We start from the raw sequence: 135548 nt of genomic DNA on the forward strand, positions 1-135548 counted from the left end.
TTTGCCTGGCACGCTTGAGGCCCTGGGTTCTATCTCCAGCAAAACACACATGTATGTGTGCGCACACACACACATCCACACAGAGATACACGTAATCAGACAGCCTAGTAATTCTATTCATTGGTGTCTGCCTGTGGTGGGTTAGATGACAATGGCCCCCATTTTCCCATCAGCTCATAGGGAGAGACACCATGAGAAGGTGTGGCCTTGTTGGAGCAAGTGTTTCACCGACCATGCGCTGTGAGGTTTCAAACGGTCAAGCCAGGCCCAGCGTCACTCCCTCTTCTTTCCGCCTGCAGATCTGGATGTAGAACTCTCAGCTACCTCTCCAATACCATGTCTGTCTGCCTCCGTGCCATTGCGCTTCCCGCCATACTGACAATGGACTAATTCAGTCCCAACTAAATGTTTTCCTTTGTAAGAGTTGCCATGGTTATGGTGTCTTTCACAGCAACAGAAGCCCTAAGGCACTATTTAAGGGACATACAAGTATATACCCACAAAAGGACTTAAACATGAATGTTCATAATAATAAACGACAAATCTGTAAACATCAAAATGTCCATCAACTGGCGAAGAGATAGCAGAATATGAAATGTGTGTCATGAAGCACTACTTGCCAGTAAAAAGGAACAACGTGGAATAATTAATAATTAAACATATGCAACAATAAGGAATAATTCCAAAAGTATGTAATTCCATATGCTTGATTCCACTTATATGAAAATTCGGGAAAAGGCAAGCTGACAGAGGCATTGAATCAGTGGTCAGCTGGGTCTGGGAAGGGACTTGATGAGACAATGGAAATACGCCCAAACTGGACGGTGATAACAATTGCATGGCTTTGTGAATTTGCTGAAGATTGTTGACTAGGAAGTATCCTTACTGTGGATGACTTCACTTTTTTGGGGTTTTGGTTTTCAAGACAGGGTTTCTCTGGGTAACTTTGGAGCCTTCCTGGAACTCACTCAGTAGACCAGGCTGGCCTCAAACTCACAGAGACCCACCAACCAGCTCGGCCTGGGGTTAGAGGCCTGTGCCACCACCGCCATCTTGACTTCACTCTTAACAGAGCTGTTTTGGTGGGGGAGGGGATGAGGAAGCCAGCGAAGCAAAGGTCTAGAAAGGTCTCCAAGTTGCATTTTTAATAGACAAGGCAAGACACAGCTCAGGCCGCTGCTTGTATTTTTTAAGAGGGGGAAAAGTGTTGGAGGACACCCTGTGCATGGGTTTGTATTTACACCTCTGTGCTAATACATGTCTATATGGCTTGCTTGTCTGTGCCTAGATCATTCTGGAAGGATTGTTGTACAAAGCTGGTAACAACAGATGTTGGTTGCTGGAATTAGTTGAGTTAGAGGTGGAACGAGGAGAGGACTTTTCCTTTTCATGACGTCTTTTAAATTATAAAATATGCTCAAAACGTAACCCTTAGCCGGGCGGTGGTGGCACACGCCTTTAATCCCAGCACTTGGGAGGCAGAGGCAGGTGGATCTCTGTGAGTTCGAGACCAGCCTGGTCTACAAGAGCTAGTTCCAGGACAGGCTCCAAAGCCACAGAGAAACCCTGTCTCGAAAATCCAAAAAAAAAAAAAAGTAACCCTTGAGTCATTTTTTTTTTATCGCTGTTGTTGAGACAGGGTCTCAATATGATGCTGTGGCTGGTCTCAAACTCTTGGGCTCCAGTAAACCTCCTTACCTCAGCCCCCAAGTGGCTGCGATTACAGGCTGAGCCACGCCCGTCAAGGCTTACTCAGATTTAGGTGTACAGTTCAGTGGTATTAAATCAATTCCTAGTATCTCCCTCTCCCTCCGTGAGCACTCACTCGGAACTATTCCCACCATCCATTTTCAAAGAGCTTTTTTCTTGCTGCACTGAAATGCCACACTTTAGATCAGACCACTGGCAAATCCCATTCTACCTTCTGCCCTCTGTGAACGAGGCTACCCTGTGCGCCTCATACAAGTGGAATCCCACCATTGTGTGTGTGTGTGTGGTTGCTTTAGCAGATCTTCAAGTTTCATTCTTGTTACATTTCAAAAAATGCCTTCTTTAATTTTTAAATTTATTCTTAAAATTTATGTATTTATTTGTGTTTCTGTGAGCCTGTGTGACTCTATATGCACCATGGGCTTGCAGGTGTATGCTCTCTAGCAGATGACTTTGAATCCTGCATTTCAGGCTGTTAGGAGTCCCTGAGTTAGGAGTTGCTGAGAGCTGAGCCCGGGTCCCCTGCAAGAGCAGTGAGAGGTCTTTACGCTGAACCATCTCTCCTGCCCCCACGGAACTGGTATTTAAGAGCATAAGAGGTGCTGTTCCGCTATCGCATCCCCACCCGTACCTACCATTGGACTGTATTCTTATCCATCTTCATCTTGCTTCCTATCTAGCTGTCTATTTATTTATTTTGAGATAGGATCTCACTCTGGAAGCCAAATCTGGAACCCACTATGTAGCCCAGGCTGGCTTGGAACGGGAGCAATCCTCTTGCCTCAGTCTCCTGAGTGCTGGGATCGAAGGCATGTTTTCGTTTTCCAGTCTTAATGATAGCTGGTACAGCTGGTCTGTACACACGGAGTCCTGTTCACTCATTTATCCTGTCCTGGTGCTCGAAGCTTCCACCCTCTGGCTCATGTGAGCAGTGCCGATATGAAAACAGGTGTGCAATCATCTGTGAGACCGCTGTTAGCTTACATTTTCTAACTATGAATGTCTTATGTAAAAGACAAATTAAAATTAAAGCAGGTGTAATGGTGTGTGCCCGTAATTTCAGCATTTAAGAGGCTGAAGCAGGAGGAACACTGGACGTTCAAGGTCAGTCTGGTCTACAAAATGAACCCATCTTTTTTGGGGGGGGGCTTTACTCGTATCTTATTTATTTATTTATTTATTAAAGATTTCTGTCTCTTCCCTGGCACCGCCTCCCATTTCCCTCCCCCTCCCCCAATCAAGTCCCCCTCCCTCGTCAGCCCAAAGAGCAATCAGGATTCCCTGCCCTGTGGGAAGTCCAAGGACCACCCACCTCCATCCAGGTCTAGTAAGGTGAGCATCCAAACTGCCTAGGCTCCCACAAAGCCAGTACGTGCATAGGATCAAAAACCCATTGCCATTGTTCTTGAGTTCTCAGTAGTCCTCATTGTCCGCTATGTTCAGCGAGTCCGGTTTTATCCCAGGTTTTTTCAGACCCAGGCCAGCTGGCCTTGGTGAGTTCCCGATAGAACATCCCCATTGTCTCAGTGTGTGGGTGCACCCCTCGCGGTCCTGAGTTCCTTGCTCGTGCTCTCTCTCCTTCTGCTCCTGATTTGGACCTTGAGATTTCTGTCCGGTGCTCCAATGTGGGTCTCTGTCTCTGTCTCCTTTCATCGCCTGATGAAGGTTAATATTCAGGAGGATGCCTATATGTTTTTCTTTGGGTTCTCCTTCTTATTTAGCTTCTCTAGGATCACTAATTATAGGCTCAATGTCCTTTATTTATGGCTAGAAACCAAATATGAGTGAGTACATCCCATGAAAATGAACCCATCTTAAACAAGAACAAAACATCGAAAAGAATAGCACAGGATACATAGAAACGGCAGTGTGCTGTTCTTTTCCGTGGTCCATTTTGGAGGCTGCTGAAAATCCCTTGATCTCAGAGGGGCGTTCCCCCAGGAGCTGGGGACTAGGCGGTGCGTCCCCCACCAGGCTCAGCAACAGTCTGGCCCGATTGCACCCGCGGGGGTCTGTCTGAGTCACAGAAGCTCGGTCGTGCCCTCGCCGGGCTCCCGCCGCCCACCCGCTGCCCTTGGCCCGCCGCCTTCCTGAGCTCCACTCCGCAGCGAGCCTGTGACTCAGGGCGCTGGCAGCCCAGGAACGCCCGTTCACAGGACTGGGGGTGCAGCTCGCCCCGCCATGTCCCGCCGGCTTGCAGCCTCTGCTTTTCCTCTCTGGAAACTCCTTGGCCACCACCTCCGCTTGCAGCCAGCCTCCTCCCGGGTACCGCTGCACCCACGCTGTAATCCCCATTCAGAATCCATGAAGGAATTTAGGATGCTGACTCTTAAACTAACTGGGGAGTGGGAAGGGGCAAAGTTGTGGTCCCCACTTAATGAGGATATTGGAGAGGTTTGCAGCAGAGAAGGACCTGTTCTAGAATACAGACGGGAGCAGCCAGCAGTCCGAAGGTGCTATGTAATACACATCGGATGTGTGGCCATCTCAGCCTTTGGAAAGTTCAGGGCACATGGGCAACTTCTATTCCTCCTCTCTCCTTTTTCTCCTCACTCCTCCCACACACACAGGGTCTTACTTTCTAGCCCAGGCTATCCTCCCACTTCAAAAGCTTGGAATTTTTCCTTGCTTTCCTTCCTTCCTTCCTTCCGTTTATGTTCGTGTGTGTGTGTGTGTGTGTGTGTGTGTGTGTGTGTGTGTGTGTGTGTCTACATGTACATGTAGGCCAGAGGTCGTTCTTCAGCCAGTTACTTGCTTGGTTTTTTGAAGCAGGGCCTCTCTTTCACTGAGACCCCAGAGTTGGCAACCAGAAAGTCCTGGGGTTCTTATCTCAGGGACCCTTTGTCTCTGCCTCTCCAGTGGTGAGGTGAGTCACCGAGCTGATGTTTTCCATATGGATTCTTGGGATTAGGCTCAGGTTCCATGCTTCCATGCCAAGCACTTTACTGACTAAGCTATGTCCCCAACCCTAAAGTTTCTTTCTAAAACCTCGGGAGTTGTGAGTTTCCAAACTGTCTGGTCCTAGGGTTTGGAACTGGAGACACTGGTTCTGTTTCACAGAGCAGGGCCAAGCTCACAAGACTGCTGCAGGATTCTGCCCCACTCCACCTGGGGGCCTTTGTCACCCTGTCCTTCTGGTCCCCCTCCAAGATAGCATTCTTCATGTCTGGTACATTTCCCTGTTGGATTCCAGAGCCCAGCTCTGTGCCCCTACTTCTGGACACTCACTGGGACGGAAGAGCTCCCAGCTCAGATTAAAGTCTTCAGGTAGCACAGACCTATAATCCCAGCTACTCAGGAGTCAGAAGCTTGAGGATAATGTGAACTGAAGTTGATAACTGTCTTAAAAGCTGGGAATGTTCAGTTGAGAATTGGATTTTTCTTTTTCTTTGATCTACAGTAGTGGTTAAGCTCAATAATAAATATGTGGAATCTTCTGGAAAAATAAATAAAACAAATTTAACCGGGCATTCTGAATTTGTCTCTTGCTAAGCTTGGCAGATGTATCCTGCCATGGATACATTAATCCCCAGTATATATTAGCTGGTGTGTAAACAGTAAACGTCGAGGGGCTGGGCTCTAGCTCCGTATCAGAGCCTGTACATTAGCATTCATGAAGCTCTGGCTCAGCCCTCAGCACCGCCAATAATAACGATGACGACGTCATGGGGTGTTTATTAATTTACTCCTTTAGCAGTTACGTATTGGCATTGACACCTCCTATGTGCAAGACACAGTTGCAAGCCTCGGGGACACAGCAGTGAACCAGCCCTGGTGCCCGTCTTCATTGGTACTTCCAGTCTGGCAAGGAAACAGAGTATTAAATTCCCATAACGATTAGCAATTATTGTGACAAGCTCCAAGAAGTCCCAATTGCAATGCCAGTCTACCATGGCCCCCACACTGGTCTGGGGGTAGTGGCTCATACGTTCCCATTCCTCCCTCCCCCTGCTGCCCCCACCCCGAGAGTGGCTGGCAGCAGCACTGAGAAAAGTCTTGGGAAGGAGGGCAGCGGTGGGAGGGGGCGGGGCTCAGCAGTGGTACCGCCCACTCTCAGCAAGCGGGGTCAGTGGAGCTGAGGCTACATGATGACATGGAGGGGGTCTGTGGAACCACAGGGCAAAGCGTTCCTCCAGCCTGCAGGCTCTGGGTGGAGGGGCGGGGGGTTCAGAGTGACTGGTGTCTGGTGGTGTCAGGGCAGGAAAGGACCATAAAGATCAACCGACCTGACATTTGATGATGAGGAAACAGCACAGAAGAGGGAAGTGACTTCTGTAGGTCACACAGATCTTTCCTGGTGGTGTTGCCACCAAAACCCAGGCCGATTCCCTGCCAAGTCCCGACTCCCTCACCAGAGGTGGAGCTAAAGGAGAAGGCCCTGTGAGTGCCTGGCCCTTTCTCCCTCCCTGGGAATCCCCCACGCAGGGTCACCAGAAAGCTCGTGGCCCTCTCTCTCCCACATCCCCCAGGCCGGTTTCACCAGGCCTTCTCTGCATCACGTAGGGGAGTTACTGACAGCCAGCCTCAAATAACAAATGAGGCCCTGGAGGAGTTTCATTTCCTAGCTGCTGAGGTGCCTATGAGCCCGACATTCCCGATGCTCGCTAGCCAGCTCCTGGCAAAAGCCCAACTGTCTAGGAGTGCATGCTGCCCCATCCTTCTGGGAGTAGGGGCCCCCTGGGCACACGGACCTTTGCTGTGTTTGACAGCTCTGGGGACTGGGGGAGATGGCTTAGTCCATAAAGAGCTTCCTTGGCTAGCATGAGCCTTAGAATCCATGTACCACACCTGGCCTGGTGCCATGTGCTTGGGATCCTAACTCTGAGGAGGCAAAACCAAGCAGATCCCCTGTGCTTACTGCCAGCCACCTTAGCTAAAGTGGTGAGCTCCGGGCCGAGAGACCCTGTCTCAAAGGGGTGGACAGTGTTCCCGAAGATGACACCTGAGGGTGTCCTATGACCTCTACACGCACACATACACACGCACACCCATACACACACAAACCCATGCATGCGTGAACACCAAGCAATAATAAAATATTAATCTGGCCCACAAGTGCTTTGGGCCTTCTTCCCGTGAGATGCTGTGTCTGCTGTGTCCATGTTTTCTCTCCTCAAAGCCGAGTGGACCAGGTAGAAGATTTGGTCACCCCACTAGGGTCCTGGCTGGTTTTCCACCTTAGCCAGATGGGGGTAGTCTGCCAAAGATGTCCTCAGGTTGGGTCTCTACGAAAACAAGGCTAGGAGGATGGGTCTCAAGCGTAGTTCAGCTCCCTTCAACTTCTTCAGGGACACCTCAGCTGCTCCGTGAACATAGTGAGGGCACTGTGCTTCAGGGAAACCCCCAGCAGTGACTACTAATGGTCTGGTCAAGTCGGAGCTAAGGGACCTGCTGACAGCCATTACCAAACACCAGGAGGCTGAGAAGGAGCTGACTGGTGGAGAAAGGGTGAACAGCCGCTGGGGATGCTGGGAGTTCCTTGGTTCAAACTCAAATCACTTTGAGAAAAGCTGATTAATCTGTACCAAAGGCTTGCAACTTCTCATTCACCTTGGGAACCTCCATCCTCCACAGTGTCCCCTGGACATCTGCGACCTAGGACCTCTGGTCATATTCAGGCACCTTACTGACCTGCCCTTGGGGTCCTGACAGCATGTATACTCGGCTGTAGCCACTAAGAGCACTTCCTGTACACATTCGCTGCATTCCCTTTTAAAAGGTGGACCTTGCCCACCTCTAGTTCCCCCCACCTCCTGCCTTTCTCTTCTACCACTCTGTCCCCAGGGATCGATCTCTGCCCTCCACTTGGCCCATTCCATCTCCTCTTCCAATAAATCTCCTATGTGAGCCCTGTCGCGTGGTGTGACTTCTCTTCGTGGCGTTTTAGAATAAATTACAAAACCTCTGTATCTTTTTCTGCCATCAGGGTCTCTGACTGGTCCTCTGTCTCAACCAGGTGCAGAATCCGCCAAGAGTGGCCCCATCTTGACCCAGCTCCATCTCTAGGCCGCCTTCTGGACTCCTTTGCAGTCCTTTTTGTTTCTCAGGTGACTTCCCATCCGCTTGCCCTGTGGAGGCTTCCCAGCAGCGCGCCTCAAAGCCAACACCTCAGGGTTGAGATGTGGGGGTGGGATCCTTCTGCTCCTCTCTGCGGCTTCCAAGCTGTTCCCCTTTTATCTCCCGGCCTGTCTTTATTTTGCAGTGCCAGGATAGAAGCCAGGCCCCAGTTAAAAATTTATTTTGAGGCAGAATTTCACTGTGTGTGTGAAATTCTGTGAGGCTATCCTCAAACTCATAATCCTCCTGTCTCAGCCTCCCAAGGGCTGGTGTTAGAGGTATTCAACACCACACCTGCCTCTCTCTCTGGCTCTTCCAAACACACCCTAGTCACCCATGTCTTGTTATGGCCTCCGCTCCGTCCCAGCCACTCCCACTCAGGACGGGGGTTGGTTGGGGCTTTGGCTCCTAGCTCATTGCCTGGCATTCGCCCCAGCCTCCTTCCTGATGATTCTGGCACACAGGCTTTTGACCTTCTCACCTCTGCAGAGTGCTTTTCCCACGCTCACACCCTGGTCCTTGATGGTGCTGCCAATCATTCTGCCCTGGATTTCCAGTCCCTTGCCTTCCCGCTTACTTTCTCTGAATTAAATTCTAAGCTCCATGTTCCCATGGATCATCATCTCCACTCTTCTTTGTGCTGATATTTATGGTCTAGCATTTTTAATCATCCTCTCGCTGAAATCCAGGGCATTGCTACCCTCTTCATGGCCTCTTTGCCAAGTAGAGCCTTGCTCTAGGGGTCCATGGTCTCCCTACTTATGCTGGGGAAATGGGAAGGGACTGAGGCAGGACACCTGGCCTAGGTACCTGGCCTCAAATGTGTAATGAATGAGTCTTTCTCTGTCCTACCAGCCAGCTCCCAAATAATGACACGGAGACTTCCTTATTAATTATGAAAGCTCAACCTTAGCTTAGGCTTGTCCCCAACTAGCTCTTATAACTTAAATGAACCCATTTATATTAACCTATGTTCTGCCTCGTTGCTTTTTACCTCTCTTCCATCTCGTACCCCTGTTTCCTCTCCATGTCTTCTCATGTCTCTGTTTTTCCTCTTCCCAGAGCTCTCTCTGTCCAGAAGTCCCAACTATACCTCCTGTCTAGCTATTGGCCAGTTAGCTTTTAATTAAACCAATCACAGTGGCATAACTATGCACAGTGTAATCATATATCTCACAACACAAATGTGCATAGGGAGCTCTCTGATGTCCTGATGCGGATACCCACAGAGCAAGTCAAAGTGGAGAGAGTCGGGAGAAAAGGGTGCAGGTAGGACACAAAAGTGCCAGGCCAGGGGTGTGCAGGTGGAGAGGGCTAGAGATTCCAGAGATGTCGCTGTTCCTTGCCCTCCCTGCAGTCTTGCTGACTGTCAACCAGAGGTGGCTGGATGTGTAGGTGGAACACTTGCCTAGCAATGCCAAGGGCCCTGGGTCCTGTCAACAGTATCCCAAAACCAGTCCCCAAAGACACAAAGTCAACCAGACTGCATCAGTTCACATCCGTGGAAACTTTCAATGGGTTTACATCCCACCATAAAATGAATCCAAACATCCACAAGCCTTTTCCATGCCAGCCGCTGGCTTCCTCCTCACCTTCCACTTTTTTCTTGATCCCCATAGAACATTCTAGATATGTCACCATCCTTCTGTTCCTCAGGAGCCAGGACACCGTCTAACTCTTGTTTGTACTTGTGGAGAGCTTTACCCATTGTATCCCTTCCAGAGAGCCTGCTCTGCCAATTGCCCTAGTCACTCCCTACCATATCCCTGTTTGTTGTGTTACCATGGAACTGACTTTCTCAGCTTGACTCCATGGTTTATGCATTTATCTTCCTCTCCCCATGGGGGGTTCTTATTCTCCAGGCTTCCTGTCGTTACATATTGAGCTCCTGACATATGTTGAATACTCAGTATATATTGTTTTAAATAAATGAACACACAGCTTAACAGATGGGTGTGGGGAGGGGCATGGTTCCTATCTGTTGCTGTAAGGACGAGGTACCATACTGGATAGATGGGAAGTCCTCTGGCAAACAGGTAGTGTGCCTATGGAGGTGTTTCTGCATCGACACCACACCTGGCCTGATGTAGGTGTTCAGTGGGTGCCGGAAGCAGGATTTTAGGGGTGAAGTATAAGGTGAGGTAGGTGGGGTTTCCTAAGAGAAAAAGGGAGGACAAGGCCTCCGGTTGCGCTGCCTGCTGTTTGGCTAGCCTTGTGTCTTGTCTCCAGGCCCTGCCCCTCCCCTTGCTTGCCCAGCACACAAAAGGTCCTGAGTTTGATCCCCAGCACCAACCACAAGAAAACATACTTGAACACTAATCTCTAGGAAGCATTCCCTCACGCTTGCACTACTCCAAATCGCCTCTGTCTCCGACAGACCATTGACCCCTTGAATGTACAAGTCATCCTATGGGCGAGTTTCTGTCTGCATCTGCCTCCGTGTGGGAGGCTGGGATTTCTGCCTCTAACATCTGACTCTGTCAGCACCACAGCCGTTTGTGATGCTCACCGCACCTGTGAATTGCACTCCGCCGTAAAAAAGTTGTGTCTAGGGGGCTGGAGAGATGGCTCAGCGGTTAAGAGCATTGCCTGCTCTTCCAAAGGTCCTGAGTTCAATTCCCAGCAACCACATGGTGGCTCACAACCATCTGAAATAAGGTCTGGTGCCCTCTTCTGGCCTTCAGGCATACATGCAGAAAGAATATTGTATACATAATAAAGCCCAGAGACAGATATTGGCATTCGACCCGAAAACTAGAAAAGCAAAGTAACTGAGCTACTAAGTCTTATCTCAACCAAGGCAGAGTGACCACAGCCTAAGCAGACTAAGTCTTTCTCTCCTCCCATTTTATATTCTCTCTAGTGCTGGGATTAAAGCTGTAGGACTCCCTAGTGTGAGGCACCACCACTTGGATTTGTTTCTGCATGGATCTTGTGTAGCCCAGGGTGGCCTTGAACTCACAGAGCTCCATTCTGCCTCTGTCTCCCAAATCCTGGGATTAAAGGTGTCTTAACTTTGCCCTTCTGATCTTTGGGCAAGCTTTATTTATTAAAACATAAATAAAATATCACTATGGAGGACACTTATCAGAATTGGTTCTCAGTCCTCTCTCTTCTTCCACCCTGCAGGTCCTGGTACTGAGCTCAGGTCCTCTGGCTGTGGCCATGTGTCTTATCTACTGAACTCATGGTTCTTTTCTTAGTAAGAGGGTCTGACTCAATTTCCCAAAGTTCAAGGGCAAACATGGGCTTGCCACATATGAAATTATATGTGAGCCATTTACTCCCCACATACCCCACCCTCAAAAGCTTAAAATACTCCTCTTCTCAACAGTGAGCACCTGGTTTCTAGGGAAGCTGCTGAGCTACCAAGAGGTTAAGTAGAAGTTGGAGGCGCTCTTCTGGGTGACCTATCCATATAGGGCACTAAAGGGAACTGGGATGACTTGGGGGCATCCCTAACCTTTGAGGATGATGTCATCGTGACAACTGCTCACCCACAATACATCTCGTGGTCCAGTTCTCCGTAGAGTGGCGAGAACCCAATGCAGGGATATGTGTCTAGTGGTCTCATGAGCATGCAAGAGGAACTATGCCCAACCCCCTCCAAAAAAAAAAAAACCTGCATGGATTTGCATCATATAAAGACCTGCTTGTTCTTTCTTCCTGTAAATATATAGGTCTCAAGATCCTGCTCTTAGCTGGCTGTGAGGACACATGTCTGTAAACCAATGCTGGGAGGCAGAAGAAGGAAGATCATCTCAAGTTCGAGGCTAGCCTGGTCTATATAATCAGTACCAGTCCAGGCAGGGCTGAATGGTGAGGCCCTGTCTCCACCAAAGCAAAACATGCTCCCCAACACAAAAACAAATCTGAACTCAAACCACCAACCAAGCTGAACTTTCTCCATAACACATAGCAGGGCCCAGAAAGCCAGACAACTTGAATTCTATCCCAGGGATCCAGGCTCCCCAAATGTCTGCCATGGGCATTCTGCCAGCTAGGCACTTAAGTGTCTTAAACTTCCATTTTCTTAACATTTCTTTTAGTGATTTAGTTTTTGAAAAACCTAAGTTTAAGTAATTGTTTTCTTTTAATTATGTGGGGTGTGTGTGTGTGTGTGTGTGTGTGTGAGAGAGAGAGAGAGAGAGAGAGAGAGAGCGCACAACCTCAGGTGTCCCTCCCAGGCATGTCTTACTGATTTAGGCTAGACTCCCTGGTCTGGGAATCCCACAGACGAGACCCTCTGTCTCCTCGGTGCCAAGCATATCATCCCGTGCAACCGCACCTCATGCTAGGGCAGCTAGCAGCTTCCTGATGGTTCTCTCCCACTGCCCCAAGTCTTGCTGCTTTTGAAGTTTACACAAATCAAAGTGTGGAGACTGCTCTTTCTGCTCATCTTTGTCCTGGCCTCTTTGGCCTATTCACACTTTTGCACAGTCCTCCGTCCTGTGGACATGCCAGATGCACACTGCTATTTTGTCAGCGATAGGTACACAGACGGCTTTCAGCTTGCAGCTCTTAGGAACCAAGCCACTGTGAAAATTCTTATAGGTGACTTTTGGTCAGCGCAGAATTCCTGCCTTCCTTCATGTGCTCAGCTTCAGTGGATGCAGCCAGTTTCTTAAAGTCTGTGTACACACACGCACACACACACGCACACACACACACGCACACACACACATGCACACACGCACACACACGTGCGCACACACTCCTTGATTCCAGCCAGTGGCATTCTAATTGACCCACATCCTTGCCAACATGTGACACCAAGTCCTTGACCCCATCTCTGGTAAGCATACAATGAGACCATGAGGTGGTTTTAATTTGCTTTTCTCCTTTGCCTAATGAAATCAACACACATTTATTAGCCTTTTACACATCCTCTTTTGTGAGGCGTTGAGTGGTTTTCCAGATTTTCTATGTGATTTTCAACAGTTTCTATTGAATTTCCTGCAGGCAAATGAGAGTTTATTGTATATTCCCAATATTAATCTTTTGATGGACGTGATCTATGATATGATCTCTCCAGTGAACTCTACTTTCTGGTACAATATTGCTGTAACTAGAACCCCTGTAGCAAATATCATAGGTGCTGTAAAATAAGTAGACTAAAAGCAGAATATGCCATTCTTACATTCTAGTTAGCTAGCTGGCTAGTGGGCATCTATGGTCAACATATTCACCACCAAAGAGTATAGCAAATGAAAAGAAGGTTGAGGAGATGGCTCAGTGTCCTCGGCCTGAAAGTGTGAAGACAGAGTCTGAATCCCCAGTACCCATGTAAAGGCCAAGCAGGTGTGCTGGCTGCTGTAATTTCAGCACTTAAGAGGCAGGGACATGGAATCCCTAGGACAAACTGGATAGCCAGGCTCATCAAATCAGCAGATGCTGGGTTCAATCACCAGACCCTGTCTCAGAGGGTGAAGTGGAGAACTATTGAGAAAAACAGCCAACATGAAGTTCATACACACACAGATACATACACAGATACACACACATAATCACATCAAGAAAATAGTAAAAAAAAAAAAAAAAAAAAAAAAAAAAAGCCAGGCAATGGTGGTGCACTCCTTTAATCCAAGCACTCGGGAGGCAGAAGGATTTCTGTGAGCTCGAAGCCAACCTGGTCTACAGAGTGAATTTCAGGATAGCCAAGGCTACACAGAGAAATCCTGTCTCAAAAAACCAAAATAATAAATCTAGAAAATAAGAAGGGAGTAAAAAGAGGATTCTAAGGACCTCTGGAAACTTTCTTTTTGATGTAATGGGAAAGTTTCACAGAGTTAAAAAAGAAACAACTTCCCAGTGTTACAGCCCCGTGATGATTGTCATCCTGCTGTGCGGTCTTCACTCTGCACAGAGGTCCTGGCACCCCCTGTGGTTTACACTGCCAAACCCACACTGCGCAGCGGATGCAAAGAGGGTCTGCGGGAGCCATTGGCGGAATGAGATGGCCGACTGAGAAAAGCTGTTTGGCTGCCATCGGGTGTGGCAGAAAGGCGTGTGGTGATATGGTTGTGTGGCAGCAGGTTGGGGCTCCTGAGCTGGGGGCAACGGGGGCTGAACACAGGAGAGGGTCTGTGAGATGTGCACTGTGAGGCGAGGTGATGGCAAGGAGGGCAGAGAACCTCCTGGGCTGGCCCCGGGGGGTCTAAGCTAGAAGACAGCAGTAGCATGCAGAGGGGAGGGAGGTGATGGAATCGACCCGGGGAAGGGAAATGACCTGGAGACGCATGGTTCATTCATTCATGTGTGGGTCACAGGGCGCAGTAGCGTGTCAGACAGACAAAAATTTTTGTTCTGATAGACTTTCCGGTTTATGAAGAAGATGGACTGGAAAAGGCAATGCCTGGAAAAGCAAAGAGGAGTCAGTGGGAGTGTTGGACAGTCTTTCCTGGGGAGTTATGAGCACCGGTGTACTTACCTTGCATGGGGCACCAACAATGGCCCAAAGAGATTGTACCACCCAAGTCTGAGTCTTGTTTGTAGAGAATGACTTATTGGGATTACTTTTCAGGAGTATGGGTGCCTCTGGCGGATGCATCAAGAAAAGGCCCATTTCAGTCTGGGTCAGATGAATCATACAAGGGACATTTCGAGTTCCCTATGTTCCTTGCAAAGTTCTTGTGCATCCTTCTACCTTTCTGAAGAATTTCCCGAGCTTCTTTCTCTCCCTCGCTCCACCAGGAGGGAAAGCTTCCTTTTGCAGCTGGTGGAGCACACCCAGGCCTCAGTGGTGCATGGATGCGGGGGTCTGGACTGCAGGCTTGGTTGAGACCTGGCAACGGAAGGCTGCAGTTACAACCTGTGGGTGGCTGAGCTTGCCAAGAGTGAGGGGCCCAATGGTCAACACTCAGGGGCGGAGAAGAGACCCTAAAAGCCAGCCAGCCCTTGGAGTGATGAATTGTGGTGGAAACAGGTGACTGAAAAGGAGTTTCTAAGATTTGATAACTGACCTTTCAATCAAACTTTAACCCCTTGTTGTGCCAGGCTCTGGGCAACCAGAGAGGAAAGGGAAGTCTCTCAGGGAGACAGGTGTGTGAATTAGAGTTCATCAAAGTGCGTGAGCAAGGTCCTATTACTATGACCTATGACTGACATGCACACAGTACCCACTGTGCAATCACAGAGGACAGGGACTCACATTTGTGCATGATATGTGTATATGCATGTGTCTGTGGGTGCCCCTGGATGTATGCATAGCGGGGCGATCGTGTGTGAGTGTGTGTGCGCGCGCGCATGCCTGTGGAAGCCAGAGGTTGATATTAGATACCGTCACTCGGCAGTGTGCCACCAGCTGGACAGGGACCAGAGGTTCTGCATTCCAGATCCCGGGCGATGTTGAGGGCGGGGCTATCTTGAAGATCTACAGCGTCATCTGGTGGCAAAGCTCATTAAGATCCTCTGCCCGGGCTGGATGCATACTTAGAGAGCGTGTTAGAGAAAGCTCGGAGTGAAGGGGCCTCTGGAGAAGAAGGTGCCCCGGGTGGTGTGAGAAACAGAAATCCAGTACCAGGACAAAAAGAGGAGGGCATAAGCCACCGGGCACTCTGGAGACATGGAGGTATGATTTGAGTGGATAGGAGGAGGTGCTTAGGCAGCCTGAGCAACTCCCATCTTCTTCTGAGGGACACCCCCCATCTCCATTTCCAAGCTTTGTCTCTCCTTGGGGCTAAGACACAGTGGACAAGACACTTGGGTTCTCTTGGCTCACACAAGTACCAAAATTCCCCTTTTAATTTTGGGCGTGTCTGTGTAATTACCCCTCGGGTGAAAGGCCTCTCGTGCCCCCTGCTGGCAGCTCTGCTCCAAGCATCCCAACCACTCACGGGACAGGGAAGTGCCTGGTGAAAAGCTAGGCTGGTTGGGGGCTGCTGGATGGGGGTAGGGGGTGCGAGATGAGGGTGGGGTGTGGAGTAGGGGTTGGGGTGGAAAAAGGTGAAAAGCTAGGCTGGTTCCGGGCTGCGGGATGGGGGTGGGGGTGCTAAATGAGGGTGGGATGTGGAGTAGGGGTGGGGGTGGAACACGTGGCCTGCCAGGGTTGGGAACTGGTTTGTAGTATTCATCTGGACCCCGGAGGCTTCTGAAGTGGTTCAGTTCCCTTTATCCTTTACTCCCAGCTGGGAACAACTCTTCACAAACCTAACAAAGGCAGACCTGGGCTCCATAAACCTCTAGGCTGGCTCTTTTGAGTGACTCGTGCCTAGTGCAGAGAGCCAGTCCCCAAAGGTTATGTGCTGTGTGAGTCGCTCTACACGACAGGTTCAAAGGCAGGCACAAGAAACGGAGAAGAACCAGGTTAGAGAAGAAGCCGAGTGGGAAAGAATCAGGGAGATGTGAGGATAAAGGGGCAAAGGAAAGGGGGCCCAAGAGTTGGCTCAGCCCTTAAGAGCACTATTGTTCTTGCATAGGATCCTGGTTCAAGCCCCATTCAGTTTACAACTGTAACTCCAGTCCCAGATGCCCACTTTTCTGGTGCACATACATACACACAGGCATAAACACTCATGTACATAAAATGATAAAAATAAAGGAAAAGGGAATTCCTTTCCTGACTCACCAAAGCAAACTGTCTCCAGTCCAAGAGTGAATTTTTTTTTTTTTTTTTGTACAGGGTCTCACTCTGGAGCTTTGACTGGCCTAGAACTCACTATGTAGACCAAGCTTGCCTCCAGCCTATGGAGAGCCACGGGCTTCTAGCTCCCGAGCGCTGGGGTTTTAGCTGTGTGCCATCAGGTCTGGCAGAAATGGGGTTTTTGAAGTGGTGGAACACTTCTGTTTTGATTGTGGTGGTGGCTGTGAGAATCTGTGCTGGTGACACAATATCGAACTCTACATAAAGATTCACAATAAAGAGCGTGCAAAGGCCAGTGGAGTAGGTGAGCCCCATAGAACTCTACATAAAGATTCACAATAAAGAGTGTGCAAAGGCCAGTGGAGTAGGCGAGCCCCGTAGTACAGCCGGCTGGAAGGAGTCATGGCCTCCCAGGGTTGATGTGGGTGGAAGATAGCATGGTGAGGTTGGATGCTAACGATGGCCTGAAACTTCAGCACCAGGAGATTCAATGCTCTCTTTGGGCCTCCTCATCACACACCTGCACACGTCTTACACACACACACACACACACACACACACACACACACACACACACAGCTACACAGACACATAAAAATAAATACATCTTGGAGGGAGAGTGGGGGAGAAAGGATCTTGGTGTCCTGCGATCCCAGCACTTGAGGTGTAGAAGCTGGAGGATCAGAAGTTCAAGGTTACCTTTGGCTATATAGCAAGCTGCAGGCCAGTCATGTGACTGTCTCAACACTGTACCTACCACAGGACACTGGAAGGAGACCTGGCCATCTCCACCTGGTGGTGCATTTGAGTAGTGCAGGGATGAAGCTGTTTCTGGTCCTCCACCTTCACCACTTCTTAGTAACAACAACAACAACAATAATAATAATAAATCTACAGGCTCCCTCACCCCTCCAGGCCTGCAGCAGACACCCCAGCTTGGAAGGCCCAGGAAAGCAGGCTCCCTTCCAGCCCTCTTGCCATCCAAAGAGTCCCCTTCTGCTTATGTCTGACAGGGCCACTCTGCTACCACAAATGCTCTTGTCCCTAACCATAAAGAGTCCCTTTCCCGAGGCACTGCTGGGCTGAGGTCTTGGGAAAAGGCTGCTCTAGAGCCCTGGGATCAGAAGACTTTGGGGCCCAACATGATGGCTAAGGCTGTGCCTGTCATTCTCCAGAACCTAAGCTAGCCTGGGAACTGGGGGAGAAAGACTAACGTGACTTCACAAATGTCCCCGTACTAGGTTCAGGGCTGGGCAAGCCACACACATCTCACTGTGTATCCATGCATGTGGAGGTTGAAGGGGAACTTTTGGGACTCAGTTTCCTCTTTAAGTGGTCAGGTTTGGCAGTAGACGCCTTTACCCGATGAGGCACCTCACCGGACTCAAATCTGAGGTTTTAAGTTGGGACAATAAGATAATCAGGACTGCGTTATTAAACCAAGGCTGAATTTGGGGGGCTCAGTGCATGGGAAGCAGAAGGAGCTAAGTGGTAGTGCAGGCAGGTGTTTGCTCCTGAGACCAGGCTGGTGGGGGAGAAGAGTTGGTCAGGGATGTGCCAAGGATGCAGAGATGGGCTGGAGGGAGTCAGCCCTCTTCCACAAGTTTTAATTTGTCCGCATGTCCACCTATGGGATGGCAGAGCCATTTCCTGGGAGAGAAACCCTAGAGGGGGACTCGCTTTGGGGAAAGCCACGAACCTAGGCTTAGTCTGAGGTCTGTCCCAGGGCAGACATCACTGATGATGCGGGTGTCATTCTGGGAGTGGGGACAGGGAGCAGGGTCTGCTCTGAGCATTCCTTCTTCCCATGTTTGGCTAGAGGAGGGAGGAACATGAGGGGACAGAGGTAGAGATGTTTCCAGGAAGGCCTGCATGTCACAAGAAGTCACTGAACCTGGGGACGCAAGGTGTCTATCACCATGGGTGTGTTCCTGAATCCACAGGATGGTCTGTGCCGTGCAGGGGTGGAGGACAGTGAACATGGACACCTCTTGCCGTCAAGCCTGACAACCCCCGTACCCCAATGGTGAAGGAAAGGACCACCTTTTGCAAGCTGTCCTTTGACCTCCACACACGCATGCTGTAGCATGCATGCACCGTCAACACACATACACAGTATGAGAACAAATCAATGTAATAACTGAAATTTCTGTTTCTGAGAGGGAGAGGATGGCTGTGGTTACAAAGAGGTGTATGATGGAGGATTTCCTAGGGTGACCGTGACTGGAGCATCTTCCCATGGTGTGTGTGGGGGGGTAGTGAATACTGTGGGTACCACAACCTCCTCTCCTCCTTGACTGAAGCATCAGCTTCCCCAGAGGGTGTAGGTCGGGCTTGTTAGGAGTGGTAATCAATGGCTCTTATCTGACCTTCTGGGATATGCCTAGAGCTGAGAGGAGATGCCCAGATCTGCGCTGTCCACCAGGCAATGTGGGTGGTTACTAAACAGCCGGCAGACCTGGCTTCTTGCCACAGGAGGGACAATGCGTAAGCTCACCCAGAGCTTCTGGGAGCTTGGCCGAGTCTACACATGGGGCCCGGTCTTGCGGCCTTCATCCCTTCACAGGGGTCGGTCGGCACCCCTGGTGACTTCAATTCGGCACAGCAGCTCAATATGGGAGAAGCATGGAGAACCGTGGGCATGTTTAGGAAAGAAAGGCAACTCGCCATTCCCAGAGATGAGCTAAGGAGAGGAGGGGTTGTTCTGGGGCTCACTGTGGTTGCTGTGTTTCCATGATTGCTGGGGGCAGAGGCCAGCCATCTGTGAGAGGGAGAGAGAGGCAGACTGGGCTGTGAGGAGAGTTCCTGAGAGCCAATGATGGGAGAAAGCACAGCTGCTGATGAAGATGGCAGGGATCCCCAACAAGTAAGATGCGGGGATCACGGAGGGACCCAGCAACAGCTGCAATACCCAAGAGGACGGGAGAAGCTCCAGTTATGGACCGGAAGCTCACACTCTCCCTGAGTCACAGTGAAGCGTGAGCCCCAGTGTGACGTGATTGGAAATGGGGCCTTGGGGAGCACCACAGTATAAGTGATTGATGTGGGGATGGGAGTCCTTGTGTGGAAGCACCAGACCTTTAGCCTCACGGCCGTTTGAGAACACAGCAAGAAAGCACTGCCTGCAAGCTAACAATGTCCTCACCACCCTACCCTGCTGCAGCCTCACCGTGAACATGCAGCCTCCAGCTTCGTGAGAAGTGCATTTCTACTGACTGAGCCGCTTGGTCTGCGGTGTTATGGCAACACAGGCTAACTAAGCCAGCGTGGCCACAGACACACGTGTGCAGTAGTGTCTGTCACAACCAGAGGACATAACCCAGAGATCCTTCATTTGGCAAATAATTAGGAAAAGGTGGCTGCTGGTCCTGGTGATGCAATGTCAGTACTTGGGAGGCGGAGGCAGGATGATCAGGAGTTCAAGGCCAGCCTTAGCTGTACAGTGGGGTGGGATGTAGACAGACTGAAGATCGGTGCAGGCCGTTATTGAAGTACGTTTGCCAAAGTAGGAGAATAAACGTATTTTATTTAACAGTTGTTAGGTTGCCTTAAGACTTTAAATATGTAGGTGTATGGTGAGAGGCCTCCATTTGTTCTCTTCTTGGCCCTGCTAGCATCAGCTGGGCTTGTCTCAGCCTTACTCACTGGGCCCTAAGCTCCAGAAAGCCCCAGAGCACAGTGCCCAGCACACAAGGGCCCACAATAAATATTGACTGCAAGAAACCAAGGGGGAAATCGGAGTAAAAGGCTGGCATGGTATGAACGCTCAATAAATATTAGCTATTATTGTTTGTTGAGTTAGTGAGGGTGGGTGGAGCTAGGGGCTCAGATCCGTAAACTGAGGTGGTTTGTGCATAGGGAGGGGGGAAGCTGACACATGCTCAACTCCCTGTGCCCGAGGCTGTGACCTTTCTCCAGTGGGCCACTCCCAGCCCTGCATGGCAAGTGAGTACCTGGTAGGCACTCAGTCAGGGTGCAGGCAGGGGCTGGGGACTTCTATTTGTGCTGTTTTTCTTCCCCCAGAACAGCTGTGGTAGGTTCCCTGTTGCCTGAAGGGACCCCCCCCCCCCCCAGCCCATGCAGGCTGTTTGCTCTGCTCTGCCCATCTCGGTGCTGCAGAGGGGCGGGGAACCACTTCCTCCTCTAGGGGCTGGGTTGGCTGTGGTGAGAGCCTTTGCAGGGATTCAGGTCACCTTTGGAACCTGAAGTCGTTTGACTTCTGCTGCAAGCTCCAGTTCCCTGGAATCATGCTTAGTGGGCGCAGGGTAAGCATGTGGTGGGCATGAGGAACATGGAGAGAACAGGGGTGGCCCAGGGAGAGAGCAACGCGGAGGAAAAGCCCGCAGGTGGCCTGCACCAGGGTGGCACAGGAGCATGAGGCTGAAGAAAGCAGTCAGTGGCCTGGGCTGGCGGCCAGGGTCAGTCCTCCCCTGGCAGCAGGGACAGTGTCAGTAGCTGCTTCATGACTAGCGCAGGACCTCCTGCATAGCGCGGGGCCTACAGAGTCTCCATCAAGGCCTGGCCAGATGCAGGCCTGTGGAAGCCAGAATGCCTTCATCCAATCCCTCCTCCCAACCGCGGCCCCAGGAAGCACTCATCTGCCCCGACTCCCCGGAACATTCTCGCGTTTACACAATAGGCGGCGCTGTAATCAAGAAAGGGCGCTAAGGAACCCCAAATAGGGACACAGCAGGGAGAAATCACATTTCATGAACTGGGGTCATGAAGGGGGTCACCGTACCCTCTGAATCGAGGGGTGTAGAAGTCACAGTGCAGCGGGGTGGGAAGCGGAGAGCCTCAGAGGAGGTCCAGCCTCATGGCCTCCAGCCACCCAGGGTCCACAATCAGTGCGGCGGGAAGATGTCTGCGCACTGCTGTAGGATGAGCTCCACCACCTGGTTCTGGAACACCATGGTCATGGGCATGCTGGCCTCCTCCATCTCAGGCCGCAGCAGCGTGGGCCCGAACACTATGGCCACATTTTGCACAGACATACGGTTCTGCTCGCCATGCTCGATCACCCTGCAGTGGAAACAGTGGGGCCAAGAGCTCAGAGGCTGGGGAGTCTTTCAATAGGGGCCACAGCCACGGCCAGCCCTCCCTTTTGGCCCTGGGAAGTTTGGCGTGCTCACCGGCACAGGTGCTGGATGAGCAGTCGGAGCGTGTCGTGGTTGGGAGCGGGCAGCGTGCGCACCAGGTCACGTACACAGCGGCTGCGCTGGGCTGGGTCCTGCAGCTCTGGGTGAGGGAAGGAAACAGAGGTGACAGTTTCCTTTGGCTGTGACAAAGGCGGGCCAACCTCCCCACCCGTCCTCTCCCTAAGCCACTCACTGATGGCTGCTATGAACTGGTGGAAGTGCGAGAAGGGGAAAAGGGGTTCTGGCAGCTCCCGGAAGAAGAGCTTCAATGCGCCCGTAATGACGTGGACGTCCTCCCAGCGTCCGTCATCCAGGTCCAGGCGCTCATCTGCGGTGGGGAGAGACCGGGGGTGGAGGGGGGTGGGGAGAAGCAGTCAGCATCCACTTGTGTTTTCAGCCCCCAGAGTAGGGACTGGGGAAGAACCTCACCGTGATCCACCTTATAGCGCAGTTTCTGGATGGTGGCCAGGTTCCCACTGATGCGGTACAGCCCGTCCATGTCCAGCCCTGAGGGAAGGGGAATGGCTGAGCCTGGAAGGGCTAGGGACCCTAGCAGTTTCTACTCAGGATCTGCCCATCTGCTTCTCCTTGACCCTGTAATCCCCCAGGGGTCTCCACCCTTTGCTCCTAGAAGCCGGCCATGGAGCTCTGCCTTGTCTGTGCATGCGTACATACCCCGAGCCTCGACAGTGCGGATGCATTGCTGCACGAAGCGTGGCACGGGACTCCTCTCGCGCTCACACAGTTGAGCCAGCGCACATCCAAACACCTGGTCTGGGGGAGAGATTGGTCAGCGCCGCCCAGCCCCGTGCCACCTGAGCCCGGATCCCGGCGAGTCGCAGGTACCTTTGATGTAGCCCTTTTCCCGCAAAGACTGCAGAGTGGGTCTTCTCTGTAGGAATTTACGGAGCTTGTGCCGGACCCTGCTCAAGTCGCTCTCCAGGCCTCCAGGGCTCGGGGAAGGTGAGGCTGTCACAGACCGAACTCAGACGGTAGGTGGCAGAGATAGCATTGGCCCTAGATCCTCAGTCAGGGCATCGCTCCACCCCCCCCCCCCAGGGGACTCTGGTTATCTCCCCACCTGACCCCATTTCACACCTGCATTCTGCTGCACATCCTCCTCCCGCCAGCTTCCGAGGCGCTCGCTGGACCCGAAATCAGCACTGCTGGGCTCACCTTCCACCCCCTGGAGCAGGTCTGCGGACTAGAATCAGACAGCCTCAGAGAACCAAGGCCCCGGGCCAGTTGGGGCCTCCCCCGAGCAGCTCTAGCCCGGAGACATCCCAGGAAGGTTAAAGTTCCAGAATCAACATCCACCTTCCTTGGCTGCAGAGTCCTCCAGGAGCTGCGAGGTCATTCTGCCCTCTCTCTTTCTTTCTTATCCAGGCTGTCTTCAGCAGCCTCCCAGTTCCTGACCTCCGCACAGTTTTCAGTCAACTCTCTACATCCCACTAGACTGGCTCTCACTCATAAACTTGCTGCGTTGCTGATCGCACCAATACCTCCTGCGTCTGGATTCCTGCTTCTATTAGGACAATCAAAATCTGCACCCAGCGCTAACTCATATGAAATCAAGAATCAAATACTATGAGGTCATTTCCATCTAAATAGCTGTTGATTTTGTTTGTCACAGCTGGGGACCAGACTCAGGACCATTTGCATACTGGACAAGTCCTCTGTCAGTAAGCTATATAGTCACAATGCATGATTGACACTTCCAGGGCTATGGCTCAACGTTGGGCAGAGCACTTGTCTAGCAGACACGAGGCCTTGAATTCAATCTGTTGACCCTTCATCTTCCAGTTCGAGCTGTCACCCCTGCCTGAGTCTGGTTCTCACATAGGTTCTGGGTGCATAGCTTGGGGTCCTGCATAAAAAGCCCACGTCCCTGTCAGTCAGCCCTGGAGGTCCCAGGCTCTACCTACCAGCTCCTCGATGCCTTTGGCTATGGCCTTGTGCCAGGTGCTGATGATGGCCTCCGAGTCATGTTGGATCAGGTATTCTGAGCCATCTCGGCTTCGCAGCTGAAGGGACACAAGCCAGTCAGTTACCCCTGCTCCCTGGGTCTGTCTTGGGAGTAGGCTTGGAGTGTGTGTGTGTGTTGAGAGGGAGGCAACCTGTCCCTCCCCAAGAGACTCAGAGCCTAATAGAGCAAAGGCATCAAGCCAGATCCAAGTCCTCCTCTTTGTTTAATGCTGTGGGCGACAACGTTTGTGACAGGCAGACTAAGTGGGGTCACTTTCTTTGGGAGCACATAGCCAGTAGTGACAGATCAGAGCTCTGCCGGGCTCCTTGCTGCCTGACACAGAACACAGCAGGCCTCCCCCGGGGCATTGGCAAAGTGATAGAAAATTCCTGCGGGAGTCTGGCTGCTGAAATGGCAATGAAAAAGAAAAAAAAAACTACAGGGAGTAGAAATAGATCGTGATTGGCTGACTCTAAACATAGAGTCGGCCCAGCTGCAATGCCTAGCTTTGGAAGTATGTATCAATCTAGCCCTTTGGTCCAGAGTGAGGCAGAACCTGGCTCAGATGGTGGGGGATGACTTCTAGAGTCAGAGAAAACTGTTTTTTGGTTGTTCTCCTTTTAAAATTATAACTCAGAGGCCGGAGATATGGCTCAGTCAGCTGTTAAGAACACTTCTTGCTCTTGCAAGAGAACCTGGGTTCAGTTCCCAGCGCCCATAAGGAGGCTCACAACCATCCATTTCCAACACCAGTTCCAGGGAATCCAATGCCCTTTTCTGTGGAGTACCAGGCACACATGTGGTGCACATGCATACATATATACACACATACATGGAGGCAAAACATTCACACATTTAAATAAATATAGACCCGAATAAAGCTTGGAAAATCATCAAAAATGAAGCATACAAGCTCTCTGCAGAATGTCTGCACTGTGCGTCTGACTTTCTTCATAATAAGCTATCAGAAGCAGACCCAAGGTGCCAGCTAGCTTCCATGGAGCTCTTTGGAAGGGCACATATCCCTCTGGAGCCCAGGTTCTGGCCAGCAAGCATATAGACAGACAGAACACTGTGTACATAATAAATAAATCTTTTTTCTTTTTAAAAAGAACCAAGAGTTAGGACAGTTTGGATTCCCAGGAACCTAGAGAGGACCCTCCCCCTAACAGGAAAAATCTATGGGACCAATCGCTGTCCCTTTTCTCACTTGCTGCCTGGAGAAATAGATCTAAGTTTCCCTCAGAGACCACCAGAGCATCACCTATTCACGGTTTGCTCCTAGCTCCTCCCCATCCTGGACTAACTTGTTTTGACAGATACTGGCTATTTTTTTTTTTTTTTTTTTTGGTGGTGGTGGTTTTTACCAGTTCACTGTCAAAGGGTTTTTTTTTTGTGCATGTGTGTATGTGTGTGCATGCATGTGTGTATTGTGTGCACGCATGTGTAGGCGGAAGCCACAGTTCAAACCTGGGTGTTATTCCTCAGGTGCTGTCTACTTTGTTGTTGTTTTATGACAGGGTCTCCTGCTGACTTGGAATCCAACATTTAGGTTAGATTGGGTGCCAGCAGGCCCCAGAGAATCCATGTCTGTTTTCCGTGCCATGGGATTACAAGCCTGCTCCACCAACCAGGCTCCTGAGTCTGTGTGACAAGTACTTCACTCACTAAGCCATCTCCTCTGCCCCTCACTGCCTGTGCTTTTCTGGAGTTCTGCCTCACTGCTCTTAGGGACGGTCACCCCCGCCCCACCGCACCCCAACAGTGAAGGGCATAGTACTACGGGGCCTTTGCCAGAGTACTCTTGTTCTACCTGCTGGGAAACCAGACCAACTTGTCACTAGTCTATTCATTGGGGACCCAATAAAAACTGGAGTCTGGGCTCTGGCCAGTGAAAGCAGGTCGCTGGCTCAGCCCATCACAGTGAGCGGCTAGACTCAGTTCTTAGTCTCAGACTGGTGGCTGAGAGAGGGTCCCTCCGGGGATGGCAGTTTCATCTCCCAGAGACCTGCTTCTTACCCTCAGTGGCAAGGGCTATGAACTCTATACCCAGAGTGGGGACTTTCGGACAACACAATGAACACCGAACCCAAGATGGGGGCAGCCTTGACTTTGAGTCTTGAGCACTCCAGCCCCACTTTCTGCAGGACCCCATTCCTGAGCCCTGTCTGCAGTGGGATTTAGGGGCCCCTTCCCCCAATCCCACCACTCACCTCTAACACATTCTTCTTGCTGGATTTGTCTTTGGGGGCCCAATCGAGAGAGGCCCCCTTCAGTTCGACCGTGTACTCCGGGGTGGAGAGCTTGGAAGGATGCCTCTGTGGAGAAGGAAGGAATGGAGGAGGCAAAATTACAAGGGGCATCCACCCAGATGGGCTTGCTAAAATACGTGGACCAATACACCAGGCTCCTAGAGCATCTTTGTCCTAGGACCTGCTAGCCAGCAGAAAGGAAAAGAGGAAGGAGCCCAACCCCATGTTGTGAGCAGGTATGCCAGGCCCCAGCCTCCCAGCTCTCCAGACTGGAGCTGTCTATCACCAAGGACTGTTCTGCAGGCCCCAGGAGCTGGAGTGCTTTGTACGGTGGCGAACCTGCCCGCATTGTCCCTCTTTGCCACTATCCAGCTACCTTGGTACTTGGGAACCCATCTTCTAAACCAGCTTTTCCTAAGCCAGCTCAGAAAACAAGAACAGAAGGTCTCCCTTGCTCAGTGACAGGTCTCACCAGGCCACCCGCAGCTGAGGTTTTTGAGTCCTTGAAGAAGGTCAGGACGCCGCCTTCCAGCACTGTCCAGGAGGCGCTCCAGTGTTTCTTCCTAAGGACAGAGCGAGGTGGGGGTGGGCGGGGTTGAGATCTGGAGGACTCACCCCCACAGAATTGGATTCCCACCACATAATAGCTGGCAGGCAAGGAAACTTAGGTGCCTCAGTTTCCTCACAGGACTTTGCATGGTCACCACGAGGATTAGTAAGAGCGTGGCATAAGGGGACTTAGCACTTGGGGAACTGGATCATCGCGGCCCACTCTGCCATGCTTGGGGTCTGGACAGGCCCTCACCGAAGTCTCTTCCCCTTGTCCACTGTTTTGGTACGATGGAGCACTCCGGCCTTGTCCAGGGTCTTGATCTAAGAGAATGAGGGGAAGGGGAAATGGTTATGACAGGAAAGCAGGAAGGAACAACGCTAGCATCTCCTCAGCTGGAAGTTTCCTTACAGGCTAGGCCTGAGGCTCACCGCACCCTGCTATCTTCCCACCTGCTGGGAAGGAGGGTGATGTCCCTACAGAAGTAGCCACAGGGAGATTCCCCCAGAGTGTCCATGCCCCCTCTATGCTGGGTCTTACAGGGAAGGGAGGGGTATATTCCACCAACCCCTGACCCCACCTTCTCCTCTGGAGGGCTAGCCTGGGCTGGAGTGTCACTATCCTGGCTTGATTTGCGAACACTCCGAGGGGCGGGGATGGGGACCTGGGGAGAGAGACACTGTCACCCATCATCCCCTCCACCTTCCCCAGCTCTCCCTTCCCCAGCTGTTTACCTGGGGCAGCTCCCACTGCACAGAGGAGTCCTCTAGGTTGTAGAAATATGGCTTCCCATGCTGGTCCTCCAACCTCACCCACTGTGGACACAGGAATGGTCAGGACCCTCAGCCCAGAGTCCAGGATGGTACTAGGGGCTGGAGTACCAGACTTAGGACTGAGTGGTGTGGGTTTGTCCTTTAGTCTCGAGGGGAGGTCCTAGTGGAGGAAGTCTGGGGAGTGCTGTGCCAGCAAGGTTGTCTAGGTTCGGCTGCTAGCGATGCCCTACCCGCTCTTGAGTGAACTGGTTGGTGTACAGCGTCTGCTTGTCTTCGGTAATGTGACAGGACCAACCACGGGGTACAGCCACGGGAGAAGTGGGGCCAGGATCACTGAAGGAGCCCACAGGAGAATAGTCCTCTTCGGGGTAATTACTCAGCAATTCGGGGTAGTCTGTTTCAGGAGTCGGGGGCTGCAGGGAGCAGAAGATGGAGTCAGAGGTTCTCTGTCTCCTGCCTCCCCAACTTTGTATCAGATCCATCTATTACTCTAATCCTCCGGGCCAAGAATCAAGAGAAGTCAGAGACCCTCAGAGATGGCCCTGTCTCTACTCTCTGGTCCCTGAGAAGCAAGAGGTGGGGACAGAAACGCTCAGAGGGTGGCCCCGCCCCCATTCCGTGATTTCTGATTAGCATGAAGTGGGGTCAAGGATGCTCGGAAATGCCCCCCCCCCCATTACCCCACCCCTATTCTCTGATCTCTAAGGAGCAGGAGGTGGGCTCAGAGGCCTGTCCCTCACCCTCTGAAGTCCCGGGCTTCGCGGGCTCAGGCTGGGTTGCATCTCCAGCGGTTCCTGGGGCTCCTCCTCCAGGTCCTCAGTCTCGTCCTCCCAAGCAGTCTCACCCGTCAAAGGGTTGTAGAAAAACACCCTGCGACTCTCCTCATCCCAGTACTGGCCCCACTCTGTCTCCAGGCTCTCCCCGCTGCCCACAGAAGCTCGGGAGGTGGCCGGACTGGTGGCGCCTTCAGAGGCCTCAAAGGGTGACTCCCAGGTGGTCACACCCGTGTCGGGGTTATAGTAGTAGGGGCGCCCAGTGCCCGAGTCGGTGTGCGTCTCCCACACTGGGCTGAGCCGAGGAGGAACTGCAGCGGAGCGCGGCGAAGTGGCCCGAGGTTGCCTCTCTACATTCGCATACACTGGCTCCGGGGGGTCATCCACCTGCAGGAGCAGAAGGAGATGACTTTTGGGGTAACTCCAGAGTCGCACAGGGTGGCCTTGGACGTTTGCAAACTGGGCAACCTTCAGCAAGCCCTGGTACTTCTCTGACTCAATTGCCCTGGGTGGAAAACGTGTGCTTTGCCCATGCCAGAAATTGTGGTAAAAGAAAGGAAGCGCTTTCTGAAGGAGCGCCTTGAAGCAGCGCCAGCTGCAGATGGGAAGATCAGCTTGTCAATCACAGAACACTAACTCAGCTCCGCCGAGGGGAGGCACTGCCAACAACAAATCAAGGGCCTGGGACCTGTTGTTTGTGGGTCTCATTTGGAGTCCTTTTCAGTCGGTGGCCCCACTAAAGGCTCCCACCACCCTTGATGGCTCCAGCGATGGAATCTGTACTCAGGAGAGAGAGGGGGAGAGAGAGAGAGAGAGAGAGAGAGAGAGAGAGAGAGAGAGAGAGAGAGAGAGAGAGAGAGAGAGAGAGAGAGAGAGAGAGAGAAGGGGATGGGGGACAGGGGAGAGGAGAGAGAGGGACCCAGGTGGGCTGGAGAATAAAGGGTCAAAGAAGGGAGAGGCCCCTCCCCCCCAAAGGAGTGAGCCATCTGGGGTTTCATCTGGCTAGGCACAGAGGAGAGGCTGGGGTGAGTCACACTCTTTGCCTCCTCCTGCGCAGAAGGGCAAAGTCTGAGGCCTGCAGAGGCCACCCATCACCTGCTGGGGCTTGGGCTGTGTTTCCTGCCACTCCTTGCTTGCCCCTGGCCTTGAACTTTAAGCTCTAGTTGCAGGGCCCCACCCCTCTGCTGGAACTTCTGTGGCCCCTTGCACTCAGCCCCTTTGCAGCCTGTCTATGTTCAATTCCACTCAGCTCACCCCAAGTTCTTCAGGTCTCAGCTCTTGAGAGTGTCAGGTTTCAGATCTGTCCCCAGATCTCCCCAGATCCCACCAACAATGCCAACCCTCTAGAGAGACTGACAGCCTCACTATCAAACCCAAGGCAGCAGGAATGCACCTGGCTAACAGTTTTCTAAGAATACACAGTGCTCCCAGCAAACAGTACACCTCAAAAAGCTATTATGGTGGACTGGGGGGAGGCGGAGCTCACAAAGCATGCAGGGAACCCTGGGTCTGATGCCCAGCACTGCATACAACCAGGCGTGGTAGCACATGCTTGTAATTCTAGCACTCAGAGGACAGAGGCAGAACTTCACAAGTTCAAGGCTATCCTTATCTACATGTGGCGTCTGAAGGCAGGTTGGGGTACGTGAGATCCTGTCTCAAAAAGACCCGAATAGAACAAAATGCTGACAATGGCCTATCTGGCCAGTGTAATTATAAGGCTTAGGTTTTTTTGGGGGTGGTGGTGCTGGGTAACTGAACCCCAAGCCTTAAGTGCAGAAGGCAAATAAGTGCTGGTCTGTGGGGCTCCACGCTAGTTCTTTTTCCTTTAAAAGGTTTGGGGATTCCATTTCTTTTTTTTTGAGATTCCAATTTTTGTAACAGTAGTTTTTTTTTTTGAAAACACAAAATACAAAATGGACCAACAAGATGGCTCAGTGAGCCAGCTTTCTGTCTTCCATATGTGCACTGGGACACACTCACACAGACACGGTAAATGTACTAAGATAAACTCATTACAAATGTTCCTCCTCTGTTGGCCAGGACACGCGTGTAAGGGGAAGCATGGCCTACTCAACACGGCTTCTCCCTGGGTTTTAGGAAGGAAGACAAAAAGCACTCATTTGGGACTGGAGTGATGGCTCCGTGGGTTAAGAACATTTGCTGCTCTTGCAGAGGACCTGAGATCAGTTCCCAGCCACCACATGGTGGCTCACAGCTCCTGAACTCCAATTCCAGGGGATCCGATGCCCTCTTCTGACCTCTTTGGGCACCAGGCACACACGTGATGCATGCACAAACATGAGGTTTTGTACTCACACACAGAAAACTAAGTAAATATTACCCCCCCCCCCATGTCACGCATCTTACTCCTAAGATCCCTGTGCTCTGCCGTGTCGCAGGAACTGAGCCAGACGCTGGGAATGCAGCAGAGAACAAGTGGACACAGGTCCCTGCTGGGCAGAATTGGCCTCCCGTGCACACATGGCAGGTGTAGGGTGCGGTGAGTGAAACTTCTCAGTGACGGTCACTGCTGAGAAAGACTGCAGAGGTAGGGGCCAGCGAGAGGGCACAGGAATTAAAGGTGCTTGCCGCCAAGCCTGACCACCTGAGTTTGAACCCTAGGACCCGCTCAGTGGAGCGAGAGAACTGAGTCTGCCAAGCTGTCCTCTGACTTCTACATGTGCCGTGACACACATGATTATGTGGGCACGCAATAAATAAATAAAATAGGATAAAAAAATTAAAGGCATGGTGAGACACGGGAGGTTACAGGTTCTGACAAGGTGGCTAGCCCGCAGGATGCAGGTGCTGGGCTGAGCCACTGATTCTTCTCCTTTATCCCTCCGGGCTCATGTGGTGGAGACAGGGCCTTCTGTATACTTCTTCTTTCTCCCTGACCCCAAACCTCATGTGTATTCCTGTATTCCAGCTACCCCAGGCTAGCCCACCTCACCAGAAGAAGTCCCTATCCACTTCCTCACTGTCTTCCTCCTTAAGCTGTCCCCTTGGCCTGACTGTCCTTCTCGCCCATCCTCCCCACGCAGACTTTGCTCCTTGGGGAGCCTCAGGCCACCATCTCTCAGTGGAGAGGATTAAGACACTCATCGCTTTGTTAGGGTCCAGTGGCATTCTGCCTTGGAGGTTGGGGAGTTGTACACCAACCTGACCCTCTTCCTTCCTTCCTTCCTTCCTTTCTTCCTTCCTTCCTTCCTTCCTTCCTTCCTTCCTTCCTTCCTTCTCTCCCCTTCTTTGTGTAGTGCCGTATGTGTGTGTATGAACGTGGGTGCACATTCGTGTGCATGTGTATGGTCTGAGGTAGACAGCAGCTGTCTCCCTTGATGGCTCTCCACCTTATATATTGAGGTGGGGTCTCTCACTTGAAGCCAGAGCTCACTGATTTAGCGATCCCCTGTCTCTGCCTCCCCAGCGCTGGGATGATAGGCAGACCACCATGCCCACCTGGCATTTACACGGGTGCCAAGGATCCAAACCCTGTCTCAGGCTTACACAGCGAGTGCTTTACCCACGGAGCCCTCTCGCTTTCCCCAAGGCCTGCATCTCTTGTGAGCACGACATAGGATGATGTGGCAGATGCCACTGCCCCCTCAGGTGAGACAATGCCCTGAATTATATAACGGATCTATTCAAACACTGCTTTAATGTGCAAGCCAGTCCTGTGGCGAACGTTGGAAACAAACAGCACAGAGTGTGAGAAAGGATTTGCTGGGGACGAAAGTTTGAGCCACAGAGCCCAGAAGAGTCACTGGGGTAGGACAGACACAGGATGAGAGGGAGCAGAGAGACCAGATATGCCTCCTGCCCCACACCTAGATACACTGGGACTGTGGCCTTGCTGTTCCAGGATGGGTGGCGGTGGCGGTGGCCGGAAGGGTCCATGGCTGGTGTGGAGAGGCTGAGGGGCTGCTGGGCTCTTTGGAGGAGGGATTATACTTGCCAGACCATTGGAGTTAAGGGATCTCAACTAGAGGACACACTGGCAGGTATGGGGGATGCTGAGGAGAGAGAGAGTTAGGTCCCTGCAGTGACAGGGCTGTCACAAGAAGAGATGATGCAGAGACATATGGTGGGGACAGGAAGCATTAGGAAGACGCGCTGTCCAGAGACACTAAATGATTGGGGTGGAAGACAGGGACCCCATAGAGGGAAGCAGGCAGAACCACTCCTTTTAGAAGCTGCAGCCATGAACTGTAGTAGTCACTTCTCCCTCAAACTCTGGACCTCTCCATGGGTCCCCCTCCCTCAGCGAAGAGCTAAAGGGACTTTCCTCCGCTGGTGGGGTTCAGCTGGGCTCTCATTGCTCCTGGGTCTGTGTAGGCCCTTCACTGTGCCTTTTTTGGGGGGGAGATAGTGGGGCCTGCCAAGCTGGCCCCCACTCTGGAGATCCACATGCTGCCACAGTCTAAAAATAGTATCAAGTTGTACAGTGTAGACACAGGGGCTGGGCGGGGAAGAGGAAGAGGCCTCCCCACCTCTGGTCAGAGGGCTGAGCCAAGAGAGACCTTTAACACTCACCACAGAGATCCCCCTTCACTTCTTTATGGTTATGCACTCCTTACCTTCAACCCCCACCCCAGACGCCCCCTCCCCCCGCCCCATGTCCTCATCCACAGTGGCGGAAGCCCCGTCTCTCTTGTCCCAAGCTGGGCATCTCAGATCTCTGTGCTCCCTTGGACAGGGAAGGCCTCTGAGAGGGAAAGTGCTGAGATCACCTGACATACACCACTCTGAGCTACAACCAGCTCCCAACAGTGAGGTGCAGACCTGCTACAGCTCAGAACCCAGAAGCCCTCAGCTACCCCGTCAGAGGCTGAGCCTTTCCCCGACTCCTTCCTTCTATCCTTACCTGTGCCCGCAGGGCCCGGCTCTGCCTCTTGGCCAGTTTGGCAATCATGTCCACCATCCCGGCCCCTCTGAGTTGCTGGGATACAGCCTGGGAAGTTTTTAGGGGGTGGAGCCCAGGATCACAACTCTGGGCTGGCACTGGGCAGCTGGGAAACAAGAAGTTGCCTTGAGATGGCGCGAGGCTGAGTCTGTGGCTGGTTTCCTGTCAGGGCTGCGGAAGTGCCTGAGACAAGGTTGCCTGATGGGTGGGGGGTGGCGCAGATTGGGGTGTTTTCATGTTTCCGGGACTCCACTGGCTGTCCCCCTGTGCTCGGTGCTCTGGTGACAGAGGACGTTCAAATCCCAGCTCCAGATGTAGCTCAGAGCAGCCTGTACCAAGATGCTCATACCTAAGTCACAGGTGGGATGGAAGATGGGCTCAGGCCTGGTCAGGCACAGGTGAAGGAAGGACTGAGGAGAGGGCTTCAGCCTGGGTTAGCCTAGGGTACCGCGTAGTCCTGTGGCTGTGAGGATGTGAAGGGGAAGGTTGTGGCAAGACGTTCAGATGAGGAAGGGGTTTGGACGCAAATGGTATGGGGAAGCTGGTGTCTAGACTCTGCCAGCCATGAGAACGGAAGGGGCAGTGACGATACCACTGTCTTCCCACTTGACCACCTGGCCCTGTCTCCTCCAGACATGGTCACCAAGCCACACCTGCCCTCTTCCTCCCAGGTGGCCGCACGCACTGATCTTCAGAGGTGTCTCTGCATCTGTGTGTGAATCTGTCCATCCTCCCCTGAGGACTTAGAGAAAGAACACCACCCAGCTGCCCACCCCACTTCTGATTTCTCCTCTGTCCACCGCCTTATGCAGGTGACACTCCAACCCAAGCACACACCCAGCATACTCCAGGTGAGCATCTGGGGCTGCTCCACCAAGTCCCTGGTGACCATCTTGTCTGTCCTGCCCTTCCCCATGGGGCTCTTCCTCCATGAGCCCTGTGTCCATGGGTCCCTGGCTTGTTTCCAGTTTGGGCTCTGACCCCCTGCCTGGTCTCCCACTTCAGAAATCGCACGGAGACACGACAGAATTGAAACACTTGCTGAGAACACAGAAGGCTGAGTCTGTGGTCTTCCGCCCTTTTGGCAGCCACATCACGGCTCTGTCAGAAGTCCCCAGGACACAGGGCCACCGTCCTGGGAAGCTGGTACTGCTCCGGATGCTCAGACCAGCTCTCAGGCTAAAGTGGCTTCCCTTCTCCCAGCAAGCGGAAGTGATGGCCACAACTGGTGCCCACAAGCACACCACACTGAGAGTTACACAGCAGGTGGGGCCAGAGCCACAGGCACAGACTAGCTGCCTGGCATTCCATCCGCCTCTCCCAGGCTGGCCTCACTGTCAAAACTCTCGAAGGGAGGAGGTGTGTGTGTGTGTGTGTGTGTGTGTGTGTGTGTAGGAGACTGTACAAGAGGAAAATCTTGTCCTCTCAGTTGAGAGGTAAAATAAATGTCCCAAAACATAAGACCTATAAAGGCACAAGCCTGTAATCCAGCACTCAGGAGACTGAGGCAGGGCTGTAAACTCAAAGGTAGCCTGGAATTCATCCACCGTAGCCTCTTGGCTATATAGTGAGAATTGTCTCTAAAGAGAAACACAGGAGAAAGGGGAGGGAGGGAGAAAGAGAGAGAGGGCCTAAATCAAAGACTCAGCCAGGGACGGGCAGGGACTGGCCTCCACCCACTCACTGAGCCTGCCCACTCTTTGCCACTCAGTCTGGGTGGCAGGACAACAGGAAGGAACTGCGCTTTTTGCCTCAATGTTGCCCTGCTACAACTTCCTAGGGGCCAGAGACTTGTGTTTCTCTCTGTATCCAGCCAGGCCAGGCTGAGAGCTACATGCTCACTACCGTACGGGGGCAATGGGGGATGCTCACTACTGTACGGGGGCAATGGGGGATGCTCACTACTGTACGGGTCAATGGGGGATGCTCACTACTGTACGGGGACAATGGGGGATGCTCACTACTGTACGGGGGCAATGGGGGATGCTCACTACTGTACGGGGGCAATGGGGGATGCTCACTACTGTACGGGTCAATGGGGGATGCTCACTACTGTACGGGGGCAATGGGGGATGCTCACTACTGTACGGGGGCAATGGGGGATGCTCACTACTGTACGGGGGCAATGGGGGATGCTCACTACTGTACGGGGGCAATGGGGGATGCTCACTACTGTACGGGGGCAATGGGGGATGCTCACTACTGTACGGGTCAATGGGGGATGCTCACTACTGTACGGGGGCAATGGGGGATGCTCACTACTGTACGGGTCAATGGGGGATGCTCACTACTGTACGGGGACAATGGGGGATGCTCACTACTGTACGGGGGCAATGGGGGATGCTCACTACTGTACGGGGACAATGGGGGATGCTCACTACTGTACGGGTCAATGGGGGATGCTCACTACTGTACGGGTCAATGGGGGATGCTCACTACTGTACGGGGACAATGGGGGATGCTCACTACTGTACGGGGAAAATGGGGGATGCTCACTACTGTACGGGGGCAATGGGAGAAGCTCACTACTGTGGTGGGGGGGGCAATGGTCACTGCAGCATCCCAGACAAAGCCTTTCACTGCAGCCCAGGCCAGGTGCCCTACCTCAACCGAACCCTAAACACAGTGGAGTTAGGGCTGAATTATCTCGCTTAACACAGAATAAACAGACATCCAGAGATGTGGGGGCGGGGATCTCTATAGCGCCGGGCTGTCCTCTTCCCTGCCCCCAGGGCTGGTTTCTGTGAAAACCCAGCTGGCCGCTGAGTTCCCACACCCGCAGGGCAGGGCTGGCGCTGGTGAGAAAACAGGGCGTGCTTCTGCTTTCCCGGTTCTGGGTTTCGGTTTGGGCGCCCTCAGCACTGGACTCTGCCCCAGCCTCTGTGTGACCTCAGGGAACTGCCTCCTAGCCTGCTCCTCCTGGGTGGGCTTCTCCGGGTACACACTAGAAGTACTGCTGGCGGACTGCCTGCAGAGCCCATCAAGGACCTCTGGGCTGGCCGGTAAGATTGTGACTTCCAACCTAACTGCCAAGGTAGGGAAGTGCCAACAGGGGTGGCCTTTTACCCACCCACTCCTCAGACGTTTCCCTGGCTTTAATGTAGGGCACAGGGGTCTCCTGTTCCAGTCGGCTTCCTTGACCTGGATCTCTAGAGTCTCACCAGCTATGGAGGCCTCCTCTCTCTCTCTCTCTCTCTCTCTCTCTCTCTCTCTCTCTCTCTCTCTCTCTCTCTCTCTCTCTCAGACAAAGAGACATACAGAGAGAGGTAGAGACACAGGGAGAGAGAGAGAGAGACAGGGAAAGAGAAAGTCTCACACACCTCCCCCTCCATGGTGGTTCACATCCTTGTGTCTTGTAATCTTGGCACCAAAGAGGCTGAGGCAGAATTTGATGCAAAACAAAGAAAAGGAAAAGTTTACAAAGTTTGAGCGCACACATCATCCACAGCTGTGCACATGGGCACTTTGATTAACAACCATCAATGGTAGTATTCTGATGAGAATTCTATGGAGCTGAGATCAATTTCTTTTCCTTTCTTCCTCCCTTCCTTCCTTCCTTCCTTCCTTCCTTCCTTCCTTCCTTCCTTCCTTTCTTTCTATCTTTTTTCCCTTTCTTTCTTTCTTTCTTTCTTTCTTTCTTTCTTTCTTTCTTTCTTCCTTCCTTCCTTCCTTCCTTTCTTTCTTTCTTTTAGCTGAAGCATTCTTATTCCCTGAGTCACACTGGCACCCTAAGTGACAGCACCAGGCATTAGTCACAGCTCCTGGTGCTGGCAGGGTAGACACATCTGTGACCTTGGCAGCTGTATACACAAGCCTATAGCACGAGCAACTAGGTAGGGCATACAGAGCAGAGGGCCTGACAAATGCATGCACCTGCGACCTAAGCCTCAGCAATCATTAGTGCAGTGCCCCCCCCCCCCCCACTTAGGTCAGACACTTCCCTGTGAAATGGCCAGCAGCCTCATACGTTTGGTTGCTATGTTTCTTGATCACAACAGAAAGTCATGCCGGGTGACCAACCTGTTTGCCATCTAGGTTTGGTCAAATACACCCCATGAAACGCACAAGACAATGAAATCACCTAACAATGCATTCCTCAGGATGTGTCCTCATGGGTGAATGACACATGACTGTGTGTCTCAGGACCTTTGTAACAGTTTAACTAAGTCTATGATAAAGCACTGAGGTTTAAGAGCCTCAAAATAAATGAAAATACATTTGAAAATTTTTATATTGAAAATGTTTTACTTTCTTGTGGCACCTGGGATTGAACCCAAGGATTCTTGGAGGCTAAGTAAGGGCCCTCCTGCTCAGCTACATTCTAGATTTTTTAAAATTTTTTATTTTGAGACAGAGTCTTGATAAACTGACCATGTTAGCCTCCAATTTCCAATCTTCCTGCTTCAGTCTCCCAAAGTATTGAAACTGTGAGGACCAACTTGCTGGACTTACATAAATGTGATTAAAGACATCTTTTTTCTTTTTAAATTGAGAAGCTGAGACAGAGTCTTTTTTTGGGGGGTGGGGGAACAGGGTCTTACTCTGTAGCCTTGGCTATGTAGACCTGGCTAGCCTCAAACTCACAGATATCCACCTGCCTCTGCCTCCGGACTGCTGGGATTAAAGGTGTGCACCACTCTTGCCCAAGTCTTACTAGGTTGTTCGGAGTAGTCTCAAATTCCTGGGTACAAATGATCCTTGTGCCTCAGTTTCCAGAGTGTAGCAGACACAAGCATGTGATACTGTGTCTGATTAAAAAAAAAATCTATAAGACAGGATTTTCTCCAGCACTGAAAAATAATTAAAGTTGAAAAGAAAATTTATAAAACTAAAGGTAACAGGTGGAGGCAGGAGAGATGGCTCAGCAGGGATGAGTTGTGTTGTTCTCGCTGAGGATCCAGGTTCGGTTCCCAGCACCCACACTGAGCCGCTCACACTTGCCTGTAACTCCAGTTCTGGGGGTCTGACCCCCTCTGCTGGCCTCTGCTGGCATCTGCATGCATATGGTGCAATAAACACACAGGCAAACATACACATACATTTTAAAATCTAGGAAAAAAAGTAGCAAATGCTAGTGATGTACGGGGAAAGCAGAATTCCCCTGCAGCATGGGTGGGATGTAAATAGTATGCAAATCAACGTGAGTGTTCCCCCAGAGCTAGAAATAGAACGGCATATGCTGCCGCCACCTCCCCATGGGCAGACAGTCAAAGAAACCGAAGTCAGCATGTTAAGAAGACATCTGCACTACCACGATCATTGTGGTTCTGTTCCCAAGAGCCAACATACAGAATCCACCCAGCTGTCCATCAAGGGATGAGTAAAGAAGACACAACACAGTGGAATACCAAACACAGTGGAATTCTGTGCAGCCACAGTAGAGGGAAGTTCTCTGTAAGGGCATGGATGTAACTAGAGGACACTGTGGTAAGTGAAATAAACCAGGCATGAACAATAACTTGTGTGTTCCCACTGCAGGGTGGGGACTGGAGAGTTGGCTTTGAAGAAATAGAACACAGAATAGTGGTTATCAAAGCTAGCTTGGGAAGGGTGTGTGTGAGGGGTGACAGGGAAGGAACGGCCAGGGCATCTAGGGGCTCAGTTAGATGGAGGAGTAGCTTTCTGCACTCCAGAGTCCTGAGGAGCACCCGTGCTTGACACCACATAGTTCTACAGTTAAAAATAGCTCGTAGAGGGGCTTGAACGTTCCCATCACAAAGAAATAATGAAGTCTGTGATGATCAATATGATTACACTCTGTGTGCTACAAATGTGTATGACTGCTATGTCAATTAAAAAATAAAATTATAGGGTCTGAGAGATGGCTCAGCTGTTAAGGGCGCTGGCTGCTTTCTGAGGACCTGGGTTCAACCCAGCACCCACAGGTGACTTACCATTGTCTGTAACTCCAGTTCCGGGAGATCCAATGCCCTCACACAGACAAATGTGCACATAAAATAAAATAAATACTATTTTAAAGTTGGCAGCGGTGACACACACCTTCAGTCCTAGCGCTACAGAGCAGAGGCAGGGGGAGGTCTCAGGTTTGAGGCCAGCCTCATCTACATTGTAGGTTCCAGGACAGCTGGGTAATACAGAGAAACCGTGTTTTGGGGGAAAAATATTTTAAAAAAAACTCTGCATACATATTTCCACTAAAGCATTCAAGACTATTAGCAAAAGGAAGGGCTGATCAATGCAATTACAACCTAAAGAACAAATGAGAACTCTTAAGGAGAGTTTGACCAAGTAAGGAGCTTTAAAAAGGACTTTAAAATATATCATTGTACTCACCAAAAAGATAGCGCCATCAGATTCAGATTTGTGGGTTCAAGTTCAAGCAGAAGGAATTCTCTCCAATGTCACAGCACAAGTACAAAAGGATAGGGGAAAAGATAAAGCAGTGGACCCACTCAGGAGAGCAAACTCTCAAGTAAAAGAAAACCAAGGAAGCGAAAGCCATACAATAAAGAGAGTCCTACGCTGACAGGGACGAGTCTGCTGCCCGGCAGGTTCAATAAGCGTCAAGACTGGATGGAGAACTCTCATTTGGTTAGGGATGCAAGGATGGAGGAAGAAGCCATTGATGAAATGGAAAATATGACAGAAGAAAAGGGAAGCCAACTCCACCCCCACCCCCAGAGGGGGGAGACACAAGGCTAACCAAGGCAAAACACGGCAATAAAATCCAGATCAACAAAATCCCGCAGAGAGAATCGGCTGTTAAACGAAACATGAGCAGAACAAATGCTCCTGCTACAAGACAGGCAGTTGGCCTAGGTTTCTTTTCGTTTTCGAGATGAGTTCTTGGTACGTTGTCCTGGCCAGCTTTGACCTCATGATTCTCCTGCTTTGGCTTCCCAAACGCTGGCTCAGCAGATGCGTGCCATCTCCCCCAGTTCATACGGGATTTCAGAGGAGAAAATTTTACAAATCTACTGAAGATGAATACTCTCCTAACAAGATGTCAAATAGCCAAAATTAGCTAGGGAACTAGTAAAATAAATGGAATAGATTGATTGCTGACAATGATGGGGAAAGCTGATCTGGAAGGTTTTAGGGGAAGAAATTACAGAATTCATTGAGACTATCTGTGACATCACTTTCTGCCTTCAGGAAGCATTCTGCGATGTTTCCTGCCAATCCCATCACTGGAGAGAAGAAACTTCCAAAGTGCCTTCTGTGGCACCTTGGGGACATGTTAGCCACACATCTCCTAACGGTACGGTGCTTTTGTTGGCCTATCTTGTCTCCTGGACAATAAGCTACCTGTAGCCGGGGCTCTCCTTTCATTGTGGGCCTGTTGTGCCATTTCTGACTGAAAGAGTGTGAGCTACAGGAGCTGCCTTCCCCCATCGGCCGACTGGACTGCCTTGTGCCAAACTCCCGACAGGGAAGCCCGGGGAAGCAGATGCTGGAAGAGGACCCCGAAGTTGGCAGAAATAAAGTGCAATTTCCCCGTTACCCCAACATTTAAAAGAAGGCCAAATCATTTTACAGGGGAGGGTATAGTAATTCGTACATTCAAACAGGCTGGGGAATGTTCCTGCTGAGGGACAAGGAAAAGGGAGGCTGGGGTCCGGAAGCAGTCCAGTTGGCCCCTATGTTTCTTGAAAGTCTCACAGGAGACCTCCAGACAGGACCAAAGATGGAGGATAAGGACCCCCAAGAGCCGGCAGATGAGCTGAGTGGAGAGAGGCAGCAATCTGGGAATCCCCTCAACACTAAAGTCCTTCCTCAACTTAGAAACAGAGCTTCCTCAATTTAACCAGGCATTCTTATGCCCCAGAGCCACAGGCTCTGTTCCAGCTCCCCCAGACATCAGCCAATAGCCACTGTCCCTTTCCTCACCAGCCCAGACCCTTTTCTGGCATGGAGCCCAGAACACATTCCTGACTACCAGTTACTATGATCATGGGCCTTCCTGTACCTCAAGACCTGGCACTGATCACCCATCCAACTGACATTCAGCATTGAGGACTGTCCCCTCCCACTCCTTAACAGAGGGAAGGCAGAAAAAAAAAGTCCAGGGTTCAGATGGGAGCGGCAGGAGTGTGCTGGTCCTGGGATCCAACTTGAAGGCTAGGGGCTAAAGGGAACCAGGGACCAAGAGAACCAGGAAACAAGAGTGAGGAGGAATTCAGCACCCTACCATCTAGAGGACATGAGATAGCCAGCCACCCATCTTGTAGGGGCGAAGACAGAGAGGAGGAGCATTCTGAGTAGCCAGGTAGGTAAGGTAAGTAAGGCTGGGAGGGGGTGGGGAGAGGGGAAGCCCTGGTCTCCCTGCTCTTCCCTAAGCCAGATGGTGAGGCTAGGTCCTGGGACCTATGGATCAGCAGGGAGGAAAAGACCAGGTCAGGTATAAAGAGACCAGCTGAGCCACCCGGGGGCAGCTTCCCAAGCTAGGGCTCCTGAGCGACAGGGAGTGAGCAGATTGGACAGGACTGAATGGGACAGGGACATCTCACTGGGTGTTCTTAATTTGGCCTCCATTCCCTGCTTGTACTAACCCCAAGCTTTTCAGACACATGGTTGGCTGGGACTGTCCCTGAGACACTTGTCTCAGGGAGTGTACAGGAAGGGAGGGATCAGGTGGGGAATCTGGGAGTGAGGCTAGAGAGGAAGCTGACAGTCCCTTTCTCCCCAAGAATCCCGGTACCACGGGGAAATCACTCACAGTTCCTGATGGCCGAGGTGGGAGAAATGAGGGCCCAGGAGGCTCTTTCCAGTTCAGGCTGGGTCCAAGCTCAGGAGCAGTGCCTCTGGGGCTGTTTGCATAAGTTCCCAGCCAGGTCTGTAACCTGTCCTGCCAGTGGCCAATGCCCAGGCAACAGGGGCGGGCCCTAGTCCATTGGTGCCCTGGGCCTTCCTACCTCCAAGGCTAGGGCAGGCATTTTGATCACACCCTGAAATCTGCTAGCTAGAGAGGCCAGAGGCCACAGGGGGAGGGCGGTATTGGGGATTGAACCCTGTGTCTTAAACCTTCTAGGCATGACCTTGTACACCCTAGCTCCTCTTTTTAACCCTTTATTTGAGAGAGTTCCACTAAGCACATCAGACTGGCTTTGCATTGCTCTGTAGCTCAAGGACCCTTGAAAACAGGATCCAACTTGCTCAGCCTCCCGAGTAGCTGGGATTATAGACATGGTCCCAGAGGCCACTTTGTCTCTTGGCTTCCTGTGTGACCCTAGCCCTGTCAGGAGTGCTGGCTGTGGCCTCCTTACTATCTAATTCCCCTATTGTAACCTGGATGTCAGTAGTGCTGGCTGGAGGATTGCAGGGCTGGGCCCTGTGCTCAGAACAAAATGGATTTGCTTGACTTCTGCTCCTCCTGCTCTGGCCCAGAGGGCTACTCACCCCTGGCTACTTTCTTGAGACTAAATTTGGCGGCTAGGGTGGGGTTTTGAGTCAGGAGGCCTGGGTCTGATCCGAATGCACTTCCTCTATAACCCTGTTTGTTTTGGGGGCAAAAGAGTGTCCCATGCCACCTTCTGAGCTGCTAGGCACTGAGCTGTGTGGCAGACCTGTGACTGTGAGGACAGAGGGCTGTTAGCCCCTGGGAGCTGTGTCTTACTACGTCTTGGGTCCACAGTGTCCAGCTCTATGCCCAGCATACAGCAGGTGTAGTGTGTAGTATTCACGTGAGCTGTGGACACAAAACACTGAAGGTGGCACAGACACCCTTCTTCTCTGAGTATGCCTGCTGAGCAGCCCGCCCTGAGGATGGGGATGCCCTGTCACCTGTAACACCTCGTGGTCCACACCTTTGCTCCCGTTTTCAGCCACTCCCTTCTTCCTGGGATCCTATCTAAAGTCCCTCCTCCTCCCTCCTCCCTGCTCTGGGCTCACCTACTGTTTCAGACTTTGGGTTGCCTTGATTGTTTCGCCTTCTTACTCTGACTACAGCGTTTCTCCGTCTTCTGTGCCAAACGGTTGCCCGCCTGCCCGCTCACGTACCCTCTCCACTCACATCCTTCAGCCCCTGATCCACACTGTCTTCTGCAATCCCTTGACAAGCTGGTCTTCTGGTGGCTACGTCAGATAACGTCCCACAGCCTTTGTCTAACTTGAACTTCTGCACATTCACCTTGGCTTTTAGGCTTCTGCTTTTCCTCTTTGGTCCCTTTGTTTCCTCCTGACTTCCTCTTTTCCTCCTTTAGTCAACTCTATTCAGGTGCATCCCATTTTTTCCCCTCTAACCCGTCCTTCCTCCAAGGCCTATGTAAACAATGCCACTGTCTGCCCACCAGTGTCAGTGGGAAGTTAGGCCTCAGCTGCCCAGCTGCTTCTCTCTGGCCCCAAACTCTGTGACCCTCCCCTTTTCACCATGTACTATAGCCCTGAAGACAGGAGTCCTTCTCAAACCCATTCCCTTCCTTACTAAGAGCCTTCCAAAAGCTGCAGGATAAAGTCCAAATTTCCACAAAGCCCTGCCTGAGCCAGCACAAACCGTGGGTTGGGACAGAACTACAAAGCCTCCACGAAGGCCTGTCCACACCTCCCCTCTGCCCTTGGGCCACAGCAGCCTCAGTACAGCTCCCTAAGGTCTGAACAGGGTGGGACAGGGGCATCTGCTATCAGGGTCCCATCCCAGACAGTGTACCTCCCAGGGCTGTTTCTGTGCTCCCATCATCCCTAGGACTGAAAGCTCACTGGGGACTTGAGAGGCATCTAATCAATTCACACTTAATGGACAAACAAGAGTAAGCAAATCAACTTGGGGCATCATGGCTGAGGTATGAGTGAGGGTAGTGAGCATGACTGAGTTGGAATGAGTAGGGGTACGTGTGTGTGCGCGCATCTATGTCTTCTGTGTGTGTGCACATGCACACACACACACACACATATATATGTAATCTGTCTCTTCTGTGTGTGTGTGCGTGCACATGCATGCATGTGTGTATGTCCTGTGTGTGTGTGTGTACATCTATGTCTTCTGTGTGTGTATGTGTGTGCACATGCACACACGTGTGTATCTATATCCTCTGGAAAACTGCCAGGCTCACCTTTCAGGCAATTCTTTTCCATGCTGCCTGGGACAAGGCAGGGCAGGGGTGGGGTTTCCTTCCCAAGGGAGAACAAACTCATCCCTGCAGTTTGCTGGGGACAGGGTGTCAGGAGAGAATGTGCCATTGTTATACTCGGCACACAGGATTGAACAGGGCCAGGGATGCTGAGACCTCTGTTGAAGCCACAGAGTTAATTAGAGCTAGCAGCAGCTCTCTGTCAGGTCCTTGGCAGACTTCCTGGTCCCTTCTGTGTCAGTACCAGCCCACCTTCAACTGTGTCCCCAAACTGCTCACAGGAACCTGCTGGGAGCTGGGGGAAGGATGGGGAAAAGTCAGGGATCCTGGTAGCTGCGGAGATTTCTCAGGAGATTCTGACATTTGGGCGACTCTCTCTTTCCTTGGTCCTAGAGCCTGGATTGGATAGCCACCCTTGAATAGGCTTGCACAGTCCCGGTTCATGGGTGAAGGGGATGCAGCTCCTTGCTTTTTAACACAGTGTGAGCAATCCCTTGGCCAGAATTCTGCACATGGGACCATTTCCCATAGCCAGGAAACTCATGGGGGCGGTAGAAATATTCCTAACATTACTAGGAGCCATAATCTGGAGGACCCGGGAGTTCTCTAGAAGAAGGGAGCCTGCTCAAGGGCGTCGGAGAACCAAGCGCGAGCGTTTAGCCATCTACACCACAGACTGGAGGATAAGCAGGACATTGATCGGTCACTGATACTCAAGCCGGTTGAGTGTTGTTCTCTGTAGTGGCCACAAGGAGGAGGGATGATCCGCGGAAACCTTAGCGCAGAGGCGCAGAGCTGCAGGCAATGCCGAGTCAGCGGGACCCTTGCTGCTCTCCCTGCACCAGCTCCTGCCAAGCACTTCCGCGCCTCACTGCGTTTAAGGTTCACAGCAACTTTATTCCTTGGGTATTGTTTACATACGAGGACACCGAGCTTGTCAGCAGATGGCAGGTGACCCAGCAGAGTCAAATTCGGGTTTCAGTAGCCTCAAAACCTGAACTCAGCCTCAAGGACAAGCCGCAAGGCCAAGCAGCTGCCCTATGGGGTCGCAACTCCTGGGTGAGGGCACCTGGGACTTGGTGCCTGAGGAAGTGAGTTCTGGATAATGCCACAGCGAGTGGCAGATGTCAACTCGTTGGGGGCACCCCTCCCTCCCTCCTCCCGCAGGCCATTTCTCCCTAAAAGGTTCTAAAGTTTAAGATGACAGGGCCGAGCAAGAGGAGTCTGAGGCTATAAGTGTTTAAAAACGCGCTGTATTCGCTGTCTCAGATCAACACAACCGGATCCCGAAACAGAGAGACCTCACTGCAATTGAACTCGGAAAAAAGCTCATTAAGAGTTTCCGTCTTGTTTTGTTTTAAAGGAACCGAAAATTTGGAGGCTGTCCCAAAGAGAAGCAGATGCTCGACTTTCACATCCACCATCTCATCTGACTCGACCTCCACCTTAAGCTTCTGGGGAAGAATGAGTGAGAGTCCACAGCTTCAAACTGCTCCTTACAGAGCAGGTGGCATTGTAGGAACGTTATTCGGTGCTCGGACCTGTCCTAGGTTAGTTAACCTCCGATCAGGGTTTGGGACAGTACCCTGTATATTCAAGTCCATTTACATTTTTTTGCATGAACATGACTATTCACGATGAATGAGATGAAGGGACAAACAACGACCTCAGTTAAGAAATCAGCTGGGCTCTGCGCAACTGCGACCTCCCTCTGGTCCCCTCGACCGCGGCGACCTACCTGCTTGGGTCTCTCCTCCCGCGGAGGACAGCGCACGTCCGGGATGGCCTCGTAGACGTTCTCCGAGTCGCTGCGCGCAAGGGGCCGCGGGCAAACCCAGGATCCCGCCACGCTGGAGGCCTTGAAGTGGCCGGCGCTACCGAGGAGGCCGGCAGGGGGCGCGGTGCCGCCGCGGGCCAAGTCGTCCAGGGACTGCGCCGGTCGCACCGGCGCTGCGGGCCGCACGTACAGGCAGGCGGGCCCTCCCGGCGCCAGGCTGCTGCGCTGGCCTCCGGCGCGCTGTCGCGCAGGGCCACACAGGGAGCTGGCGCGTCCCCGGGGCTCGGTGGAGGATCCATCGGCACCCACCGGGGTGCTTACGAAGCGGTAGTCGTAGGCCAGAGGCTCCGGGACTGCGGGGCGCGGTTGCGGCACGGAAGGCTGCGGGGCCGGGGCAGGGTCACCGAGTGCGGGCAGCTCGCGCACGTATTGCGCGGGGAGGTAGAAGGGGCGACCCCCAGGCTCGCGCCGCACGTGCCACCAGTGCTCGGTGCTGCGGCGCAGCAGTCGGTAACGCTCGTTGGGCTTGATGGCGATACGGCGCCCGTCTTTGCCGGTGTACTCGAAGGGGTGCTCCACCAGCACATACACGTCCCCTTCGACGTCGGCCGCCATTGCGGCCACCGCGCTTTTTTGCGGGCAACAAGAGTAGCCGCCGAAGTCAGGACCGCGCAGCCGGGAAGAGCACCGCGACTGGAGCTCAAAGACAAGGGTTCGAGTCCCTCTCCTGCCCTTGCCCAGTGCATTCGGGCTTCAGTTTTTCCATCTCTGAAATGGGGATTTGGATAAAATCATCTCCAAAGCTCCTTGTTTTAAGGCTCCATTCTGTGAAGTTGATTGTGAGATGTGGGTCTCGCTGCGATCCCGCGGTGAGGAAATTGAGGATGATAGGAATTCAACTTTACTCTCCAGGGAACCTTGGCTCAAAGACCCGCGGGGACTGCAAGGTAGATAACACATTTGCCTTAAGGTTGGCTGAGCCTCGATTTTCGGGTTGGCGAACTGGGAATTAAGGCCCCTTTCCTGCCGCTCCTCCGCCCCCGTCCCGCCCCACCCCGACGCCTCCAGCCTGCAGGGAATCCGTGGAGAGCCCTAAAGTGCCCCCTCCCTTTAAGAGTCTGCACTCCGGGCGAGCGAGGTAATTAGCTCTGGGGCGCAGGCTCTGGGGCAGCCCCCAAGTTGCTCTTCCTTAGGGGCGTCCCTGCCTTACTTAGTCCAGGGACTTTGACGTAGGGGCATGGACAGCTAAGGCTGGAGAACCGGTTTTCTGGGTTTCTCTTTCCTTTCTCAGTGGCTTCGCCACACACGTGAATTAGGAGTCCTGCCCGCCCATCCGGGCCAGCACCGCCCTCTGCTCTCCAGCTCCCAAAGCTTCCTGGCGTGCGCACCTGCGTAGGATCCCTACCCTGCCTGCCTGCCTGCCTGCCCAGGAGAGTAGCTCCTACAGACTGCATTGCGATAGTGTCACCAGGATCCCCTAAAGTTCTTTGGTGGAATCATCATAACACCCCACCCACCCACCCAATGCCTGTTCAGTGTATGGGGGAAGAGGGACGATCCCAATCTGTGTGCCTTCAAAAAAGTGAAGCTGGTGGCCTACTCCGGAAGTGCTGATCACTCCAAAACCCTACACTGACCACTCCGTTTACTGCTCTACAAGATGGCCTGGGGGCCAGCAGCGGGGAGTCCACCCTCTTGCTGAGGTTGACTTCATGTTTTCAAGAATTCCTTGTAGGGGGAAGGGGTGTAGACTAAGTCAGTGAGCACCCTGAGCCTCAGAGGCGGTGTCACGCTAGACCAGAGCCTGGCGAGCAAATCCTATGAGAGTGAACACTCGGGTTACGCCCCCTTCTCCAGGACCCCAATCACGCACTCACGTTAGCTGGGAGGGTCTCAGGCTGCCCATGGACTGGATGGGCGGGGCTGGCGGAGGGTTGCAGGTGAGGTCTCTACCATTTCTGTGGGCGGGACTTCCAAGGGATGAGACCGAAGGAACCGCACAGAACAGAGCTGACTCAGAGAGGAGAGGCAGAGACCCACACTCAGTAGGATTGTCCCCAGTCCCCAGTACAGCTTGTCTGGGAGGAGCCATAATGTCTGTGCCGGGGCCCATGGGAAAACTGAGAGACTAGGTCTCCAGGAAAAAAAAAAAAAAGGCACGAGGGAGGGGTTGCGTGGAAGAGGTGCTGACGGGTAGTGAGCGGAGTTTAAGGGTCAATAGGTCCTGCTTCTCCCCTCCAGCCCCGGAGGGATTTGCTGCCCCTGAGGCCCTGCGTTTCGCGGGCGCGATGCTCTGGGAATGCCCGGCTGGAGATGGTTGTCTGGTCCCTGCATGCACATTCTGAGCGAGGCCATTTGCACCCTAAATCACGAACTGCGAGCCTTTTGCAGCTAGACCGAGAGCACTATCCATTCCTAGTGCACCTCCGCCCTCTCAGGGCGCAGCCCGTCCGGGCCTGGAAAAACTAGAGTCCCCTTGCAGGGACGCTCACAGGAGCGCAGTGTCTCGAGTTGTGTGGCAAGGGGACCAAGGGGACCTGCGCCTCAGATCCTTCCTTTATCCTGGGAGAGCGAAGAGAAGGGGAGGGATGCGAGAGCGGGGAGGATCCCTGGAAGCAAGAACGCACCCTTAGCCAGTAGGTCTCCTGCATCTTTTGCCCCGGTCGTCCCTCGCCATAGCGTCACCAATGCCCAAATCAGCACTGGAGGACTTTAGCTGGTTTCCCTCTCGCCCCCAGACAGAAGGCAGCCCCCACGCCTAACGCTCCTCCCTGGGGATCGGGCCTCCGGGGCTTTAACCTCAGTATAGCGAGGACAGGAGGTGTGCGGGGCTCCAGGGTGGGGACGGCCACCTGGGGGCACCTTTCCCGCCCTCCCACGACCCACACCATCCTCCCCAACACCACCCCTCCCTTAGTCTAGCCCGGCCCGGGCACCTCAGAACTTTCTCCCGCTGGCCTAGCTTCCACTTGTCCCGGCAGCCGCGCGTGGGGTCCGCGTCCGGTGCTGCCTGTTCCACGGCCCTGCTCCCGCGGTGCCCTGTTTCCTGTTCAACAATATAACCGGCGGAGAGCGCTCGGCAGAACTTCCTCCCAGGCTGGGGCTGGGCTGTGCTTGCAAGAGACAATCCCCGGTGTCCTGGCTTCCTGTCCCCTCTGGGCCGGGCCAGCGCTCTAGGAGCACAGACACCACCCTTCCCCCTCCTTCCCCGGGATCCTGGGCCACACCTGGCTGTCTCCGGGGAGGAGGCGGCGGCAGGGCCTGGATGGAGATCTGCGGGGGAGGCAGTTTCTCTCAACTTCTGACCAGATTACCCTCCCACTGACCCTCATCGTTGGAAGGGGGAAAGAGTCCTTGTCCGGTACTCTGCAGGCATCTTGGGAGCCACCTGGCTCTTGGGAAAGCAGCCTTCCCACTCTGAGCTGTGCCTGGGAACATTTCTGACAAGGACAGGCCCCAGTATCAGAGTATCCATTCTCTTTGGCCTCCAAGAAGTGTAGGGTCCAAATGGGTGCTCCACTCAGGAGCTGCGTAAGGCTCCTGAGCAGAGAAGGGAACCCTCACAGCAGGCCTATGTCCCTCCAGGGCTGAGGGTTTGGCTGGACACCTCCCCCCATATTTTTTGACTTCCCATTCCTTATCTTTGACTGTTAGTCTTGTGCACTAATGAGCCCACATTCTGCTGGGTAGGCTCCTCCAGAGAAGGCACATGGCAGAAGAGGCTGAATGAGCTCTCTCCCTCCACCCTACCTTGTCTCTCCCTGATTGCCCTAGCCCCCCATCAGCCAGTCAGGTCTCTGTCTGGGTGGACAGCGGTCTGATGCCCAACTCTGCTGCAAGCTGGCTCTTAGACATGGGAGTCCGGCTTTACTGGGTCTCAGTTCCTCCCCTCGCCTCATAGGCTTGCGGGGAAGGATGAACAAGACTAAAGACAATGATGGTGCGCACGACCTTTATTATTTGTTGTTACTTTCACGATAGAAGGCACTTTCTGGGGATGAGAGCTCCAGTCTTCCAGCCCCCTCTAGACAGAGGGGAGGGAAGGGAAACTGCCCCCAGAGGCCTGTGCTGAAGGTGCAAAAACTGAGCCCTGGACAGTGTCAGGCCTGCCTCCCCCAACCTCCAAATCCAGTTCCTCTTCTCTTCCTCTGGGTCTCTGGAGAATCTGGCTCATCGATGGCTAAGGAGCAGCCCTGCTCACTGGCTGAAGGTCCCCGAGGCCAGGAAATGTAGCCTTGGATGTTGTCTTTTTCTGTCCCATCTTCCCGCGACCTGGTTTCCCTAGGAATTAGTCTCTTTTTCTTCCTTTGTTCTTACAGGGGCAGTGGGGGGCTTCTCCTGGAACCTCTGGGGAAGGCTAGCAGCAGACAGGTCTCTTGAGCCTTTAATCCAGGAGCCAGAGCTTGCCCTCCTTGCTTATCCTCTCTGAATCCCACACCCAGATTCCTGAGCTTTTACAGTGTGTGTGTGTGTGTGATCTGTGCTCAGGCATTTAACACGGAAGAGCGAGCTTTAGCCTCCCACCGCCACCCAGGGCAACCTAAATTCTGTCACTTACCTCTTGCCCCCTGCTGCTTTGGCTGGCAAGTGTGCTCCACAGACCCTGAAATGCCAGTGCCTAGGATTAAGGGGAGTGGGTCGGATGGCTGGTGTCTCCCCAACAGCCGCAGGAGTAAGAATCAGAAGCCAGACTTGGATTAGAAAGATGAGCTCTTTACTGCAAATCAGTCAAATACCACAGAAGCAGCTCCTTTTCTACACTGCCAAGGCCCACTTGTCAGAATATTGCATAAAATAACATCTCTTACATAGTGTGGGCACCGCTGAGATTCACACGAGCGAGCTCTTCTGGTGGCGGGGTAAGTGACTCATCTGAGCACATCAGCAGCTCAGGAAAGGTGAGGGCAAGCTCTAAAGCTCTAACGTGTACAGTCCAGGCAGTGGAGGGGCTTGGGCTGCCCCTGGTGGGTTTTGGAATACTCTCGTGTAACAAGCCCACAGGGGACAGACTCCTGCCCATTGAGGTCCACAGCAAGGAGGCTCTGATCAGGCTGTGGTTTGGGGAAAGTGTTAATGCTGGCTGTGGGGTGCAGCTATGGATACACTGCGTGGTTCTGGAAGCTTTGGTTTCCCAACCACTGGAGAGCGAGGTCTTCCATGATGGGGACAGATTAACTGTGGCAGCCTCTACCACCTGCCAATGCCTCCTCTGGTCTATTGCACAATTCTTCAAGCTTCAGGAGGTGACTCAGCTCATTCACCCCCGGGAGGGTGGGGAAACGTCTTCTTTAGAATGACAGGCACATTTCCAGGGAGGGTCACCATTTCACCTGAGGCCTCTGGCTCTGACTTGAGTACTCTGGGATGGCCAGAAGGGCTACGGGGTCCAGGAGAGGTGAGGACAGCAGAGTACATACCTACTCCCCTAAATGCCTCAAGGCTATGAACATCACCCTGAGAGCAATTCTGGAGTGCTACACCAGCCCCGAGAGTCTCTTCAGGGCAAGCCTGCTCCTGGGAAGTTCAATGGACACCGCAGTGTCCTGCTGAGAAGCGAATCTGGAGACAAGGGCTGTGGAAGCTTCTACAGCGCAGCTTCTGCACAAGTCTCTCTGTTCCACAGGTGGAGCTCCGAGCCTCTCCGGCGGTGCCTAGCCTACTCTGCCCTGGCAGGGGTCAGCCCTACCATCTACCAGGACTAAGGAGGGTATAAGGATGAGGTGGGCAAGATCACAGTCTTCCTGAACAAGGAAGGCTCAAAGTGCTGACAGTGCTGGTGCTGGTCATCCCCCTGCTCCTGCTGCTTCCCACGCCAGAAAGGAGGCAGAGGCTGTGACAGTGGAAGGGGACACTTTCCAGGTGAGAGCACAAAGACGGAGGGTAGGGTAGTCTCTGAAACTGACCCGCCTTGCAGTGATGGGTCGCTTGGCACGTAATGCTTGCACTTCAGGCAGTATGTGCCAGAATGGGCACAGGAAAGGCGCCCAGTGCACAGAGGCTTGTCCACCCAGTCCCATGCCTGCCTCTGGGCTGGGACTGCTCTCACCATCTGCCTGGGCGAATGGCTGCATTTCTTAGGTGGTTAGGTAGGGTCATGAATAAAAAAATATTTCTGTTTAAATATGAAGGGGGGGCCCACCTTAAAAAACTAGACCTTTTAATCAGGAATGTGAGTTGAAAGTGCTTACCAGGCCTTGTTTCCACAGTGTATGAACAGCCCTAATGGAGGTGCTATGAAAGCTAGGTACACCAGGCTGGATGAAAGGCCTTTGCAGAGGCACCACTGGGTGGGTCCCCACCTCCTGGAGGAGAAGGCTAATGAGGGGCCAGAAGGGTCACTGGGGCTTCCTGGGCCTTCTCTGGAAGCTGGAGCTCTGGGCACGCCTGAGAGTGTCCCTTACAGGGAGACAGAGAAGCCTAGGCTGATGACAAACCCAGTCGGATGGCCTTGGAAGGTCAGGACAGCAGGCTTAGCTGACAATGTTCTGTTCCTGGTACTTGCGCCGGCGGGCACAGCGGGGACAGCCCTTCCGCACCACAGCCTGGCAGCTCTGATGGAAGACAGTTCTGCATTCCTCACACCTGAGAAGAGAGTGACAGTCACCTAGATGTGCTGGCCAGGGCCTGGACAGACCCCAGAGAGGCTGTGTTCTGTCTGTAGCCCACACTCACACGTACTGCCCTCCAACTCTCTTGAAGAGCACTCCAGACACTGGACCCATAAGTGACACCACGCCTGCTGATACTCTGTGCCCTACTTTATTCTTTGTAATGCTGGAGTGTTTATATGACTTCTTGCCTACCTTTAAGCAGTTCAAACATCCCAGGTCCATTCGGGCTGACGCTGGCTGGCTCACCTACTGAAGGTGAGTGGATGATCGCCCTAGTTCAGCCTCCCACTCCTACCTGGGGTAAGGGTAAGGGAAGACTGGGGAGTACACCCCTGTTGAGGGGCTTCTAACGATGTGCAGTACTAAATGGCAAGAATTACCACTTACTGCAGCTGGGGCCATGGTAGGTACCAGCTATCCGGTCCCCACTTGGCGAATCCTCAGGCTAGTGCTCGAGGGCCAGGGATATCCTGTCAACCCCTCAACCCATTTGTAGACTGAGCTCAGAGACATCCCACTTCATGAGGCAGCAACCATCTGGGGGTGGGCTGTGAGTTCAGGCAGCTTTGTGCAGTCACAGAATCCTGGGCACCGGCAGAGTGGAGTATGTGCATAAGAGGATGAGGGTTACCAGGGATGCTGGGTCAGGCTGTGGCTGTGGGGGTAGTAGCCCTCGTACCTGACTGTGGTATCAAACTCAAAGGGAAAGATGATGTCATGGTGGTGGCAGATCTGGCAGATGAAGCCTCGCTGGGTGCACAGGTCACAGTGGTAGACATGCTGGGAGGCGAACTCAATCAGGGCTTTGAGGAATCCTTCATACACCCCCTCTGCAATCTGCAGGGGCAAGTGGAGACCGGTCTTAGGTGGCTCTACTGCATCGCCATAGCACCTGCCTCAGAACTTCCCTAGTTTCATACGGGCAAAAAGAACTCCCTGCATCAGGTTGTTGATGTGGGCATCGGCCTGCACCCGAGGTCACTGGGGTACGGGACCAACAGATAGGATCCCAATCAACTCTGTCAACCTTGGAGGAAAGGCCTCCGCTCTTACCCTTGGGATGCTGGAACCCCTGCTTAGTCCAGGAGGTAGGGGTCGGGGACTGCTCAGGAAGAGGGCAAACAGAGGCCGTTCTGAGGGGTGGACTGCTGAAGATTGCTGGCTGGCCCGAGTTTGCCCCTCCTGCTATTTTTCTGAGATTTCTTCAGGGGATTAAGAACCTTCTAGTAAATCCAGGATTTAGGGGTGAGGAGCTTGGGATGCTCACCTGCTGGAGGTCAGCAACACTGAATTTGTGAGGAGACTCCAAGAGATAATTCCTGTGGCTTAGCCTGCAAAGGCAACACAAGCACTTCCTCAGAAGGGCTTCCAAGGTCAGGCCTCCAGTTCCTGGTTTCCATCCCTTAGCCCCGCCTACCAGTCAGCAACACAGTCTGGGTTACCAGGCAGGCCAAGAGCACAAGTCAGTTGCCTAAGCTCCCGGTACATTAATTAGCCCCCGGTACCCAGGGCAAGCTAAGTAACTTCTGAAGTTCAGGCATCCTTCCAGGAGACATGGAATTGTTTTGAGGATGAAATAATTTGCTGAACGCATTTGGTGCATTGCAAACACATGACTACCAAGCGATGAGGATGATGCGTGCTGACATGAGGTGCCCGGAACTGGGGTAAGTACCTAGTAATCCCATGAAGCTGGTCCAATTTTAACTCCCATTTTGAGAAGATGGGAAACACAGGTTAAATGACTTGCCTGAGGTCACAGAGTTAAGAATCAGAGCTTGAACTTGACGCAGGAGTCTGGCCTGTATTCTTATCCCCTCCATTGAGTCAGTGCCAGTACTGAAACAGTTCTGAGGACAGAAAATCATGGACGCAGCCCCTCCCCCAGGTCACGTTCAAGCATCTGGTTTCCTCTGAGAGGAACTGATTCATACTCTAGGCAAAGCAGATCTAATTTCAGGTTGAGGAGAAAAAGATGAAGGCAGGACACAGCTCCGCTCAGGTTCCTAACAGTTCAACGGCAGGGTCCCAGGTCACATTCTGAGTAGACACAGCTCTGCTCAGGTTCCTAACAGTTCAACGGCAGGGTCCCAGGTCACATTCTGAGGAGAGAATCCGTGGCACTGAGCCCGGATGGCCATGCATGTGAGTACTGGTGTGAAGGTATGCCAAGCTGGGGAGGTGTGGGGCCCTATCTGGACACTCTGGACACTAGGACAGGACAGTGCCAGCCCCTGGGAGATTGGCCACACTCTAGTTTTGATCCACAGGGAGCCCAGTCTGGGCCTAGGATGCTGAATCCTACACAGCCAAGTAAAGTGAGGACTCCGATTTGCCCCCAGAGAGCCTCCAGCTTTCTGGGAACAGGAAGCTGTCATTTATAGCCAGGAAAACATGGAGGGGGCACAAAGGCTGACCCTGAGTTGGCAGGAAGGGTGGAGTTGATTTAATGGAGATTATCCCTGTCATCTTCCCTTTGTCCAGTCCGAGGAGCCAGCAGGGGAGTCACTCCCTGTGCCCTTTGCCTGTCACTGTCAGTGTGGCTTTGCAACTGATTTTTCTCTCACGTTTGGTTGAGGGCATATACAGAGATGGACACAGCCTGTCCTGGGCCCCAGTGTCTTTCCATACACAATGAGAAGACCCCTCTCAGTTCTCTGGGTGGCTAGGGAAGGAGGCAGGGACCCTGCCAAGGTCAGGTGATGGGGAGACTTGTATGTGTGGCCAGGGGTTTCATCTGTTTCATATAAACGCCACTTTTCCTCTGCCCACTATCTTCCTGGGAACTTCCCAGCCTCCTAGCCCTTCTAGCTCCTCCTGCCCAGGCTGGCTTGGGTACCCTTCCTCAGGACACATATATTACTGACATAGCTATCTGCCTGCCTGTCTATGGCTGATTAAGGCCCAGACACTGAGTCTATCATGTGGCCCTCTCCACAACTCAGGAAGGCCATATAACCAAGACCAGTGGTCCATCTTATGGATGGGTACACAGGCTCAGAGCACCAAAGATACTTTCTGGAGACATACAGTGGTCTAGTTTGGGCACAGGCTGCTCCTACACTCCTCCCTTGCTCTGTGCTCTATCTAAGAGGGACTTCCAGGGGGAAAGAATGCTGCACAGAAATGCGAACCTGAGTTAGAATTCTCCAGCACCCATGTAAAACGCTAGGATGTGGCTGCAACCCCAGTATTGTGGGGGACAAAGACAGGAGGATCGATGGGACTCACTGGTCAGCCAGTATAAACAAAAAATGGCGAGCTTCAGACTCAGTGAAAGACTGTCTCCAATGAATACGACAAAGAGCAACTGAGCAGGACGGCCGTGTGGCCTCTGCATCCATGTGCATGGGTGCATGCTACTTCCTGTCCCCCACGCACACATGTGTGTATAAACATAAAGTAGGACTCGCACAAGCCAGGCTGCCCGAGCACCCATCAGAGGCTGCCAGGGGCAAGTCAGCAGGTAGGGTGAGTGGGGCCAGCACCCATGGGCCATGCCGTAGTCACCCATTTACACAGAGGATGCCAGAGAAGGCAGTGGGACTTTTCTCCCACCCAGAGATTTTGCCTCTGGGCAGGTGTACACATTCTTTGGAGCCCTCGCTCCTGGAATCCCTGAAAAGAGAAAATGGGTCAACTTCATGGAAAAAGGAGACCCAGGTACTGTGCTGATCTTAGAAGGCAGAGCTCCCAGGAAGGCTGTCTGTGGAAGGAGGCAAAGCTCTGATGGGGCTCGTTGGCTGTTCTGGGCAGAAGAGGGCCAGTGTTCCCCTCTGTCCTGCCCAAGAGTCAGGGAACCATCACTGGACATGCCTTCCCTCAGGCACAGTGCAGGCATGCCTCAGGGAGAACTGAGGAGACATGCTCAGACAGTGCTCTCTGTGCTGGCCTCTGGGGAAGCAGGCTGGGGAAGGACAGCCTGTAGACGCCTCCAGTCTCCAGAGAGCCAGCAAAGCAGACACAAAGTCCATACTATGCAGCGCACCTCACTCCTCCCAAAGGCCTGCCCTCTCGAGGGCTCCCCAGAGAATACAGCCCCTCAGAAGCCACATCTTTAGCTATAAGTTAGGGCCTGGAGGCCCGAGGCAGTCACAGAGATCTATCAGACTCTCCTGAAGTCCCACTTCCCATCCCTAAGCACTAAAAGACCTAGGCTCTGGGGAGGAAGGGGTTTCTAGAGGGTGTCCTGAGAGTGCGGCTATTGTACGTGCTGCAGATGATCCAGAGAGGAACGCTGCCAAAGCAAGCAGCCAGGGGATGAGCCAGGCCAGCATCCTTCTCGCTTCTACCCATTACCACTTTGCCCACTTCCATTCCTTCTTCAGCCGAAGCACTTCCTGAACCTTCCATGCCTGGTGCTTTCCTCCATCGCCCGCGTGTGCCACTCCTCACCAACCTTCCTCTTCTCCTCCTTCCCTAGGTGACTTCCATTTACTTTTCAGGTCTCATTTCAGGAGCCGCTCCCTCCAGGAAGCTCTTCTGATGCATCCTCCTGTCCCCTATGCACATCTGGACATCCTTCCTCTCTCCCTCCCTCTGCCCCCATTGGAGGTGCTGCTGGCTCGCCTGCTTCCTGCCACATCAGTGGCTTCCTGAAGGGAGGCCTCGGGTCTGCTTTACTCAGCACAGGCACTCGGAATGGTTGCTCTCAATAAACGTTTGTTGAACAAAGGAACAAGTGAACATACAGCAAAACCGCACACCACCCTCAGAGGACACAGTGATTTCATTGCCAGTGGAAGTTCCCAGCTCAGCTCTGGCATCTCCCAAGTGCACACCCTGCCCAGGCTTTGGTGGGTGTGTGTGCACACAGGTGCATGCGCACATAGAGTGCTCACCGCTCACCTTTTGCTCAGCTCCTTCAGGGCACCACTTCTGCACAGGCCCAGGTAGTCCCCCAGAAGCTTCAGCTGTTCCCGGCTCCTGCCAATGAGGTGCATGCGCTCCACATGCTCATACAGAGAGGCGTTCACCAGCTGCAGGTTGATAAGGGGCTGGGCCCGGATCTGTGCCAGGAACTTCAGGGCCTGCCGGCAGACCTGGGAAAATCCAAGGAAGACCTTGCCTGCTCAGCTAAGGCTTCTGGCTGGATGCTGTGTTACCTAGTTCAAACCTGCCTGCAGCCTGTCCTCACTGAATGGTATTTTCTTCAAGTTACAGAGCAGGAAATAAGGCCAGAGAATTGAGGCCACTTGACCAAGGTCACACAGCTCAGAAAACCGTCTAGTCAACACCTGAAAGCAGTCTCAAACCCTGTTGTTGTCTGATTCTGACCATGCTGAGGCAAGGGAGGGGTCCCTCCCCATGGGCCTCACAGACTCTTTCCACACTTTCCTGTCCTCCCAGCCCCCTTTTCCTGCCTACAGGAAACATGCTGTCCTCTGGGCCCTAACTCAGGAACCAGGTGACTCCGCTGCCATCAAGCCCCAGTGACAGGAAGCTACAGAGCAGACAGAGCTCCCTGACATTCCTAAGTGCCCTCAGCTCTCGCCAGCACTTCAGGATAATGTTAGAGGGTCTCAGCTGCCAGCATCTCCACTTGGAGATAAGTGATTCCTCTATATTCTCGCATCTTCAGAACCGTCCCTGGGGAGTGGCAGTGTAAAATAGTGGCCTATTTTACAGATGGTGAAACAGCCTCGGAGACGCGAAAGTGGCTCATCCAACTTGCCTGTGAATGGCAGAGGCCAACAGGCGTCTTCTTTCTCATGGGGCTGCCATAAACTCAGTTTTCTGTGGCCAAGAGCTAAGGTTTGCTACAGGAAAATCAAAGCACACTTCATGAGATTACTTTGAGTTTAGCCTAAAAGCTATAACTGCATTTCCCATGTGCCAGAGCCCTGAGGTAACATCCCCCAGTCTGGACAAAGCCTGGTAGCAAACCCTGACGACTGGGGTCAAAGTGCTGCCCTCTAGACTGAGCCTAGCTCTTCCCACAACCCAGTCTCTGGCTCAGCTGAAACAACATCCAGCAATGTGTGCTAAACACTGCCCGGCCCTGCACACGGGCCTTCATGCTCCCCAGAGGCTGTTTGTATCCTGGGGCATGGAAGAGACAGGCCAAAGCAGAATGCTGGCCCTGGGGTGACGTTCTGTCAGGTGCCAGCTGGATCTCAGCACAAGTGGGTCAGCCAGCGCAGCGGCAGCAAACAATGAAGTCCCAAACCCCTTGGGCCACCTACTCTCTGCTCTGAATTTCCCTGTCTTTCCCAGGCCAGTGATTGCTGAGGGAGAGCTTTCCTGGTCCCAGAAGCATCTAGAACAGGACTGCCATGTCCCAGTGCGGGGCAAGATGAGGCAGATTCCAGCAGTGACGGGGAGTTCCATAGACGCACCAGGCTAGCAGTGCTAAGTGTTTTACTGTCAAAGGGCTCATGTGCATCTCTGAATTTTGAGGTGTACCCTCCTCTATGTAGTGGACCAGTTAATACTGAGGGCAGGGGTGGAGACAAGATCAACAACAGAAGGCCAAAACAAAGCCAATGCTGGGGTGAAACTAACTCAGAGTCACCATTCCTGTATGGTAGGGCACAGTCAAAGTCAAGACTGCAGCCCACAGGCTCTGACAGAAGCAAATGGCTCCTTCCTTGTGTTTCTATGTCCATGCCCTAGGGAGAAAGCCAAGTCTGTTCCCCTGGAGAAAGACCCTGGATAAGTGGCCCTAGGGACAAAAGTGTAACAGGCTGTGAGGACAGAGAGGCACTGTTGACAGGTACTAAGAGACTATCACAATCAATCTCCTTCAGAAGTATACACGATAAAGGTGCCCAAGGGCCATCAAGAGGGCTCAGTAGGTAAAGGTGTCTGCAGTCAAGTCTGGTGAGCCAGTTCAATCCCCAGGACACACGCAGTGGAAGGAAGAACAGACGGGTGTGTGCACATGCCGTGTGCACACATACAGTAATGAAAAGGTACCCAAGACATAATGTTAAATAAACAAAGTGTGGTGAAGCAAGGGGAGTCCAGATGCTTATATACTCTAAAACAAATACTCTAAAAACGATCAAGGCCATTTTACAGCCGAAAACACTGTTAAAGGCTCTGAATGTGGCTATCGTAGACAGTAACACCTAATTTTGATGTGTCTTTTTGGGCCTCTCTAAGTTGTAGGTGTTAAGCAATAATGACACTGTATGACCTAGAAAAATGCTTTGTCCTCCCAGCTCATCAGCACACGCAAAGCTATGTCAGGGGTGCAGCCCGCTGGCTAGCCCATCTGTATGTCCATCCACCCATCCACCAGTGTGCCGTACCTACTCTAGCAACCTTCAACAACTCTGTTGCTATCTTAGCTTCAGGGAACTGTCCTGAGGGACACTGGGGACCAAGGCAGAGTTTTACAAAGCCCTGTTCAGGGACTGCAGATAGACACCAGGCTTTCGGGGCCTGAACTGGTGACTCCGGCTCCCCAACGGCCAAAGTCCTCCAAACCAACAGGCAGCCTAGGGGATGTTTCCCAGTCACCGAGCAGCTCCGCGCAGGCAATGACAGCCTGGCCTAGACACTTACCGGGCGCTTGGTGAGGTCCCAGTTGTGTATGATTCTGGCTGGGATCACTGAGGCATCGTCTTGGTGGCAGAAGTCACAGTAATACAGGCCAGAGAAGGCACAGAGCTTGGGTCGCACAAAGGAGAAGCCGATCTGCCGCGAGCAGCCTAGGGAAGGGACGGTGGGAAGTGAGCAGTGGGGCCAGAGTCAGCTTCATGTAACATGGAATCTGCTACAGTGGGAAAGGGAAGACAGTCACTCACGGGTTGGCAAGATGGTTCAGTGGGAAAAGGCACCTGCCACCAAGTCTGATACTAAAGTCTGATCTCTGGAACCCACATGGTAGAACTGAGTCCTCTGACCTCTTCTCTCAATAAATATGCAATTAAAAAAAAAGTCACTTGTATTTCTGTTACTTAAAATCAAAACTTTTTTTTTTTGAGATGTATGTAGAATAGGCTGGTCTTGAACTCAGAGAGACCTGCCTGCTTTCTGCCCTCTAAGTGCTGGGATTAAAGGCCTGCACCGTGTGCACCATCACCCCTGGAGAAACTGTTGATCATGACAGCATACTATTAAACAATAATTGCTGGGTCTGGGAGCCCTCGGAATGAGGGAGGAGGATTCTGAGTTTGAGGTCAGTTTAGGGTCACATAGTAAGAACCTGTCTCAAAACAAACTCATAGGAAGATATCTGTCAGGTCACATCAAGACTAAGGGATAGGTGGCACTCAAATTTGGGCTTGGTTGGTCACAAAGCCAGCATTCTTCATAGGCACCTCTGTTCACTGGCTCTGCTGCCTGCTTCCGGATGCCAACCTGTACTCCTGCCTCTACCTAGTGCTTAGACACAAGAGAACAAAGCTAGAACCTTGACCAGCAGTGACGGATCTGTGGACAGAGGTCCGGTCACAGAAGATGAGGAAGCTAGCAGGAACAGCCTGGCCTAGACATAACATGGTGTCTGCTTGAGCCTACAGTAACATATCTCAAGACAGTGAGCAGTGATAATTTAGTCACTTGGTCAGTAATCTCTCCATACCAGAGGGTGGCGAGAGTCAGGAGTACCCAGGGCAAAACACTAGCATTCAACTTAAATGCTTGAATACCCCCCAACTCCCACTGGCATGGGAGGAAAAGGTGACTTTGGTCTCAGGACCAAAGAGCTGCTTTCCTGATCAGCTGCCTCCTCCCGACCTTCTCCTAACTTTCCTAAGATTCTGTTTCACTGTAGAGCTTAGCTACTGCCAGCACTTTGTGAGGTCACGACAAAGTGTAAACAATACAAGTGCCCTGTAAACTATGAGCTCAAACACGAATATCATTGGTTGGCATCTTCCCAGCCACTGCCAGTACGGCAGTGTAGAAAGCCTGAACTCCCTGGGTTCACAGGTCTCAGATGGGAGGCTGGCAGGTGACAGCCACAGTGCTCACGCCCACAGACAGGAGTCTCCCCCACAGGAGCGGAGTGTGAGTGCTAGGGCAGGCAGAGGTTTGCAGGTGCTTTCTGCAGGAAGTTCTACTCAGCCACTTCACCCACCCTCCGGGGGCTTGCCACAGGCCACTTCCTTCCAGGCACTTGAAGCAGGCTTTCCTCTATGGTCCTGTGGGCTCCACCCCACCGGGACAGCTCTACTCTATTCTTCTGTGACAGGGTAGTTGACATCTTCCCTGGACAGCAAGTCCAGGAGATAGGTGGGAGGAGGTACCAACGAAAGGCAGACAGCGGAACATCCACTGGGAGGCCCTCTGGTGTCACGCCCATGTGCACAGGACACAATCATCAAAGTCCAATTCTGCCTCTTGCATATACTAAGAGCCCGAGACAAGATACTAGCTTTGGATTCCAGTTTCTTCACCAATACTAAAACGAGAAAAATGTAGCACCTAACGCTACAAGGATATACTGATGGAAAAAATGAGATAATCCAAACGAAGCCTCTGGCCTTGTGCCCTGCACAGGTTCAGACCAGCTCCCTCTCACGATGATGCTGACACAGCAGAATCCTTCACATAGACTGATACACATCCGTGAAAAGGACGGGAAAGCCAACCAGGTGTGACGCCAAATGCCTGTAACCCCACTGCTTAGGAGGCTGAGGCGGCCGGGGCTGTGTAGTGAGACTGCATCACAAACAAACCAACCAACCAACCAACCAACCAACCAACCAACCAACCAACCAACCAACCAACCCAGGAAGAAATGGGGGGAGCACAATAGCACAGGCCTACAATCCCAGCACTTAGGAGGCAGGAGGACCAAGAGTTTAAGGTCGCTTTCAGTTACATAACAATTTCAAGGCCAGCCTGGGCTACATGAGACATGAGGGGAGGATAAGCCCTCAAACTGTGGAGCAATATACTGCCCAACACAGTGGCTCAAAGTCAGAGGCCGCTTTTATATTTAAATAAATGGAAAACTCGGGGGCTGGAGAGATGGCTCAGCGGTTAAGAGCATTGCCTGCTCTTCCAAAGGTCCTGAGTTCAATTCCCAGCAACCACATGGTGGCTCACAACCATCTGTAATGAGATCTGGTGCCCTCTTCGGGCCTGCAGACATACACACAGACAGAATATTGTATACATAATAAATACATATTAAAAAATAATAATAAATGGAAAACTCATTTCTTAGTTATGAACAGTCATACTTTAAGCATGCAGTGACCACATGTAACCTGTAACTACGGTTGGAAAGCACAGACCCAGACGCTTGCGTCATTACAGAAGCCCTACTGGACAGCACTGAGTAGCACGACTCATCAGAGTATGCAAGCATACAGGCTTCGGAAGGCTCTTCTACCCTGTAGCAAAAGTATAAAGCAGGAAGGACAGAACGGCTGGAGAAGCAGGACCGCCACCCACAGGTCCACCCAACAGGAGGTGTCAAGTGACACGGCAGGGGGCTGTCCACAGAGGCCGCAGGGTAGGGGAAGGATGAAGGCCCTGGTGGGGAGCCCAAACTGAGGACCCCACAGGAGGAAGAGCATATCCAGCTGGGGTTGGTGGGAGAGTCGGTCAGCACCTGCGCAGAAGCAGCCCTGGGAGTCAAGGCCCTTCTCAGTGGGGATGGCCACAAGGTACTGTAGCAGGAAGCCGTTCTCCCTGGTGGCAAACTTCAGCACCTCCTGGCAGTTTTCATCCAGACTGCCCCCGAGCGTCACAGCCTCCTCTGCTGACTCCAGGTAAGATGCCAGCACCTTTCGGACCAGGTCTCTCCACAGGGCGGCCTCCTCAGTGTTCTGGGCCTGTAGTTTCAGGACAGCCTTGGCTGTGATGATTTTGAAGAAGGCTGGGCCTCCAAGGCTGGTGTCTGGCAAGATGTCTCGGATGGTCTCCACTCCATGGCTATCACTTAGCATCTTCTCATTGTTTCTCACACGGAAACATTTCAGAGACTCCAAGGACAGGGAAAAAATATAGGGGACCCAGGTCCGGTCTGCATACAGGTACAAAAGGGACTCTTTGATAGCATCTGGCTCTGGAACCTGGGCAGATGTCCAGTCCAACTGCATGCCCTGGGCAGCTGCAGGCTCTGGGAGCAGGGCTGAGTGAGGGGGGAGGTTGTCTGGTGGAGACTCTAGGGCATTCTCCGGCTGGTCTGGGTACTGGATATTCACCCACTCCTCCTCCTGCTGAGGACGCACCTTCTGCAGGGCTTCCCGCACACGGTCAAGCCAGTCCTCAGCCTCATCCTGGGAGGAGGCACGCAGTGCCAGCTTCTTGCCAGAGAAGACCAACTCAAACCGTCCATCGCTATGGGCTGGCCCCACGGCCTCACATCGTAGCAAGGAGCAGCTTTCCACGCAGGTGCGCTCCTCATCACTCAGGTAGAGGCGGAGCTCCAATGGAGACAGCTCGCAAAAGAATTCCTTCCAGATGCCCATGGCCCCTCGCCGGGCTACTGTGCCCAGTTTCATAAGGCCCCGGAATGGGTTCGATAGACCTAGTGGAAGAAAAGAGGCACTTTAGAGTGTGAATCTGTCCTTTTGCAATCTTTACAATTCAATTCAAAGCCAAAATCGATGCCCAATATTGTTCCATGGGAGAGTGACTGCCATTAGAAGCTGGCCCCAAGCACTTTCAGAAGAGATCCTGAAAGCCAGGAGTGTAGCACATCTCCTCCTGCCGTTCCGACAGCTGGTGACCTCCCCTCCAACATCTCACTGGAAAGACTCCTCCACGGGCCTCCTCACCGCACTGCTCCACCCACTCAAGGCCATCTCTCCAGCAGTTCTCCTCTCTCTACTGGGTCATCCCTGTCACCACACACGCTGTGGTTCCTGTCACCACATGCTGTCGTTCCTGTCGTCACCACACACGCTGTGGTTCCTGTCACCACACACGCTGTCGTTCCTGTCGTCACCACACACGCTGTGGTTCCTGTCACCACACACGCTGTCGTTCCTGTCGTCACCACACACGCTGTGGTTCCTGTCACCACACACGCTGTGGTTCCTGTCACCACACAGGCTGTCGTTCCTGTCACCACACACGCTGTGGTTCCTGTCACCACACACGCTGTGGTTCCTGTCACCACACACGCTGTCGTTCCTGTCGTCACCACACACGCTGTGGTTCCTGTCACCACACACGCTGTGGTTCCTGTCACCACACACGCTGTGGTTCCTGTCAGTCACCACACACGCTGTGGTTCCTGTCAGTCACCACACAGGCTGTGGTTCCTGTCAGTCACCACACACGCTGTGGTTCCTGTCACCACACACGCTGTGGTTCCTGTCACCACACACGCTGTGGTTCCTGTCAGTCACCACACACGCTGTGGTTCCTGTCAGTCACCACACAGGCTGTGGTTCCTGTCAGTCACCACACAGGCTGTCGTTCCTGTCACCACACAGGCTGTCGTTCCTGTCACCACACACGCTGTGGTTCCTGTCACCACACAGGCTGTCGTTCCTGTCACCACACAGGCTGTCGTTCCTGTCACCACACAGGCTGTCGTTCCTGTCACCACACACGCTGTGGTTCCTGTCACCACACAGGCTGTCGTTCCTGTCACCACACAGGCTGTCGTTCCTGTCACCACACAGGCTGTCGTTCCTGTCACCACACACGCTGTGGTTCCTGTCACCACACACGCTGTCGTTCCTGTCACCACACACGCTGTCGTCACCACACACGCTGTCGTTCCTGTCGTCACCACACACGCTGTCATTCTTGTCGTCACCACACACGCTGTGGTTCCTGTCACCACACACGCTGTCGTTCCTGTCGTCACCACACACGCTGTGGTTCCTGTCACCACACGCTGTTGTTCCCATCGTCACCACACACGCTGTCGTTCCTGTCGTCACCACACACGCTGTCGTTCCTGTCGTCACCACACACGCTGTCGTCACCACACACGCTGTGGTTCCTGTCACCACACACGCTGTCGTTCCTGTCACCACACACGCTGTGGTTCCTGTCACCACACACGCTGTCGTTCCTGTCACCACACAGGCTGTCGTTCCTGTCACCACACACGCTGTCGTTCCTGTCGTCACCACACACGCTGTCGTCACCACACACGCTGTTGTTCCTGTCACCACACACGCTGTCGTTCCTGTCACCACACACGCTGTTGTCACCACACAGGCTGTCGTTCCTGTCACCACACACGCTGTGGTTCCTGTCACCACACACGCTGTGGTTCCTGTCACCACACACGCTGTGGTTCCTGTCACCACACACGCTGTGGTTCCTGTCACCACACACGCTGTCGTTCCTGTCACCACACAGGCTGTCGTTCCTGTCACCACACACGCTGTGGTTCCTGTCACCACACAGGCTGTCGTTCCTGTCGTCACCACACACGCTGTCGTTCCTGTTACCACACACGCTGTCGTCACCACACACGCTGTCGTTCCTGTCACCACACACGCTGTCGTCACCACACACGCTGTCGTTCCTGTCACCACACGCTGTCGTTCCTGTCACCACACGCTGTCGTTCCTGTCACCACACACGCTGTCGTTCCTGTCACCACACACGCTGTCGTCACCACACACGCTGTTGTTCCTGTCACCTCACAGGCTGTCGTTCCTGTCGTCACCACACACGCTGTGGTTCCTGTCACCACACACGCTGTCGTTCCTGTCACCACACACGCTGTCGTTCCTGTCGTCACCACACACGCTGTCGTTCCTGTCGTCACCACACACGCTGTCGTTCCTGTCACCACACACGCTGTCATTCCCATCGTCACCACACACGCTGTGGTTCCTGTCACCACACACGCTGTCGTTCCTGTCGTCACCACACACGCTGTGGTTCCTGTCACCACACAGGCTGTCGTTCCTGTCACCACACACGCTGTCGTTCCTGTCGTCACCACACACGCTGTCGTTCCTGTCACCACACGCTGTGGTTCCTGTCACCACACACGCTGTCGTTCCTGTCACCACACACGCTGTCGTTCCTGTCGTCACCACACACGCTGTCATTCCTGTCACCTCACGCGCTGTCGTTCCTGTCGTCACCACACACGCTGTGGTTCCTGTCACCACACGCTGTCGTTCCTGTCACCACACACGCTGTCGTTCCTGTCACCACACACGCTGTCGTTCCTGTCGTCACCACACACGCTGTCATTCCTGTCACCACACACGCTGTGGTTCCTGTCACCACACATGCTGTCGTTCCTGTCGTCACCACACGCTGTCATTCCTGTCACCATACACTGTCATCATTCTTGCCACGCTCAGACACCATATCTCTCGGTTCCCATCTCTAACTGCTACCCTGCTTCTCGATCTCCTTTCCCGAAACACGGGGGAAACACCCACCTCTGCCTCCAGCTTCCCCGCTCCCATTCCTTCTTGAACCTGGTCCCATTAGGGTCTCATCTCCTCATGCTATTACAGCTGCTCCTTTGTGGCCACCAAAGCCTACCTTGTGGTCAATCCAAAAAAGCCTCCATAAAGCCCTCATTTCTAGCCTTCATCCCCCTGACCCCCTAAGCCTGGAGCACTTGGGACTCAGTACTTGTGCCTCAGCTCCATGAATACCCTCCCCATAGCTGTTCTCACGTGCTTTCAGGGATTTCTGTGAACACATGCACACATAAGTAAATAATAATAAAATAATAAATGTTTAAATTAGCTGGGTCATGAGATGCTCAGAACAAAAGCCCAAGCACTTCCTTCGGTCCTCGGTTCCACACGCCTCATCTTTCACACCACCACCACCACTGCCATCTACTCTGCTCACCATGGTTCCCTGGACATGTCAAGCATGTTCCCAGAAGGGCGCTATTAACCACCTTCTCCCGGCTTGAAATGCAGATCACTCCATGCTCCCTTCACCCTGAGCGTCACCTCATCTGTGGGGATGGCCTTGGTCAAACTCTAGCAAGGCTCCTCTCCCTCTGGTCACTATTGATAGTTCCTCATCATCACCACTTGACCATACAATTACTGGTCGGGGCTGGAGAGATGGCTCAGTGGTTAAGAGCACTGGCTGCTCTTCCAGAGGTCCTGAGTTCAATTCCCAGCAACCACATGGTGGCTCACAGCCATCTATAATGAGACCTGGTGCCCCCCTTCTGGCTTGTGGGCACACATGGAAGGAATGCTATACACATAATAAATAAATAAATATTAAAAAAAATTACTGGTCAATTTTCCTGCATTCTGATGGGGGAAGGGTGGGGAGGAAGCTTCAGGAAGCTAGGACACTGTTCTCAGCACCCAGGGCAGTGCTGGGCAGTGCTGGGCAGAGCAGAGAAATACCTCCTGCATGAGTATGTGGTTAGGTAGGTGAGTGAGGACCTGTGCACCGCAAGCTGCTCCTTGTTCCCTATGTCCCGGAACTACCCCCGAGCAGGAGTCTAAAAGACACATGATTCTCTCTTCCCGTCTGGACTAGCGTGTCAGGGAACCTAACAGCCGACACATTAAGCCCTGACTCTCTGTGGTTAGAGACTACAGTCAGCCATGAGAGACAAGCCCAAGTCCTCTACTGACGGCCTCCCATCAGAAAATGAGTGACAGAACCAACCTCAAGTGAATCTGGAGGGACGGTGACTCATGCTTTTAATCTCGGCACTCAAGAAGCTACGGGAGGGACTGTGACAAATCTGAGGCGAACTCAGGATGAGCAGCTGAGTTTCAGCCAACCTGTGTCAGTGTGAGACCTTGTCTCAAAACAAAACCAAACCAAACAAAACCAGCTGGGTGTGGTGGCACAGGCCTATAACCTCAATACTCAGGAGGCAGAGGCAGGTGGATCTTGTGAGTTTAAAGCCAGCCTGGTCTACATAGTGAGTCCCAGGACAGCCAGGGCTACAAAGTGAGACCCTATCTCAGAAAAACAAACAAACAAAAACCAAACCTAGCCGGGCGGTGGTGGCACACGCCTTTAATCCCAGCACTCGGGAGGCAGAGGCAGGCGGATCTCTGGGAGTTCGAGGCTAGCCTGGTCTACAAGAGCTAGTTCCGGGACAGGCACCAAAGCTACAGAGAAACCTTGTCTCGAAAAACACCCCCAAAAAAACCAAACAAAAAACCAAACCTAAACATTTTGAGGGTTGCTGAAAATTAAGCGAGGGTTACTTAATGCTGGTAGGAATTCTCAGGGCATGGAGCTCAAGCCACCCCATAAACAGCACATGGAGGGCTGAACCGCCCCGTGGGTCTGATAAAGCTGCTAGGGCCGCTCCCTCAACCATCCAGATAAAAGGCCTTTAGAAGGATCCAGCTGGCCTTCAAGGGCAGGTTCTCCTCCAAGTTACGGAAGGAGTCTGTGGGCTCTCTGCCATCCTAAATGTCTTGGTTTCGTTTCCCAAAGTACTGGAGACTGAAGCCAGGGTTCCACACTTAGGTCAGTGTTTGATCACTCAGCTAAATCCCCTGTATATCATTTTACTTTTTTGAAATAAGGTTATGTTAAGAGACCCAAGCTGGCCTTGAACTCACTCAGTGTCCTATGAAATTGAGATCCTCCTGCCTCTACCTGCCGAGCAGCTGAAATGGTGGGTCGGCTTTGCTATCCTAAACGTCACTGACAATAGTTCCATTTCAGTACATGACGTACCAGGAGGAGTGGCACACACCTGAAATCCCAGCGCTGCAGAGACTAACACACGGAGATGGTGTGAATTTGAGGCCATTCTCAGCTACACAGTAACACACGGAGATGGTGTGAATTTGAGGCCATTCTCAGCTACACAGTAACACACGGAGATAGTGTGAATTTGAGGCCATTCTCAGCTACACATTAACACACGGAGATGGTGTGAATTTGAGGCCATTCTCAGCTACACATTAACACACGGAGATAGTGTGGATTTGAGGCCATTCTCAGCTACACAGTAACACACGGAGATAGTGTGAATTTGAGGCCATTCTCAGCTACACATTAACACACGGAGATAGTGTGAATTTGAGGCCATTCTCAGCTACACAGTAACACACGGAGATGGTGTGAATTTGAGGCCATTCTCAGCTACACAGTAACACACGGAGATAGTGTGAATTTGAGGCCATTCTCAGCTACACATTAACACACGGAGATAGTGTGAATTTGAGGCCATTCTCAGCTACACAGTAACACACGGAGATGGTGTGAATTTGAGGCCATTCTCAGCTACACATTAACACACGGAGATAGTGTGAATTTGAGGCCATTCTCAGCTACACAGTAACACACGGAGATGGTGTGAATTTGAGGCCATTCTCAGCTACACAGTAACACACGGAGATAGTGTGAATTTGAGGCCATTCTCAGCTACACATTAACACACGGAGATAGTGTGAATTTGAGGCCATTCTCAGCTACACAGTAACACACGGAGATAGTGTGAATTTGAGGCCATTCTCAGCTACACAGTAACACACGGAGATAGTGTGAATTTGAGGCCATTCTCAGCTACACAGTAACACACGGAGATGGTGTGAATTTGAGGCCATTCTCAGCTACACAGTAACACACGGAGATAGTGTGAATTTGAGGCCATTCTCAGCTACACAGTAACACACGGAGATGGTGTGAATTTGAGGCCATTCTCAGCTACACAGTAACACACGGAGATGGTGTGAATTTGAGGCCATTCTCAGCTACACATTAACACACGGAGATGGTGTGAATTTGAGGCCATTCTCAGCTACACAGTAACACACGGAGATGGTGTGAATTTGAGGCCATTCTCAGCTACACATTAACACACGGAGATAGTGTGAATTTGAGGCCATTCTCAGCTACACATTAACACACGGAGATAGTGTGGATTTGAGGCCATTCTCAGCTACACATTAACACACGGAGATAGTGTGAATTTGAGGCCATTCTCAGCTACACATTAAGCACTAAGCAAGCCAGGATTATAGAGCAAGACCCTGCCTCAAAAAAAAAAAATCACATTTTGTAATCAGGCCTTTTGTTTGTTCTTCTTTCTCTGAGGCACAGGTGGCCTGGCTGGCTGGTGCTGCTGAGTGTTCGGAGTGCAGCACCCGTGGGCAGTTCTGCTGCTGATCTAGAGGACTGTGTGAGGGAGTGCGGCACCTTCCCAGAAGAGCTTTCCTGCCTCCACATCCTGGACGGACACACTACCTGTCTGCAATGGCTAAGAGGACTGAGAGCTGTCTTTTGAAAGACACTGTCCCTGGGGATGGGACTCTATAGAGACACCTACCCATCTGCCTCCGATGCACCACACAGAAATTTTTATGATCTTGTGCCAGCACGGACGCTGGGGCTGCTTTGGCATTCCTGCAGTCTGGTGAAGGCACACCTGCTTTGTCTAAGGCCCCCAGGGAACAGCTCTTTCTTGGTCCTTGAGAAAAACACCTGTGGAGAGCAGGCCGTGACTCTGGAGTCCCATCTGGAGAGGTGGCGCCATCAGAAGCACTCTTGGGAGCATGCTCCTGGGGAGGTCGGCAGAAGTCATCTTCAGAAATCCAGCTCTTGCCTTTCTGTAAGAAAAAGGAATGAGGCAGTCTTTTAAGAGCTTTAAAAATATTTTCTTCGGGCGGTGGTGGCGCACGCCTTTAATCCCAGCACTCGGGAGGCAGAGGCAGGTGGATCTTTGTGAGTTCGAGGCCAGCCTGGTCTACAAGAGCTAGTGCCAGGACAGGCTCCAAAGCTACAGAGAAACCCTGTCTCGGAAGAACAAAACAAAAAAATATATTTTCTTACAGTTCACATATAATAAAATTAAAAATATGGGGCAGGAGAGATGGCTCAAGGGTTAAGAACACTTGTTACTATTGCAAAGGACCTACGTTTGGTTCCCAGCGCCCACACTGGGTGGCTCCCAACTTCCTATAACTCCAGCTCCAGTGAATCTGTCGCCTTTTTCTGGCCTCCGTGAGCAAGCACACTTTCCTAGATAAAATACAACTTAAAAGTGGGCATGCAACTCCATGTCTTTGGTATACTCATAGAGACGTATATGTATATCTAAGTTTGGAATATTTTCACCACCCACAAACCGAACAAACCCCCTACCCACTAACAGACGTGTCTCTCTCCCAAGCCCCTGTCTTGGGCAGGCTGTGCTTAAACTCCATATTTAACTGAGACTAGCAAGCTGCTTTTGGCCATACCATTTTACGTTCCCATCTGCACTGCAGGAGGCTGATATTACGGGGGGCGGGGGGCACATGGAGGCCAGAGGACAACTTTAGCCGGTTTTCTCCTTCCATCTTTATGTGGGCTCTGGGGATCACACTTAGGTTGTCAGGCTGGAGTGGGAGGCTCCTTTACTTACCTGCTGAGCACTCGCCAGCCCAACAGCTTCCTTCTAAACTCTCCAACCTCTGCCACTATGTCTTCCTGCCATGCTGACCTGTGAAGAGTTCTCACTGCAGTTCTGATTTGCATTTCCTTAATGCTAATGGCAAGAGAACATCTTTCCATATTGGTGATCTCTATCTTTTCTTTGGATTTTTATTTTGAATTGGGTTTATGGCTTTGTTGTTAGGGTTGACCTCTGCCTCAGCCCCAGAAGACCTGCTGAAATCTTAACCCTCAGAATGTGATGTCTCTAGACAGGGTCCTTGCAAACATAATTAGTTCAGATGCACATGTACTTCATCCAACACGACGGATGTTTTCATAAGAGGAGACATAGTGGCACACACCATTCCCAGGACTCTGGAGCAAAGATAAGCAGATCTCTACGAGTTCAGGGCAGCCTGATCTGCAGTGAGTTCCAGGCTAGACCCTGGCTCAAAACCAAAGAGGAAAGGAGATGACACAGAGGAGGGAGAAGCATGGGATCATGGAGGGAGGGAGTGGAGGGGTGCACCTACAAGCCACAGAACACCAAGAATACTAAGACCTAAGGAAGACAGGGCAGAGGTTCCTCCTCAGCATCTGCAGAGGGAACCAAGCCCGCAGACATCTGGCTCTGGGCCTGGCTTCTAGTACTACTGAGGAACACACAGTTGCTGTCTTACGTTATCTAATTTATGATACTTTGTTACAGCTGTTTTAGGAAAACAATAAAAATGACAAGAGTTCTGGACAATTTCTGGACACCAGAACTGTATTGGGCTATCTGATTAGACAATAATTTCTTCTATTCTATGCTATCTTTTACTTTATTTTTTATCCCTCTCCCTTCCCCTCTTTCTGAGATACTGTCTACAGCCAAGGTTGATCTCGAGGTCATTACATAGCCCAGGCTAGCTTTGTGAGGCCCCCCGACTCAGCGTCTCAAGTACTAGAACTACAGGCACAAGCCCCTATGCCCAGCTTCTGTTTTCCTTCTTAGTGGTGCCTTCTGGAGCGCAGAGGTGTTTCAATTTCAAGCCCAATTTAGCCAGTTTTCCTTCTGTCTGAGCTCCTGCTGCTTTATCTCAGAAGCCACTGCTGAAACTAATGTCACCAAGATTTACTCCTACGTTTCTGCTGAGAGCTTTATTAGCTCTTATAGCTCTGTGACCCATTTTGAGTCAACTTCTGTGTGAGATGTAAGGAAGGGGTGCAGCTTAATTCTCTTGTAGGGGAAATAGAGGGGTACCAGCACTTCAGGCTCTTTGGTCTTGGAGATTTGGGATGAGGGAGGTGTGGTATGTGGGGTTTAGTCCCAAATTATTGCTTCTAATTCTGCTCCCCACATTGAGAAGGTTCTTGTAGCCCCTAGCAGGGAGGTCCTTCCCCTCCCCTTCCCCCCATGTACAATGTGAGTCTGTTCACTGACAGGGGAAGTTGGGGATATCTGGAGCCAGTCAGCCTGTGAGAATATTGTTCAGTTCCTATTTTTCACTACTGTAAGCCTTTCTGCCTTTCTACGCCGGAACATGAAAGAGCAGAGGCAAGGAAGCTGGCTGGTTGCACTGACTGTCTATACAAAGGAAATGAGTCACCCAAGGGCAGGACTCGCCCCACTGCTCTGTTAAGTGCTACCAATCTCACTCTGACATTGCTATTTCCAACCCCTAAATCAAGACTGCCTTCCCTGCTGATGTAGACAGGGAGGCGGGTTCAGGTTGGGCTGTGTCAGAGGGTTGGTCAGGACAGTTCAGTGCATTCAGATGTGACAAGACTCCTGAAGCAAAGAGGCAAGTTCTGATTCAGGCACTGGGGGGAGCTTCAGAACTGGGCTCCCAGGGCCTCTTCATGTGACTTTCAGAGATGGCAGGTGCTTCCTTCCACTAGGGACAGGATGATGTGTCAGAAGGGTGGCTGCTAGGGACCATGCAAAACTGGTCTAAACAAAGAATGTCTGGGTCACCAAGACCCAGATGATTCCCCGAGGAAAATGGGTGTGAGGAATAGCTCCCAGGAGCCACATGGCCATCCTGGTGACCTCACACACACCTGGTGATCCTGCCCTGTGCAAGCCCCAGGAGGAGAGGGCTCTATCCCTTAGGATTCCACCAGAGGTCACCTCTCACCACTGGAAGCCCCCTGCTCACGTCCTCTCATCTCCCAGGCAGCGTATCACCCTATTCAGTGAAACCTGCTCACCTCCATCCTGTAAGGCTGTTCCCAAATATCATTTTTCTTGATAATTTCAAGCAAAAATGCAGGGCATTGAGTCATAAAAGATAGGAGACCTTTCATTTGCACAAGAGTGTGAACAACTCCGCGGAGTCAGTTCTCTCTATCCATCTTTATTTGGGTTCCAGTGATGGAACTCGGGTCGCTAGACTTGTGCGGCAGGTATTTTGACTCACTGAGCCATCTTCTGGTCTAAAGGACGAACTCCTGACTACCTAACTGCCCTCACTGTAAAACAACAGAGGTGGGTGGAAGGATCAGGAGGGATGGAGACAACTGTGGATTCATAGGTTCGTGTGTGTGTGTGTGTGTGTGTGTGTGTGTGTGTGTGTGGAGAGGGAGACTACTAAGAAATGTTCAGAGTCCCCTGACCTCAAAGCAGCCACCGGGAGATGATTCTCTAGAGAAAGGATCTGTTCCTCTCAAACAACAACGGGAAACAGTGGGGCGGGTCCCACTGAGGGAGCACTGAGGGTGTATCTGCTTCATGGGGCGGGGCAGAGAAAGAATACCTGAGCAACAATGGATCATGGCAATCACATGATCACCATCTGTTTCCCTTTTCTCTTACCTCGTTCTGCCATCCTCCCATGTCTGCCTGCTTAGGGCCTCATATCCGGCCAGCTCTGTTCCTTCAAACTGTAAGGAGATCACCACTGGCCTGGGAACTACATCAGAGCAGCATCAGCCATCACGAAGTCAAGCCAGAGGGATGCCGCCTTGCGCTATTAGGTACCAGGAGACGATGGTTAAGGGATACAATTGTCTCTGGATCATCTTCAGAAGGACTGGACTTTCTGCTCAGGCTGTCCTCGTTATGCCTGTGTGCACAACTGCAGGAGGGGATCCCAAGCCACAAACACACAGTGTGTGGGACAGTGATGAGGTCAGGCTTAGTCATCCAGAGGAGCTCCCCACTCCCTTCCTCCCCAGCACTTAGCTGTAGTGTAATTACAATGTACATCATCAGTTGTCTAATCTGGTGGCTGACCCCAAAGGCCAGGACTCTTGTCCGTCCTGTTTCATCACTGCATCCCTAGCATCTATCATGGTGCTTGGCTCACAGTCAATGCTTTGTGCAGAATGATTATTAACAAACATTTGACAAAGAAAGGCTGAATGGTTCTCAGGGCTGTAAAAGCTTGATAGTGACTAGACTAACCCTGCCAACAACAAAAGACAACCAAAGAGGGATTGATGAATTCTGCCTTCTAAATAAGGTAGAACAGATAACAAAGACAGCCACAGGGATGGTGCTTTTCAGACCTGGGGGGCAAAAAGGCTAGGACAGCATTAAGACACAGGGGACAGTCGGGAAGGGTCCAGGCACAGGGGAAAGTTACTGTAAAAGTTGGAGCCTATAAGGAACTTGCTTTATCTAGGGTGCTGACAGGAAGCTAGATGGTCAACTCTATGGACAGGGAAGAATTATGTTGAGAGGTCAGCTACCCAGTCCCATCATCTCTGGGACTGAGGAGGCACAATGTCTGTGATGAGGTCAAGGTCACACTTGGGAGCTCTCTCGAGACACAGACAGCCACTCCTTAAAGCATCCTGTCTGCAGACCTTCGGCACATCTTTATGATTGCCTAGTTGAGGCCTCGTTGAAGCCAGAGAGGTGGCTCAGTGGGTAAGGTACCTGTAGCCAAACCCGACGACTTGAGATTAATCCCCGGAAACCACACGGTGGAAGGAGATAACTGACCCCCGGAAGATGTCCTCTGGTCTCCATTTGTGTGCTACAGCACACTTAAGTGGCCACATACACACTTTCACATGCACACACACGCTCAGTCAATAGATGTAAGTAAACAACAAGTTGACTGCTACCTCACGACCAAGCACGGGAAGTGAAGGCAGGATAATCAGAAAGGCAAAGTCATTTTCGGCTTAGAACATGATCAGTATGAGGTCAGCATTAGCTAAATGAGACCCTGTCTCAAAAATCAGAAAACAAAACCAGAACAAAACCCAAAAAAACAAAGCACATGAATTCAACTTAAAAATGGGCTGGAGAGATAGCTCAGTGGTTAAGAGCACTGGCTGTTCTTCCAGGACTCTGGTTTGATTCCCAGCACCCACATGGTGATTCACAGCCATCTGTAACTCCAGTAACAGGGAATCAAATGTCCTTTTCTGGCCTCTGTGAACACCAGGAACACATGGGGTGCACGTACATACATACATGCATGCATGCAAAACACCCATACACATAAAATAAAAATTAAAAAATAGAACGTTATGGTGCTTATATGGTCTTCTATAAGCAAAGTTAAGGGCATTCTTTAACCAACAGAAACCTAGAGATTAAAAACACCACGAGCTACCACTTCTCATCTGCCAGGATGGCTATAATAATAGAACCGTTTGAAACTAGATAATTACAGCTGTTGGTAGCGATGCTGAGAAACGCACTGCTGGAAATGTAGACTAGGCCAGCTGCTTTGGAAAACAATTTGGCAGTTCCACAAAAGGTTAAAAATAGAGTTACTATATGATCCAAAAATTCTACTAATAGATTTTTATGTACCTAAGAAAATTAAAAGCATGGCCATAAGAAATCTTGCACACCCATGTTTATAACACTATTTGTAGCATCCAAAAAGCATTAATAACCTAAATGCCCAACAACACATAAATATCATATGACTTAGTCACACACTGGAAAATATCATGGAGTATTTATTACTCAGCAGAAACAGGGATGAAGAACTGACATATGCTGTAACGTGGGCAAACACTGTTATTGGTTTATTTTTGAAATAGGGTCTTCTTATGCAGACTAATTTGGCCTCATGATCTTCCTGCCTCTGCCTCCTGTGTGCTAGGCTAACAGACATGACCCATCATATTCAACTGAATTAATTTTTAAACCATCATGCTTAGGGGCATGGGAAGATGGCTCAGTCAGTAAAATGCTTGCCACACAAACATGAAGACTTAATTTAGGATCCTCAGCACCCATGTATGCAGCAGTATACCTATGGGTTCCACACATACGTGTGCACATATACACAAACAGCTGAAGTCAATCACAAAAACGTTATTCCATTTATATGAAATTTCCAGAACAGATAAATCTATGGAGACCAAACAGTGGTTGTCTGAGGTTGAGGGGAATAACTGTTAATAAAGTTTCTTTAAATGGGTGACTTAAATGTTCTAAAATTACATAGTAGTGATAGCTCTACAATCATAAGCAAACCAAAAATCACTGAGTTACACTCCCATGTGGTGTGAATTGCACCCAGTAAGTCAGTGTGACAGTGCTTATTTTACACACCACGCCTAAATCTAGACTGGCCACATTTTCCTTTCTTTTTGTAGAAACAGTATCTCACTATGCAGCCTTCAATTCAAGACCTTCCTGCTTCCACCTCAAAGCACTGAGATTATAGATACATGCATGACCAGAGCCATCTGGTTGGGACACATCTGAGTGCCCAATAGCCACTGTTGGTTTAGTGACTGCCACATTTGACCACAAAGTTCATGACCTGGGCCATGTGAAAAATGAGTATTTTTAGAGGGTACTTATAAAAATTATTTTAAGTAGTAAAAAGAAAACCAAAGCTTAGGCAGGTGAAATGGCTTCTCCAAGAGTGTAAACTTGGAGTCACTCCCAGAGTGAATGGTGGTAGCTTGACAACGGAGGTCCAACAGTGTATGGTGCCTGCCAAAAAAACAATAAAAACCCAAACAACAAAATCCAAGCAGAGTGTGGTATGAGATGGGAATCACTTTCCTCACGGACTGGGTGTGACGACAAGAAGAGATGTTTATGGGAATCCATCGGTGCAATGCCTGGTTCCTCTCTACTACTGACACACCAAGACACATTAGCTCATCATCACCATGCTGATAAGACTGCCCCAGTCAGGACAGGGAAGCTAATGAGATGGCAGAACCATTCTGGCCACCGGATGGGGAAACTTCAGCTTTGAGTCATTCCCGAGACCCCCCTGAACAGCCTTGACACTCACCGGACTGGCAGGAGAGGAAACCACAAGCTTCGGCCCAAATCCATCACATTCCAGGGCCAGCTGACCACTCCCTTGGCCAGCTGTTCGGTCCACAGGACTAGGAGGCTGATGGTCTGAAGAGCTCTCTGCAGGGGCAGCTTGGGCAGTGCCCAGCTGCTGCACGTCTGGGGTCTCTTGGGGAAGCAGCTGATGCTTGTGGCCACCACTTGGGGTTCCAGAGGGAACGTGGGCAGGAAGCTCTGCAGGCCCCTCAAAGCGCAGCTGTGTAGCTAGGCTGTGGAGGGACAGTGGGGTCTGGAGCGTGGTGTCGGTCTCTGTCTCTTGGCTTGGTCCGCTGCTTGGCACGGAGTTTACCTGGGCTTTGCTGAATTCTGACAATACCCTAGAAGTTTTTAAACAAACAACAAACCTGTGTGACAAGTTGGTGGCTAGGATGTCCACGGCTACTGGAGCAGTGGTAAGAATAGAAATTTAAAACCAAACCAAACAACACTCTAACTACCCACTCCATTCCTCAGCTCCCACACAGGCCTCCTCTGGCGCTCCTCACTGACACCAGGACTTGGGACACAGTGGGGGGCCGGTGAGCACATTCACGCGGCAGAAATGAGGATTAGATTGAGTGGGAGCTGGGAGCTGAGAAACTGAACAGTGTGGGTCAATCTGGTTGGCCAAATGTGGGTGTGTGGACAATGGCTCCCCTAGTGCCATCTGTGGTAGAGCCTTAGCATGGGGCTCCTCGATAGCTAAGAGCTGAGGCACTGAGAGTCTGCTCTCTGAGAGAGCGGACAGTCATGGGGCACGAGGGCTATAGTGAGGCACAAAGATCCTCAAAGGCTTCCTAGATATAGAGAAGCTCCATGTCCCCAAAACCTCTGCCGGAGCTTGCCCACATGGTATGGAAGGGTGAGCACAAACCCAAGGGTGTAACTTTCTGATGTCTCCTTGTGAGGTTACTGCCCCTTGTCCCCTCCGAGGGACCACAGAGAGCCAACATTACTGCTTTTGCACTCACATGTGTATACTTCTGGCAATGTGCCCTGGCTAGTGACTGCTCCTCCCTCTCCTAGGCTTCTGGGAATCCAAGTTACGTTTTTAAGATAAACTATCGGTTATTTCCTCTTTCACTTACAGAACAAGCACACTAAGGATAAATGCTGGTTCAGAGGGCAACAAGGCTGCCTGGTGTGCAAAGATGGCCTGAGCTCACGCCAGCTTAGATGGAGTAAGTGCCCCTCAGTTTGGGTCGGCGGAAATGATCCTGGGAGGCAAAGCACTTGCCTGTTCACCAGAGCTCTGCTCGCCTACCCCATGCCAATCCCACTGACATTCCAAGACAACAGAGTCAGCAGGTGTCACCAAACCAAGCCATTACAACCACATTTCCACACGGATGCCAGCACATTCCAGGGGGCTAAGAGAACAAACAGTCTTTGCAACAAATGGTGCTGTGAAAAGGAGCCAATCATGGAAAAGAATAAAGTTGGAAACCTAGCCCCACCACTTACAAACTTACCTCAAATGCACTAAAGACCTCAATGTAAGAGCTGAAGCTATGAAACTCTTACAAGAAAATATAGATATAAGTGTGTCTTTGAGTTAGGTAATTCTCAGATGTGACATCTAAACCAGAAGCAATTGGTCAAAATAATAAACTGGGTTTCATCAAAATTAAAAACCTTCTGTGTGAGACAGGGTCTTTCCAGGTAACTCAGGCGGATTCTTCTGCTTCAGCTCCCCGAGTGACAGGATTGTAAGCAGGCACTGCCATGCCTTGCAAAAATCAAACTTTCATGATTCATAAAATACTATCAAAAAAGTGGCCGGGCAGTGGTGGCGCATGCCTTTGATTCCAGCACTTGGGAGGCAGAGGCAGATGGAGCTCTGAGTTTGAGGCCAGCTGGTCTACAGAGTGAGTTCCAGGATAGCCAGGGCTACACAGAGAAACCCTGTCTTAAACACAATAAGTTCCAATCTACAAAGTGAAACCCTGTCTAAAAACACCACCACCACCACCACCACCACAACAACAACAGTAACACACACACAATAAAAGAGAAGAGAGATGGAGGGCTGGGATGCACAGCTCAGAGTGGTAGAACACTTGCTATTATATGTAAAGTCCTGGATTTGATTGCCATCCTGAGGGGAAGAAAGACAGAAATGACAATATAAGGGGAAAGACTTGTACCATCCAATACTCAGAATATATCAAAATTTGTTGATATTGTCTATAAAAGTTTGTTGACATTTAAAGGGGGATATCTATGAAGATTTGCATTGGTATGGATTTTGGTTTACTGATACAAATTTAAGGTCAATTTTGTTATACTGTGTGTATATATATTTCTGCTCTTGATCAAGGTATTGTGATTGTGCAGCTCATTTAAAAATGTAATGTATAGCCGGGCGGTGGTGGCGCACACCTTTAATCCCAGCACTTGGGAGGCAGAGGCAGGTGGATCTCTGTGAGTTCGAGACCAGCCTGGTCTACAAGAGCTAGTTCCAGGACAGGCTCCAAAACCACAGAGAAATCCTGTCTCGAAAAAACAAAAAAAAAATGTAATGTATAATTAAGAAATATAGGTAGATAGTCATCTATAATAGTCAAGCTTGTAGTCATGTTAGTTGATTTTCTAGTTGTACAGAGATGTATTTCAGATGGATAGGGATACTTCAAATCTTTCAAAGACTACAGAACATGACATTTAAAGTGTTTCAAGAATTTAGGACTTTTCATGACAGTGAGATGCATCTGCTCCTGGCAGCACCAATTACTTCAAGAGGATGATGGGCATCGAAGAGGCTCCTTACAGAGTTGGCTAGCCATTTGGGCAAGAAATTGTTCTTGCCTGGACTGCTTGAAGTTATACTATATGAACTAGACATGCAGGACCCACAGAGAAATGACTGCTGAACTTGCCTAAAGGTGAGACCATCCTTCAGGGTTCCTGCTTCATAAGAGTCTGCCAGACATTCCACAGGACACAGAAGAAAGTGATTGACAAACTGCCAATATAGATAAAACTGTCTTTGAAATTTCCTGCTTCATGGAAAAGTCTCCTGGATACTATGGGCCTGTAGGCTGGATATGGATACCCCAATGGTACAGAAGAACTTTGAGTGACTGCCCAGGCAGCAAGATGTCTCTGTCATTTTTAGAGTTTTGGAAGTTGCTTATAATGCAGTTCCTATTAACTTAGGTAATATTATATCCTTCTGGAGTCTTTGATGAGTTGAAGAATTTATAGTTATCGTTTTCCTTAGATATGATAAGATAAAGTAGATATAAATATTATAACTGTAATTCTTGCTTGACACCTGTTTTGTTGTATGTAATTTTACTATGTTAAAGTTAAAGCCTTCCTTTTTATTTAAACAGAAAAGGAGAGGTGATATGAGAGTCCCCTCTGTATGCTTTGAATACCATTGTTGAATAAAGAAACTGTTTCGATCTATAGCAAGCAGAAAGAGCTAGGCGGGGAAAACTAAGCTGAATGCTGGGAGAAAGGAGGTGGAGCCATGAACCCCCGCCAGAGACAGACACTGGGAACTTTACCCAGTAAGCCACGGCTACATGGTGATACACAGATTACTAAAAATGTGTTAAATTAAGATGTAAGAATTAGCCAATAAGAAGCTAGAGCTAATGGGCCAAGCAATGATTTAAATAATATGGTTTCTGTGTGATTATTCTGGATCTGAGCTGCTGGGCAGCTGGGAAACAAACAAGTGGCCTCTCAGAGCAAAAATTCCTACAACCAGCAGTAAAATGACAAATAACTGAAGCTAAAATGGACAAAGAGACTGAAAATACTCCTGTGAAGACATCTTCAGTAAGTGTATGGTAGGGCGCTCGACACCACTGGCCACCAGGGAAATGCAAACAGCCGTGAGGATGTACTACTTTATACTCACTAGGATGGCCACAATGAAAAACAACAATGCTGGTAAAAATTTGGGGAAATTAACTTTTTTAAATTTATTTTTTTGTAGACAGAATCTCAAACTTGCTATTTAGCCAAGGTTGGCCTTGAACTTCTAAGTCTCCTGCCTCTACTGCTCTCATTTCCAGCTAAGGAATTAGCTGTTGTATGTTAATAGTAAGAACATAAAATGGTACCATTGCTATAGGAACAGTTTGGTAGCTCCTCAGAGTTCCATGTGGCCCAGCAACTCTTCTCTAAGAGAATCAAAACATGTCCAGCCGAAGTCTGGACACGACAGCTCACCACTATCTGCTCAGCACTATTACCTTCAGAGCCAAAGCTGGAGAGCAGTCGGTTAACAGAAGCACGACCAACCGGGGCACACACACCAAATGGGAAAGTATTCAGACATGATGCATGCCATGGTGTGGATGAATCCTGAAGATGTTAAACTAAGTACAAGGAACCGGCTACAAAAGGCTACACAGTACAAGGTTCTGTTCGCACAAATGTCCAGAACAGGCGAGAACAGAGCAAATGGGAACGCACTGCCCTTTCCTTCCTTGACATAAAAAGGGCCTTGAGTTGCACAGCAATGATCTTGCAACTGAGCATTTTGGCTCATGTCTGTAATTACAGCACTAAAGCAGAGGCAGGAGGATTGTGATGAGTTTGAGGTCTACACAGTGAGTTCCATATCAGGCTACATAACAAGATCCTATCTTAAAAATATGAAAGGAAAAAAAACGGTGAATTTTATGAAGTGTGAACATGATTATCTTATCTTCATAAGAAAGACAGCTCAGCAGTTAAGAGTCCAGGGTTGGATTCCTATCACCTACATTGTGGCTCACAAATGCCTATTACTCTAGACCCAGGGGATCTGGTGCCCTCTTCTGGCCTCCACAGGTACTGCACACATGTGGTATACAAACATACATTTAGACAAAACATAAATATAAAAAAATGTAAAAAAAATAAATAAGAAGCAGATGTGAGGGGGAAAGGAACCTTTATATTATACAGTATTAGTCTAGAACTGTGAAAATCAGCATGGGGGGGGTTCCTCAAAAAAACAAAAAGAGCACAATTACATCCCACCAGCCACACTAGGTCTCCAGTTCTTGTGCAGTACTGCTGACAACGGCTCAGTCAGAGGCAGCCCAGCTACTCACCCGCAGATGGCTGGGTAAGAAAAACGTGGTAGGCACACAGCTGCAAACTAGAGGAAAACCGCACCAGGTACAGGAGAATGGATGGGACTGGGGCAATCATGGTATGAGAACTAAGACTCAGAAAGACGTGCACTGTATATTTTCACCCACATATAGGATCTAGGTTTTAAAAAAGACAATGAAATCAGAGAGGGAAAAATCACAGGGATGCTGTATGGGAAAAGGAAGAAAACCAGGGAAAAAGGAAAAGTAAGAGGGCATAATAGAAGAGGGTGTGATCAAGAACATAGGCTTGTATGAAAATGCCAAAATGAAATTATTTTCTAATACTATGGGGGGCTTAAGTGAGGGGACAACTTATCAAGCCAGGCGTGGTGGCTCAAGGCCTTTGTTCCCAACACTTGAGCTCTGAGCTCAAGGCTAGCCTGGTCTACCTAATGAGTTCCAAGTACTACCAAGACCACAAAGTGAGATGCTATCTCACAAACAAACAAACAAACAAAATCGAGAAGTGCAGGACAGTGGCTCGTACCTGTAATTCTTCTGACGCTGCCCAGGCAGGAGGATCCTAAATTCAAGACCAGCCTGAACTTCACAGTGAGTTCATGGATAGCCTAGGGAGACCTTGTTTCAAAAATGGTTGAGCATAATGGTGCACATTTTAATCCCAGCACTTGGGAGGCAGAGGCAGGCAGATCTCTGTGAGTTTGCGGCTTGCCTTGTCCATATAAGTGAATTGCAGGAGAGCAAGAGCTACACAATGAGACTCAGGAAAGTTAGGGATATACCTCAGTGGTAGAGTTTGACCAGCATAAATGAACTCTAGGTTCAGCTCCCAGTACTGGCTCTCCTGCTCAAAAGAAAAAAAACTGCCGGGTGGCAGCAGCGCACGCCTTTAATCCCAGCACGCCAGGTGGTGGATCTCTGTGAGTTCGAGGTCAGCCTAGTCTACAAGAGCTAGCTCCAGGACAGGCTCCAAAGCTACAAAGAAACCCTGTCTCGAAATATAAAATAAATAAATAAATGAAAAAAATTCAAGGAAAATCTAAGAGTGTTACTTCTAGGGAGTGGAAAATGCTGGGTTCTTCTCTTCCTCCCGTTTCTGGTTTGTGGGAGAGACAGAGAGATGTATGTGCAGGTACAAGCGCGTGTGTAGGCTTGAGGAACCTCAGTTATCATTCCTCACGCATCATCTCTCATGGCCTGCAGCCAGCCTAGTAAGTTTGCTGGCTGGCAGCGAGCTCCAGGGATCCACCTGGCTCTGCCTTCAGAAAACTGGGGTTACAAATGGGCACCACCACTCCCAGATTGTTCAACATGGGTTCTGGGGACTCAGTTCAGGTAAGATGAGTACTTTTTCAGGCAGACTTCTCCCCAGCCTCCTGTCTGCATCCGTACAGCTGTGCTCACAGAGGTGTGTACACCTTGGAGAGTTCTGCCGAGCCAGGCAGGGTTTGGACTCTCTGACCACGCAGACCCTCTGTGGCTCTGTTTAACTCTAAAGTAAGGGCCACTGAAGAGAGCGCAGTGTGAACTCCAACGCTGAGTCACTTCCCTTGGAAAATGACATCTGACAAACGTTGACAAAGTTTGCAGTGGAAAGACAGCACTGGTCAGGGGGATGGTCAACACCAAGGAAACGGAAGGCTGGTAAGTGGACAGCCCAAGCAGTCCAGCGCCTGAGTCCACAACCCTCTATAACCATAGTCCAGACCCAAAGAACATTCAGCCCTCTGCCCACAGGGCAAGCCACAATTTACTCTCTGCAAACAGAACCCTTAGAGAAAACGAGAAAGGTTTATTTTGAAGTCATGTTTTGTACTTTGTTCAACCTGTAGATGTTTTAAGAGCTGAAACATTAAGGACAGGATATTTATGCCTAATTAACTTAAATATTCAAGTATCATAAGGAACAAACTCAACCGAAGCGCTGCTGAGGATGTAGAAATGCTAATCCCTGCAGCTTGCAAGCTAACATCACGCCAAGTGTGGTGGTGCTTTTCTGTGAGCCCAGCTCTGGCAGATCAAGAGTTCAGGACCAGCCTAGGATATATGGTAAGACCTCATGTTTTTTTAAAAAAATGCTGGGCCAGGGAGACAGCTCAGCAAGCAGAAACACCTACTGTGAAGCCTGAGGACCTGATTTTGGTCTGCTGAACTCACTTGGTGGAAGGAAAGAATTAACTCCAGAAAGTTGCCCTCTGACCTCTACATGAGGGTGTAGCATACTCCCCTCCCCCAGGGGGTAACTCTGAGGCCTGGCTCTGAGAATGACAGCACTGACCCTGCATTGCCTCTGTGTGGTCAAGGCTCCAGTTACTCACATCACTGTCTGGTGCTTATCTATACATCCTGACCCTCAGTTCTTTCAGAGTTTCCCCATAAGAACCACGTCAATGATTCCCAGACAGGGTGGATAGCCACTGACTCAAAGATCTTATGCTGGAACTTTCCAGTCTTGAGACTCATGAGAGATAAAGGTAAGGCGCATGACAAAGAGAAGGCCTGAGCGAGGTAAGCTAGCCTAAGTAACGTTAGATCACCCCCACCCCAGCATTTATCAAGGCAGAGGTGGCTCCTTGGGGTTTCTCCCCAATGTGCTCAATCTAAACTCCTCATCTGACATCTGAAATTGCTATCTCATGGACTCTACCTCTGGAGTCTACCATTTTCACATGAGCAACTGACTGTCAGGTCTAAAGAAAACTCTAATCCCACAAACTCTAAAAGGTGGTCCAGAAATGAGCTCAACCTAGACTATGGGAGGATTTCTGGTGGTTAGAAAAAAGCCAGCACACTTTTTAATCCCAGCACTTGGGAGGCAGAGATAGGTAGATTTCTGTGAGTTTGAGATGAGCCCGGTCTACAGAGTTCCAGGACAGGCTCCAAAGCTACACAGAGAAATCCTGTCTCAAAAAAAAAAAAAAGCCAGCATTCCTCAGCAACTTGTAAACCCAGTTCCCATCTACCATAAGGAGTCATTTCCCTTACCTCTGGCAGAAGGGACATACAGATCCATTGACATAAACCTGTAGCTGCATAGCAAAGCACATACTGGCCTCCAGGCTCCCTCAGCATCACAAGTACATACGATACATTCCATTCCGAAGTCCACACTAGCATCCCAGATCTTCTCACCCGCCCAGGTTTTCCTCCTCCCAGATGCCCATTTGTCTGCTCTAAGGGCAAGCCCCCTCCCCCCCAGCTGCTATTCTCCTATTCTCACTCCCCTCTCTCTGCTTTCTGTCTCTGGCTGTTCTCCCTTCTCTCACAGATAGATAGCCCTGGCCGTGTCCAGTCTGCTGCCATGTTCAGTCGATTGCTTTCTCTCTCTGCTCTGATTTCTTTCAGATGCCTCTTGGTATTGTCTATTATTTACAATAGAAACCTTCCCCTTCCCCACACCAGGGAGAGATCGTGTCGGCAGGTTTTTTTTTTTTAACTGTACCTCCTTGCATATGTTTACTACACAGGCAATGATTTGGCTCAGACCACTCTATGAGAAATCTCTGTTTTAAAGATGGAGAAATGGCCCAAAAGAATCAATGATTTGACTTACATTACTTGACGTGCAAATTGTGGAGCAGGTCTGGACACCAGGTCTTTGTGAGCCCTACCCACATATCACTGGGTCTGAGTCGATCCTATGCCAGGTGGCAACTTGCAAGGGTCTGAACCAAGGCTGTAGGATGTACAGTAGCAATGAAAAGGTCCTAGACAGGAGTTGATGGAACACAGACTTGAACTCAACAGAAAGTTACTAATGCCCGTAACCTTTTCAGTACTTTCCATTGGTGGGGCTGAGGGATCATGGGACACTCCTGGCGGAGTGTTAGCAGACAGTATCTGCGGAAACTGCAAACCAGCTTCTGGGAGCTGACAGAACTCAATGCCTACTGAGTGGAACAACAGACATAAGAGGAGAAGGAAGAGACTCTGACACACCAGCAACACACACACACACACACACTACCTTTTGTAGGCCATGGAAGAAACAGGAAGAAAACTTAAAAAATAATAAAGTAAAAACAATGTTTCTGTTACAGATAAATTTAGGAACTTGGAAGCATATGCACTCAGGAGGTAGAAGCAGAGTTTAAGGCCAGCCTGGGCTACAGTATGAGACTCTGACTCACAAAAATAAACAAAATTAAATGAAACCCAAAAAGCTTTGGGGTTTAGGAGTGTAGTTCAGGGGTAGAGAGCTTGCCTAGTTCATGTAAGGCCTGGTTTGACTCCCTGTCCTGCGCGGAGTGTAGAGGGTTGAAGAGGGCCTGCTGGGGCTGGCAGTGCAGCTAGCACTGGGGATGGGTGCAGCTCAGCGGCAGAGAGTGTGTCTCTAGCACTTTAGCGGAGTGAGTTAAGAGAGTCTTCTACACGCTCTTCACACTCACTCGTCCCCATTTGTCTCAGATTCTGTCTGCCAGGTGTTCTGAAGGGCACAGCCTACACACTCCACTCCACTGTATTTGCCGGAAGTTGGGTATCACTCTGAACTATCAGCATTTAGAGGGAACTGTTATTCTCTCTAGATGAAAAAGACATATTTTATATGCACCTCAGAAAGGTTGAAGTCCAACTCTGAGTTCTAAATCTACTCTCTAGCTAGGAGTGGTGGCTCACACCTCTAATGCCAGCACTCAGGAGAACCTGGGACAGGAGCCTGGACTACAGAGGGGAGACATCTGATCTCCCCACTGAGCTACTCCTCAGTTACACAGAGGCCTGTCTCCTGACATCCTTACACCCCACAGCACCTGCGACAAGCCCATGCACAGCAGCAGAGCAATGGCTGTAGGGTTACTCACTCTTGCAGAGACCTGTCAGAGTCATCAGCATTTGCCGGGCCCAGATCTGAGTCGTAGGACATGGGCTCCTCAGAATGGTCGGGGCTCTTGGAGCCGTTCTCTTGGAGCAGGCAGCTGTCGGAGTTTAGGCTGCAGGACAGCTGGGATGAACTGGCCGTGTCCAGGCTGAGGGAAGAGGCAGTGAGCTTCCTGTTCCTGCGGATCTTGTGGCCAGAGTGTTGGACTTCGATGTCCTCAGAGCCCGAGGAATGGGAAATGGAATCCAGAGACTCCTTCCGCTGTAATTCTGCCCCAGAGGTAGTGAGAGATTCGAGTTCAGAGAGGGGACAGAGCCCAGAAAGAGACAGTGGGGTGAGTGTCCACTCATTTAAGATGGCCGACTTGTAGGAGAGTTCAAAGGACAAGGACGTCAGTCCCTGCAGGAAGCTCAGGAGGAACTCGCCCTCTTCGGCATCCCGCAGCAGGGCTGTGGGCTGATAGTACTCGCACAACTGTGCGGGCTCCTGCAGGAGCAATTTCAGATAGCACTCCATCAGACCATCATTGAGGGCCAGCCGCAGCCAGGCCCGACAGCGGCCTACATCTGTGTTGATGAAGACCAGGTGTTCCAACTCTGAGATGATGTGTCTGGAGAGGGACAGAGCAGATCGATTCTCAGAGACACGGTTTTAAGTCACTGCTTAGCAAGAACCAGTGGTGAGTACTGCAAACATAAACACACTTAAACAGAACAAATTCTGGGGTAACAACTCAGGGAATTCAGAAAAGCTGAGCTGTTGAGTTACAGCTACCAGATGTCCTCTACTAAGCCAGGACATATTTGCTAAGCTCCCAACCCCTAAAGCCTGGGGAATAAATCCAGGGCCTTGCGTGTGCTAAGCGTGCATTCTACTTCTGAGCTATGCTCTCAGCCCCAGGCTACTGCTGCCACAAGAAATACATGGAGTTCAGTCCCTTTGTTGGTGGAGTGGGAGGCTGGGCCCTCGCTTCTGCTTAGAAAAGGGCACTGTCTGGGTTAGGCCCTGAAGACTTTCCAGAAAGAAAGATGGACAAACTTTCATCACAATGGACTATTAGAGAAGACATAACGGGCAGAAAAGCAGCAGACCTATCAGGGGACTGGGAAAGTTCCCATGACAACAGGTGGAGGATGCTGGCAGGTCACAAAGCCAGGCAATAGAGGGGGCCTTGACTGTCACCTGATCAGGCTATATGGGGAAAAAGATCCCTTACTTGGCTGTTAAGCTAAAGCACCTGGGAGAACTTAGCCGGACACACATTCAAGGCTTTGACCTAGTGAACTGCTTGGGAGCTAAGTGGTTCTGCACAGGGAAGTGAGCTGACCACAGCAGTACACATTAGAGTGGACTCTAGGGGCACGAAGCTCAGTTCCCAAAGCTGCAGTCTGAGATAAACCCTCGTGCTACCGCAGTGTCCTGTGCAGGAGTGCACCCACCATCCTCTGGACTCAGTGGCTAAGCTCCAACTAACTGCAGCTCAGTACATGTAGACTGGCTCACTGAACCAATGAGACACTGACGAGATACAGAGAGACAGCTGTAAAAGCGTTGTCCGGGGCTGGACAGATGGCACTCGCTGCACTTCCAGAGGACCCGAGTTCAGTTCCCAGTATATACTGCCTGGCTCACAAGCACTTATAACTCCAGCTCCAGGAATCCGATCACCTCTCCTGGATTTCCTGGGCACCCACATGCATGTGGCATATATACACAGACACACACTTATACACATAGATTTAAAAAAGAAAAAAAAAAACCATTGTTACTCAGAAGAGAGCTAAAAACCCAAGGCAGGGCAGTGGCAGCAGGTAGGAAAATGCAAACCAGAGAATGACATGGCATCTTCAGGCTGAGGTGGCATTTCATATGCCGTGGAGGCAGTGCCAGCTACCTACCAACTTAGAGCCTAAGCAGTCAAGAGCAAGGTCAAAGACAGGGCCTTGGAGTGAATACTCAGTCACTATCTGGCTTCTTGGCTAAATGCCAGACACAACTTATTATGAGTATAAAGTTTAGAACCAGGTTTGATTCCTAGCACCCATATAGTGGCTCGGTTATCTCCAGCTTCAGTTCCAGAGGATCTTGCACCCTTCTTTGGCTGTGTGCCCTGCACCAGGCACATACACGGAGTAGACATTTGTAGGGAAATACTCATATACATAAAATTTTAAAAACTAAGTTTAGCAGAAAGAAACTCAAACATTCAAAGGCAAGGTCAGCAAACTCTCCCCGTTAAAAGGACCAGAGAATATTTTAGTCTTTTCAGGCCACACAACTCGGTAGCAAGCACATGACTCAGCCCAGTGTAGTCAGAGGTCGACAGTACTGGTGAGAAGCAGCCACAGGCTCTAGATGAGAGAAGAGCGTCTCAGATCTGGAGATAAGCCTTCCTATAAGGCCGTCCATCTCTAGCCCTACCTCACTGTGCCTACACTGCAACGCTGTGGTTTCTGACTTTGCCTCCCTCAAGAGAGTTGCGTGCCCTGCACTCTGAAGCTCACTGACGCCAACCCTCTCCAGGGTTTCTCACTTGTGGGTGACGGCCTTCAGGAGGGGCCAGAAAACAGGCTGAGGCAGAGGCTTCTGCTGAGTGTGCTTCTTTCTCTTCCCCCCGGCCTCGGCACGGATGTGCTTGGCATGCAGACCGTGGATAAACACGGCCTCCAGTGCACTGCACATGGTGTTGGCATCTCCGTCTTCACTGGTGACCACTGTGTCCAGAGACACATACTGCTTCTGCAGGGCTTTCACGGATCCCACCAGCTTCTTCTTGATGACCTAAGAGGTGTCGAAGACAATGGCAGACTTTAGGGGTAAATCCTACACAAAGTCCCTGGAATGTAGCCCATGGCCTGTTTTTCCATGCGTGTGACCACAAACACACCTATGTACAGAACCCGAGACTGCTGCAAAACTAGCTACTGCGGCAAGTCAAGATCCAGAAAACAGAGAAATGATTTTGTACATTTTTTTAAAATTAGAATTATTAATTTTATTTTATGTATGAGTGTTTGGCTTATATGTATAATATATGTGTACCACATGTGTGCTTGGTGTCTGAGGTTAGAAGAGGGTATCAAATCCCCTGAAACTGGAGTTACAGATGGTTGTAAACTATCCATCATGTAGATACTAGGAATCAAACCCAGGACCTCTGCAAAAACAAGAGCTTTTAATCACTGAAGCATCTCTTTTGTCCAAATCTTTTTTTCTTTTCTTTTTAATGGACCTTTAGCCTTGTATTGAAATACCAGATCCATGTAGTCATAGCTATGTTAGCTCGGGGGCATTCTGCAGAGACAAGCTAAGGAGGCAGAGAATATTTTTTTAGAGCAGAAACCAAGAAAGGACTAGGGGTGGGGCTCAGTGCTAAAGAGTATGCTTAGCAGACACAAGCCCAGGGTTAGATCCCCAACACAGTGGGGGGAAAGATCATAGGAGCCTAATTATATCAGCTAAGAGCCCAGGCCTACAGGCAAAGGCTTACGACAGTACTAGCTCTGTTTGCAGACACCTCGCTTAACCTCTCTGAGCCTCAGTTCCCTAAGTTAAATGGAAATGATATTACGTGACCTATAACACTGGGACACTGCTTCTTCTTTCATTTATTTATTTATTTATATTTTTTTTTCAGAAAGGGTTTCCATAGACCTGGCTCTCCTGGAACTCATTCTGTAGACCAGGCTAACTCCAAATTCAGAGTTATTATTATTATTACTATTATTATGGTTTTTTCGATAAAGGATTTCTGTAGATCTGGCTGTCTTGGAACTCACTTTGTAAACCAGGCTAGACTCACATTCAGAGACTATCTGAACTATCAAGCCCAGTGGAGCCATCGCTTGAGGGCAGACATTGGGTTTTCATTTCTCCTTGTGTCCCCAACAATTGCCACTGTGCCTGGTACATGTATAGAAGGCATGCATTACAAAATGCACATCAAGGATTGTGGAAATTTAGCATAAAATGTATATAATCATAATTATGAGTCTATTAAAGTCATATTAGTGTTTGACAAAGAACTAGACACAATTGCAGAAAAACTGGTTTGTAGCAAGTATTACGTTATAGATAAATAGTTCACTTTTATTTTGACTTGGTCTAAAGAGTAAGTGTTCTTTGGAAAGCTGAATAAAAAAAATTAATTAACAAGTTATAATTCACATTAAATTCTCCCATTTAAACTACAAACTTCTGGTTTTTTGTTTTGTTTTGTTTTGAGTTGTTGTGGAAATACACCAGCCCATATACTTTAGGAACGCATTAACTTTAAAAAGTCAAAAAATGTATCTTGATGTCAAATGGAAATCAGAAAGGCTTTGGGGAAGTAGTTTTGCTTGTGTTCTCACAGGAAACAAAAGGCTGTGGATTCATTGCAGGTTGATATGGATCTGGTTTGATCGAGGGAGACTGCTTGGAACTTGACAGGTGATATCTATCAACAAAGGTAAGGCTGGTCTTCCCAGGACTTGGTCACCATCTCAAATTTTCTCAGGGACCCTAAAAATGCCTTCATCCACAGTTAGCAGGAAGCAGTCTAGAGAAAACAACATCCACATTCCCACCAGTTGGGTTGTTGGAGGCTTTTGCTTATTTGGTGGGTCATGGATGTCTGTTATATCTAGGGGAATATAGGAATATAGAATAAAAACACAACAATTAATCTCATATTTTGCATTGCCGTGAACTCTATCAGTATTGCATACTGATACAAATTCAAAGTAAATTTTATTACATTGTATATATGTTTCTATTCTTGTTTAAAGGATTTTTGTATAGTAATACAAACTTAAGGTTATTTTTTGTTACAACATGTATATATGTTTCTACTCTTGTTTAAGGTATTGTACCTATGCAATTCATTTACAAATGTAAGGTAAAATTCTAGTTTTTGAAAGCTATTATTATAAACTATTTAGGGTAATCATAATCAAGAAACATAGGTTAGTAGTCATTTATAACAGTTAAACTTGTAGATATGTTAGGCATGTTTTCTAGGTCATACAGAGATACATTTTAGATAGATGAATGGTTTTCAAACATTTCAATGACCTAAAGATATGGGATTTAAAAATTTTTGTTAACCTAAGGTTTCTCCTGGCAGTGCCAATTTACTTGAGGGATGATGGGCATTGAAAAAACTCCTTATGGAGTTTGCTTTCATTGTGACAAGGTTAGTCACTGGGCAAAGAAACTGCTTCTGTCTTTGACTGCTGAAAATGTACGTGTAGACTGGACATGCAGGACACAGGAAAAAGACTAGTGAATTTGGTTAAACAAAGCAGGACGGTCCTTCAAAATTCTTGCTCTGCTGAAAAGCAAAGCAAATACTCTAGGCCTGTAGGCTGAAGATGGATGCCCCAATGCTGCAGAGGAACTCTGGGTGACGGTCCAGGCAGCCATATGTCTCTGCCATTTCTAAAGTCTTGGAAGTCACTTGCAATAAACTTCCTGTTTACTTAGGTAATATTAATTCCCTCTGGGGTCTCAGGTGGAGTTGAAGACTAGTTATAGCTGCAGTTTTCTTTAATCATGAAAGAAAATAGGTCAGGTATGAAATTTTGATTTCACTAAGATAGGTAATGTATTTTCTCTGAATTTGCTAAATGCGAATGGACTGAATATTGTAAATTAATTCTTACTTGATAATTATTTTGTTGTATACCATTTTACTATGTTTAAGTTATAACCTTTCTTCTTTTGTTTTTGTTTTTTTGAGATAAGATGTCTCTGTAGCTTTGGAGTCTGTCCTAGAAATAGCTCTAGACGCCAGTCTGGCCTCAAACTCACAGAGCTCTGCTTGCCTCTGCCTCCCAAGCACTGGGATTAAAGGCGTGCGTCACCACTGCCCAGTTAAAATCTTTCATTTTTTATTTATATAAGGGAGAAATGTTGTAGAATATTGTTTTAAGGTATGCTATTTTTGTTTATGCTGTGGAACATTTGTTTAACGATATAAAGATATGTTGCCTTTGTTTATGATGAATTTGTTTAACTCTGTGAGGCTGTGATTCTTTGCCTGTCTAAAACACCTGATGGTTTAGTGAAGCGCTGAACAGCCAATAGCGAGGCAGGACAAAAGATAGGCAGGGCTGGCAGGCAGAGAATATAAATAGAAGAAGAAATCTGGGAAAGAGGAGAAAGAACAAGAAAAGGAGAGAGGTGTAACTGGAGATTTCTCTCTTGTTCTTTAGTTCCTGGATATCCACTCTGAGGCTTAATATTGACTACAAGCTGTCTGGCCAATGGCTCAGGCTTAATACTAATTAGGTTTTACATCTCAACTTAACCCATTTCTATTAAACTATGCATTGCTACGTGGCCTTGGAGTTATTTCACGTTTGCTTCTCCAGCAGCTGCGGGCATCTATCTCTCTGACTCCGCCTTTTTTCTCCCAGTACCTCTGCTTGGATTACTCGCCTGGCTCTATTCTGCCTGGCTATTGGCCAAATCAGCTTCTTCATTAACCGATGGTAATAAAACATATTCACAGCATATATATAGAGGAACATTCCAAATCAGAGAGGACACTAGGACCCAGCCACCCAGTCAGCCACACAGTAAGAGTGAAAGTAAGATACACAGAAGTAAAAAAAGGAAAAAGCCCAGAGGCAAAAGGTAGACAGGATAATAAGAAAAGCAGGCTAGAGATAAGCCAAGTTAAGGCTGGGCATTTATAAGGAAGTATAAATCTCCGTGTGATTTATTTGGGAGCTGGGTGGCGGGCCCACCAAAAGAGCAAAGATCCCCAAAGAGTAAAAATCTCCCCAGCATTATTTTTTATTATCACTTTAAATCATAGATGTAGTCCTAAACAAACAAAACCCAAATGGTTTTATTGTATTTATTCTAGAGTTCATTGAATTTCTTTGATCTGAAGATTTAACATCAATAGAATGTAGAAAGTTTTGGAAAAGGAAATAAAGTTCAGTGGTTTTTAGTATTCTCAGAGAATTGTGCAACCTTTACCATTAGCTAATTTTAGAGCATTTCAACACCACTGAAGCAAAGTATGTATCGGTGGCTGGGGGTGGGGTGGAGCAGCTGTAGGATAATCTATTTTCTGCCTCTAGAGATTTATCTATTCTGGTCATTTCAAAGAAATGGAAACATACAACATATGACTTGAGTCTGGCTTCTTTGACTTGGCATGTTTTTTTCAAGGCTTATCTATTCTATAGCACATCTGGGTATTTAATTTCTTTTTATCATCAAGTATATCCAACTGCATGGATATACCATGCTTTACTTGGCCATTTATAAGAAGAGGAATACGTGGCTTGTTCCCACTTTTTGCCTACAGAGCTACGGAGTGTTTGTATCCACATTCCAGGTCTAGAAATGGTAAGTCATAGAGCTCGCCCGACGGCACAGGCTTGCAATCCTGACACTTACAGGCTGAGGCCTTTCCTGTGAGTTCGGAGGGCAGCCTAAACTACATAGTAAAACCTGCCTGAAGATCCCAAACTGTCACATCACATAAAACCTATGCTCCCTATGCCAGGTGGGGATGTGGCTCGGGTAGAGCACTGCCTACATCTGTGGGATCCTGTATTTCATCCCCAACACTAGAAAGAAAAGGAACAAAAAACAACCCAAAAGCTCCATTTAAATTTTCTATGAAACACTGAGCTGTCTACCAAAGTAACCACGATTTTAAATTCCCAGAGACTAGAGGAGAGCCAACTTTTCATGCTTTGTTAGCACTTGCTGTTGTCTTTCTGATGACTGCTACCCTCATGGTGTGAAGTAGCACCTTCCCATAGCTTTGCCTTACATTTCCCTGGGTCTAATGGTAATAAGCATTATTTTGTGTATTTACTGGTCATTTGCATATCTTCTTTGGAGAAATCCTTTGTCTTCTGTATAACTTGTTTTTATGTGTGGTGTGTGCGCGTATATGTGTCAGTGTGGGTAGTTGAGTGCACACATGTATGTGGAGGCAAGAAGTCAATGTTGAGCGTCTTAGTCCTTCTACGCATTATTTTTATAGACAAGGTCTCTTACTGAACCTAAGCTCACCAATTCATAGGTTACCTGGCCAATGAACTCTGGGGATCTGTCAGCCCTTACCCTCCCGGCAACTGGGATTATAGACATAGGCTGCCAGGACTGGCTTTTATGTGGGTTCTAGAATTCCAAACTTAGGGCTTTGTGTCAGCACACGCAACTGAACAGCCATTTCCCAGTCCCAAGATTATCTTTTAACTGCTGAGCTGAAGTAGTTCTCTCCATATTCTAGATACTAGACCTTTATCAGAGATAACAGCTTTTCTTTTTCATTTCTCCCTCAACACTTTATGAATAGTGTCCTTTAAAGCAAAGATTTTAATCCTGGAGTTGAATTGTAAACACTATTTCAAATATATTATTAGATTATATAAAAAACACAAACTATTCCTAACTGAGTGCCAACCAGGTGCTGTATCATGGAAAGCAGGGATAACCAGACATACACCTCCAGGGTCTGTGCAGCCCCTGCTAGGAAGCCAGGGCTCTGTTTCAGCTCCACAGGGCTCAGGTAGGACAGGGGTAACTGCGAAGGCCTAGCTGGAAGCCAACAGGGAGACGGGTAGAGCCGACCCTCTAGTGGCCAGGAGAGGAGAGGCAGGTCCCTGTGGACTGTAGCTCCTTGTTGACTGGCTCGGTTATTTCAAAATAAGAAAAGTAGATGGAAGCTGGAGATGGTGATACATGCCAGAAATTCCAGCACCTTGGAGGTTGAGGCAGGAGAATCAGAAGTTTATCCTTTGCTATGAAGTGAGTTCAAGGCCATTCTAGGCTACTACATGAGACCCTAAAGAAATTATTATTATTATTATGGTTTTACCCTAAAGAAATTATTATTATTATTATATTTATTATTATGGTTTTTCGAGACAGGGTTTCTCCATAGCTTTGGAATCTTTTAAAGGGAAAAGTTGATGAAATGGTGGCCCTGGACAGCCCTTCCCACCTTGACCCTATCTTGCCCACATACCTGGATGGTAGCCCGAGGGTCCAGCCCACTCTCCACTGAGAGCATTTCCACTCAGGCAGCAGCTAGCTCACATGACACCTGCAGGGACAGAAGAAGGCTAGATGAACATGCTCCCAACTTACCCCCACAACCACAGCCCCTCCCAACAGGCACCAGGCAGTCAGACCTGGTCACTAAACTGAGACTGGATTTTAAGGAAGGAGACAGGCCAGAGGCTCAGCCCTTGGGAGGGGTGAAACCCTTGCACCACAAATGGCAGGCAAGAGCTCCTCACACCAAAATCTGTATAGAAAGTCAGGGTCTGTGAGATAGGAATTTGCAAAGCTTCTCCAACAGTGGGTTGAAGCCCCGATCAAGTGGCACACTGAATGTAGGGGTTGCAAGAACTTACCAACAGGAAAGGTTTCTAAACGCACAACAACTAAAAGTTAATTCAAAATCAGTGTCTCACGAATCTGAAGTATTTCTGGCAGAGGTCATGTGAGTTGTATCACACGACTTCATCCGCTGTTCTGAACATGCAACACGTGTTCTGCACTATACAGGAATTCGCCATACATCATCAGACATCATCATGCGCACTGCCTGGACAACCTCAGGTTTGAGCCAATCTCCTTTTCCCCTTTAGACAGGGTCTCTCTATGTAGCTCTAGCTGTCTTGGACCGCTATGGCCTCAAATTTACAGAGATACTGACTCAGCCTCCTGGGCCCTGGGATTAAAGGTGTGCACCACCGCATCCAGCTCTCAGCCCAGATTTGAGACAACGTGCAGTGTTTATTGTACAAAACTTTCTGCTTTTATAGAAACATAATGGCTTAATTATAAAAACAAAGGCTTTGAATATTTCTTCAGCACATAAGTATCAATTTATTACAGCCTAAATTTGATGGATAAATAAGCACAGCCATCTTATCAGTATGCAATTTGTTTTAATCTTCAATAAACCGTACAAATCGCATATATACCAAGACATTTTTAAATTGATTTATTTATGCTTTATTATTATTACATGTTTGATTTGTCTACCTTATACTCCTACCTATTGGGTCATGTAAACATTCTCAGGCAGAAGGGGTTGTGAACGCGGAAACTTTAGAAGGCCTGCCAGGGCATGAAGGAGGGAGGGGCTTTCACTGAAGAGGCTACAAACTGGTGGGGATCACATGCTAGGCCTCACAGTTCACATTCACGGCTGGTCTTGTTCTCCACTCCTGACCCAGTCCAGGGTTTTAAGCACACCTGAAGCAGTTCTGGGAGAGAGCAGTCTCTCCACACTTCTGCTTCTGCACTGGGCTGCAAATCTTTAGTCTGGGTGTCACAGATAAATATGTAAATGACCAGCGTGGGTTCTGACATCACAATTTACTAACTAGGCAGGACCAAGGAAGCATAGCATTTTCTCTCAGGTGCAAGGTCTGAACATGGTGTTTGGGTAGAAATGGTTTCTGTCATTCTGGTGACTGCAGCTACAAACCGTAAGCAGAGACTGCCACTACCCACAGTGTGCGTATGGATCCACGGCTGAAGATTCCAAGGGCCAGGTGCCTTCTTCCCCTGGCCCAAGCCTGAGCACTCAGGCTGGGTAGGCACATTCATAGGCAAACAAGTGTCTAGGGAACTCTACAGAGCAAATGTTTATGCTGTCTCACTTAATTATAACACAAAGCCTTTAACACCAGCAAGGGATGCTACACCAAGAGCCTTGTTTACAGGTTTCCTGTGATCCCCCAACGGATGCCATTTCGTGATTTCTACCTGATAGAGGAAGGAGGACAGGGAAGTTGAAGCAGGTCTAGGCCACATTTAAAACAGCGGGGGCTTGGCTTCACCACTCAGAGTAATGCCAACCCCAGCTCCGAGGAAACCCGGGCTCCTAGGTAAATGCTCTCTTCAGCTAGACCTCGAGTGGGACTGGGGGTACTCCAGCTGCAGCACCAAGGAACATTCTGGGCAGTCTGGCAGGAAGGACTTCAAGACAGAGAGGAGTGTAGACCTGGAGTAGAGAAACAGGGTGGTCCTCAAGGATGGGACCACGCCCATCTCCGCCTTCCCTAGAAGGCAGTAACAACTGTACAGGATGGTGGACCTCTGTGTGGAGAGCATGGCCCTTATGGAGAGGCTGCCAGGAGAGCTCTTGGCTGACTACAAAGGCTCTGACTAAAAACTGTGGCTTCATTCTTTCACATTCTGTTTCTCCTCCCCAGGGATTCCCAAGCCTTCAGGAGACCAGCTTCAAACTCTGGTTTCCCGGATAGCAGAAAAGGTATTTGCTGTGGTCAAGCAGTCACCCCTCACAACATGCCTGTCCTGGAGGTTGAGTTCCTTCCACATTACCCTGTGCAGCCCAGAAGACAAGATCCAGCTGCTGAGGTGCCAAGGCCCCGTACTTCCAGGGCCCAAGCCTCTCTGTCTCAGTCTGGCTGTTCCAGACCTAGCCCTCAAACTCCAGCTGCTCTTCTGTGGGCCAGGGTGAATTGGACCCTAGGGTTTAGACCTCAGCAATGTAAATAACAGTATGTCAATTAGAGCTCCGGGAATTGATTAGCTGAAAGTAATAGTGTACTCACGTTATTAATAAGGGCTATGGCCCAGTAATAGCTTTTAAAAACAAACAAAGTCACCCCAGGCCATGTGATCTCAGTATTTGGAAATAGAGGTAGAAGAAATAGGAGTTCAGTATCATCATGACAACCTGCCTCAGAAAACCAAAACCATGCTAAAACAAAACACAAATCCCAATATGGTGGGCTTATTCTTGTAATCTCAGCACTTAAGGGAGGAGGCAGAGGCAAGATGATTGCTGAGTTCAGGGCCCTTCTCAGTCATATCGGGAGTTCCAGGCCAGCCTGGCTACAGACATCATCTCAAAAAACCTAACTAGGGGCTGGAGCGATGGCTCAGCAATTACCGGCACTTACTGCTCCAGCAGAAGCCTGGGATTTGGTTCCCAGCATGCACACGGTGGCTTACAGCAGCCTGCAACTCCAGTTTTGGGGGACTCGATGCCCTCTTCTGTCACCGTATATGGCACACATACCTACACTCTGGCACACGCACATACACATAAAATAAAGTGATTAAAACAAAACAAAATGCAAACTAAACCAAACCAAAATAAACTGAAGTTAAGAAAGCCAGAGTACACAGGTCCCAAGCGGAGAGAAGTAACTGACTATTGCCTGAAACTGCCTGAAAAGCCACAAAATGATTGACACTAGCTCAGGAGCCCAAAGCAACCATTTCACAATTCAGGAAATAGGTTATAAAAACATTCAGGTTTAGATGATCACTCAGCATACCTTAACCACCCCTCTTTTTTTGAGTCATTTAGTTCTGGATGTCCTGCAGACCACAATGGCTTTGAATGCAGAGCTTCCCCTGCCTCTGGTCTCCCCAGGGCTGGAACTAAAGACAGGCACCACCATGCTCAGCACCTTTGCCCTTCTATGAAAGAAGCTAAAACACCAGTTACTTTGTCTAAACCACAGTGCTTCACGGAGACAAGAATGCACTCACTCACGGAAGCTGTTCTGACTGCTGGGTTAGAGATCCACTGCCCGCCTGGTGGCTCGAACCTCAAACCTCCCAGCACGTGGGACTGCTGTTGCGTCCTCTCCTCGCCTATTCTTCACTGACACCAAGGACAAGACTGGCTTTCAGGAGGATGCCCATGCAGAAGGAGTAAAGAGAAAACTTGGGCAACAGTACTGAGGGTCTCCACCATTATTGGGGAGAAGTTAGCAGGGGAAAGGCGGCTCCAAATTATACCAGCTCTGCCTCTACCCCAGGCATGGTTTTCCAGTATGAACAAACTTCTCTGATTTCATTCTCCAACTTTGTTTAATGCTTAGAACAGTCCTGTGGAAAATGGTTGTCTCCACTTTAGTGGATCACAGAGGCTCAGCAGAAACAGGTACAGAACAGAAATCCCAGGTCTCCTTAGTCCTTTCTACAGCTCAAGCTGTCTCGGCCAAAAGAACTCAGAAGCTCCATTCTATCAAATGAGAACTAAAGGCAGTAAGACACCATCTTTTTGTTTTGTTTTGTTTTGTTTGTTTGTTTGTTTTTTGTTTTTTTGAGACTGGGTTTTTCTGTGTAGCTTTGGTGTCTGTCCTGGAACTAGCTCTTGTAGACCAGGCTGGTCTTGAACTTACAGAGATTCCCGCCTGCCTCTGCCTCCCGAGTGCTGGGATTAAAGGCGTGCGCCACCGCCGCCTGGCAGTAAGACACAATCTTACCAGACAAATTTACAGCCCCAACCAGCCGAGCCCAGGTCTTCTCCATGACACCCAAGTTTCAGAACTCCCGTCTTAAATGTCCAACACGGGAAGGGTTTGCCCCAGTCCTAGCTAGTACAGTTATCTTCATCTACACTCTGAGGAAGAAAGGAGAGAAATGGCTCAGATGAGATTTAGAGAGTGGCTAACACGGCCCCACTGCTCGCAGTATCCATTCATCTCTATACCCATCAGTGACCAGCAAGGTGTCTCTGGGAGACACCTCAGTCACTCCACAGCCCTGTCCTACTGCCTGAATCATACACCTGCTACTCTGACCAGCCCTGCGCCGGTGCCATCCAGCTGCGAGACTAGCGGGTGAGTCATAGTATCTCAGCTGGAAAAGCACGACAAAGTTATCTTCTGATTCAGAAGGCAGCTGACCTCTCAGGCATGTGAGCGCTGAGTGGGTACACAGCATGCCCTTCCTTCGGAAGAAAGCTGATCTCCAGACAAGTGTCCCGAAGGGCTAGGACGGGGTAAAGAGAACAAGCTTTGAAGCGACAACTTCAAATTAAATGCTGCTGGAGGGTGAGAGGTCAGAGCCAACGCGAGGTAGGCGAGGGCACCTGTCCTGCTGGACACGTTTCCTTCCAACTTGCCACCCATCTCGCCCATCTCTTGTTCCATGCAGTATAGGACTCCTCCTTCTGCCCTCTTTGGTTTTTGTTTTGTTTTGTTTTTCAAGACAGGACCTCACTGTGTAGTTCAGGCTGGTCTCAACTTAAAGCCATCTTCTTCCTGCTCTCTCCTCCCTCAATGTAGAGATTACAAGGCCTGGCCAACCATCCTGGCTTTCATATGTTTCAGGGCTCTGTACTCCAGCAAGTGCTCTATCACTGAGCTATACCCCCAGTACTTAATTCTTTATTTTTGAGACAAGGTCTTGCTGTGTAGCATAAGCTGACCTTGCACTCAAATGCAGTGTAGGATGGTCTTAAACTCATTGGGAAAGCTTTTGAACTCTCTACTCTGTCTCCTGGGTTCTAGAGTTACCAGTGGGAGTCACTGTATCTAGCTATGCTATAGGGTCCTAACGATGCGTATACTATGAATGAATGAAAACAAGAACTTTGAGAGACTCATTCATCACTGTGCTTCCTTCCTCTTTAAAAAAAAATATTTTATTGGTGTTTTAGCCTGTATGTATATCTGTGTGAGGGTACTGGATCCTGGAGTCACAGACAGTTGTAAGCTGCCATATGGGTGCTGGAAATTGAACCCGGGCCCTCTAGAAGAGCAGTCAGTGCTCTTAACCACTGGGTCATCTCTCCAGCCCCATCACCGCAGTGTTTGTAGTACCTAGGACTATGCACACACTGGTACTCAAAAGAATCAAAAAGGAAAAGAACAAACAACAACAAATCCAACTCTTGAATGACTTAATCAACAAAAGTGAGGCATAAAGAACAGGTACATCTCTTTGACAGGCTGTGGGAATTGAGACATGCCACTTAGATGTAGTAGGGCTACTGGGGAATTTCTGCCAGTAGGCTATGTGGTCAACAGGCCAAAAGTCATTCTGAAAGTTGCACCAATAGGAGAGGATATTAAAGACAGAATTGCATTCAATCTTCAAAGAAAGAGACCACTCACGGTGGCGATGACAGTCTCTTAGGGCCCTTACAACTGCTAATAAGGCTGGAAGGGTGTGTACAAAATCCTGGATTCAATCCCCAGTACTGAGGATGGGGGTTGGGGCAGGGGAGGATGTGCGATCATAGATAGCTGATCCTCCTGAAGCAAGCCCAGCCGAACCTGAAGAAAATATATACCAAAAAGTCGCCAGGGGGCCTATAAATGCTGAGCACAGGCAGGACCTTAAAGGCATCCATCTATCTCAACTCCTGACAGGTAACTCACCCTCACGTGTTCCTACAAGCTGTGGTGGCTAAAGAGTAAATGATCCAGGACCTACAAAAACAGAAGCGATTTTACAGCCCCTGTGATCCACCTTAGTCCTTCAGCCTATCCAGGACCCACTCGCCTGTACTCTTCACGGCTTACAACACGCTTCTAAAGGCCACCATGTCCCTGGGTTCAATAATGGGAAAGGAACTATGCAGAAGGGAACACTGGGAGACTTAGTCCTCACAGGTGCTAGGACACATGGGCAGGGCTCTGTGATCACACCCCACTCCACGGTGCTTCCTGAGGCTCTCCACTGAACACCAGCCAAAAAGCAGGGCTGGTTTCCACTGCCCCAGGATGAACGAGCTGGGTGAGTGGCCGTCTCTCATCTTCCAGGTATTTGAAGGGCACCCACCATTACAATAGCAGGCACAAATGATTTAATATGAATGTCAGAAGAGCCATCTGTGGAGACCCATTGAGGAGAGCAGACACCAGGAAAAACCTCACACTCAAGAATGGAGGGAATGCTGGGCAGTGGTGGTGCACGCCTTTAATCCTAGCACTCGGGAGGCAGAGGCAGGCAGATCTCTGTGAGTTCAAGGTCAGCCTGTTCTAGGACAGGCTCCAAAGCTACAAAGAAACCCTGTGGAGGGAGTAAGCTCTATACTCATTTACCAACTGAGTGCCTACAGACACCAATTCGGCTGTTTACTTCGCTGCTCTCTGGGCAAGGAACAGACGTGGAGATGAAGAACAGCAGGCACAACAGGTAGGGAGTTGTGCCCCAAGTTCCCCAAGTGAGAGAGCGCTGGATCAGGAAAGGAATCGACAAAGGTTGGTTAAATTTAGTTAATAGTAACTAACTCCTGGAAGCCAGACATGGTGGCTCATGCCTACCATCCCAGCACTTGGGAGGTGGAGGCAGGAAGGGCCAGAAGTCCAAGGCTAGCTCTGGCTAGTTAGAAGGACCTTGTCTCAAAACAAAGACCAAAACATAACATCAAACACCCATACCTCTCCCCTACTGTGCAAAACCAAAGGAAAAAAACAAAACTACATCCAGGAGTAGTGGCCCACACCTCTAATCCTAACACTTGGAAGGCAGAGGCAGGTGGATTTCTGTGAGTTTGAGGCCAGGACAGCTAAGGCTAAATAGAGTGACACTATCTCAAAAAAAAAAAAAAAACAATCAAAAAAGTCAAACTAACAGGAATGAGCGGGGGGAGGGGGATATTATGATCCAAGTACATTACATGCATGTATGAAATTCTCAAAGAATTAATAAGCATATATTAAATCTAAAATAACAAAAGGACTGGAGAAAGGTGGCAGGAACCGAGGCATCAGAGTTGGGACAGTTAAAAAAGATTTAGGCAGAACGGTGTCCTCGGGATAAGGCCAGAGAGAAATTACCTCTATGGTCCGCTAGGAAGTTAGGGTGAGAGCCTGTAAGGACAAGAAGCACACGAGACTTGCAATAAAGCTGAGATGACAGTTCAACAGGAGACCACTATAGTGGTGGGGCAACTGGAGGGACAGACGTAGGGTGGGATGACGGAGTAGACCTTGAGAGGTTGCGACAAGAAACCTGAGCCAGAATGGAGGGGCGAGGGAAGGTACAGACGAGCTGAGCGAGGAGAGTGATGTTGAACTTTGAGGTGACGAAGGGATGTGGCTGGGACTGGATTGCAACTGGGCTAAAGAGGGGTCACTAGGGAGGCGACACTTACGCAAGACCGGTGGTAAGGGGTCCCACCCGGCTCGGGGCTGAGGTCGGCTGCGGTGGAGACCAAGGGGAGGGACAGGGTGGCCGCTGGCTGCGGTGGGAGCAGGCCCGGGCAGCGAAGGGCCGAGGTTCCCACCCCAAGGATCAAGGCACCTAGAGGTCGCGAGCGGCCGCGAGGTTGCAGACCCACCGCCGGTTCGCGTCACGGCCCGCCGCCCCTTGCTTCCCTTCACGCCCAGACCCAGACTCACCATAGGGAACAGGAGCAGCAGGCGGAGCTCCCTGGACCGCGACCCTTCAGCTTGCAGCAGACGCTGCGGCTCCAGCGACACTGACAACAGGAAGCGGCGCGCAGCGTCTGACGCCATCACGTTGGTTCGCTTCTCCGGCCCCGCCTCCGACCCGCGAAGCCAATCATGAGGCCTAGAGAAGCCCAGGGGGCGGGGCCGAAAGCTTTTACCTGTCTTTGCCCGGCGAGGGTGTCAGTGCAGGCGGGCGGTCCTGCGGCTCCGGACCCCGGGTTTTGGGCAGCGCAGAGAGGCTGAGCCACTCGGAGCGTCCGGGCCGCCTGTCTCCAGCAGATCCGCATCAGGCCTGACCCTCAACCCCATCTGTGCGATTTGGGGGCTGTCGTTTCGTCTCCTTAAGCCGAAAATGCACACTTGTGGCACCACTAACCCCAGTGCCTCCGCAAGGGAATTAGTACTGGAGTGGGCAGATCCTGGACCCAACTGGGTCCTTACAATCTGGTTTTCCGGAGCCAGGAAACAGTTGGTTTGGCTTGTCTTATACCACGTGATCTCCCTGAGCGCTCCCTTCGATGTGTTAGTTTAATTTGCTTGCGGTCAGCCCCTTGAGGCATGAAGCCCGGAGGACCAGCTTTTCGTCTTCTCACAGTTTAATTGCTTTTTTTCCATTACAGAAAGTGACACCTGTCTTTCCTAATGGACTCCCGAAGACAACTGTCAGCAGGAGCGTGGCTGATAGGGCAGGGCAGGCGGTGTAGGAACTATACCCTTGCAGACTTTGCCCCAAAGGGAATGCAGGACCTAAGTGCGGGCCACAGAGGTGGGGACTGTTAAAGAGAATCCTTAAGAACATGCCATAGTGAATATGCTTCAGTCTCTGTGAGTTCATATGAGCTTTGCTCATGTTGATTAAGAAGGCCTTGGTGTCCTCCATCTTCTCTTATACCCTTTCTGTTTCTCCCGTGGGGTTCCCTGAGCTCCAAGGGGAGGGATTTGATGGAGGCTTCCCATTTGGGGGCTGAATGTTTCAAGGCCTCTCACTCTCTGGCTGTGGGTCTCCATATTTGCTCTCATCTGGTGCAGGAGGAAGTTTCTTTGATGATGGCTGACCAAGGCACCGATCTGATTATAGCAAGTATCATTAGGATTTATTTTATCACTACATCTTTTTAAAGACTAGTATTTGGTTTTACCCTAGGTCTCTATTTAGTCTCTGGTTCTTGGTCACCCCAAGCACATCGGGTATGGGTTCCATCTGAAGTTAAAGTCAAATTAGTTACTGGTTGGTTACACCCACAAGCTTTGGCCGCCGTTGCCCTAGCATACCTTGCAAGCAGTGCATCATTGTAGATGATAGGGTTTATTGCAGGCTTGGTGTTTGGTTTCACATCTGGTAGTGTGCAAAGTACCTTCCTGTACGAAAGGCGCTAGAACACAGGGGCGAAGGCTCAATATAGGCACCAGATCCTCGTCTCCAGGTTCAGTGAGTTGCGTAGGTGTTGTTCAGCAATGGGACCTTGCTGTCGGTTTGGGGACAGCAACACAGAGTCTTGGCAACACCCTGGGTTGTTTGAGGATGTCCATGGGTCCCTTTGGCCAACAACTCAGTGAGATATAATCCACTCCCTGTACTGACGTTTCATTTGGTGACAAGAGATAGCCAGGTGGGACTCTGTGTCCAATGTTATTTGGAGATTCTGTTTAAGTTGCCTTCATATATGGAAGTTTATCCTGTACTAGGTTTTCATACTACCCCTCAAATGCGTCTTATTTTAGTTGCCTCTCCCAATGTCTTCTCCTTCTCCCCTTCCCAGCTGATTCTTCTGTTCCATTCTTCCATCTGCCCATAACCCTTTCCTAACAAGATCTGTCTGCTCCCTCTAGTCCCTTACTCTATACCTACCCTCTGTGGTTATGTGAATTTGTAGATTGAATATCACCGACTTAACAGCTAATATCCACATGTAACTGAATACATATCATATTTGTCTTTCTGGGTCTGGGATACCTCACTCAGGATGATTTTTTTTTTAGCTCCATCCATTTGCCTATAAATTTCATGTTGTCATTTTTTAAAAAATGGCTGAGTAGTACTCCACTTTGTAAATGTACCACATTTTCTTTATCCGTTCTTCTCCTGAGGAATATCTAGATGGTTTCCAGTTTCTGGCTGTTTTGAATAGAGAAGCAAGGAACGTGGTTGAACAAGTGTCTTTGTGGTAGGCTAAAGCGTTATTTGGGCTGGGGATATGCCCTAGACTGGTATAACTGTGTTTTGAGGTAGATTCCCACCTTCCTGAGGAATTGTGAACATGGGTCTGTACCAGAACCTCTATGTTTATATTTATGGCCTCCAGTTTATGCTTTTATTGGATTTCTGAGTGTGCAAACAAGTGGGTCTCTGGTTCTTGTGCCTTCTCTTGGATTCTTTTCCTTTGGTTCATTTGTCCTTTGATGTGGTAGTTTCTGTTTTACCTTGTTATATTTTATTTTGTTGTGTTTAAAACATGAATGAAGGACTGGAGAGATGGTTCTTCAGTTAAGAGCACTGACTGCTCTTCCAGAGGACCCATATGGCAGCTCACAACTGTAACTCCCGTTCCAGGAATCTGACAACCTCATACAGACATGCATCTAGGCAAAACACCAATGCATATAAATTAAAAATAATTTTAAAAAATGAATGAAAACCTAGCCACTGGGGTTAAGGTTAACAACCGAACTGTCATTTATACCGGCTGGGAGAGGGAAAATGGGTTTTCTCCAATGGAGAACATCAAGCACTCCAGGGCAGGCCTCATGTTCAGGAGTAGTTGACCAACATATAATGGACTCCATAGTTTTTTTTTGTTTGCTTTTATTTGGTTACAGTTTTACTTTTATTTTTGAGTGTTGTTTTGTTTTCTTGGTATTATTGTAATATTGTTTTTTTTTTTTTTCGAGACAGGGTTTCTCTGTAGTTTTGGAAGGTTTTTGTTGTTTTTTTGAGAAAGAACTTTAAAGTTGGGAGGAGATGATCTGGAACAACTTAGGGGAGGGAAGAATATGATCAAAGTATATTTAGATTTAAAATTACTTTAATTAAAAGCATAATAAAAGAGTACACAGAGTAGCTGGATTATAAACTTCTTTTATAATCTACCCCAATTTCTCTCTCTCTCTCTCTCTCTCTCTCTCTCTCTCTCTCTCTCTCTCTCTCTCTCTCTGTGTGTGTGTGTGTGTGTGCGTGTATGTGTGTAGGTCTGTAGATGATTTTTATATTCTCTCTCTTCCCACCTTTATGTGGGGATGGAATTTAGGCAGGCTTGTCCACCAAATGCTATTCCCAATCCCAAGCTCTATTGGCCTGAGCTTTGGTTCAACTCACCCTGGGTTTCAGCATCTAAAGGCCAAGGGCACAATGTCTGCTCATCTCATTTGGGGATTACCAGGTCAATAATTCTCTCAGCAGGAGTGAACCCCCTCCACAACTGTAGACTGACTGGATCTGAATGTTTGAGGGCACAGGTGATGACTCAGATGGAAAACTACAAATTAAAGACACATAAACTATTACTTTGACCTGGGTAGTGGCAGGGCACGCCTTTGATCCCAGCACTCAGGAGGCAGAGGCTGGAGGATCTCTGCGAGTCCTGAGACCAGCCTGGTCTACAGAGTGAGTTCCAGGACAGCCTCGGAAATACAAAGAATCCCTATCTAAACAAACTAAAACAAACAAAAGCCAAACAAACAACCTGTGATGCTTGGTCTTATCTGATACAGGCTCTACAGGTCTAGCCTTACTTCCCAACCCTTACATTACTTAGAAGTAGGTTTTTCTAGTTTCTCATTTAAAAAATCTACTACCAATGTCCTGGAGGTCAGGGCCATCAGTTTTTATAATGAGATCTAAAATCATACACACACACACACACACACACACACACACACACACACACTGCATATTATATAATATATATTATAATAATTATAATCAAGACACCCCATGACACGCACACCATCTCTTCCCTTTATCGGCCTAACCCTGAAATAGCTCGACATTGAATAACCCTTTGTAGGGACTAGGGAGCAACTGTCGTGGGTCAGTGTCCCAGGGTACCCTTTATACCCATGTGGCCTGAGCCTGGTAGCAGTAGATTGAGGATTTGGTGTCAGACACCTCTGGGCACAGACCTCGGCTCTAAAGGGCACAGTCTCTTTACAGTTTATTGGGGAAATATTGTCCGGAATGTAATAACCTTTAACAAACTGGTCTGTGTTTCATGAGTCACATGAGTCACACGGGGAAGCTGAAGGACAGAATGAAACGCATTCGGGAATATTCCCGAGTCATTCTCTAGGCAGAACTTGGCGCTAAGCACTGGGGGAAGGAAAGGGGCTAAAGAGGAAAGAGATATGGTTCTTGCCCTGTCAGGGATTCTGACCCCATAGAGAACTCAGTTCACCAGGCACTTCCTGTCATGATGGTGAGCACTAGAGGAATGAGCCCAGTTATACAGTTTCCAAACCAGGGCTCTTCGCACGCTAAGGGAGTTCCAGCACTTCCCAGCATCCAGTCTCATTGTGGCTGGATTGTCCTTTCCTGTTTCTGGGCATTGGGCTTCCTCCACTGACTTGCATTGGCCAGTGGCAAGATAAACAAAGTGAGCATGTGTTTGCAGAGGCTTCTTGACGCTGTGTTGGTCTCTGTTTTCACAGGAGAGCCTCTCTTTGGTACCTGCTGCTTCTCCAGTCTGTTACAGAGTCAACAGGGTGGAACTGGGCTGCAGGGAGTTGGAAACCAGCCAGCATTATGGCGTCACTAACATAGCCAGCTGAAAACCAGAAAGGATTCTCGTTCTAATCCCTACAGTCCAGAATGGTTTGTTCCACCAAGTTACTGTGGCAATGGCTAATTCATTCCTTTTGTTAGGTTATAAGTTCACACTGAAAGAAAGAACCAACATATAGTTGGCTAAGAGAGAAGCTTATTGTGTTCTCATGGAATAATGTGGTTAAGAAGTCCAGGGCAGGGCACCTAGATGGTTCTGTGGATAAAGGTGCTTGCTGTTGCTGCTGCTGCTGCTGCTGCAAGCCTGAGTTTGATAAACGGAACCCACATAAAGGTTGAAGGATAGAATCAACACCACAGAGCTGTGCTCTTACCTCTGTATGTGCACTGTCTCCCTCTGCCATATTCTTACCCCACATACACAATAATAAGAAGTCCAGGATGTAGCTCAGTTGTAATTGTCCAGCTCGTGAACCCTGGGTTCCATCCCAGCACTGAGGCATGATGGCACGGTCCTGCAATCCCAGCACTCAGGTGTTTTAAACAGTAGGGCCATAATGTCAAATTCTTTCTTCTATACATAGTAGTAGGACAGCAGCCTGAGCTGTCTCAAAGAATGATTAGTTTAGAGAGGAAGTCCACTATTTACAGGGCTGAGGCAGGAGGATCAAGGTGAGTTCAAGGCCAGCCTGGGCTACAGTGTTGAGACCCTACGTCAACCCCTTATCCCCACAACAACAACAACAAAAAGACCAGAGTACATTTGGTAGCCCATGGGTAAGTCTCTTGGCTTTGTCTTTTCACAGTAAAATTTAACATATATTCATATATATTATTTAATATATACAAGGAACGCTGCATAAATGTGTATGCCATCCTTGTACAGGGTGGTTGTGTTATTAATCTCTGTATCTTTCTAATTTTACTATACATATTGCCAAAGTGAGCGCTTAAAGTGAAATTTGGTTGTGTGTGTGTATGTGTGTGTGTGTGTGTTGTGTGTGTGTGTGAAGGGAACGTGCCACTGTGTGCATGTGGAGGGAAATGGACAGTTTGTAGGAGCTGGGTTTTTTTCCCTACCATGTAGATTCCTGGGACTGAACTCAGGACTGAACTCCCTGGCTGAGCCTTGATGCACTGAGCTCTCTGGCTGGCTCCCGGTCTGCCTTACTGCTGCATCTTCCTGGGGAATCTGCTTTCCTCTGAAGCTTTCATAGCATCTGCAGACCAAAATCCCAGTTTCCTTCAGCTGCAGATCCCAAACTCTCCACAACATGGCACCAGACCCTCCTTCACTGCCACCATTTTACAGAAATCCTCCACTTTATCCTCTTTCCACCTCTGCTGTAGCCTTCAGGTCCCACCCCGACTCCAAGGGTTGGGGACTAGGCTGTGTTCCCCTCTCTCCTATCGTCCAGGTCTCAAAATGACAGAGCTTCACCCCAAGACATTAGGAGTCAGAGCTTGCGGGGCCTGGTAAGAGGCCCTAAGCTACAAGGTGGGTGTCCATCTGGGCAATGTTGCCTGTGTGGGGCAGCTGGAAGGTTGGACCCCAGCCTCCCTGTCAGACTTAACGACACCATCATTCCTTGTACTGACTGTTCTGTCCCACCCCTCACTTACACCTCTCCCAGATGACCTCCAGCATGGAAGAGACCAGGGAACCTTTGCCACCTACCTAACCTGTGGTTAGTAGTTGGTAGTAAAAGTGAGTGTGCAAGGCTTGATAAATACATCTCTCTGTCTTGGAGACTGATTTCGGAAGGGAGGCAGGAGGCTGGGAAGGGGAGGTGGGAAGGACCCACAGCTTAAATAAGTAGCCCAGTGCTGTCCATGTAAAAGGGCAGTGCAGGAGGGAGATCTTGCCTAGCTTCCTAACAAGCACGAGGCCCTGCGCAGACAGTGTCTGAAGAAGGGACACTTGTTTATAGACGCTCTCCCATCCCCCAGTGGCCTGCAGATCATCTGCCCTTCGTTACAGAGAGTAAACTAAGGCTCCATCCCAGGCATCTCAGGAGTCACCACCTTACCTGCTAACTGGCCAGAGTGACACTGGGTCTCTGACAGTTAGGCCTCCACCATGTAACTCTTTGTGGGCCTCCCTACTCTTCCAGAGCCTTGAACATCCATTTGTCTGCCCAAAGTGTGGTAGGTACCAGGGCACCTTTGAGTACAAGTGGGGTTTTTCTCATCACGCCTGGATGTAGAGGTGTGGTACAGAGTGGGACCAACCCAGTGGAAATTGCCACTTCATTCTGTGCAGTTCCGGGAAACCGAGAAAGCACACACTCCATGACTCCCTGGCCGGAGGTGTTGCTGGTAATGTGCGCGTGTGTGAGATGCATTAGGGAGAGAAGAGATGGCTGCCATCTGATTCCTCCTCTGCCGTCGTGATGTGCACCTCCAGAGGCCACCTGGACACCCCTGGGGACCACGAGACTACAGTGACCCTAGCAGTGTTCCAAAAGATGACCTGGCTCCTTGACTTTCTGGAAAGCAGCTGTGACAAAGGAACCTGAAAGCTAAGAGGTACAGCCCCTCACCAGCTGCCACCACCCCAGAGCCTTCAGCAAAAAGCACCAATGGCTTGGACGAGATCCCTTTGGAGACACGAAAGTAGAAGACAGACTTCTGCAGAAGGGAAGTAGGAACTCCGGTGGGGAGAGATGACCTGGCGGTGGAGGAGGCGAGTGCCATCAGAGTGTGTTATCCAAGGGGCTGGAGAGATGGCCCGGTGACCAAAGACCATGCGCTGCTTTTACCCAGAGCAAAGCTCAGCGCCCAGCACCCATGCCAGGTGGTTCGCAACCAGCTTTAACTCCAGCCCCAGGGGGATGCGATGCCCTCCTGTGGCCTCTGTGGACACCTGCATCCGCATGCACAAACTGTGCACAGCTGGTGCACATCATCAGCAATAAAACAAAGCAGAAAGTCATAACGAAGCCAATTCTTTCGTACAATTGATTTACTGTAATAAACAAGGACACACTAACGTTCTCTACTAAAGAAATTAAAATAGTCTTTTTTTGTTTGAAATGTTAATAATGGCTTCTAGTTTCTTGTCTGAGGGAATGTGCCATGTCAGGAAACACGTATTTGGTACCTGCTCCCCAGCTGCTGCCACAGAGCTCCTAAATCACCTGGACACTTTCACTGTGGTCAGAGCACCATTTGTTTGGATAAGGTCACTTTTGCTGGGCTTCTGGGTGAAGGTTAGTCATCAGCAAGAACAAGCCACAACTGCATGCCTGAGATAGTCGGCTTGAGTCCATGTGTCCTGGTGAGAGGTAAGGAGGTGGACACAAACAGGCCAGGTATGGGGACACACACTGGAACCCCTCCACTCTCAGAATGCTGAGGATGCAGGCTTACCAATTCTGAGCCAGCCTGGGCTAAAATAAAAGTAATACCATGTCTCAAAAGTCAGTCAGGCTTGTATGATGAAGGGTTCCATAAAAGTCCCCAAACATGGGGATCACAACGGTTCTGGGTTGATGAACACAGGGAAGGAATGTTCTGCCCCCAGCACCATGCTCCCGGAGCCTTCCCTGCTCACCTCACCTATGCACCTCTTCCCCTGGCTGTTCACTGCTCCCCAGAATTCTTTGTCAGCAGTAGGAAGGGAACTGTTTTCCTGGGCTCTGAGTCATCCTAGCAAGGGATCACCCTGAGGTGACCGTCAGGCTGGTAGGATGCACTAGTGACAACCTGGACTGTGACTGCCATCTGAACAGGGACTGCGGGCGAGCCGAGCCCTTATCTGAGCAGTCTGGCACTAGCTAACTCCAGTAGAGCTAAGTCCAGCTGAGTCTAGGACCTGCAGCTGGTGTCTCCAGAGAGCTAGAAAATTGCGTGGTGTGCCCCTCTCCAGCTGGTGTCAGAAGTCCTGAGAATCAGTGAGGTGGCAGAAAAAAGGGTGCTTTTCCTGCACCCAGGCAGTTTAAAAATAGGCCCACAAATTCCTTGACTCTTTCAAGAGACGGTGTCTAGCATCCTCTTCCCTCAAATGTGGAAACTTCAGAACCGAAGGCAGTGACTCCGGCTTCTGCTTACAAGCAGTCGATGCTCCTAACCTCATGTGTAAAGGAGGGGGAACACTCGCCATATCCTTTTGGGGGGTAGAAAATTATAACCGTTACTGAAAACCTGATTTGTAAAAAAATGAGCAACATAGAGTTTAAGTGGCTTTGAGGAAAGCTGTCTGCTGGATACGACATGTTAGCTGCATCCTGAACTCTCAGCAGCTCTGAGAAGACCTGCACAAGAGCTGGGTGATGGTGGCACACGCCTTCAATCCCAGCCCTCGAGAGGCAGAGGCAGGTGAGTTCGAGGCCAGCCTGATCTACAGAGCGAGTTACGGGACAGACTCTAAAGCTACAGAGAAATTCTGTCTAGGAAACAAAACAAAACTAAGTCAGCTCACGAAACTACCTATCATGGAGCCAGAGAGGGGCCCACAAGACTGCCCCTCCCTGAGGATTTACAGGCAGTTAACAGTTAGGGAGAAGGATACTTGAGTCCCTTGCCCTTACCCAGTGGCTTTAGAGACAGTTAACAGTTCCAAGGGGGTGGGGCTCATGATGCCCCTCCCACTCCCTGTGGTTCTCTGTTGACAGTTAGCAGAAGCTGGTATGAAGGAGTAGTAGAGAAAGAGGTTGTTCTTCCTCTCAGCAGAAGATGGCCTGCAACACCCCCTTACCCTTGGATGTGGGCTGGGATTGTTGATTGGCGTTTAACTGGTCGTGTGCTGAGTCAGTAGTGATGCTAAGTGCTGTCTAGTGTGAGACCATAAAAAGATCCTCTTCTTTTTTCTCCACCTCTCTGGAACCACCAGTCAAGTAGTCAAGTAGCTTGGGGGGAAAGACCCACGTGGACAGGAACTGAGGGGCCCTCGCAGCAACCAGCACCGCTTGTCAGCCATGTCGGGGGCTAAAACGCCTTGTAGATAGATCCTGCAGCTTCTCTTTTGGGGGGCCACAGCCCTGGCCCAGATCAAACAGTATCATCAAAAACTCCTAGCTGGAAAAGCTACTTCTGAGCTCTTAACTAAACACATTGTGAGGAGCAGGTGTTTGCCGTTTTAATTCAGTTTTGGGGGTGATGTTGACATCAGATGGAGATGCTCTGAACTTGGGGAATGGCTAGGGACTTTGGCCCCAGGTTCTGTCTCCCCTTCCATCACACAGACCCCACTGATTGTCCTGAACACACATTCCCTTGTCTCCTGTCACATGAAGGGGACACTACTAACACATGTTGCAAATATAAAATAAGGTGACATTTTTGGGGAAGGAGGGACTTGCAGAATGATAATGGAGCATGCTCAATCCCTTTTCCTGCAGCCCCACCACCAAGGTTTCCCTAGAGCCGGGTAGAGACATGTCTCGCTTACAGCCCAGACCCAACCGTTCAAGTTCAACTGTTTACACAGGCTCTCTCAGGCTGCCTTGCTCTGCCTCCTCCCAACTGCCACCTCTCCTGTGCCAGCCATGGGTCACCTCGCTTCACCATCTTCTGAGAGTCATCTGATGTCCTTGCTCGGTGTTGGTGGTATCAGAACTGTCATTTCACGTGTCGAAACACCTCCTCTTTTAGGGTGTGTGCCTGGGCTGAGGACAGACCCCTCATCGACAGGCTGGCTGGCCAGGCACCAGGTGGCTCTCACAAACTCTGCTTCGTTTTCTCCCTCCTGGATTGAACTTCTGATATTTTCCTTGTATGTTCCCTCTGGGTTTTGTGTTGTTCCAACTTTACCATCTGTCGACCCACTCCCCATGTTAAGATCTGTGTAGGAAACAAAGTACCTGGGGCGAATGCCTCACTTAGAGTTATGCGTCAAGCTGTCTGGATGGGGAGAGCTCCATGTAGTTTACTGTGCGTATAACTTGGATGTAAGACTCCATAATCTAGTAGGGCGGTTAGTGGCTCACACTCCCAGCACTTGGGAGGCAGAGGTAGACAGATCTATAGAGCTAGTTCCAGAGCAGCCAGGGCTATGCAGAGAAGCTCTTCCTCAAAACAACAACAACAACAACAACAGACTCCATAAACTACAGCATACCTAATACAAAAAAAAAGAAAAACACCAGCGAAAGCGGACAGTTAAGTGTGTGGAAAAAGCAGGGCCAGAGACTCGGGCAGCTTTGCATTAAGACCTCATAAAGCCAGTACCCTAACCTCCGGCCCAACAACCTCAACCCACACATCAGCAGCAGCTTGTCTAGAACAATGAAGTCTGTCACTGGGATCCGGAGTGGGATCTGTGCCACCATCTTCACCCCACCCCTCAGTCTTGGCCCTTGGACCTCTATAGCCTCACACGAGCCTCCCAGGTCCAGCCGACTCAAAGCATTCATTCCCTGTAGCGTCTGGCCAGTGTTGGAGGTCCATGGCTAGGAAAACCCAAAGTTCTCTTTAGAACCCAGTAGGCCATCATGTAAACTAAGGCTTTGAAAATCCAATGAAACCTTGTTAGTCTAATGTAGGAAAGGACTTGACCTTACCTTAACGTGGCACGTGGCACTCGACACACCCAGAAAACATTCATTACATAATAGCAGCCACCCCTTTTGAAAAAAGAAAGGGATCCTGAGCCAGAGAGAGAAGGCAGGAGTAAGCTAGTGTTACTTAACCCCTGGCCCTGCAGCTGACAGCTAGACCCAGAAGCGCAGGCAAGCCACCCAAGAAAGCGATAAAGCCAGCTGAGGAGGGAGGACAATGAAGAATGCCCTTCCCAGGAAGACAGAGGATAAGTCTGCAGGCTGTATCTCCCCAACAGGGACTGGAGGGGGAGCCTCTGGAATGCGCTTACCTACTCTCCTGGCATGTGGAAACCCGTTTTGTCCTCAGAGGAACTTTTTTGGGGGGTTCCCTTCATGGTTGCCATGTGTAAATGGGAATTTTAGAGGGCACCCTTTGGAGCGCCACAAGTTACCAGGGAAACTGCGGTCCCCTCTTGAGTTCTTAGGCCAGCTAATGAAAGAATTTAAGAAGAAACTAAGAATAATCCAGAACTTTATTAGTAGTTAAAAGAAAAACCAACAGATTCAATGCAATGCCCATCAAAATCCCAGCAAAATTCTTCATAGACCTCGAAAGAACGGTACCCAGCTTCATATGGAAAAGCAAAAGACCCAGGCTAGCCAAAACAATCCTGTACAATAAAAGAATTTCTGGAGGCACCACAATCCCTGACTTCAAACTTTACTACAGAGCTACAGTACTGAAAGCAGCCTGGTATTGGCATAAGAACAGACAGGAGGACCAATGGAACTGAATAGAAGACACGGATATTAATCCACACATCTTCGAACACCTGATTTTTGACAAAGAAGCAAAAAATGTCAAATGGAAAAAAAGCATATTTAACAAATGGTTCTGGCATAACTGGATGTCAACATGTAGAAGAACAAAAATAGATACATATCTATCATCACGCACAAAACTCAAGTCCAAATGGATCAAAGACCTCAACATAAAGCCATTCACGCTGAACCTTATAGAAGAGAAAGTGGGAGGTATACTTGAATGCATTGGCACAAAAGATCACTTCCTAAATATAACTCCAGCAGCACGGACACTGAGAGAAACAATTAATAAATGGGAACTCCTGAAACGGAAAAACTTCTGAAAAGCAAAGGACACGGTCAACAAGACAAAACAATAGCCTACAGAATGGGAAAAGATCTTCACTAATCCCACATCAGACAGAGGTCTGATCTCCAAAATATACAAAGAACTCAAGAAATTGGTCATCAAATTCCAAATTGGTCACATAATCCAAAAAAACAAAAAAAAAAAAAGAAAAAATGGAGTACAGATCTAAACAGAGAACTCTCAGCAGAGGAATCTAAAATGACTGAAAGACACTTAAGGAAACGCTCAATATCCTTAGTCATCAGAGAAATGCAAATCAAAACAACTCTGAGATTCCATCTTTCACCTGTAAGCATGGCCAAGATCAAAAACACTGATGACAACTTATGCTGGAGAGGCTGGGGGAAAAGAGAACACTCCTGCATTGCTGGTGGGAATGCAAGCTGGTACAGCCCCATAGGAAGTTAGTGTTGTGATTTCTCAGAAGATTAGGAAACAACCTTCCTCAAAACCTACTAATACCAGTTTTGGGTATATATCCAAAGGATGCTCAATCGTGCCACAAGGACATGTGCTCAACTATGTTCATAGCAGCTTTGTTTGTCATAGCCAGAACCTGGAAACAACCTAAATGCCTCTTGCCCAAAGAATGGATAAGGAAAATGTGGTACATTTACACAATGGAGTACTACAGGGCAGAAAAAAAAAATAACGACATCTTGAATTTTGCAGGAAAATGGATGGAGCCAGAAAACATTATTTTGAGTGAGGTAACCCTGGAGCCAGAAAACATTATTTTGAGTGAGGTAACCCAGACACAGAAAAACAATTATCACATGTACTCACTCATAGGTGATTTTTAAACATAAAGAAAAGGAAACCAGCCTACAAACCACAATTCCAGAGAATTTAGACAACAATGCGGACCCTAAGGAAGACTTAAATAGATCTAATCTACATGGGAAGTAGAAAAAGACAAGATCTCCTGAGTAAATTGGGAGCATGGGGACCTTGGGGGAGAGGGCTGAAGGGGGGGGGGGGAGAAGCAGGGAGGGAAGCAGAGAAAAACATAGAACTCAATAAAAATCAATTAAAAAAAGAAAAGAAAAGAAAAACCAACCCCAGGGCAGACAAGCTATACATCTCGGCAGCTGCCTGGAGGAGGAGGATGGAAAAGAAGAGAGAACTGTGATGTTTGTGTTACCACCACCATGGAGGCCAGCCACGTGGTGGATAAGAAGCACCATGCATGCTAGGGAGAGGGCTTCAAAAAAAAAAGTCCAGCATAAAAAAGGAGGCCTATCTAGGAATAACTTAGGTGTGGGGTACTTTGAAATGCTAGGCTTCTGCTCAGAGGTAGATTTAATTTTTTTTTTTGAGAGGAAGGAACAGCTTTTCCTTCACGGGCTTTCGATTCTGCCCCAGGTTCGCAGCTTCCACCCCGAGTTCTGGAGTCACCGTCTTTGGGGTCCTTGCCCCAAGCTCTGGGACTCTTTACCCTGAGTAGACGCTGACTTCTTCCCTGGGTCAGCACTGTCCCAAGTTGTGGGACTCCAAGCTTGTGTGTCCTTGGCCTGGGTAGGCTCTGAACTCTGACCTTTTCCCTGGGTTGGCAGCATGCAAATGTCAGAAGTTTCCAGAAAATGTACTCTTGGGTTTTTCTACTCCATTTGGGTTCTGAAAGGATGGCTAATGTTCGGGTGCTGGTTATGTCATTGACAGCTTTTTTTTTTTATAGGGTCTCATACTTAACACTCAAGCTGGTCTGTACCTCGTTGTGTAGGCTGATGGTATAAGCTGATCTTAAACTCAACAATCCTCTGGCCTCTGCCTCCCCAATGCTGGGGTTATAAGGCATCAGCCACAATGCCCAGGCAGTCAAGCCCTTTAAACTGTTTTTACAACTACCCACCAGAGGCAGGCTGCAGGGTGAAACCCCGTGAGTCTCCGTGCGCTGGTGTCCGCTGCGCAGGTGTCCGCCGCTTGCGTCTGCGAAAACTATATCAAAACGATGGGCACCTGCCCAGGCAGAGGAAAACAGTCTTGCAGAAATTGACAAGGCAGAGAAAAGACTCCACAGCCTGAACAGAGTGCTCAAGAGGACAGGAAGCATACAGAAAAGGCACTTTAAGGGAGTGAGTGACAAGAGCCTGTGGAACAAGCAGAGTGTCCAGACGCCTATGGAGAGTATTGCCAAAGACGGGCAGCTTGGGAGCCCACCCACAGCGGAGTTGCAGCAGCTCAGTCTGGTTCAGAAGCCCAGGACGTTAGTGGGAAATTCCTTCCACCCAGAGCCCTTGCTCCCAAAGGAGCATGGGGAGGCGATGTCTTCTTCCCCAGCAGAGTCACTGGTGGACAAGACTCCCACTACAAAATCGCTGCCTGAGTTCATAGACAGACGAAAAGACTTGTCTTACACCATTTTTGTTTTAGAAAGTGCAAATGCCAAAGTGAAAAGAACGAAGGGGTCTAACCCTAGTTTACTGTCTGAAAATAGACATAGAAACCTTAGGAAGAAAATATCTCATTTCCGGTTGATTGCAAAGAGTCCAGCATCCTCTGCAGTGAGGAGCCTGGTAAATTCCCCTGCAGAAGGGGTCTTTTCATCTTTAGGAGACCTGAGTTATGCAGAAAAGCTTTTTCACAATTAGATGCTGCCTTAGAACCTCTTTGCAAAAAACCTCTGGCTGCATCTATTATATTGATGATATTGAAGAAAGCATCTTTGAACCAACCACCCCTATGTCTGAAGAACCTATATCAGAAAATATATTCCCTGAAATTACTGTTGTAGAGTCTTTTGGGCCTACATACGATTTAATTCCAACAGGTATCACTGTGCCTGAAGAAACTGCATCAGAAACTACACCCTCTGAGAATGCTATTGTAGAAGCTGTATCAGAAAATATACCCTCTGAAAATGTGCCTGCATCTGATTTAATTACAACTCTTCAGCAAGCCAGCAAGCCACAGTTAGACTTCATCTTGGGGACTGACTCCCATGAATTTGCTTACTCATTGCTGATGTCACCAGGTGAACGCTTTGAATCTCAGCTAAACCAGCAGCTGCGGCCCCTCATTCCCAACAACAACGTGAGAAGGCTTATTTCTCACGTTATCAGGACTTTGAAGATGGACTGCTCTGATCCCAGTGTGCAACTGTCCTGTGCCAAGCTCGTCTCCAGAACCGGCCTCCTGATTAAGCTTCTCAGTGAGCAACAAGAATTCAAGTTGTCCAGGGCCGACTGGGATACGGACCAGTGGAAAACTGAGAACTACATCAATAAATTAATCATTTATTAATTAAATAAATTAATCATTTATAAATAAATTATTTTGCGTAGATTCGTGTCAAAGCCCTTTGTACACAAGTAAATGAAAATCGATGTAGAGCAGTTTAGAGCTGAGCCAGTAGGATGACTTATCACATGAAAGCAGTGGCCATGCAAGCCAATGATCCAGAATCCAAGTTTAAAAAAAAATGCTGCATGGGTAGCAAGCATCTGTAATGGAAGCACTCATGGGCAACATAGGAGGTGAAGACAGAATCACTTAAAGTCATCTAGCCTGGAGTACAGAGCAAAAAAACAGATAAGGGACCCTGCCTCAACAAGGTGGTTGGCCAAAACCAACTCCCAAATATTGTCCTATGACTTTCAAGTGATTGCCATAGCATGCATGAATCTAGACACTCCTCTCCTCCTCCCGTACACACACACACACACACACACACACACACACACACACACACACGATTTCAAAATGGGGAATGTGCTTACTGAACACAGAAAAAATACTGACTATTCAGTGATACAAAGACTGGCACCGGTCATGGATGCTCAGCATTCTGGGTCCCCAGAGAAGCAGTGTGGCTGGGGAACCACCGGCCTGCGTGGCTGGCTATGGGTCCAAGCAGAGCCAGTGGCCCTCTAGTCCTCACCTGGCTGGTCAGTGAGCTGGTTGCAAAGGAGGTGTCGTTAGCGAGGCATCTTAAAGGACAAGAATAGGGAGTATCTTGAAGACAGGGGAGGCAGTGGAAGCTGTACCCACTGCTGCCCCCTAGGAACGGTGTGTGTACTCAGTGCCAAGCCCTGGGCTGGACTTTTATGTCTTATGCCATTTGCCCCAACAAACTACCATAGCAGCATTGTTCCAAACTTTCTTCGAGTAGCTGGGGTTGGGCAGGCCTGTAATCTCAGGACTTGGGAGGTCCAGACAAGAGAATTCCTACAACTTCAAGGTTAATCTGGGCCACCTCGAGGTTACCAGTGAGGTCCAGGCCACAGGACTTGGAATGTAAGTAGAATGCAGCCTGCTCAAGTACCCTAGACCACACATCATCATAAGCTATTAGACCTTTACTGACCGAAGCCTCTCAGCCCTTACCCTGCCATGCTGCAGAGACAGCGATTTGGAGAAACACAAACCTTACTGTGGACAAAAGTCAGCATCCATATGGAAGGTGATGCCACTCTTCCTGAGGACCAAGGATGGAGCAGGCACAGAGCTGGGCACTTTAGTTACAATGTTGACACAGGGACAAAAACTCTCAAGCCAGCTCCAATGCTACACTTGAGTGGAAGGGCTATTGACCTTGGTAACAGTTAGAAACAAAGAGAAGCAGACAAACAAGAATAGAGGAGCCTCTGTTGCTGGGCTTCCCAAAGCCTGGGCCAGGTCTTTCCACACAGCTGCTTACAATGTTCATTTCTGAAAACAAGTTTTGAGAAACGTTATTCTTCACCCCAGAACTGGCAACACAAGCACTTTCCACATCCATTTATTTAATATTACTATTCATTATTATTAGCATTATTTATTTTGGTTTTTAGAGACAGGGTCTCCATATGTAGCCCTTACTGTCCTGGGACTCACTTTGTAGACCAGCGTGGCCACAAGCTCACAGAGATCCACCTGCCTCTACTTTACGAGTACCAGGATAAAAGGCATGCATAACTGTGCCAGGCTTCATATCTTTTAGACATGAGGGAAACGGTGTTAGAAGTCAGGGGCTATAGTCTCCTGCTTGGATCATCTATCCCTATTTCTGAGGTGGCCATATCCCTCTTATCATCCCTTCCTCTCTCCTCTGGCCCTCGCCATCGTCAGAAATTGTCTTGATTCTCCTGGTAAGGAGCTATAGCTGCACCTGACCCTCATGGTCATCAGAAGCATCGTGAAGGGGGAAGAAGGACATGTAGTGAGAACAGAGCAGCCCCAGACAAGAGGAGCCCTGACCTTCCGTGTCTGTGTGTTTAAGAACTTAGAGTAATGGTTGTCTAGAAACTGCTATCATTCTGGATAAAGAGGGTAACTAGAGTTGTTAGGGTGCAAGCCTATGTCCCAGCCCTCAAAACAAACTAGGCTCAAAAGGCTGATAGAGGAAACAGTCATGAAAAGGAGAAGAAGATTTATCCAATGTGGCCACATCGGGAAGTGGACTCTCGAGTCCATCTTCTTGGTCCTGACATAAAGTTTAGATTCAAATAGAGGGCAAGAAGTATACATTACTAAGTAACCCTGTTCGTGACATAGCTCTGTTCCCGTCTCTCTGGCACATTGTTGAGAATCTCTGACTGACCCAGGCTTCGGCTTTTTCCTTTTCCCATCACTAGATTGTGGGGAAATTTCAATTTCTTGGAAATCACTATTTTAATAATGTCCTGGTTAGTGTTACTATTGCTGTGATAAAACACCATGACCAAAAGTAAGTTGTGAAAAGGTCTGGGTAGTTCAACAGTGTGGAAAAGTGAAGCCCTGGCTTTCATCTTCCTCTGCTCCCTGAGTGTGGATGCAGTGTGAACAGCTGGCTCCTGCTTCTCCCACCAAAGTTGTGTGAGTTTTGTTTGTGTTCTGACAAATAAAGCTTGCTTGGAGTCAGAGGATAGAGCTAGCCACTAGTTAACCATAGAGGTCTGGAGGTATGTTCAGAAAGGAGACAGGATCTTAGCCTTTTTAGATGGAGGATGAAAGAGGTAGGAAGGGACTATGTCTCTCTCTCTCTCTCTCTGCTTCTCTAATCTTTCAGGATATTACCCCCAATTCTAACTTCTGGTTTTTATTGATAAGATTAATTAGATTTATGCTTCAACTAGCACCCAACTTTTGGGGCACAAATTTATGAAATAGCTCCTTGCCAGTTGCTTGCAGGCTTTGGCCAGAGCTGCATGTGGAAACTGCATCCACCAGGGTCACCTCACCGTCAGCTTGGTTTTCCTTATTTTTCCTTTTTTTCCCTAAGCCCTCTGAGTGAGTCTGGAGTTTTTCTGTTGCAGCCTCTCTGCAGTAATCTCCACAGGCAAAGATAGATGCACAGGTAGAAGCAAAGACTCTGAAGATAAAGATTGGCCTAATGTTGCAGGATATTTGATTACACTGTGAACCCTGAGATTGTACTATTTACTGGAAAGCCATGAGTTGTGCTGTGGCTCAGCCCTACCACACACCTTATATCTAGGTTTTCTGTTTGAATATTCTAATCATGATTAAATAAAACCAATCACAGGTCAAGGGCAGAACAAGCAACCAGTTGACAGGAAAAAGTCATAGAGAATAAGAGGAAGTCTGTGGAGGGAGAGACACACAGGAAACAGAAAGGAGGGACATCCAGTTGGAAGAATTTCCTTTGAGATGGCATAGGAGAATACACTCTTGCTGGGATGACAGCTGAGGAGGGTCATGCAGGTGCTTTCTCGCTTTCTCTCTCTCTCTCTCTTTTCTTCTCTCTCTCTCTCTCTCTCTCTCTCTCTCTCTCTCTCTCTCTCTCTCTCTGAGTTTGCAGGTGTTCACTTCAGCATCTGGCTCTCCAGTCTATATTGTTAAATTGAATAATTGAGATTTAGTCAAAAAGCAACATTTGGTGCTCCAATGTGTGGCAGAGAAATCATGCCAGCTGCAGACAAATAGGAAAGACATCAGGTTTGTTAAGACACCTAGAATGTCCTCAAAGAGTTAAATAATATTAAAAGGGGAAAGACATCAGGTTTGTTAAGACACCTAGAATGTCCTCAAAGAGTTAAATAATATTAAAAGGGGAACATTTCTCAGGTTAAGGATGAGAAATATCATAATTCAGGAATTAGAATCCTGTAGAGTGATACAGAAAGACTGAAATTAGAAGCAGGAAATGAAAAGATAAATGACTTATCTGAGATTGACATAATATCAATTGTTATAATTACTATCAGTCCAGTAAATCATATTTTATCCTTAATCGTCACAGTGGTTTTCCTGTGCCAAATACGAAAAGTGGATTGATAAGCTGCAATCCTTAGAAAGACATATAAATGAAAATAAGAAAACTACAAACAGAGGAATTTAGACAAGAACCTACTACATCACTGCATGGTGAAATTGAAGAGGAGCAGCCCAAGGTTGTTAGGATGCAACCTTAGTTTATCCAGTTCGTATACAAGAACTACAAGGAGACTATAGACATCCTCAAAGTTTTCAAGAAGTTAATAGAACTCTATAGAAATACTAGATTGGAAGAGATTTAAGGAAATGGTTGTTTCATATGGTAAGCATTCATCCTACATGAAGTAGATATTAACATCATATTAAACTCAGAACAGAATTATCTCCCAGGACTAGAAAGACTGGGCAACAGCAATATGGGAAACTGGTCCTCAGTTACAATGACAAACATGGTGGAGAGAGGAAGTGAGGAGCATAGAACAATGAAATAGGGTTAGAGGCATTAATATTTCCAAAGATTGGTTTCTAGGTGAAGGTCAATATGCTGAATCACAAAGGCAGCTTAAATTTGATGATCATACCTTGGTGCTATGTCGTTTAGCAACTTTAAATGCTTGGGACAAGGTTGAAGAATCAGGAAAGAAGTCTGAGTCCTTTACTAAAATTATACAAGGCCCCCAAAAAGCACACACTGATATTTTGCAAAGATTAACTTCAGATATAAATAGAATAGTATATCCAGAAGTCAGACAAAATTAATGGAATCTCTGGCTTTTGAAAATACTAATTCAGAATGCAAAAGGGTGATTGTGCCTTTAAAGGCAAGATCAGCACCAACAGATGAATGGATTACAGATTGCTATTGGATCTCACGTTTATGATGCTACTCAATAGTAAAAGATATTTCTAAAATTTTAAGAAAAATCAAAGTATAAGTTGTTCTAATTATGGAAAGCAAGGTCATTTGATAAGGGATTGTAGGCAAGGCATTCCTAGAAACAGTATTTTTTTTTCTAGAGCTAATCTTTAAAGAAGGCCCCAGGAGTATGCAGAGGTGTGGCAAAGACCAGCATTGTACTAATGAATTCAGATCAACAAGGGACAGACAAGGTAACATTTTGCCATCAGGAAATGACCTAAGGGACCTTCCTACAAGAACCTGATATCAAATTTGATATAATCATTACCTGTTTTCATTGGAGAAACCCATTCATAGAGCAATTAAAAGATTTAATGCCTATTGTTAAAACAACACTGTTCTGAACATAATCAAGGATAGTACAGCTTCGGTAAATAAAGCAAAAAACTCAAAAGAGACCAGAATACAAGTATTTTGGCAAATGTACTTGCTATAAATGATCAAGAGACCAAAGCTAGAACTACAAATAAATGACATTGAAATTGAAGGATTATTAGACACAGAAACAGTTGTAACAATAATTTCACCAAAATCTTGTCATCCAAATTAGCCTTTTCAGGAGGTAAATTTGCCTTCACAGTGCCTACTTATAATACTCAACCCGTTTAAAGGTATCAGTGGAAAATTCTACCACAAATAACATTACACAGCCCTACATTGTGTGAATATTTTGTACAATAGCTGTTAGAAATAATTCACAGTTTTCTCAATTTAAAAACCTATAATTATATGGATGGTATCTTACTGACTGATTTAGATGAAAATACCTTAGGAAAATGTTTGATAAAGAGAATTTTGCCTTTCTAGGGACTATAAATTGCTCTTGAAAAAAAATAGAAAGAGGAGATTCTATCAATTATCTAGAATAAAATGTTTACAAAAATTCAACCACAAAAAGCACAAATCAGGAAAGATCAATTATAAACTCTTAATGACTTTCAAAACTTGCTGGGAGATATTAACTGGCCATGGCCCATAATTGAATTAACTACTCAAAAGTTAAATAATTTATTTCAAAAATTACAAGGTGATAAGGACTTAAATAGTCCAAGAACATTATCAGCTGGGGCCAAGAGAGGATTGACTCTGGCAGAAAAGAAATTACAGGATACACATATGGATCAGTTGGATCCAAAACTTGATTATATTTTAGTTATTTTGCCTTCTACTCATTCTCCCACATGAATTCTTATGCAGAGAGAACATAATGTCATAGAATGGATATTTTAGCACACAGTGTAAAAAAATTAAAGACCTATGTAGAAATGGTTTCTGAATTTATTTTGAAAGGAAAATGAGACTTTGTCAGTTAGCAGGAGTAGACCCAGCAGAAACTGTAGTACCTTTTACTAATGCTGAAATTGCCTCATTGTGAGCAGAAAATGAACACTAGCTAAGAGCTTAAATAGTTTTGGGGGGAAAGATTAACAAATATCCCCAAAGCAAGAGACTTCAATTTATGAAAAGAACTAATTGGATTCTCCCTCATATAGTAAAAGAGACACCAACTTCTGGAGTCCTTTTATTCTATACTGATGCAAATAAATCAGAAAAGGCCCTTTATAATCAGGAAAAAGAAATAAAGTGGTTCAAAGCCCTTATGATTCAGTAAAAAAAAAAAAGAAGAATAGAGCTGTATGCCATTCTTGCAGTGTTATTAGATTTTCCTGAACCTCTTAATATAGTTACTGACTCCCAGTATGCCAAAAGAGTTGTTTTACATATTGAAACTGATGAACTAATTCTGGATGATTCAGAATTAACTTTGCTATTTCTTTAATTACGTGTAATCAAAAATAGAAACCATCCATTGTATAAAACCTCTAGCATAAGGTGATGGTGAAATTGATCAGCTAGTAGGAATGTGACAGAAACCTCAGAATTTCATAAGAAACACTATGTTAGCAACAAAGGTTTAAAGAAAGATATTTCTATCACTTGGCCAAGAAAATTATGGAAAACATCTACTTGTTCTTTGTATAAATGAACTCCATTATTTGCAAGAAGTAACCCAAAAGACATCCAAATAAATGAAATTTGGCAAACAGATGTGTTTAATTTTTCAGAGTTTGGAAAACTGAAGTATGTGTACCATATCATAGATATATACTCAGAATTTCAGTAGGCAACTACTTTAAGTTCTGGAAAGGCTAATTCTGTAATTACACATTTATTAGAAGTTATGGCTATTATAGAAATACTTGTTCAAATGAAGTCTGACAATGATCTATCATATCTTTCGAATAAAATGAAAGTGTTTCTTCTATGCATATTACAGCATAAACCATATTATAGGTACATGACAATCCCACGGGATAAGCAGTTATAGAAAGATCTAATCTCACTTTAGATCATGTTTAATAAAAAGAAAGGGGCAGTAAAGACCTCAGAGATAGCAGGGCTTTATTAACGTTAAATTGTTTAAATGCTAATGAGAAAAAGAACAACCTCTGCAGAGAGATATTGAATAGAAAAGCTACTGAATTAAATCAGCCTGTATATTTTAAAGACCTCATTGAGGTCTTTCATTTGTTTAGTTTTTTCTTATTCAATTACAATAATTTTTTAAAAATATTCCTGTAACAGCGTAAATGAATGCAGACAGATTGTAAAGAATATATACAGCTTTAATGAAGAAATAGACTTACAGTACCACGGTTCCCGCAGAGAACAGGAAGCAGAAGGGAAGGTTGGGCTCACGCCTGAGGTGAACATGCCCCCAGAGGGTGGGTCTTAACCCTACATCTCCTCCCCCTTTTGTCTAAATAAGACAGAATTAAACCAAATACAACTATAAACAATAATAAAAAATAATAAATATAACAAACAATATTGAGAACAAAAGTTTTGTTAAACATTCTATCTCAAGGAGTCTAAATAATGTAGAGAGTAACTACAATTATATAATCTTCAACTCCGTCAAAGATCTGAGAAGGGAATAAATGTTACTTAACAAACAAGAGATATCAAAAATGTGCAACAAATGACAGAGACAACTGACTACCTGGGCAATCACCCAAAGTCTCGTTTGCAATGTTGAGTCAACCAACTTTGGCTAAGGCCTAACATAACTGACATACCATTATCAAATGCAAGGAACTTTCTTATAATTATCCTACCCTGTCTTGGCAAGATAAGACAATCCTGTTTCATATCTTAGTCAGTAGTTGAGGTATGGGCTTTTCTTAACCTAAAGGCCAGTTCTGCCAAGAAGACAAGCTCCCAGTGGAGTGTCTTTGGTGCTCAATGTTCTCTTGGGAGTAGAGTGGCATTGCCAGGAGTAATTGTGTCTCATTGGCACAGAATTCTAGGTTAGATTAAAGGCCATTTTCTACAGCTCTTCGAAGAGGCTGAAGATTATACTATCTATACTAAACATAATCTCTATGTATCTAAAAGACCTGATTAACCTAAAAATAAATATGACAAACACATAATTCTCAATACCTATCTAACTTGAAGACTAAAAGAATAAACAACTGTGCAATATATGAAGACAATGATCTTCAACTGTAAATAATGTCATTACATATCAAATGTAAACAATGTTATTATATAAATAGTATCAGAGGTAGAAATGTACATTGTAAAATGGTAGATGTATCAATACAATATAGACAAAGTTATAAGCATACTCTTATACAAAAATAGAGGTAGGAACACTCACATTCAATATTCAATATATCAATATACAGGAAGCAGTACCAATAAAATTTTCTAAAAACAGTAATTCACAAATACCAATCATCCCATCAAACCAGTTAATCCCCCCTCTTTTTTTGAAGTTATCCCTAATTCCATAAAATATCCCCCCATCCCCTCAACCCTGAACCAACCACTAAAAGATATCCCTACCCTGAGGGCAAACTCTGTTGGGAGAGGGGACGTCGTCCTCTAAAATAGCTTCTAGCTGACATGGGGGTGATGTTCTTCTTAGCGGCTCCTGTGAAAGCAAATGATGGTAAAATTCCCAAATAAACCTTTGACCTAAGAAAATTATAACTAGTCTCTGAGTGTTTTGAGAAGGTCCGGCCAGAGTGTTGTCAAAAATATGCACCATTTGAAATTGTCTTGTGCAGTTGGTACCAAAAACCAGGTCTAATATAAGCGCTTAAAAAAAAAAGAAAAAAATATTCATGACGTCATAAAAACCAGATTGAGTTGATGTTGTGGGGCCCCATCTTCATCCTGGAAACTTCAAAGATTACTGTAGGAAAATTTGTTGCTTGTTATGGGAAAGTTAAACATTAACAACAAGGACACATACTGACACATAAAGAAAGACACAGATATGAGGAAAAGCAAAGAAGTTTATCAAGTATATAATTATTCTTATTCTGTCCCATTTCATGGCTCCTGACCTGAGACAGAAACTCTGAGATATCTCTTATCAACAGGCTTGGAATTGAAGAGGGACTGAGCCATATTCCAACTCCAAAACCAGCTCTACATATTTATAAAGAAGTGTTCAATAAGCCATATATAAAAAAATCAATACTTACAGAATGTATAGAATTTTATTGTTGATCCTTAGTGGGTCGTAACTAGTTTCTATCCATCAGTAATTAAATATTCAGGGTCCCTTAAATTCTATGAAGATGAGTATTTTCCTGTGGAGATAAGAAAAGAACCCTGCCCCCAATTTTTCTGTATTCGTTACCATCAGTATGCTCGCCATCCTTATGAAAGAATTGTTATTTATCTTTTCCAAGCGGTTTATTAATTTTGACAGTATCCACAATTTTTCCTCACCTGTGGAGACAAGAGCAAAACCCCTTCCCCAATGCAGCACATCTCCTGGCTTCCATTGTGAGGTCAGCACATCCTTGAAATAAACTGGTTGATTTAGTTCAGTAGACTTTTCCATTATCCAATGTCTTTCTGCAGCCGTCGTTCCCTTCTTATTAGTGTTGAGAAAATTTAAGGTTAACAAAGCATTATGTAACCTATTTCTGGGGGTGTTCTCCACCCCTTTCTGTTTGTTCAACATATCCTTTATAGTTCGATTTGATCTTTCTATGACTGCTTGACCTGTAGGATTGTATGGTATACCTGTAACATGCTTGATATTGTAATAATCAAAAAACAGTTTCATTTTCCTAGAGACATAAGCAGGACCATTATCTGTCTTTATTTGTGTAGGTATACCCATGATAGCCATGACTTCTAATAAATAAGTGATTACTGAATCAGCTTTTTCTGAACTTAAAGCAGTTGCCTACTGAAAACCTGAATAAGTGTCAAAGGTGTGATGAACATATTTTAATTTGCCAAATTCTGCAAAGTGGAACACATCCATCTGCCAGATTTCATTCCTTTGGGTGCCCTTTGGATTAGTCCCTGCAGGCAGTGGTATTTGGTTATAGAAAGAGCAAGTAGGGCATTTCTTTACAATCTCCTTAGCTTGTTGCCATGTAATAGAAAACTCTTTCTTCAAACTTTTGCTATTAACATGATGCTTTTTATGAAATTCAGAGGCTTGCAGCACACTACCAATCAATAATTGATCAATTTCTGCATTACCTTGTGCTAGAGGACCTGGCAGACCCGTATGGGATCGGATGTGTGTTATGTACATAGGGCAAAGCCTGTTCCTGATCAAATCTTGAACCTGGAGAAACAATGAGGTTAGTTATGTATTATCAGGTATAAATTCAGCAGTTTCAATATGTAAAATAACTCTTTCTGCGTATTGTGAATCAGTAACTATATTAATAGGTTCTTTAAAATCCCTTAGCACCATAAGAATAATTCCACCTTCTGGACAGAATTATAAGGACTTTGTTCCACCTTACCCAAGTCTTCTGATTTGTAACCTGAAATCTGCCTTCCCTGATTTATTGGCATCAGTATAGAATGTACGGGCTCCAGTTATTGGAGCATCATGGATGATTCGAGGAGGAATCCAAGAAGTTCTCTTTATGAAGTTAAGCCTCTTGCTTTTTGGATAGTTGTTATTAATGTCTCCCAAAAAATTAGCACAAGCTCTTTGCCATGGTTCATTATCTTCCCATAATTTCTTTAGTTCATCAGCAGTGAAAGGCACTATAATTTCTGCTGGGTCTATGCCTGCTAGCTGACGATGTCTCAGCTTGCCTTTTATAATTAACTCAGAGACTTTTTTCACATAAGTTTTCAGTTTCTTACTTGGTTTATGTGGTAAAAAGATCCATTCCAAGATAATATCATCTCTCTGCATTAAAATTCCTGCAGGAGGAATTTTTGATGGTAGTATGACGAGAATACAATCGAGCTCTGGATTCACCAGTCCACATGTGCCTGTTGTAATTTTTCCTCAATCATTGTCAGTTCCTTTTCTGCTTCAGCTGTTAATTCTCTGGGACTGTTTAAATCTTTATCACCATCCAAGGTTTTGTTCAAATGAATTATTAGATCAGGTGTTATCCCAATAGCTGGTCGTAGACTGGAAATGTCTCCTAACAGTCTTTGAAAGTCATTAAGAGTCTGTAGGCGATCTCTCCTAATTTGTGCCTTTTGTGTCTTAATTTTTTGCAAACCTATTCTATAACCTAAATAATTAACAGAATCTCCTTTCTGAATCTTTTCAGGAGCAATTTGCAATCCCCATTTAGGTAAAAGTATCTTTATTTCTTCAAACAGTCTGTTCAAGGTATCCATGTTTGAATCGGATAACAAAATGTCGTCCATGTAATAATATATTATCAATTTGGGAAATTTCTTGCGGATCATTTGCAATGGTTGATTCACAAAATATTGGCACAGGGAGGGGCTATTTAACATACCCTGGGGGAGGACGGTCCAGTGGTACCTCCTCAAAGGTTGAGAATTGTTATAAGTAGGCACTGTGAAGGTTAATTTTTCTCTATCTTCTTTTTGCAAAGGTATAGTGAAAAAACAATCCTTTAAATCAATAACTATGAGAGGCCATCCTTTTGGTAATAAAGAGGGCAAAGGAATTCCAGATTGCAGAGGACCCATAGGTTGAATAACCTTGTTGATGGCCCTGAGATCTGTCACCATTCTCCATTTACCTGATTTTTTCTTGACCACAAATACAGGAGAATTCCAAGGGCTGGTAGATTCTTCTATATGTCCAGCATCTAATTGCTCTTGTACCAGCTGTTCTAAAGCCTGTAACTTTTCCTCAGCTAAAGGACATTGCTTTGTCCATATTGGTTTCTCAGTCAACCATTTTAGAGGCAAGGCTGTTGGTATCTCTGAAGGGATATCAATTGTTCTTGTACAGCCCGAATGGCCGGTTTTCTCCATTTATAATATCTTTTAATATTATTCTCAGAAATATAGGCTCTAGAAGTAGCAGGAATGTTAATTTGGGTATTCCATTGTTGTAATAGGTCACGACCCCATAAATTCATTGGCAATATTGGCTACATATGGCCTTAATCTTCCTATTTGTCCCTCTGGCCCTATACATTCGACCCATCTCATGCTCTGCCTTACTCGAGATAGGGTTCCAATTCCCAGGAGCTGAACATTTACATTCTGAATAGACCAATATGGATGCCAAGATTCTGGGATTATGATACTTACATCAGCACCTGTGTCCAGCAGGCCAGTAATAAAAATACCATTTACACACACTCTCAGCTTAGGTCTTTGATCATTTATAGAAGTTTGCCAAAACACACGTAACTCATCTTTCTGATCATTATTGCTTGTGACAGTAGGCACGGGGCTTCCTAATTGTCCTGACGAGGCATGTTCTCTCCAGAAACTGGAAATGACTGAACCATGTTTGCAATGGGGGCCTGTGAGCCCCCCTCACGTTTCCCATATGTATCAGGTTGCCTTGTCTATCTCTTGTAGACCTGCATTCATTTGTCCAATGTCCGCCTTTTCCACATCTTCTACATAAACCTGAAGGCTGAGTCTTCCTATTTCTGTTATTTCTAGAAGATGCATTATTATTATTTCTGAAAATCCGTTGTTTACAATTCCTTTTCATATGACCCATTTTGCCACAATTAAAACATTTGGTATTCTGGTGTCTCCTTTTACCATTGGAAGTCGCTTCTTCTACCCATGCTTCACTGCCATAGTCAAATGTATCAACATTCAGTGTATGCAAGACCCATTCTTCCAAGGGCTCTGATCTGAGCTTTAAAGGCCCCAAAATCCTTTTGCATTCCACATTTGCATTTTCATAAGCCAAAGACTCAATCATTATACGTCTTGCTTCTGGGTCAGATATTCCTATTTGTACAGCCTTAGTTAGAGTTTGTAAAAAGTCACTAAAGGGTTCTCTCTGACCCTGTTTAACTCTGACAAATGATTCCATTTTCTGTCCTGGGTCTTGTACCCTGTCCCAAGCCCTTAAGGCTGCTGTAGTACACATGGAGAGTGTGTTTTCATCCAAATTAGCTTGTTCCTGAGGGTTGGAAAAGAGCCCTTCACCTAGAATTTTATCTAGGGAAATGTCAATTCCCTTCGCTTTTTCCTGCTGTTCTAAAAGTCTAGCCTCTTGCCTGAATAAGCATTTCCATTTTAATTGCGGTCCACTCTCAAGTACCGCAGAGCTCAGCTGGAGCCAGTCCGAGGGGGTTGCTCTGCTTGTCGTGGCCCAAGATTTTAGCATCTCTTTAACAAAAGAGGCTTGCATCCCAAAAGTCATGACAGCCTGTTTAATTTCTTTGAGATCATTCATACGGACAGGCTCCCATGTATCTTCCTTGATGACCCTAGGGTTTCTGGAACCAATCACCTTCTCTGTTGTTATTACTGGAAAGGGGCAGGTAGAGCTGTAGGTAGAGCTTTGTGGAAATTATCCCTGAGAGATTTACCCACAGATGTAGTTAAAATTTGCCTTTCTACCCTTTGCTCTTCTTCATCAGAATTTAGAAATTCTTCAATCTTTTCAATTCTATTCACCATTGCCTTCTGCAATGTCTGAATCTCCTGTCCAGAATTATGTTCCAAAGCCTTCATTGAGGATTCTAAAGTATGAAGTTTGTCCATTAGAGATAACATATCATCTTTGGACATAATTTTCATGGCATAAATCTTGCCTTCTTGTATTGACAATCTTTCCGTCAATCTGTCATAAGCTTTAGACAATATTCGATTGTCACATTCAGCAGTTTTGATTCTCTCAGTTAATGTTTCAGTTCCTACAGAAAGGGACTGCTGGAACTTACGATCCAAATCAGCTGTTCCCTCTTCCATAGTAATGAATTTCTCCTTAACATCAGCCTGTACCTTTTTTAAATTTTGCTCAGTTGACCGAGTCATATTAAACAAAGATTTGTTCTCTTCCTGGAGAACTTCAAACTGATTCTTGAGAAGATTGTTGTCATTCTCAATAGTTTTTAAGCGTGCAACCTCTGCTTGTAAAGACTTTATCATATTTCTATTATCAAACCATATAGTGCCAAGGAAAACTACAAATCCCAGAAGGATCCATACATGTGGGGTGATAGACACCTCTTGTAAAATCTCCCACATGGTACACTCAAAAAGTCTGTTAAAGTCTCTAATAGTAACGTTTTCAGACATTTTATTTATAAATGAAAAAAATATTTTTAGCTGCAATGACTGGTTCCTGCCAGTGGTGGCGAAAGAGTCCACTTGAGTCCACGTGGAGAGCCGTTCTGAAACAACTCCAAACCCAAAGTTATTGTTCTGTCTGAGGAGTTAGAGTGGTTGCTTAAGGGGTCACTTTGAATCAGACCAAATCTGCCGCTGTGGCGGCTTTTGTTGCAAAACCGCAGGTACTTGAGCTTCCGGCAGGCAGGGAGGGGTTAATTGCTCCGCGAGCAGGCGGGGCAGAATGGGCGTGTGTGGCTGAGTGTATCTCAGACTTGGCACTGGGGCCTGAGTCATGAACTAAAAAAGCGGCACCCAGGAGCGTGCTGTGTTAGCTAGCGGGCTACGCACTTGAGTCCAATCGCGCTTCAGGAGCTCCGGTAGCTAATCTTGCTCGCAAATGCTGGTAAAGATCGAGATCCCCCCCCCTGCCGGGGCAGGGCAAGATTGCCTGACGTTGGACACCAAAATGTAACGGCGTAAATGAATGCAGACAGATTATAAAGAATATATACAGCTTTAATGAAGAAATAGACTTACAGTACCACGGTTCCCACGGAGAACAGGAAGCAGAAGGGAAGTTTGGGTTCATGCCCTGCCTATTTATAGGTAAACACTAGCCCCAGGCGAATCTGCCCCCAGAGGGCGGGGCTTAACCCTACATATTCCATTGACTTCAGAATGAAAACTGGGATACATGTTATGTTGGGGAAGACGTTTTGCCTTTCTTTCCACTGGAGAAGAAAAGGTGTAGATACCATCAAGAAAAATTAGATTCAAACAGGAGAGGCTTCCTCAATGAGGAGAGACTATAGTTCAGAAAGCTCAGTCATTCAGTTCAAACTAATACATAAGCCTTTGGTTAGGCATGAAAAAAATAAAAAATAATATTTTCAAATGATAATTTATCAAAGACACACTTGCCTTACTGGCATGAAACGAAAATGGACTTTCTTAAATAAACCACCTGTCTTCA

General features: G+C 48.6%; 2 protein-coding genes, 1 long non-coding RNA gene and 1 other non-coding gene across 11 annotated transcripts; 1 reads left to right on the forward strand and 3 right to left on the reverse strand.

Moving 5' to 3' along the window:
* Window positions 1-19847: 19847 nt before the first annotated feature.
* On the reverse strand, window positions 19848-48605 carry Arhgap27 (Rho GTPase activating protein 27). Of its 7 annotated transcripts, XM_075990607.1 has the most exons (18): window positions 48447-48599; window positions 47388-47520; window positions 45472-46450; window positions 27768-28187; window positions 27258-27440; window positions 26989-27069; window positions 26835-26918; window positions 26510-26577; window positions 26177-26267; window positions 25666-25770; window positions 23412-23510; window positions 22585-22690; window positions 22333-22455; window positions 22162-22260; window positions 21916-21993; window positions 21680-21814; window positions 21481-21586; window positions 19848-21370 (listed from the first exon to the last, which is right to left on the reverse strand). In XM_075990607.1, exons 3-18 carry the CDS (start codon window positions 46123-46125, stop codon window positions 21193-21195), a joined length of 2610 nt encoding a protein of 869 aa, XP_075846722.1. In that variant the 5' UTR covers window positions 46126-46450; window positions 47388-47520; window positions 48447-48599; the 3' UTR covers window positions 19848-21192. The 7 variants fall into 7 exon arrangements, 6 of the variants coding, with proteins under 6 accessions (XP_075846722.1, XP_075846723.1, XP_075846727.1 ...); XM_075990608.1 differs by lacking the exon at window positions 47388-47520 and having other exon boundaries at window positions 48447-48605; XM_075990610.1 differs by lacking the exon at window positions 26835-26918 and having other exon boundaries at window positions 19856-21370; window positions 48447-48600.
* On the forward strand, window positions 40631-46316 carry LOC142859964 (uncharacterized). The gene is made up of 2 exons (XR_012912280.1): window positions 40631-40936; window positions 45097-46316. It is a non-coding gene; the product is annotated as an uncharacterized LOC142859964 (long non-coding RNA).
* A 1597-nt stretch (window positions 48606-50202) lies between the features above and the next one.
* Plekhm1 (pleckstrin homology and RUN domain containing M1) lies at window positions 50203-104679 on the reverse strand. Of its 2 annotated transcripts, XM_075990619.1 has the most exons (12): window positions 104568-104679; window positions 96458-96535; window positions 90008-90255; window positions 87458-88084; window positions 77546-77927; window positions 70246-70525; window positions 62638-63558; window positions 59634-59779; window positions 56970-57163; window positions 53389-53452; window positions 52801-52958; window positions 50203-52092 (listed from the first exon to the last, which is right to left on the reverse strand). In XM_075990619.1, exons 2-12 carry the CDS (start codon window positions 96500-96502, stop codon window positions 51981-51983), a joined length of 3177 nt encoding a protein of 1058 aa, XP_075846734.1. In that variant the 5' UTR covers window positions 96503-96535; window positions 104568-104679; the 3' UTR covers window positions 50203-51980. The 2 variants fall into 2 exon arrangements, with proteins under 2 accessions (XP_075846734.1, XP_075846735.1); XM_075990620.1 differs by lacking the exons at window positions 52801-52958; window positions 53389-53452.
* Window positions 104680-110176: 5497 nt separating this feature from the next.
* Window positions 110177-110281, reverse strand: LOC142832024 (U6 spliceosomal RNA). The gene has a single exon (XR_012907119.1). It is a non-coding gene; the product is annotated as a U6 spliceosomal RNA (small nuclear RNA).
* Window positions 110282-135548: the final 25267 nt, after the last annotated feature.

This window comes from Microtus pennsylvanicus, chromosome 11, assembly GCF_037038515.1.
Source record: "Microtus pennsylvanicus isolate mMicPen1 chromosome 11, mMicPen1.hap1, whole genome shotgun sequence".
Lineage (NCBI taxonomy): Eukaryota > Metazoa > Chordata > Mammalia > Rodentia > Cricetidae > Microtus > Microtus pennsylvanicus.

What these genes read in the sequence shown, in the direction of transcription:
- Arhgap27 (XM_075990608.1), bottom strand. Translation starts at nt 46,125, where the DNA reads ATGGCGGCCGACGTCGAAGGGGACGTGTATGTGCTGGTGGAGCACCCC. An exon ending in GGATGTGCAGCAGAATGCAG is followed by an intron (nt 22,456 to 22,584) that starts GTGTGAAATGGG and finishes GGTCTGTGACAG; the next exon opens with CCTCACCTTCCCCGAGCCCT. An exon ending in CTCATCCAGCACCTGTGCCG is followed by an intron (nt 21,371 to 21,480) that starts GTGAGCACGCCA and finishes TTTCCACTGCAG; the next exon opens with GGTGATCGAGCATGGCGAGC.
- Plekhm1 (XM_075990619.1), bottom strand. Translation starts at nt 96,502, where the DNA reads ATGCTCTCAGTGGAGAGTGGGCTGGACCCTCGGGCTACCATCCAG. An exon ending in CTGAAGGCCGTCACCCACAA is followed by an intron (nt 88,085 to 90,007) that starts GTGAGAAACCCT and finishes GTCCCTCTCCAG; the next exon opens with ACACATCATCTCAGAGTTGG. An exon ending in GGTGCATCGGAGGCAGATGG is followed by an intron (nt 63,559 to 70,245) that starts GTAGGTGTCTCT and finishes TTCTTCCACTAG; the next exon opens with GTCTATCGAACCCATTCCGG.